At 35.5% G+C, this 101,102-nt stretch overlaps 7 protein-coding genes and 4 long non-coding RNA genes across 19 annotated transcripts; 6 read left to right on the top strand and 5 right to left on the bottom strand.

Moving 5' to 3' along the window:
• The first annotated feature begins 6,107 nt into the window (after positions 1-6,107).
• On the top strand, positions 6,108-8,874 carry LOC112291738 (ubiquitin-conjugating enzyme E2 28). The gene is made up of 4 exons (XM_024539571.3): positions 6,108-6,468; positions 7,453-7,580; positions 7,886-7,990; positions 8,374-8,874. The coding sequence occupies exons 1-4, from the start codon at positions 6,399-6,401 to the stop codon at positions 8,515-8,517; spliced, it is 447 nt and encodes a 148-aa protein (XP_024395339.1). The 5' UTR covers positions 6,108-6,398; the 3' UTR covers positions 8,518-8,874.
• A 1,609-nt stretch (positions 8,875-10,483) lies between these two features.
• LOC112291847 (B3 domain-containing protein Os11g0197600) lies at positions 10,484-13,337 on the top strand. Its single transcript, XM_090255974.1, has 4 exons — positions 10,484-10,584; positions 10,794-11,040; positions 11,181-11,408; positions 11,551-13,337. The coding sequence occupies exons 2-4, from the start codon at positions 10,900-10,902 to the stop codon at positions 12,460-12,462; spliced, it is 1,281 nt and encodes a 426-aa protein (XP_090112100.1). The 5' UTR covers positions 10,484-10,584; positions 10,794-10,899; the 3' UTR covers positions 12,463-13,337.
• Positions 13,338-29,334: 15,997 nt separating this feature from the next.
• Positions 29,335-30,706, top strand: LOC112291133 (large ribosomal subunit protein P1). 2 transcript variants are annotated; one of them, XM_024538183.3, is made up of 4 exons: positions 29,335-29,450; positions 29,998-30,109; positions 30,275-30,357; positions 30,522-30,706. In XM_024538183.3, exons 1-4 carry the CDS (start codon positions 29,382-29,384, stop codon positions 30,573-30,575), a joined length of 318 nt encoding a protein of 105 aa, XP_024393951.1. In that variant the 5' UTR covers positions 29,335-29,381; the 3' UTR covers positions 30,576-30,706. The 2 variants fall into 2 exon arrangements, with proteins under 2 accessions (XP_024393951.1, XP_024393952.1); XM_024538184.3 differs by having other exon boundaries at positions 29,998-30,106.
• Positions 30,707-37,991: 7,285 nt separating this feature from the next.
• On the bottom strand, positions 37,992-40,741 carry LOC112291391 (glutamate decarboxylase 4). Its single transcript, XM_024538736.3, has 5 exons — positions 40,532-40,741; positions 40,056-40,260; positions 39,604-39,804; positions 39,256-39,470; positions 37,992-39,110 (listed from the first exon to the last, which is right to left on the bottom strand). Exons 1-5 carry the CDS (start codon positions 40,627-40,629, stop codon positions 38,183-38,185), a joined length of 1,647 nt encoding a protein of 548 aa, XP_024394504.1. The 5' UTR covers positions 40,630-40,741; the 3' UTR covers positions 37,992-38,182.
• A 127-nt stretch (positions 40,742-40,868) lies between these two features.
• On the bottom strand, positions 40,869-41,549 carry LOC149987869 (uncharacterized). 2 transcript variants are annotated; one of them, XR_016506411.1, is made up of 2 exons: positions 41,285-41,549; positions 40,869-41,095 (listed from the first exon to the last, which is right to left on the bottom strand). It is a non-coding gene; the product is annotated as an uncharacterized LOC149987869 (long non-coding RNA). The 2 variants fall into 2 exon arrangements; XR_016506412.1 differs by having other exon boundaries at positions 41,041-41,095; positions 41,232-41,369.
• On the top strand, positions 41,509-41,986 carry LOC112291393 (uncharacterized). Its single transcript, XR_002972418.2, has 2 exons — positions 41,509-41,649; positions 41,862-41,986. It is a non-coding gene; the product is annotated as an uncharacterized LOC112291393 (long non-coding RNA).
• Positions 41,987-44,385: 2,399 nt separating this feature from the next.
• On the top strand, positions 44,386-46,000 carry LOC149987870 (uncharacterized). Its single transcript, XR_016506414.1, has 2 exons — positions 44,386-44,951; positions 45,199-46,000. It is a non-coding gene; the product is annotated as an uncharacterized LOC149987870 (long non-coding RNA).
• Positions 45,807-49,253, bottom strand: LOC149987871 (uncharacterized). The gene is made up of 2 exons (XR_016506413.1): positions 47,103-49,253; positions 45,807-46,966 (listed from the first exon to the last, which is right to left on the bottom strand). It is a non-coding gene; the product is annotated as an uncharacterized LOC149987871 (long non-coding RNA).
• A 2,952-nt stretch (positions 49,254-52,205) lies between these two features.
• On the top strand, positions 52,206-55,704 carry LOC112291782 (uncharacterized). Of its 4 annotated transcripts, XR_012218968.1 has the most exons (3): positions 52,206-54,348; positions 54,471-54,533; positions 54,630-55,704. XR_012218968.1 is itself a non-coding variant. In XM_073538869.1 (2 exons), exon 1 carries the CDS (start codon positions 52,206-52,208, stop codon positions 54,330-54,332), a length of 2,127 nt encoding a protein of 708 aa, XP_073394970.1. In that variant the 3' UTR covers positions 54,333-54,348; positions 54,471-55,704. The 4 variants fall into 4 exon arrangements, 2 of the variants coding, with proteins under 2 accessions (XP_073394970.1, XP_024395433.1); XR_002972511.2 differs by having other exon boundaries at positions 52,206-54,533; XM_073538869.1 differs by having other exon boundaries at positions 54,471-55,704.
• A 2,237-nt stretch (positions 55,705-57,941) lies between these two features.
• On the bottom strand, positions 57,942-68,822 carry LOC112291562 (uncharacterized). Of its 4 annotated transcripts, none has more exons than XM_090255976.1 (25): positions 68,479-68,620; positions 68,160-68,208; positions 67,406-67,746; positions 67,010-67,111; positions 66,660-66,808; positions 66,387-66,468; positions 65,748-66,202; positions 64,963-65,274; positions 64,338-64,461; positions 63,788-64,011; positions 63,237-63,432; positions 62,878-63,062; positions 62,458-62,632; positions 62,299-62,352; positions 61,956-62,135; positions 61,591-61,703; positions 61,195-61,380; positions 60,763-60,820; positions 60,517-60,576; positions 60,343-60,384; positions 60,027-60,130; positions 59,695-59,830; positions 59,348-59,425; positions 58,820-58,936; positions 57,942-58,470 (listed from the first exon to the last, which is right to left on the bottom strand). In XM_090255976.1, exons 3-25 carry the CDS (start codon positions 67,541-67,543, stop codon positions 58,099-58,101), a joined length of 3,642 nt encoding a protein of 1,213 aa, XP_090112102.1. In that variant the 5' UTR covers positions 67,544-67,746; positions 68,160-68,208; positions 68,479-68,620; the 3' UTR covers positions 57,942-58,098. The 4 variants fall into 4 exon arrangements, with proteins under 4 accessions (XP_090112102.1, XP_024394916.1, XP_024394918.1 ...); XM_024539151.3 differs by lacking the exon at positions 68,160-68,208 and having other exon boundaries at positions 58,145-58,249; positions 58,408-58,470; positions 68,479-68,822; XM_024539148.3 differs by lacking the exon at positions 68,160-68,208 and having other exon boundaries at positions 68,479-68,822.
• Positions 68,823-94,605: 25,783 nt separating this feature from the next.
• LOC112291090 (uncharacterized) lies at positions 94,606-97,416 on the bottom strand. The gene is made up of 3 exons (XM_024538072.3): positions 96,736-97,416; positions 96,011-96,420; positions 94,606-95,791 (listed from the first exon to the last, which is right to left on the bottom strand). The coding sequence occupies exons 1-3, from the start codon at positions 96,941-96,943 to the stop codon at positions 95,300-95,302; spliced, it is 1,110 nt and encodes a 369-aa protein (XP_024393840.1). The 5' UTR covers positions 96,944-97,416; the 3' UTR covers positions 94,606-95,299.
• Between the last annotated feature and the right edge of the window lie 3,686 nt (positions 97,417-101,102).

The raw sequence follows: 101,102 nt of genomic DNA on the forward strand, positions 1-101,102 counted from the left end.
AAACACCTGATGGATTCAATGATGTACCTTGGATTACAAGAGTTTTAATTAATGAGGCTCACAATGAACCTAGGAGAAATAAAACCAAGTTGAATATAGAATTATCTATTTTATATTGTGCTACAAATGACCTTTAGGATAGACCATCTATTATAATAAATGAATTATTTGTATTTATAATTATACAAGTTCTTTCTTATAAAAAAGAAAATCTTGAATCTCAAACCATCCAAAAAGCAATGTGTCACTATGATTGGTTATAATAGGAAACTACCATTGAGGAAGAGTATGCTTCTTTGTATAAGAGGAAAGTCTTTGGTCTAATTGTGGTCACTCTTATTTCTTGCCCTGAGAGGATATAAGATGGTATTAGTATTCAAGTAAGATGTTAAGGGTTAAATAATCCACTATAAAGTTCATCTTATTGTCTAAGGATTTATCCAATGGTTTGGCATTGATTATGAATCTACATATTCTCCACTCATGGATTCAATTATATTTTGATATATTATTGGAATGGTAATTTATGCCACTCTTGAGATGTATCTCATGGATGTGATAACTGCATATTTGTATGGTTTCTTTGATGTAAATATTTATATGAAAGTTCTATTTGGTTTAGAAATAGAAACTCCAAATATACTTGCTTTAAGATGATATTGTGGAATTAAATTACACAAGGCCATGTATGATCTAAAACAATCTAGACGCATGTGGTATCAACGTTTTTAAGATTATTTAATTATAAATAGGTTTGTAAGTGATCTATTAATCTCTTATTTATTTATCAAATGAAATAAAACTACTTTCATAATCATTGCTATATATGTTGATGATCTTAACCTAGTAGATACTAGATCTACATGCCTTGTAGTTACTAACCTATTTATTCATAAATTTGAAATAAAAATTCTAAAAAAAATAACTTTCTGTATTGATCTTTAGATTATGTATCTTACAAATAATAGCATTTTTCTCTATCAACTAATATATATTAGATAAATCTTATGGAGATTCAATATAATTGATGTTTATCTATTGTTAACATCAATGATTGGGCATGGTCATGATGGTCATGATCTATACTATCTATATAAGGAAGAAGAAGAAATATTGACAGAATAATATCCATACCTTGTAGTGATTGGATCACTTTTATATTTAGCCACATCTATAAGATTAAATATTGTATTTGTAGTTAGTATTCTTGCAAGACACAATGCATGTCCAATACAATGATATTGGAATGGCATCAAACATATACTACATTATTTAAAAAGACAATAAAGATTTGGGATTATACTACACACAATCTACAAATCCAAAATTGGTTGGATATTCTAATGCAAGATATAAATCTGATATTTTAATAGCTAAATTTCAAACAGGTTATATATTCTTAAGACATGAAGTCACAATATTATGGAAATTAGTGAAACAAAATATAATTGTAATTTTATTCAACCATGCATAAATTATTGCCTTACACAAAGCATCTCGAGAATGTATTTGGTTGTGATCAATTGATAAACTCATTTAGACAACCTATGGACTTTGATATGATGATTATCTAACTATCTTGTATAAAAATAATAGTACTTATATTGCATAGATATAAGTTGGTTTTATTAAAGGCAATAGAACAAAGCATATTGATCCAAAGTATTTTAGTTATAACCATAACTTGATTATTGATTAAGTACTTAAGATAAAAAAAAATGAATCAGCAAATAACCTTGTTGATCTCTTCACCAAAGCTCTCTCTTTGTGCAACCATCGCCGATCTACTTATAATATTGGCATGCAGCTACTTGCTTTTCTTGAGCAAGAAAGTTAATGAACTCTTGATATAATGTTGTATTTTTTTCTTTCATCTATGGTTTTGTTTTTAAATACAATAAGATTTTTCTAAATAAAGTTTTAATGAATCAACAACTATTGATCTTGTAAAATTATAAAAAAGTATAGATCATAATTCTATGCATATAAATATCATGACAAGCGAGGACGAATATTGAGAGTATTAAATATAGCCGGCACTCTCTATGTTATTTATTATAGTCTATAATAAATACTATAGCTATAGTGTTTGAAATATAATAGAGAGAAACTATTTATCTTCTCCTCTTTTTTATTTATAAGAGAGATAACCATATTAATAAACTCTCTCTTATATGTGTGTGTGTGTGTTTTACATGTGTATGCACATTACTTCTGACTACTCTTGTCCTTCTCTCTAAAATATTTTCAACAAAAACCAAACAATGTCACATTTGTTATGTCAGTGTAAGGATTATCAAAGCACTTTACAAATTTAGTAAACAATATGGATAGTAAATAATATAAAAAAATAGTTAATGGTATTTTTTCATAGTCAAAATTCGTAATAAAATAAGACAATCAAGACCTAGGATGAAGATACTACTTAAGACCAACATGCAAATAATTTTATATGCTTACAAAAGAATCTTAGCCAAACTTAGAAGGTCCACTCCTGATCTAGAGAAAACTAAGAATATACAACCCATCTAAAACCATTTGTGAAAAATCATAACACAACTAAATATCAATACCAAACATTCATTTATTCATGTAAACCAATTATCAGCAACAATTTTGAGATGTGACAAGACAAGACAAGGAAAACACCAACAATCACTCTCACATCATGCGACTATTTGCATACACAAACTATAGATTTAAATTAAGTTCTACCTATAAAATAGACACCCATGTCAATATTACAGAATACTTGAAACTCCAAGTTTAGAATTGCACTTCTACAAGTGAGTCCACATTTAACAAAGCATGAGTCAGTGTCAACCTGGAAATCCTAACTCAAAGTTTTATGACACAACCCACTCAGCAAACATTGTGCCACATGGGATTGTGGTGTTATTGGACCTAGCTCCCCACAATGGTCATCAGAGAAGGCAATGGACTGACTGACTGAGCACCTGGCAGTGTGAGAAAGCATCTGGAAAGGAATTTCTGAAGCACACAATTCAAAGAGAAGAATGTGTAGATCAATGTGGTATAGCAATGCCATTCAAGGAAGAAAGCAATTTAGGCAGCACAGTCACAAAAAATGGCTTCAATCCATCCTTGTGAGCCAAATCAATTGTGTTTTTGTTGTTTTGTTTTGTTGAGATTCAAAGCCAGATCGTGAGGTGAAGGAAAATGGGCATGTCATCTTTCTCAGCAATCTAGATAATAAAAGCATAATGTATGTGAAAGAATTAACATCAGCATGGTTTTGAGCCACTTTCTTTGTTGTGGGGTTGAATGGCTATGTCTTGTGCATTGATTACATGAATTGAAGCATGTGGGTGTAGTGGGGCTTGAAAGAAACATGGAGGGGAGGATCCCCTTGTGTTATGAATCTTACAATTTTGTTCCAATTCTTTTTAGGATATTGAACTTGATGAAGAAGTTCTTAAATCTAAAGATTGAAGTTAGAGATTGTGATCATTTGTAATTGATGGGGAATGCATCATCATCAATGTGGATTCCTCTAAGTTAGTAGGTAGTGCAATTGATCTATTTATGGTACTTTGTATGCATTCCATGTTATAAATAAATAAATAAATAAAGATATATATATATATAGTTATATATATCATGTACTTGTAATAAAGAGAAGAAATATATATCTATATATATATATATATATATATATATATACATATGTATAAAAGATTCAAATAATAGATTATTGAATCAAAATTATATTTATTGTGTAATATTACAATTTAGAATAAAAAATAAAACTACTTATTTTTCTTATTTTATTCACCTAATAGTATAATAATAATTCACCTATTATAAATATTATTATTTATTAAAAATAATATAAATAAAAAATAAAAATATATATAATTATAGTATTTTAAAAATTTTATAAAATATTTTAAACCATTTTAAATGAATATTCAAAATAAAAAAGGTAAACTTTTTAAATTTTGAAGCTAATACTGTAAGTTACTATTTAGTTATTTTAAAAATCTATCTTTTGTTTTTATATAATTAAAAAACCGCATATTAATTTTTTTAAATTTAATATAATAAATGTGAAATAGAACACCAAAAAACGTCAAAATTTTGTTACAACATCTGATATATAAAAAAATAATAGTTAATAGAATTCAAAATTAAGGGTAAACAATTTTAAATTTTAAAAGTAATGTAATGTTCTTAAAGAGGTGAAAGAATTTAAGAGTATTATAACTTCTTTACTTATACCTATTTTAAATATATTATTTATTTTATGACCACCTAAATTAAATAAAATCACTAAGAAATTTTAACATAAATAAATAATTAAATCATAAAATTAGAAATCGTATTATCATTTAAGTTATTAAAATTTTAATAAATTTTAATTGGAATTGGAATTAAGTGTGGTATATATATTTGATTGAATAAATCAATATATACATAAATATACAAGAAAAAGACTTGTAAAAATACAAAATATTAAACTAAATTACAAAAATGTTGAAACTAATTTTTAAAACTACATATCCTAATTTTGTAGTGTATTTTTAATAAATAATATAATTTCCTATTTTTAATTAAATTATCATGTTTATTTCTTGGAAGTTTAAACGATTATTTTTATATTTCTATAAAATACTAAAACTCCACATACATATCAAACAAAGATCACCTATTCAACTATACAGATAAATCACTTTGAATTGTTTTTGTTAGTCATAAAACAACATTCTTTATATAACATAACAACAAAATTACAATCATTATTTATATTTCTTATTTTCTTCAATCTCTCTCTCTCTCTCTCTCTCTCTCTCTCTCTCTCTATATATATATATATATATATATATACACCTATAAAGTTGAAATTCTAATGCAACAAAATAAATCAAAAATAGCTTTATGATAATATATATACATATATTAATAAACCTTAAATGTATACATTTTAAAAGTAGCCTTATTTATCTATTTATTATCATAAAAAATCAAAATATATGTAATAAATACAAATCTAACAATGTCTGCAAAATTTTTAAAATTACTATTAAAAAAATTATCTAATAAATTATTTTGTAAAAATAAAAGAAATTTATATACATTTAAATCCAAAATATATACTGTAATATATTCGACATTTTGATTTTTTCAAAACATCAGTACTATGTATTAAATTTCTCGCCATTGACTCTTTAAATGTATCCAATTTGTTCTTAAAGATAAATCATTGATTTTGCCTGACAAAAAAAACTTCTAAAAACTGAAAAGCTTAGACAAAGACATATGTAAAGTTTTTACAATATGTATTTAGTCTTTGAAGTAAAAAATGAATTGAATATAAAAATAAAGTCAGCATCAATCACAAACTAATGAATTGAATCCCAGTAATTATGTAGATTGCAAAATTTCTTACATCGTCACATATCTAAGTTGTTATTAAGTTGAAACACAATCACAAACCCCCCCCCCCAAATTGAAACTAACAACAAAAGCAAACACACATGTTAAAAAGTCACAATTAAACCATTTTAAGTCTTGAATTCAAAATTAATTCTATAAAACACTTACAAAGATTTATTTATTTTCAAACAATGGCAAAATTTCCACACTAATTATTTCAATTTTCTACGTTTACTAAACTCCAAGCAGAAGAAGATGAACCCACATTCAAACCCCACGAAAAGTCCATAGAAAGCCCTCCACCATATTTCAAAATCCCCCAACTCTCAAAGAGCCGAGAAAGTAAACAGACAAAAGGCAAAGAGACAAAAGTAAAAGTGTAGAGGAGGCCAGCAAGGCAAGGGATGAAGACCAGAGCGGGTCGCCATCCAAGAGGGGGGGGGGATCGCGGGTGGAGGAGGAGGAGGATCTCATTCATCGTCGGGTTTCGCTCCCCAACCCGGCCCGTTGGAACGAAGAGCAAGGATGGGGGGCAAGGCAGGGACGAAGTCCCCTCTTCCTCCTCCTCCTCCTCCTCCTCCTCTTCGAAGACTTGAGCCTTGAATGTAAATGAGTGCTGTTGTTGCGGGGCCTATCTCCACCGGTGCTCGTGCCCGTGCTTGCTTACTTACGTGCTTGCCCTTGCTCTTCGTCCTCTGCCCTCTGTCCTCTGCCTCTGCTCGACGACGCCCGCTCTTGTGGAGGAGGAGGAGGAGATGGTGGTGGTTACTTAGTGTGTTGTTTTCCTTGAGTGTGGGCTTCGAGTTGAGTTGGAGACGTGTCGGGGGTTTGAGTAGGGGAGCGGTGAGGTTACACGGCGTGGCAGTTAAAGATCGAGAGTGGATCGGGGGGAGCGGAGTAGTGGAGCTGCTGTGAGCCGTAGTGGTGGTGGTGGTGGTGCTGCTGCTGCTGCTGGGGACCGTGCTAGGGTTTCAGGTGGTGTCGGTGAGTGGTAGCCCGTGATGGCTTCCAAGCGTATTCTGAAGGAGTTGAAAGATCTGCAGAAGGATCCACCGACATCATGCAGCGCGGGTGAGGCTGGCGTTGCGGTTTTGATGGCGTTCCTTTGTGTGTGTGTGTGTGCGTGTGCGTGTGAACATTTGTGTACAAGTTAGTTTGTTTACTTGAGTATAGATTGGAGTTTGTGGCGGTGGCCGTAGCGATGACAGTGGTTGCCCTTGGGCATTTCTGTCAACGTTGTTTGAGCTGTCTGAAAGTTGTTGAAAGCTATGTCTTCTTGTTTCCGAGTTGCGTTGTTGTGGAGTTAGAGGTTGGAAATTCGAGGTCTATTTGGCGTTTCAAACAAGTTCTTGATGTGGATTGTGATCTGTCGGACCTTCATGTTCAAGTGTGGGCGTACTTTGTTTTGGGTTTTTTTAAGTTACCCATGCGTTTGGTCTCTTTTGCAGCAGAAGCTCCACGGGGCACATGCTTTTATGTTGTCACGTGCAACATGTTAATCGATTATCTTCAGCAGTTTTGTTGAACATGTAGATTTGCTGGATCTTTTTTCTATAGAAATCGAGAGTGTTGTGGTTCTTCGAAATTTGTTTTAGACACATTCGAAGTTGTTGGTTCATGCTGTATAGTAATCGGGAGAATTCTTAGGGCTGGAAGTAGTGGAGGCACAGAAACTTAATGTGCACTGCTCGTAGGTTGGAACTTCTACCCTTTTCCTGTAAAGGGCAGGTGTTTGTGAAGTCAGCCCGAATTACAGTAGGAACGTTGAGCAGCACGGATTTTTTCTGCCTTGGCGATGTCCATCCATTTTGATAGTGTAGAAGAGCTACACAGTCGGAGTTGTTCATGTGAATGACTCGAGATCCATCATTTACATGAAATATCTCATGTTCTTTAGGTCTTCAGATTTTTATCAATTGAGCTCGGAAATGTCACGAGAGTAAGAGTCGAAGGTCGGTTTGTCAGAGATGGACTGCAGTTTTACTTCTGAATGATACTTATTATGATATATCGTGACCGTTGTCTTACTAGCTGGTTGCTGTTGATGTACACCAGGACCTGTGGCAGAAGATATGTTCCATTGGCAGGCTACTATTATGGGTCCTCCAGATAGTCCGTATGCCGGAGGCGTATTTCTGGTCACCATCCACTTCCCTCCCGATTATCCATTCAAGCCCCCTAAGGTATGCTTTCTTGGTTGTGGTGCAGGGTCTCGTTGGGTCCGGGTGTCCTTTTTCACGCAAAAGGGTTCACATCACAACATTGCAGCTTGTTTATGTCATTGTTTGTGCATAAATTATCGAATACCATCCTTGTCTTCAATTCAAGTATATGCGCGAGTGTTGCGATAGGATCGCGATCGTAATTGTTTATACCTCGACCATAGAGGTGAAGCTGTTATTTCGGGTGGACATCGAGGTCAGGGTAAACGGTAAATTTGAAATTAACTCGAAGTCACCTTTGCTAAGACTCTTTTTACCCGTTTCAGGTTGCCTTCAGGACCAAGGTTTTCCACCCTAACATTAATAGCAATGGGAGCATTTGCTTGGACATCTTGAAGGAGCAATGGAGCCCTGCATTAACCATATCCAAGGTCTGTTTGATCCTCATTTCTTTCAAGCTTTTGGCCTGCGATTCCACGTCTCAGTATTTGCAGAGCTGTGTTTCAATAAGTCGAACAATACAGTGCAGTTTCACCTTTGGCTAATTTATGGCACACGTTGATAACCTTTCCTTAACTGTTCAACTAGTAGTACTGGTGATTTTGAATATTGTTGGATTTGTTGTTGCTTCTGTGTGGACAGCTATGATCGGTTTCTTAATATTGCGTCTTTTTATTTAAGCCTTTTACATCATTTACTAAAAGTGCGATAGTCTTAATATTTTTTGTGGCGAAGCATGAGCCTATATTGTGCGAATATATTTGTAAACTTTGCAAGGCAAATGACCCGAACATGTTTGTGTGACATGGCGCAGGTGCTGCTCTCAATCTGCTCGCTGCTTACGGACCCTAATCCAGATGACCCGCTGGTCCCAGAAATTGCTCACATGTATAAGACAGACAGGCAAAAGTATGAGGCAACTGCCAGAAGTTGGACTCAGAAGTATGCAATGGGTTGAGGCCAAGAAGTTGCAGCAGCAAGGTTGCTAGCATTGTGGGATTCGCCATGACGTAGATGTGAATATCCTGTCTTTGCTTTACTGTTTTGCTGGATGGGAAACGAGGATGAAATTACTAGTTGGCCTTGAGGGTCCTGATGATGAGTCTTGTAGTTTTTTCTGTCATTGAGCCAGTCTAAGTTGCAATATACTCGTAGGGTGCTAAATGTGTACTGAGAGCTTAAGTAGTCAGATAAGTTTTAAACTATTTGGTGCATCTTTTGCTTGGGGCCCTGAAGATCATAGACGCTCCACTTCCTCGCTGTTTCAGCTTTCATGCCTGTGCCAGGTTTCATATATTCATGAAAAGATTTGGCATTTCTTTTGTTTTGGTGCTTCTTCTCTGCAGTTTTGGGTGGAAATCACAACCCCATGATGTGTCATTCAAAATGTTGGTTTGACTGGGTATGTAATCGCTTATTCGTGTATCTTTCAACTATTGCCAGACATCTCTCAATTGTCCTATGATGGTCTTCCATAATCGGTACACGACGCCGAAGTCACCTGGAACTTCGTCAAACTAGTGGCCACATGTTGGAACTCACTAGTGCCAATCCTGTTCACGCCACACCCTTACCGATGTACATAAAAAAACATACAGCTAGATGGTCATCGAAACTAATTTGGTTGATGTTACCATCGTCACAAGCCATGAGATGGTTTTTTAATTCATAACTTAGCAATTAACGTATGCTATTGATAAAATCGATATTAAATATGATCGCTCGAGTGATAAAAAAATAATAATAATAAAAAAAAAAAATGAGAGAAAAAGACAAGATTAAAAATTGAAAATTCATAATGTTTTACGTTTTTCTTTAATCAAGTCCGAAGTGACGTATTGATCATCATTGTTAAATTTGATTTGTATGATTACCTCTAGAAGTGCCTTCAAACATGAACTGACAGGTTGAAACAACAATAAGAATTTGATTTAAAATTATTCAATTATAAAATATATATATTTTTGGAATAAGCGCACCAAAACATCTAATATTCAAACTTCTCTTGTCTCAATCTTAGATTAGATGCCATTTTTTTCTAGAATTTTGCAAGATTATTAATTCTTGAAACTAAAATCATATAAGTATTTTTATTAATATAATTTCATATAAAAATACTTGAAAGCAAACATAGCTATTGGTACATATGCAATTCTAGATAATAGTGTATGATTGAGTTGGTTTAAAAAAGTGAATCAACTCGAGTTTCAAAAGTGAATCAAGGTTGCTAAAACTAAAACTCAAACTCAAGTTTTTTCAAATAAAACTCAAACTCAAGTTTTTGATAGTTTTATTTGAAAAAAAGATTTTAAGAGTTTTTAAATAAATAAATAAAAATATATAATAAAATATCTGACTAAAAAAATAATTATTGTTGTTGTTGTTTATTTAATTACTTATTAATTTTCATAAGTGTAGTATTTGACATCTTGTATTGCATTGAAGGTTTCTTTTTTTAAAATAAATTTCAAGTTTTTCAAATCTATGTAAATCCTAACACAAATGATGAAAAATGTATTTATAATATATTTGATTAAAAAATTAAAATGATTTATTAAAATAAACCAAAATAAAGTTAGAATATATATATATATATATATATATATATATGTGTGTGTAAATCCACATTCTATGCCATACACCATTTATGAACTCTTGCAAATATATCACAAATGATAGACAATGAAATGACTCTTGTGATGATACCCATGTAAGGCATTCTACAAGGCCACCTCCATTCAACATTATCCATGCAGTGAAACGGCTTGCTAGTCTAGTCTATCAAATCAGAAGCATCACAACTTCCTCTTCAACCAACCCATTTCATATCTAGATTTGATTGCTCCAAACTCAGCAAGCAAGCAAGTAAAAAATATCCATTACATTACAAAAACAACCTCACTCTATCAACCGCAATCAAGCAGCCTCTCAACTAGCAGAAGCCTATTTGATCATCCACTGCAGTTCGATGAGACACTACGGGCACCTTCAGTAGCACAGCCACTCACTCTTCAACTGTGTTCAAGTGCTCCCATACTTCGTCATCTTGCTCCAGTTTCTGATTGCTTCTGTATCTCTTCCAGTTTCACAAGTGCTTTTCGATCATGTTGGTTGCTAGTATTGTGGAGAACTCATGTTTCTAGCTTGACAACAGAGAGATTGAGAAATATTTGAGACTGTTTCAGAGTGATTGCTGTTTCTCATGCAGATGTTTGATCGTTTTTCTTCCACCAGGACGGATTGAAGTGTTTTGAAGAGAGTCGGTGTTGGTTGAAGCCCAACTGTTCTTCACGACTTGCAGTGCTTTGGTAATAACCTCTATTGGGGGAGTAAGCACAGGATGAAGACAACAGCATGTGCTTTGTGCTTGATGAATTGTGTTCGGCTACACGGAGACGAGTGTGAGGATGCCGATGGAGCATCTGCACCCCTCCCCTCGTTTATAAAGACGATGACAGAGCTCACCATTACATCTGTGCTGGTATTTGCGTGATTTTGTGCTTATTTTGCATGAGGTTGTTACCCCATTGTGAATTCTCCATGTTATCTCTTCCTTTGATTATCGTAGATGCTGTGAAACATATATCCAATGCCTTTGAGTATTTGATGTGCGATGAGCAGCAAATTCCAGCTTCGTTTGTGAGATGTTCTGACTCAAGAATCGGCAAAGTAGTCACGCTGGAGGGACCAAGCAAAGAGAACTGGAGCGTTGAGGTCGGACCTGGCACGCTTCAGAGAAGCGGCCTGGAATTCAGAGATGGTTGGCAAAAGTTTGTGGCGGATCACAATGTGCAGATTGGAGACCACTTATTTTTCACTCTGAAATCATACTCTCGTTTCCAAGTTATGGTATACACCGATCACTCTTGACTGGAAAGTTGCTTTCAAGCAATCTTTAAATCAGCTATGTTTTGCAAATATGATTGGTGAGAAAACAAGTCACTTGTGTCACTAGGAAGTCACAGTGTCACTAAGACGGCGCAACTTTCAGGTTTACGATGAGAGTGGGTCTCCGAAAGCAAATGCCACAGCTGCGAGAAACTCTATTGCCGCATATAAAGATGAGCCAAAGTCTCTGTCGGAAGCTCAAGTCGGAACTTCTGTTATATATCGAAGCAAAGGACCAGTGGCGAGGCCAAAGCATAAAGTAAGGAGGAAAATCCGAACTAAGAGTGCTACGAAGCCAGTAGTTGTTGTGGGACGCTCGAGCGATTTGGAGCTTGAGAACAGTGACCCTCTTGTAAAGGACATTACCAATGTGACGGAGATAGTGAGCGATTCGAAACCACAACACCAGTCTGACACCATCGAAATCCCTGACAGCCCTGGAGCTGCACAGCCACTACTTGTTCCACATGTTGTACGAGGAGGGCATGTCATCTCTGAGCGGCGAGCAGTAACTCAACCAGAGAAAGAGAAAGTTATTCATGCCGCTCGATTGTTAGCCGACACTCTCACAAATCCCAAGATCGTGGTGGCGATGTCAAAAGCTTACGTTTACAGAGGTTTCTGGATGGTGCTCAACAGACCCTTCTCAAAAGCATACATGCCTCAGGAGTCGAGGGAAGTCACTTTGTGCAACAAAGCTGGACATGAATGGCCTGTGAAGTGGTTGTTCAAAGAGACAAACTCTTCGTCGGGCTTCAGTGGTGGCTGGAGACGATTCTCCCTCGATCACCGCCTCGAAGAATCTGATGTGTGCGTGTTCGAAATAGTGGACGAGACGAACTTTGTCATACTCGTGCACATATTTCGAGCCTTAGGACAGCCAGGTGAAGATAATAGCGATTACCGCCCTTCTTCAAGCAGGGATTGGGGTGTTGATCAGAGAAAACGGAAGACAGCATCAAATCCCTGTGTCGACACAAACCTGAATTACAAGAAGCCCATCGGATTTTTCTAGATCTGAAGTGACTTGCGGGGTGCTGAACAAAGTGGAGTGTCGGAACCATAACCAGTGGAGACAACACAAATAAACTCAATTTAAACATATCCAACCGTTCAAACAAAATTCAGAAAAGAAGTATTAAAGTGTGAAAGAAGGAGCTCATCATGGCGGCGAAGTAAAGCAGAAGTGAAGCCTTCACCAGCTTCTTCTTCATATGATGCAGACTACCCTTCTGATGTTATACCGCCTTCAAGAGTTTTGAAGAATGATGGTCGAAAGGGCAACCTCGATGTTCTCTCAATATAATCGCGATAAAATCTGTAGAAGACGAGATATGATATCCTTGAGATGATCTCATGAAGCTAGGACAACAACTGGTGCAACAACTAACTCGAAAACTGCGCATCTATTATCCTCCCCTCCAGCTTCACAACCAACACCATCAACTCCGTTTTCTCAATGCCGAAACAGTCAAGGCCATCGAACCCTCACCGTTTCAAGTCTGTAATGGGTCTGAAAATTTGTGTTCATGTAAATAACTTGGAAAAAAGCTTTTTTTTCTTAATGCCACCTTGACTGAACCATATCGAGATTTACTCCACGGTAGTGCTAGAAATTAATGAAGGAAATCAAATGTGTTTATGTGTGTGTGTGTGTGTGGTAAGGTATATACAGATTAATACATTGTTGCTTAACAATGAATCGTGTAGTGTTAAGATGCACTATTTTAAGATCTGTCTCTTGAGGTGTGTAATATTGATCGAGTTACTCATAATGGTGGATGATGTAGAAAGTACCACCAGCTGATTCCGTAACTGGCAGATAGATTTCTTAAATTAGCCCTGTTCGTCAGGCTTATAATCTGTTCGTATCTTCCTTCTTTTTTTCTTAAAAAGAACTGAGTTTGTTCCCCACAGCTGGAAAGAAGTTCATAGAATCAAGGTATCCTTGAGTGAATTATTATAAGTTGTGCTGCTTGTGCACGAAAGGGAATCAAGCCATCATGGCTGACAACACACAAAGCACAAACAGTGGACCAAATTTCATACAAAGTCAAGGTAGTAACGGACAAATAGGCATTTGCAAAAGAGATATATGTAGTGAACATCATCTTAATGTAGGAACCAACTACAATATGTGGCCATACCAAATTAGACATTCCTTGCAAAAAGATGAATCTTATGTTAAATTTTGAAAGTCAATAAGGGTATAAAGCATGAAAATTTTAATAAAAATTTAAAGAATTAAGTCATGAAGCTTTTGAAACAATATTCTAATCCATACGGATATTAGAATGTGCTCAAATCTTGCTATGAAAGTGATAATAATCCTAGGATTATTGTTGATATGGGCATAGACATTCATTTTACATAAGTAAGAAGCAAAACTAATCAATTTGAAGTAATAAATATTATGTTTCTAGAGAAGATCATTGATTACCATACCCTTAAGCAACTTTCAAGAAAATATGAAGTCTTTCAAAGACTACAAATTGCAAGGAAACTTCCAACCTATGAAGTATTAGAAGTTGCCATTAAAATTCAAACTAGCAAAGATAGAGAGATACTATTTGTATTTGGTTGTGGGTAATTTAAGAAGTATACAATATTATCTATCCATTCTAAAAGATCTACAACAAATCACCAAGACGCATTTTTAAAATAACCTTTTTAGAATTGTTCCAATAAACAATACAATAGTTTTAAATCTACTAATAGTCATATTGGAATTGATTTGAATTACAATTAAACAAGATTTAAACTAAGAAAATTAATCAAGCCACATTTAAAGGTATGCAATTGCTGTAGGTTATAAAATCTTAAACAAGAATGTATTGTCAAAGATCTTATTGAAAGGACAAAAGCTCTAGAGGCGTAACTTCAAAATCACAAAATTATGAGACTTAAAATAAGCGTATTAAAATAAAATAATTAAGATTATTCTTATGAAGATGAAGACTATGTGAATCTCAACAATCTTCTAAGCGTTGAGGCATGTGCTCTTGAAGGAAGTCCTTCAAGAACTTAGAATAAGATAAAATTTATTATAACAATTTTTTCTCTAACTTCATGGTACCTGGACTTTGTAGCCACACATTATATAAGTTGAAGCCAAAAAATATTTTCAAGCCTCCAATAAGTCTAAAGTCCAAATGTAAAATTTATTGGAATATATAGTCACAACATATTAAAAATTAAAAAAATTGACATATATTTTCCAAAGAAAGACATAAACAACATCTTAAAGGTATTATATTCATTTTCTATTCACAAGAATTTGTTGTCTATTAGTATGATTTTTGATTAAAAGCATAGTTTAGAATTTTTATCTAAAAAATGTATGATTTGTAATCACCTTACTAGACAAGTGATTACTTACTCACCTCAAAAGTAAAAAAGTGGTTTATATTGTCTTAATGGATTCACTATATTATCTTCTCTTAAAGCTAATATTATATTAGAAAACCATCAAATCAAGGTTGATTTGTAGCTTAAGAAATCATAATACTTTTATAAGAATTGAATCATGAAAATAATTAATTATAATATTGTCATTGAATTATTAATATTGTAATATTAAAACAAGGTATTATTTATTTTTAATAAAAAAATCTTTCTTACTAATGTTAAAATCAATCACATCCAAATCTTTTTCATTGCTTCTGTGTTGTACCACAATCATAAGATATAATAAGAAAAAAATATGAATTTAGTTTAAAAAGACAAGGATAAAAGATAGAAAATTAATAAATATATTTATCATTAATGTTGTATTTTTGCAACAAAAGTTTTTATTTATTTTATATAATTGTAAACATAGCAAAGTAAAGTAGATTAAATAAAAATAATAATATAGTATACATACCTATTACAATTTTGGATTTTTTTTTATTCATTGGAGTATGGCATTTAAGAAAAAAAAATACATTTTTTTAAGACATTATTTTTGAATGATTTGAGTTTGAAATGACTTTGTAAGAACTTTGAAAAGTTAAGATTGTTTAGAGGTGACTTTAATTTTTATGAAATAAAAAATAGAATATATCATAAGATTTATAATAAATCTACATATAAAAATTTATAAGTTGTGATTATAGTTTTTAAAAATGCATGTTATAAATTTAAGCTTGATTGAATACTTAAATTGAAGGTTATCGAAATTCAAGTGGATTTGATTCTTGGATATTGGAGGACTAATGAAGATTTTTAAGATTTGTAATAATTTAGATTAAATTTTTTTTAGCTTATTAATAATAGATTTAATTTTCAACAATTTTAATATTTTTTTAGAGTAATTTAATAATAGAAACAAGAAATATTGGTGCTTGAAGATAGACAACAATGATGGAGAAGGAGGTTGGTTGACTTCTAAGGAGATTATGAGTTTTTTTTTCCTATTTTGTAAGTTTGATCATTTTTAAAATTATTTTTCTTATTGATAAATAAAAAATTAAAAAACCTAAAATTTTTGAGTCAAATAAATAATTAAATTATTAATTATTGAGGTTTTGAATTTACTATGGACTTTGATTAATGTTGTTTAAGGTTTTTATAGGATTTGTTAAAAAAAAATTAGAATTTAATTAGGATTTTAAATATCTTCTCAAAATTTCTTTAGAATATAGTTAGAAATTAATTAGATTTTATTTATATTTTACTTAAGATTTATTATTAACATTTTTATTATCTCTTTAAAATTATTTATTATTTCTTTAGGATTATTTTTTAGTAATTTTTTAAAATTATTTATATTTTCTTTAGAAATTATGTAGAATTTTTTATGATTCTTTTGAAGTTTTTTTTTAAGATTTTTATAGAATTTTATTAAGGTTTTATTAAGATTTATTTAGAATTTTATTAGAGTTTTTAGATTCTTTGTTGTTGCAAAATTCTACTTAACCTTCTACATCCAAGAGCTTGGTGCATTTTCAAGTAAGACAATATTTAACACATTAATACAAGAGCTTATTTATATCAATATTTGTGGACTATTTTTGAAGCCTTCATTAGGTGGTTCTAAATACTTTGTAATTTTATTAATGATTTGTCTTAAAAAACTTAAGTTTTTTGTTTTTTTATTTTAAAGAAATAAATATGAAACAGTCAAAAAAATTGATATTTTTTAAGAATTAGTCTAATCAAGATGACATGAAATTATTTTGACCATAAAATTGGACAATAGAAGCAAATATATATTTTAAAGGATTCAAGTCTTTTGTAATTAATACAAAATTCAACATCAATTTAATAAACCTCATATACCACAATATAATGGTGTAACTGAACAATAAAATTGTGCATTGATGGACATAACTAATTGCTTCTTAATACAAGAATAACTTCTTCATGTTCTTTTAGAAGAAGAAATTTAAGCAAAATTCATTATTCTCAATCATTGATTTTTAATACTTCATTCAAACAAAACATATGAGTATTTATTTTTTAAAATGAAACTAATGGTCAAGCATTTATAAGTTTTTGGATCAATTGTATTCATTTATAACTACCTACCAAATTTCTTAAAAGAAACTAATTTATAAAGATCATGTTTATTTTACCAATTTTGGATTTTTTTTAAAGATTTTTTTATAGAAATTACTAAAAATATATCACATCTTAATTCTACTTCAATTTTGACTTCATCTTTATTACTATTAGTAGCAACCTATTAGCATTGACTAAATTGGAATTCTATCACTTTGCCATAGTTCATACATCATCAACCTTAAGAAGATGTTGAACTTCATGCAAAACCTACTACAAAAAATTAACCATTGCAATGCTCTACATACTAATATATTTTCAATAAATTACTTGATAATTATGCTATAATATACAAAACTTGACTAATAAATCTTGGTGACATAATTTTCCATACTAAAGATCTTAAATTTAGACAAATATTCTTAGATTTCAATTAAAAGATAGTAATGCAAGCTGTATATAACTCTTTAATGTGAAACAACAGTTGGAAGCTTATTGATTTACCTTTAACTAAACTAATTTGTAAATTTATGGAATTATTTTATAAAACCTAATATCAATGGTAATGGCATATAATACAAATTTTGATTAGTAGTATGAGGCTTTAAAAAATATAAAGGTATTGATTAAAATAAAAAAATTTGTTCCAATTATCAAATAAGAAATAATTTGAGTAATTATTCCTATTGTTATATATTGAAAATGAGTCCTTTGGTACTTTAATGTGTAAATTAATTCTTTCAAGGATATAATTGAAGAAAAGGTCTATATTTAATAATTTAAAGACTTCATTATTTTAAGCATAGAATCCAAGGTTTGTCATCTCTAATATACTTTTTATAGACTTTATCAAAGCATACATATTTGTATTAACATCTTTTTTTGGCTCTCACTCATGGTTTAATAAACTTGAATCTTTATTATTAATAAAAGAAAGATAACATATTTATAACATTGTTCTATATCAATAATTTGTTAATTACTAGAAATAATTCCAATACCATTCAATGCCTTTAAGAGGAGCTAGTTTGCAAATTTTTCATATTTAGTTTGAAATTAATGAAGAAGTACTTTGATATGGATTTCACTTTTACATCTCAAAAAAACTTATTACATCAAATGTTATATTCAATAAGCATTTTGGACTACTTCAACATAACAAACTAGTAATTTACATTCATTTTTATGAATAATATTGTGTAAGTTCAAAGAAAAATCAACTCTCTAAGAATAGATATTATAGAATATTCTTGCTTCATAGATAAACTTATCCATTTTACTTACATTCGGCCTAATATTCAATTTATTGTGACATCTCTAAGTCACTTCATGCAACTATTATAACAAGTCCACATACAAACCTTTAAAGTCATATTTTGTCATTTATATTGTCATTTGTCAATGACAATTTGTCACGGACATACTCATGTAAGCCAGTAATCACTTATACAAATAGGTAGAAGTAAAGTAAAAGTAGGTAAAAATAAGTTAATTCTATAGTATTTGATATAGAAGCTTCCTAGAAGCTTCATAGACACTGCTTTGACTTCATAAGTATCTATAATTGACTTTTTGGATTAGAAACGTGGTCAACAAGTTGGCCATGTACCACACATGTTATTAGCTTGAAGACCAAGCTAACTATGTGGCCCACACGTAGAAAAACTTGCCTTGTCAGTCAAGGCATGTATCCTACAAAGTCAACACATATTAGAGGTCCTATAGAATGTCGCCATGTAGCCCCTAGTTAGATAGTATATATAGAGACAAGAGTGAAGCCTTCTTTATTCTTGTCAACTCCTTTCTTGCTTCCAGTCTAGTTTCAAGGATCTCTAGTATTCTTATCTTTTGGTAATAGCCATTCCAATTTCTCTTTCAATATACATACTTGTTTTTTTTATATTTTTTTACCTTTCTTTGAGTGAAGGCTCACTTGTTTGAATTGTTTTTTCATCGAGTTCTTGTCCTTGACAGATTAATAAGAGCACACCTACAATATCAAAGCTTTGTCTAATCTTGATTAAGAGTGGATTACTCCTTTTACTTGATAAGATATAAGCATATTAGAAGTTGCGGATTACCTTCTTCTAAATTGATATTGTCCTTAGTATTTTCTTTATTCTCAAGTCCTCTCTTCTATTTGTCTTGAGCGATATTAGACATCTTCTCTTTTCTAAGTGTTATCATGGCAGAACTTCTTGAAATGAAGAGTGCAATGGCATAAATGCAAGAGCGATTGAGGGAGTTAATGCTTGCGATGCATCAACTCGATTTACCACCACAAGGAGTAACAAGATTGGTAGGAAGTGAAGATATAGAAATGGTTGGAGCTGCTTCAACATCTGCACCAAATCATGTCTTTTCTCTTATGGTGGAATGTCCTTCCAACGTTATAGAACCAAGAATTGTCCTACCCGAGAAGTTTGATGGCACTAGATCCAAGTTTCGAGGATTTATCAATCAAGTGTAACTTGTGATTGAAATTCAAGCCTAAAGCTATCCAACTCCAGGATTGCAAGTTAGATTCATTGATACACTTCTTTCAAGTTCAATACTATCGTGGTTTTTATCTTTTTTTGAACGATAAGATCCAATATTGGATAATCTAGAGGCTTTTCTGATGGAGTTTCGATCCATGTATGGAGAATATGATGCAATTCGTGTTGCAACTAATAAGATCTATATTTTACGATAAGGCAATCGATTAGTAACGTTGTACACTTCACAATTTTGACAACTTGCAACTGATATCAAGTGGGATGATGCTGCACTTATTAGCCAATTTCTCTACGGATTACAATATGAAGTAAAAAAGTTAGTGCTCAACTTCCTTGATCCTCAAATATTGAGTCAAGCAATTGACTTTGCTGTGAAGTGAGACAATTACCTTTTTGAATTTCAATCTGAGAACCGTATAAGTGGACCTCAACATTACTATAATTCAATGGCAACACTAACACCTCTTCACTACATACATTCGAAAGTAGAGGATATGTAAATTGATGCAGTACGTTTCAAACCTCTTACTGAGCAAGAAAAGACTTGTCGTCGTCAAGAAGGATTATGTTTATATTATGGAGAATCAAAACACATTGCTCAACATTGTCCAAAGAAACGACGCAACCACAAAATGAGGAGTATGAATGTGAAAGAAGACAATATGTCAAAAAACGAGTTTGTCCAACTATAATAAGGACCGTGCGGCTAGAACCTTGCACAATATCTAGTAAAGGTCCTATTCTCTCCTTAGAGCCCTCTCCTTGTTTAAAATAAATATTATTTTAGGACCTAAACATTACAAAGCCTTTACCTTGTTAGATTCAGGAGCCTCGATGTATTTCTTAGATGGAGAATTTATTAAAAGACATAGCATATCTTTAGTAAAGAAAACCAAATCTGTTCATGTAGAAGTCATAGATGGTCGTCTATTCTCTTCTAGAGATATTACTTATGAAATCCTTCCTATAGAAGTAATAATTAATAGTCATAATAGCTTTGTAGTATTTAATATCATTAGATCTCCCTCTAATCTAGTCATTTTAGATTTATCGTGGTTAAAAAAATATAACCCTCAAATAGATTAGATTTCCCGAACTCTTACTTTTTCTAAAAGTATAACTAACAGTTTAGTTAATCAAGTAGAGAGTCATAAGTCCAGTTCAATTAAACCCATATTTATAGGTACAAAAGATTTCTTGCATGTTGCTATGAAAGAATCACCATATATTATTTATGCCACACCTGTTTTTACTGGTGGAAAGACTTCAAGTGGCATTCCAAGCCAATATCAAGAATTTCAAGATGTATTCGAAAAAAAGAATGTGGATACACTCCCAAAATATCATCCCTATAATTACTCAATTGACCTTGAAGAAGGAGCACAACCGCCATTCGGACCAATCTACAGTTTATCACAAAATGAGTTGACTGAATTCAAAGAGTATATTGAAGAAAATCTAGCCAAGAATTTCATATGCCATTCTAAATCTTCGGCAAGAGCTCCAATTCTATTTGTGAAGGAAAAAGATGGATCATTACAAATGTGTGTTGATTATCGAGGATTCAGTAAGATTACCATCAAGAACAGGTATCCACTACTTTTAATATCTGGACTTCTTGATCAGCTGAATCAAGTTAAGATCTATACAAAAATAGATCTTTGGGGAGCATACAATCTAGTATGCATCAAAGATGGAGATGAATAGAAGACTGTGTTTCGAACTAGGTATGGACATTTTTAATACAACATCATGCCTTTTGGACTTACAAATGCACCAGCAGCTTTTTAACATCTAATGAATGATGTTTTTTGAGAGTTTTTGGATGGTTTTGTGGTTTTTTATCTAGACAACATCTTGATCTATTCTAAGAATCCGGAAGAACATGAACTTCATGTTCATCATGTGTTACAAAAATTAAGAGATGTACGACTCTATGCCAAGATAGAAAAGTGTGTATTCCACACTACTCAAGTCGATTTCTTAGGTTATATCATTTCAAATGATGGACTTATGATGGATCCTAAGAAAGTTTAAACTATTATAGATTGGAAGATTCCAAAAATGGTAAGAGATGTCCAATGCTTTTTAAGATTTGCTAATTACTATCGGATCTTCATCAAAGACTTCTCTCAAGTTGCTGCTCTACTTACACGTTTGACTTGTAAAGACAAACTCCAATCGAATCAAGAAGCAGAAGTTGCTTTTGAATCTTTGAAGGCAGCATTTGTTTCTGCACCAATCTTGTATCGTGTTGATTTTTCCTAAGCATTTTTTATGGAAACAGATGCATCAGACTTTGCTTTGGGTGTAGTTTTGTCATAAATGGGAACAGATGACAAACTTCATCAAGTAGCCTTCCATTCAAAAAAATTCTCAGCAACAGAAATCAAATATGAGATCTATGACAAAGAACTTCTTGCAATCATGGATTCTTTTCAAGAATGGCGTCATTATTTAGAAGGCACTTTCAGTCTAGTCATCATATATACGAATCAGAAGAACCTCAAGTATTTCATGTCAACACGTATATTAAATTGTCGTCAAGCTCATTGGAACATGTCTTTATCAAGATTCGAGTTCATCATCACTTATCAACTAGGAACAACAAGGTTTATTCGATGCCTTGTCTAAACGTTCTTATCTTGCACTAAAAGAAGGAGATGCAGCTTTTGAGCAATAAAGAATGATTCTCTTCAAACCGGAGCAATTTCATCTTAGAGCAATAAAATCAATATTGATTGTTGATTTAACTTTTTTCAAGCAAGTCCAGTTAAGTATGTCTTCAGACCCTCTTATTCATGATATCAAGAATAATTCTTCTAAATTTCATGATCTCTCTAAATTCGAGTTCAAGAACAACCTACTCTATTTCAAAGGATGCCTATATGTTCCACAAGAAGAAGCAGTATTCTTCAAGCTCGTCACGACTTCCCAGCAGCTAAACATTTTGGATACAATAAGACTTTGGCGATGATATCTATAGATTTTTGGTAGCCTCAAATGTGGAAGGCAGTCAAAGACTTTGTACAATCATGTGATGTTTGCTCAAGATCAAAAACTCCTCGTCATCAATCTTTTGGACTTCTTCAACCATTATCCATTCCAGAACAACCATGGTCTTTTGTTTCTATGGACTTCATCACAGATCTTCTAATCTCAGGTTTTTATGACTCTATATTCATGATAGTAGATCGTTTTACCAAGATGGCACATTTTGTACCATATATAAAATCTATCATAGGTGAAGAAACAGTTAAGCTGTTTCTTGACAATATCTATCGCTATCATGCATTACTCAAGGATATTATATCAGATATGGTAACTCAATTTGTATCAAGATTTTGGCGGACTCTTTTCAAGATTCTAAAAGTGGATATAAAACTACCTTTGGCATTCCATCCTCAAACTGATGGACAAACAGAGCATGTTAATCAAGTTTTGGAGTAATATTTAAGATGTACTATTAACTACCAACAAGATGATTAGACAACTCTTTTGCCATTGGCAGAGTTTGCTTACAATAACACGATATATTTTTCTACAAAACAAACACCTTTCTTTGCTAATTATGATTATCATCCACAACTTGATACTTTTGACTTTTCAAAAGTTGATAATCTTGCTGCAAAAGATTTGGCGATTCATTTATCAGAGCTACATGCAACGATGAAGGTGTAGTTAAAAGAGGCTCAAGAACAACAAAAGGTCAATGCGGATGTCTATCGAAAGGAACAACCACCATTCGACTTGGATGATAAGGTATGGCTACTTTGTTATAATATCAAGACCACTCGTCCTTGTGACAAGTTGGACTATTGAAGGCTTGGACCATTTTCTATTTCTGTACAAATCAATCCAGTTGCATATCGTTTACATCTACTGGAGTCAATAAAAATCCATCCAGTATTCCACGTGTCTCTTCTTGAACCATACAAGATAGTGGACATACCAAGAAGGCAACAAGCTCCACCTCCTCCTATAGAAGTGGACAATAATGAAGAGGTTGAAGTAGAAGAAGTCTTAGATTCAAGGTGGCGCCAAAATAAATTGGAATATCTTATCCATTGGCACGGATATGATATTAGTGAATGCACATGGGAGCCAATAAAGATTCTTGTAAATGCAGCAAAGGCGGTGGAGGCTTTTCATTGACGACATCCATCAAAATCAAGATGAAAATCTTCTTTATAAAAAAAACAACATCTAGGCAAGATAACATTCTACTTTCAATCTTTGTTTGTAGCTTCTTTGTAGTTGTGGTATTTAGGAGATGGAGAACCAACAACCAGCAGATTCAACTCAAGAGCCTTCATTTGCTGACCTACCGGATAAGACATTACGATTGTCACAATCTTTAAGACGACACAATCGAGATGAAGATCTTCAAGAACGACATGTTCTTCTTCAAATAGATGGCAAGATACAACGCGTTTGGTATCACGATTTGGGAAGGGACTCCCAATGTTTGGTGATTTTGCTAGAGGTAGGAACAACTCCTGATGGTGTTCCAAATATTCTATTCAAAAGAAGTTATGAAGGCCTCAATAATGATCAAATAACTGGGTGGTCTTTCCGCCTTGGTATGAAACACTACCGATGGTTGAGAGGCCTTATCAATCATCTTCAAAGAAAACAAAGATCAGAGTATGTGGCGAATATAATTCATCGCATCATAGATTTTTTCAACATATGATGACTGCTCCTCATAGAACTCGTCCCTAGATGGGGAGGTAATATCATGGACATACTCATGTAAGCCAGTAATTACATATACAAATAAGTAGAAGTAAAGTAAAAGTAGGTAAAAATAAATTAATTCTATAGTATTTGATATAGAAGCTTCCTAGAAGCTTTATAGATGCTACTTTGACTTCATAGGTGTCTTTAATTAACTTTTTGGATTAGAAACGTGATCAACAAGTTGGCCATGTGCTACACATGTTGTTAGCTTGAAGACCAAGCTAACTATGTGGCCCACACGTAAAAAAAACTTGCCTTGTAAGTCAAGGCATGTGTCCTACAAAGTCAACACATATTGGAGGTCCTATAGAACGTTGCCACGTAGCCCCTAGTTAGATAGTATATATAGAGACAAGAGTGAAGCCTTCTTCATTCTTGTCAACTCCTTTCTTGCTTCCAGTCTAATTTCAAGGGTCTATAGTTTTCTTGTCTTTTGGCAATAGCCATTCCAGTTTCTCTTTCAATATACATATTTATTTTTTTATATTTTATTATCTTTCTTTTAGTGAAGGCTCACTTGTCTGAATTTCTTTTTCATCGAGTTCTTGTCCTTGACACAATTCACTATATAAAAGAAGAAGATACTACCCTTATTAGATATTTCAATAGAAGTTATGTAAGTAATGTAGATGGTTACATTTTAATAGAAGCATATATCTTTTTTTAAGGTTCAATACTAATATCATAGCAATGCCAAAAATAATCATCAATTAGTAGATCAAGCTTCAAATTTGAGTATTGAGCACTTTTCACTTATACATGTGAGGCAATTTGACTTTGAAGACTTCTTATAGAATTTGAATTTGGTTAAATTTGATTAATAGTGCTCAAATGTGATAAATAAAAATCCAATAAGATTACTTCTAATTCAATATACCATGATTGCACCAAGCACTTAGAAAAAAATTAATACTTTAGAAGATAGAAAGTAGAAGAAGGCACCATACAAGTAGAGTACATCCCTATTGATATGCAGCTTGTAGACATGCTAATTAAAGTATTTGGATGATCAAAGTTTGAAATTGCAAGAAAAAGACTTATTTTCCTCTCACTAAAAGAGACCAAAAACTCCTTTCATTAGGAGATACCATCATGCTAAAATCACATTATAAGCTCAATCAACAATCTATTTGCCTTACTAATTTATTGATTCATCACTAAAATAAAGAAGAGCCTTTTTCACTTTGAAGTTTATAAGAAAGAATAGTAATAGAAGAAGAGTGTAGATAAGTAGTAAGAGCTCCATTTGTAAGATAATTTTAATCAAACTAGTCTTTCATCTTGAAGATTAATAATAAGGCTAATCAAGACCACAAAACATTGAAAAAATAATATATTAGAATCTTACATTATTCATTGAAATTATTGATGTTACAAATATGAAGGAATACTAATTGAATTACTCATGATGGTAGATGATGTATAAAGTTCCACAAGTTGATTTCATAACTAGAAAATAGATTTCTTTAATTTATATGTAGCATCTTTTTTTACAAAGAATTAAGTGTGTTTTTTATAGTGTTTTGTATGCCTCCATATGATTGTATTTCTTCAACATGTACCATTGTAAGGTGTAGCCTTCTTGTATTATAATTATTTTATAAATTATATCTAACACTTTTAATTTAATAATTGTAAAGAAATTTGTGAGTTTCATGATATATATTTGATGTTTAATTTTGAATAAGGTTTTAGTCATGGTATTAGTCTTTGTTTCATCGATTGAAAGCATATTAAATTTGTAAACAGTTTCTTGTATAAAATAATACTTAATATCAATAATTTTTGAATAATTATTAAAGTAAGGATTCTAAGTTATAGTAATATAAGAATTTTTATTGCAATATATGACAAAAATATTAAATGCATATATAAATATACGTTAAAAAATATTAAAAACTTTAAAATAATGATTTTTATAATTATTTAAATCTAAATATGAATTAACATGCTTAGATCTATAGTTGAAAAATGACTTACTCAATTTTATGTTTCTTCTCACATTATATTTATTTTCAAAAGTCAAAGCTTCCAAAAGAAGTTTTTTTTTATTTTTTTATCAATTATAATTCGTATACTTTGGTATTTAAATTTATGCTTCTAAATATAAAAACCTTGTATTGACATACTTTTAAAAACTAATTCTTTAATAATAGTTTATAAAACTTATATTAACTTTATTAAAAGATCAATAATCAAATTTTTATTAATATCTCAAAAAATAAAGTATCTATATTTTTATAAGTAATAATTTTTAAAATTCTTGAGTGCTTTTATAATTATTCAAAAGTATAATCTTAAAAAAATCATAAATTATGATTCATAGTTAAAGAATTTAAAATTTTCTTACAATCTTTTATTTTTAATACTTGTTGTATAAAATTAACTCTTATCAATCTACCTATAATTCTAAAATAGCTCTAGGTTTATGATAACCTTATTATAAGAATTATTGCACTATTTCCACTTTAATTTACATCTAATCATCTTCATTAGACTTCTTTCTTAATTTTTATTTTTCTAAGGATTAAATTTATCTTTTAAGAAATATTAAATGATATATTTTTTCTTTTTCAAAGCTATTTTTAATAAATAAAGTAACATACTTAACAAGTTATTTCCTGTTTAATTTTATTTATTTTTGTTAAAAAAATACTTACTTTATAAGATCCCTCATGCTACTTCAAGTTGTAATTTTTTCATAATATCAATATAAATTATTATTTATAATAAATTTATATACATATTACTTATTTTTTAAATATAACTTTAGGATTTAGTTTTTTTTATTAATTACACCTAAAACTACTTTTTTCATGATTAGATTTATTAATTATTTTAATCTTATTTTTTAAATGATATCACAAATTTTCAATAAATAAGTATACTTTAATATTTTTAAAATACATATTTTTTCATAAAAAAATATCTATTAGTTTAATTCTCAACTTATTCTTTAAAATAATACACATAATTAATTAAAGACCATTATTGTGTTATAACACGGCTATGAGGAGAAAGAAAAAACCTATGAATTTTAATTTAGAAAAACATGGATAAAAGATAGGGATGTGATAAGTACATTTAAATTTAATACTGCCTTTTTGTAGAAAAGCTCTACTTACTTTATAGGACCATAAATAAGAAAAAATAAAGTAGATTAGAAAAATAATTAATATAGGTATCTTTAGAAAATATTAATCTTTAAAAAATAAACTTGTTATTTTTATTATTGAATATTAGTTTTGAGTGATTTGACTTTAGAATAAATTTTTGAGAGATTTTCAAAGTAAGAAGTGTTTTAAGTGTTTAGGGTTTTGAGAAATAGAAGAAAATAATTTATGATTAAGAATTTTGTGAGCATTAAAAATTAAAACTTATAGATATTTAAAATTAAAATTTTATATCTTTTTTTATCTACTTGTCTTAAATTTGTTTTTATAAATTTGAACTCAATCATATAATTAGATTAAAAGTTATTAAAATTTAATTTGATTTAAAGTCTTAAAATTTGAATTTTATGGATTAGTGAGGTTTTCCTTGATCTTGAGTAGTTTTTCAGTTGGATTGAAGCAATTTTTTATAATTGGATTATAAACTTATTTTTTAAAAAAATTACTAAATTTAAGAGCAATTGAACATTTCAATAAAAAATTATTGCTACTAGAAGATCAATTTCAAGGTTGTAGAAGAAAGATGGCCTACACAAAAGCAAATTAAGAGCCTTTTCTCCTAATTGGTAAGTTGGATTGTTCTTGGAATTATTATGCATATTATTAACCATTAAATTGCAACTTGTGCATAATTTTAAGTAAGATCAATAATTTAATGTACATTTATTGAGGTTTTAAGATTGTCGATGGGATTGATTAAAGTTAGTTAGAGTTAGTTAGAGTTGGTTAGATTTTGATTATAACTTATTCAAGAATTTGTTAAAGTTATTATAATTTAATTAGGATTTGGTAGAATTTATTTAAGATTTTTTTACAATTTCATTAGGATCTGATCAAGTTTTATATAGAATTTGGTCAAGATATTTTTAGAATTCACTTTATTTTTTAAAATATATTTTTATATTTTTTATAATTTTTTTATGATTTATTATTTAAGATTTATTTAAGGTGTCTTTAGATTTTTATTTTTATTTTTTAATATTTTTAATGACTTCTTTGAGATTTTTTCAATGAATTATTTAATGATGCTTTTAGGATTTCTTTAAGATTCTTTAGGATATGATTAAGGTTTGATTAAAATTGCTAAGATTCAATTAATATTTTTTCAAATTGTTTTAAAAATTATTAGGTTCTTTATTGTTGCAAATACAAGTTTTCTTCTACAGTCAAGTGCCTTGTGCATAATACAACACCATGGATAAAAGAACAAATCCAACAAGAATGTTTTGCAAGAAGAGAGAAGAGAAGAAAGGGAGGCTTGTCACTATGAGTATTTGAAATCTCCCAATTCAACTGGCACAACATATCTTAGTTGTCACATCTTAAAACTTAATCTTGGACATTAAAAAAAACAAGTTGTGAAAGAGTGTGAAAGGGAACATGGCAAAATAGGCAATAATTAGCCTTGTAGTTAGAGGACAAGGAGCTTGATTGACTCCAATAGCTCGCAATGCAAGGAGCTGTAAGTCCAAGCCATCTTCCTATGGACACCTTTCTTGTGGAGAATTAATTTTAAATCAAGTTATAACAATTTTGAATCTTTGTTTATCAAATATTAGTGCTAAAAAAAACTTTAATGAGAAATTTTTTTTGAGTTGCAAAAATTCTTTTTAGAAACAATAGTAACAAGTACATCTAGTGCTATTGCTATTGTGTATGACAATTAATTTTTTTTAAAAAAAGAACTACTTTTGCAAAAGTAATTGTTGAAAATCAAAGTAAGTGGTTGTCTCAAAATGTCACAATATAGTCAAAAAAGTATTTTTACAAAACTTTGCAACTCTACAACAAGAGAATTTATCTATGAGCTCTCAAAGACAAGATTAGGATAAGGAAGGCAATAAAAAAAAAGAAGAAAAAGATAAGAATGAGCTGTAAGCTATACAAAACATCATTAAGCAAATTTTACTTGGCGGTGGTGATAATAATGGTTGTCGAAGATCCTTTGTTTAAGGGGTTTGGAAGAGGGTTTAGGGTTGTGCCGTGTCTGTGCTCCAGCTCTCCGGCGCACTTGTGCCTGCGATCGTCTCGCCAAAATGTCGGTCAGCGAGGCTGCATGTACCTACGCTTGCCTCATCTTGCACGATGATGGAATCCCTATCACTGTACGCTCTCTTGCCCCTTGGTATCTGTTCTCGAGTTAGGATTTTAGGTTTTAGGGTTTAGTTTCGTTTCGTTTAGTTTAGTTTAGTTGTTATTTATTTATTTATTTATTATTTTGGTCTTTCCTCTAGCGCATGCGCTTGTGCGGTTACAATGTGGTTGATATGATGGAAGAACTTTATGCCGTTGATCAGGTTGTGCTTAATAAATCTTGGCTCGAATTAATTGGACGATTTGTCATAATTGTGTTTCGCTTCTGCTGATATGAGCCATCTCATCGTGAAGATACGGTCTTTTCGTTGCTATGAGTGGTTCCTTTTAGCAGCATCTGTTGCATGTTGTTGTTTCTGTGTTTTGACTTGTAGAATCTCGCTTCAAACTGTACTCGTATGCTTAAATATATCTAGGTCTTCGAGTAGAGTAAGTACGTGTCATTGTAAGATTTTTTCATGTTGAGACTCCGAAATTGATCAACAAGTATTAAGTCTGATGCCTTGAATGTGCTCTTTTGGTTACTGACGTTTTACTGTACTTCGTCACGCGGACAAGATCGCGACCTTGATTAAGGCTGCTAATGTGCAAGTAGAGGGTTACTGGCCAGGACTTTTTGCCAAGCTTTGTGAGAAGAGTGTTGACGACCTTATCACAAATGTTGGAGGTGGTAAAAGACTTAGTTTGCTTATTGACCTCATTGTCTTTTTTAGTGCGACTTCATCTATTCGGTAGGATTTGGTGATATCAGTCAACTGCTGCACATATCCGTAGTCTAGCTATCACTAGACATTTTGTGTTTTCTCACTATATGCCATCGTGGATATTGGAAAAGGTGGTGGTGGTGGTGCCGTCGCTGTGAGCGCTGCACCCGCTGCAGCTGCCGCCGAGTCCGCTCCCAAAGAAGAAGAGAAGAAGGTACGGATAGTTTTGTTCATTCAGTAATTATGTGTCTAAACTAGTAAATGCACAGCGGTTATAATGTTTTACCCTATTTAAATTTTATGCATGTTTGGGTTTCCGAAGGTGAGATTACTACTTACCAAATTCTCACTCATTTGTTTCTGCTGGTGTAACTGAAGGAGGAGCTAAAGGAGGAAAGCGACGATGACATGGGATTTAGCCTGTTCGATTAGATACACTGTCTTCCCTACCATAGATCTCTGGTCATGCAATTTTGTTCCTTTCTTAGTTGAAGGGTATAATGTTCAGAGAAAGATTTTTATTTAAAATTTTTTCTTACTGGCAACGGTCAATATCCATTAAATGATCTGTGTGACATGAATGATCACTCACTTTTAATGAAGTGAGTACTTAAGGAATACTTCTTTGATAATTCTATGCATGCAGTACTCTAGCCAGTAATTTCTATCTATCCGTATGGAATAGTTTTTTGTGGATTTTCCTGGAAGTTATATGTGATACTTATTTGTGGTGCGCGAGGTTTTTTCGGCTCAACATGGGGACTTGTTCACAACTGTTAATGAATCATTTCCCTAACAGATACATCAACTTCAAATGATTCTACGTGTGAAAATTGCACATGTTGGACTACTCGAACTACATGTTCTGCCGTAGAACCTAGTGCCTTAGACCTTTGTAGATTTTGTGGCTGACATCAGCAGGAAAAGGAGGACGAGTTTAAATACTGCACCCATTTTACCATTTACAAGCCTAGTTTCTCTTTCTTTTCTTTTGAATTTTTACTTCAAATGTTAAGGGCAATTTTTTCATCATGATCTTGATTTTTGAAATTCCTCATATTTTAACAAATAACCTTTATAGTTGTTTTTCTCTCCAAGAAGCAGGAGCGAGGAGGCGCATTCTCGTGGTTGCCCGCCTGGTTGCCTCCCTGGTCCTGGGGATCAGCCACCTTCAGCGTGGTCTTCTATGGGAGCTGGAGGTGCTGCGCCTTCTTCTGCCTGCACTGACTCCTCATTCTCTAAGAGCAACGAGCTTATGAACTCCTCGAACTCTTCTTCTTGCAGGCCGTTCAAATCAGGGTCATAGGCTTCGTCTATGTGCATGGGGATGCCGGAGTCGTCCGTTTGCTGCACGGGGTTGCCGTCTTCTTCTATTTTTGAGGGGATGTCCAATTTCCCGGCCTGCGCGGCGTTACTTGTTTCCTCTGCTAGTGGCGGATTCCTGACTTCGTCCGCTAGTGTTTGGTTATCAGATCCGACGCGGTTCAAGGCGTTGTTGTGTTCTCCTGTTACCTTCAGCTTCATGTCAGCGTGTTTCGGTGTGTCATCGCGCTGGTCGCTCCTGAGTAGTGCTTGCATATTAAGTCGAAATTGGAACTGCTGCTGACACTCCAAGCACTGGAAACGCGGTTGCGAACGGCTTTTGTTGTTGTAGTACAAGAACCTGGCGTTGTTCAGCTCGTTGCACTTTGTGCACGTTTTATCGATGCCTAGCAATTCCGGAGGGTCCATGCCTCTGGGCTTGAGGTACTTCTTGCATTTGGAGCGGCCGTGGAGGATATGGGAAAAGAAGGCTTTACAGGCCAAGCATTGGTAGCGAGGCTGATCTTTCTTTCCATTGTTCAGGTACCTATACTTGCAGTTGTTAATTGAGCCACATTTAGTGCAGGTCTTGGAGAGGTGCACGAACTCCTGGGGTTCCATGTCAACTGCCTACTTCATCTCGGCAAGCTGTGCGTGCACTGCAGACAATGAGCATATGGGTTTGCAAAATCAGATGAGGCTCCGATTAGACAACACGCAGACCACAAACAGGAAAGAAAGCTTGCACTAGAAATGAGGAATAAGGTAGAGCTTGCGACAATGGACGTCAAACATTGGCCACAAACCCTGGCTCTACAGTGATACGACAAGAGCTATAGTGGTGCAGAGAGGAAGGAATAATGCGAGCAAAATGACTCGTAGATGTGGTTGATATATTTCAGACCCATGGAGGCCTGACTTTAGTCCCAGTTTCTTCCAGTTGAGACAAGAAGTTGGGGTCGGACTGGGAATTCCAGCGAAGGAATAATTGATTGAATGAATGAATGAGTGTCTTCGGAGGATGTAGGGATAGTTCCACATGTGCAAAAGTCCACGTTGACAAGAAGTTCGAATATGTGGAGGGCAAATATGTCTTCTGAAAGGCGTTCACTTTTACAAGCCATGATGGGTATGGGATGTTTTATTCATGTTTTCCCAACTGCGACGTAGTTTTGTATGGTTTTTCTCCCTCATCATGGAGCTTGGTTTGGTATAATTTTAAATTTCATCATATTATAATAGCTAAAGTCTTATACGCCTAGAAAAGTATTAGCATACCATTCCACAAGATAACACATAGATGTTTGACATCATTGCATTTAGAATAATATTCTTGATATTAAAAGCTTCTTAAAGGAGATAGAATTGCTTTTGGAATCCAACATATATGTTGACAATTTTTTTTTAAAGTGAGATTTTGAAGTTGCAATTAAATTTGTTTAGTGTAAATTGTACTTGATGGAGAGACATCCATTTGTTTGGGTATAATTTTTTGGTTCTTTCTCAACAACCTTGTAGCAATGTGCCTGTTTTCCTAGCAATGTTTGTTTTTGATTCTAAAATCAATGAAAATTTTATTAGTATTATTATAATTGTTATTATTTTGAACAGTATATGAAAAAACTTAAAAACTCTACATGAATAACATTTTTTTTTCTTTAAATATTTTTGAATCAAAAACAAACATTGAATTCCCAAATCCAGATACATGATTAAAGTAATTATTTTATTTTAAAAATTTCCCAATTTTCCAAATAAATTGTCCATTGAAATATGATATAACATACTGCTTGAAAATTTCAAGATAAAATATTTCTCAAATTTATGTTTCTAAATTTGTATATTAAGTTTTGGATATAAGAGTCTATCATGGATTTGTAAACTTTGTAAAATAGTAAAAAATCACTATTTGTACCAAATGATTTTAGTACACATTTGTTTTTTTAGTATAATTCAAATATGAACATTTTATTGTATTGTGAATATTTTTTATTATGTTCTTTTCAAACTTTTTTAAATCTTTATGAAAATAAACTTTTTATTCAACTATTATTTTTAGGATTTGTAATTTATTTATATCATTTTATTTTGATTGTAGACAAGTATTTACAATATTTTCTTTAGACTCTAATAGAAGTATTAGTAAAATTGGTTAATCCATTTTTGCTACAATTTCAAAATTAATTCTTCAAAATATCATATTTTATCCATTATACTCAACTCTTTCTTATAAAAATTTCATTGGATATATACTTAATATTGTATTATTGCATTAGACACTAAAATATAATCACAAATGTAAACTATACAATACATAACTAAAATAAGATCAATCCACTACATTTAATATAAAAAAAATTGAACAAATAATTTTTTTTTATAAATTATCTACATTTTCATGTACACAAATTTGTATTTATTAACACCACTCAAAAAGTTCCGTTGAATTGCTAAATATACAACTACTTGTCCAAATTCATTTTGCAACAAATCAAACAAATTCAATATTTAACAATACTATTGACATAGATGATTTCAATCAACTACCAAATAAAGAAACAATTACTTGATTTTCTTCTTCTACTCCTTTTTATTTGTTGTACAACATGATCCAATATGTGTGCTTTATCAATGTCACTCTACAAGAGGGGTGCATTCCAAAAGAGCTCTACAACATCAAAGTCAATGGAGTAGGAGTGAGGAGGTGCATTTTCTTAGTTGCTTGTCAAGTTACCTCCTTGGTCTTAGAGATCATCAGCCATGACATCCCCACCTTCAGCATGGTCTTTTATGGGAGCTAGAGGTACTGCGTAATATGTTGTGTTTTCTTCCATCTTTACTAATTTGTCACTGTTAAAAAGCAGCAACCTTATGAAGTTATGAAATTTTTCTTCTTGCAAGCTCTTCAAGTCAAGGTCATAGGCTTCTTCTATATGTAATGAGATGTCAAAATCATGCATTTGTTGCACAAAGTTGCGAACTTCTTCTTCTTCTTTTTTATTTGTGAAGAGATGTCTAATTTTTGAGAGTGATTGGCATTACTAGTTTCCTTCGCCAATGACGGATTCTTGATTTGGACCCAGATTTTTATGGTTTTTTTCTCCCTTAGCATAGATAATATTGTTAACATGATTTCAAGCATTTAATGTAAGTAGGAGGATTTGTTTTGGTACTACTATAGTCATTGTTGTAAGTACTATTAAGTGAGGTTAATTTTGAACATTCTTTGTAGACAATTGAATACTTTTGTGGTGGTTGAAAATTCTATTGTTGCAAAAAAAAGACCTACAAATGGTTGAAAACTTGCAAGCAACTATTGTAGTATTGTTTCAATCATGCTATTATATTTACATTGATAATGTAGCTATTGTATATATCCAAGGAGACATCAGCAAGTTTCTTAAATTTAATGAAAATGCAACCATTTGACTCTTAAGCTACAATGGTGGTATTAGCAAATTACAAGGTTTAGATGAGATGCACCTCATAGTTATGAATCCTAAACAAAAATATATTTTTGTCATTGTAAAGAATGTACATAGGATTCTTCAAGTACATGATACATTCTTGTCAACTGCAATCTTGTATAAGATAGGTTATAAGTCTAGCTTGGATAATAATAAAGTTGATTGGATCCCTCCCATTAAATGATTTATTTACATAAATAAATTCATTAGTAAAGCTTTTCTAATATTTTTTGAAATTGATGAAATTATTATTGATAATTTATATATCTTAATTCATATGCTCATCAAATGGCATCAAGTATTAGTTTATGCTTTGATACATATGATATAAGATGTGGAGAAGATGAATAATATCAATGGATTGGAGATCAAATGTGACAATGATAAGGTACATATATGTGAATTGTCCATTATTGATAAATCCCATAGGCAATCTTTTCAATACATGCATAAGTATGCCAATGATGTTTTAGATGTAATACTTTTTAATCTTTATTATTCTAATATAGCTACTTTTAGTGGCACCAAATGATTAATTGTGTAGATTGACAAATATTTTGGTTTTTGTAGTCTTGCATTTTTTCAAAATAAAGACCAAATAAATGCTATTTAGAAGATTAAAGAAGTTGAGGCACAAAAGAGAATCAAAAGAAAAGTAAAAACATTTTTTTATTGATCAAGGCATAGAATTCTTAAATTATAAACTTAATTTGCACTTGAAGGCTAAAGATATTTAGCATATGCTTATATATATATATATATATATATATATATCATTATTGACATTGCAAAGCATATGATACATGCCATCTTTTAAAGAAGACAAATATTTATAGATAATATTAAGTTAGATTGTTATTATTAGGCATTTGCTACTAAGTTTGTGACTTGGACTTGCAATTTCCTTCCACTTGGAAGAATTGGTGGTAAGATACCACATTTTCTATGGTAAAAAACCTCTTGTTAAATATGCTTGTTGTTTTGGTTGTCTTACTTAGTATGACATAACAAATGAGAATTATTGAAAGCTTGAGGCAAATACAAAGATTAGTATTTTAATATAATAATTAAATTTGGCCAAAAAATAAAAGACTTTCTTATATAGAGGCATAAAGATGATTCTTGGTCAAGTTGTGGTTTTATTTTATGACAATGATGAGTTGTTTTCTAAACCATCAATTCTTCAAGAAAATAGTAGAATAAATAGAGATTATAGAAACAAGATTCATTTGCTTAATCTTCAATACAAGGGTGGATTAAAAATAATTAAACTTTAGTACACTTTAATATAGAAAATTTCTATAATAAGTCATTAATGATATTATTTTTAATTACAATTATATATAGAAGCGGGAAATATTTGAATATCAAGACAGTGAAATAGAAGTTCCAATCTTCACTCACAAAATAAATGGTTGTGGTGTTGTAGCCAAAAATTACTCTCAATGACAAATAATCTATAATAAGTCCAAAACAAGAAATAATACTATCCTAGAAATGATGAAATTTTGAATTGCTAGCAACATATTCATTCTTTAGTGCTTTCCTTAGTATGCAATATCATAATATTTGAAAGTGCCAATGGAGTGTCTTTACAAGATTCTTAAACAATAGCTTTTTAACTATAGCAAATAATTATTTATTTTTTGGAATTTAAAGTATTAATATTTGAAGTACTTTAGAGTGTCAATAAGTGCCCATAATATCATACTAGTCCAAAGCTCATATATTGGATAACATTATTTGTATCCAATCTTAAGCAACACTACCACTCTTATTAATTTTGTGAGTGACTTTGAGGTGGCAAATAAGAATACGGCTTAAAGTTGATTGGGCATATGAATATTGTTAGCATTTTTTGATTGGTATTTTGTGGACATTGGACAACCATCAACAACTTTATAATAATTCCATATCTAGAACAAAGATTTCTTCTTCTATGTTGACTTTTGCTAAGAAGATGAGATACTTCATGATGTTGCTTGAATATTAGCTAGATTGTCTATATAAACATCTTAGTCATCTTTGAAATTAAAAATATTATTATAAACCTTGCAAATAAAAATAATTAGTGGCTAAGATATGTAAGTAAAATTATATAATCTAATAATAAATATATTGTTATTTTAGTATTTAATTATGTGTGTAAAAATCAAGTACATATCTATATAATAATAGAATTGTGTTTGTCCATCTATATGACAATATTGCTTAAATATATATATGTGTATGTATGTATGTATGTATGTATGTATGTATGTATGTGTATATATATATATATATATATCACAATTACAAGTTGCATATTTAAAACTAAACTTATACTTGATAAAACTTATATTTGTATGAATAAAAATGATTGCTTCAATTTTTAAAGTTATGGTAATAATATATTGTGTATTACATTTACTATTTATCAAGTTTGATAGAGTTGTATTGAATTCATATATTATATTTTTATATGTTAAAAATCCAAACTAAAGTTTAACTTCCTATTGAGTTTAAAATATCATAAAATAATGTAATTGTAGCAAAAGAATATTAATTTGACAACTATCTCAACTAAAAATGAATATTGCTATAAAAAAATATTTGTTATTAATTATGGAAATAGCTTTTTTAAACTCTATTTAATCAGTTTCTTTTGAATTATCTTTTATTACATTAAATTACTTGCTATTTTATCTCATGCTAATAAATTATATCATAATTTAGAAATTTTGGAAAAACATTTTACAAACTTCACATAAATTTTAATATTTACTTTTTTAATTAAAAATTATCTCTTCAGAATTCAGTAATGTTACACCTCCAATTTAAATGAAGAAAAAAAAAAAAATGGTATTTGATCATAAAGAGGACTTCTTTATGTATATGTTATTTATTTATCTTTTATTTTGTAAATTTCTTTGTTGTTTATCTTCTGCATGAAACCTGTCCCTTACTACATAGATAGGTATGATGATATACTTTAAGATTTCATCAAAAGATATAATGGCTTGTGAAGATGAAGTGACTTCAATGAAGGCTCTAACAAAAATGTGCCAAAACAAATTAAGGAGGGAAAAAAAGAAAAAAAGAAAACGGAAAAAGAAGAAAAAATTACATTAATTTTAGTTTCAGTTATGAAAAGAATAATCTGCAACGAACTACCAAATGGAAGATGGTGTTTATGTATTTTGTTATTTAATTGTGGAAGTCAATGTGGGAAAAGAACTAATGAACGAAGTTGTGTATGTACTTTTAGGTCTAGAAAACTTTTAAAGTAGTTTAGCAAACTCCGTTCATCTTGTGAAGGGCGGGTTTCTTGCCGTGGTTGTCTTTGCTGTGGCTGTGGTGGTGGCTATGGCTACGGCCGTGGTGGCTATGGCTATGGCTACGGCCGTGGTGGCCATGGCCATGGCCGTGCTGTTGCTTCTTCTTCCCTCCGTGGTGCCCTTCGACGACGATATCGTTGAACGCTGCAGTGGCCTTCACTGCGTCGGGAGTCGTTGGCAGATCGAGGTTGGCTTCTCTGTTCTCTTGTGCGACGGCCGCAGTCACGACCTCTATTAGCTTCGGAGGACGGGCGTCGAAGTGGTCTAAAACACGCTTGATGTCGGTCACGAGACGATTTGCTAAAGACCGGCTAAAATCCTCCCGCACCACGACACGGAGGAGAGTGACGTGCTGCGCATCGGGCGCCATGGTGTACGCGGGCACGGTCCAGCCATAGCGACGAAGGCCGTCGGAGATGTCGAACTCGGTGTAGTTGCTGCTGTCCAAGAGGGAGAACGCTACTAAGGGGACACCGACTTCCTTCGATAAGATCTTAAATCGGCCAAGGTTCTCAATAGCTTGTGTGAGTATTTTGGCATTCATGGCGCAATTTGTCATAATACTCTTGTATCCATTGAATCCGAGACGAATGAGCTGATAGTATTGTGCGATAACTTGGCTCGCACCTTTGGAGAAATTCAATGTGAACGTAGGCTGGTCTGCGCCGAGGTAGTTGACATGAAATATAAGCTCCTCGGGTAAATCCTCCTTGTTCCTCCACACGACCCAGCCAATGCCGGCGTAGACGAGGCCATACTTGTGTCCACTCACATTGATGCTCTTCACCAGTGGAAGCCGGAAGTCCCATACAATGTCCGGGTATATGAACGGGACAACGAAACCTCCACTTGCGGCATCAACGTGAATTGGAACATTCAACCTGATTGATTGGAAATGACGCTCGTTATTTACAAGCATTGTTGTTAAATCAATGCAATGATTGAACACGATGACAATACTGGCACATATACAAGCATTGTAATTAAAAATGAACTCTACTGCAAATAGTTTTCGGAGCTTTTTACCCTAGTTCCTGGTTCTTTTTCTCTAGCAGATCATTAAGCAGCTGCACATCTTCAAATTCGCCATTGTACGTCGATCCGAGGATAGCACACACACATATCGTGTTCTCGTCGACGAGTTCGACTGCTCTGTGTGGATCCATAACGTAGTAGTCTTCTTTGAGAGTTACCTCTCGGAGCTCCACTTCGAAGTATCTTGCGAACTTCTCCCAACACACCTACACAAACCGAACGCTGATATTGTAAGTGAATTTCTAATAACAACAAAGGGTTTCCTTGGTCTTAATCGCTGTCCGTTGATTTTTTTAATTTTTTTAATTTTTCCCTTAGAGATAGGTTTGGAAAATGTACCTGAACATTAGCACCGGTGACCATGTTGGGCTTGTCCCAAGGCTTTCCAGCTGCTTTACGCTCAAGCTGCCATTTCCGCTTGAATGCGAGACCAGCGAGCATGATAGCCTCAGATGATCCCACTGTACCAGCTCCGACAGCTTGTTCACCTTCCCCAATTGGTGCATTGAACAAACGGGCGACCATGTTCACGCACCGGTCCTGCACAAATGGATGTCAGTACTGATCAATTCCAGGGTAATCATCCACTCTGCCTGTGTACATTGCAGATCATCCAGCTTCAGATTTGTTGAGGTTTCCTTCAAGGCCGAACTTTCTAATATCAAGCCAGACTTTGCGAAATGAATGTTTAGTCGTAGAGTGCAATGCACTCAAAATGGCAATGACCAGTGACAGAAATCTACAGCCGTAACCTCCGCAATTGAGTTTCTGAAGAGGTAAAGGGCTAAAACCTGAAGCTCAGTGGTAATCGGGTACTCGTCCATGTCAATGTAGTTCTTGTTGAGGGCCGCCATGATGAGCTTGTCACACTCTGGCTCCATCCATGTCGTCACGAAGGATGCTAGATTTAAGCGAGGATTGCCGTCCAACATGAGCTCATCGCTGATGATTTGGTATGCAACATCCTTGGGTGTTTCCTGGGTGGGAATTTCGAACCTGCAAAAGATTGCATGCTCAGCATAATGCTGCTCAAGGCACTGGAAACAGACAGGAACTCACAGTTCAGGTGTCTACACAACATGGTTTGCCAGATTGGAAAACTGCGGACTGATCGCTCTAAGGTCTCTACCGCATACTAAGTGGAACTTGAAAGCTGTTCTGGAAAACCATCTGCACCACAGCTCGCCAACCCAAATTCTAACGATCGTAGGTTTCTCGAAACATTCTGGCAATCGATGGAGGAAGAAGAAAACATTTACCGACTCACCTAGGAAGCTCAGCCTGAGCATATCTAGAGGCAAACATGGAGTCAATCGTATCGTGGCCCTTCGTCTCCTTCATGCTCTTGCATATTGATAGCACCATCTTGCTCTGTCAGATACTCCTAACCCTTCTCACCAAAATGGACTTGCTACAATCTCCGTTGAGACTTGAGATTCTGCAGCCGGGGTATTCAGTTGCAATAACTTGTGCATGAGACTTGGAGATGGTGCAGATCCGGGGGAGACGGTCAGTTATTAAAGTTATTGAAGTGGCGGGTTACTCAAATAAACTGAAGCTGAAAAGTTGGAGAATCGCAGGCCCTCCTGTGCCGGATCGGGAGGGCGAGGTAATGCTTCAGCGACTTGCAAGCTACCTCTGGATGCAAGCAACTTTTCGCAATCCAGAATCTAGGATAAGAATATAGTAGGTAGCGAGGTGTGCATTTCCTCTAAATCGGACAGAATTATGATTATTCGTCGAGAGGAAAGGTGAACTACAAGTACTGTGATAGTGAGTAGCAGACTGATGACGAAAGCGAGTAGCTGTCCACTTTCAAAACTCCTTGACACTGCAAAAAATAAATAAATCAGACCAAGGACTAGGAATATCAAATTACACTAGTGAAGGAGCAAATCAGGTGGCCCAATCCGCGAAGCAAGCATTTCATGTTCTTGGACTGCAATATAGATCGGGTCTAGAGATACCTCTCCCCTACAACACAAGAAATGCCTCAAAAAGTTATATTCTACGAACGCACGTGCGAAGACTCGGCAAGAAGATAGCGAGTGATCGAAATCATCAAAAGCCAAGTAGGGTAACTTGTATTTGCAAATGCGGATGTGCGTGGTTGCTCCAAGTGGACGCCGTCAGAAAGGTCCCCACACATAGACCCAACTTCCAAGTCCGTAACCGGAGCATACGGATAGCGCAAACGAGGAAAGCGTTGCGTCTGTGTGCTGCTGTGCAGTAATGGAGGCGTGACTCTCACTGGTGATCAGGACTGTGGATCCCCACACGGCGAAGTTATTATTAGAACTTCCGAGAAAGGCAGACAAAGGATTGCGACGATCACCGTCCTGAGGGCAGTGCTCCCACGAGCACCCCAATCCCCCTTTCCAAAAGGTGCACCCACAAAACCAAAACCCTCGTCATCTTGGATGGATTGCGTTCGTCGCTCGCTCCCTTTCGTTAGAAAGATATGCAGATTCTGTTCGTCGTTGGCTTCCTTTCCTTGGACGAATATGAAAATTTCGTTCTATGTTTCGTTGTTTAGATAATTTTGGGGTTCCGTTGCCTCCCAAGAAATATCAATAATGCCGCGTGGTTCGTTGCAGGAAGTCGCGGTAATGGTACTCAAAAGGAATTTATGGGCTGCTTTTCTCTGTTGTTGTCTAAAATTGGATTACTTTATTGATTTTTCGTTTTCACATTTATTAATAAGGAGGGAGATTATGCTTCATTCTGCGTGTGAAAGGAGGGGGTGGGATGCGGTTTTTATTTTTATTTTTAATTTTTTGTTGGAGTGTTCATGTAACTCATTGTAGTTGTTTGGGTTTCCCCTTATGTCATCCTTTAGCTTTGGAATTTTTATTACTAGAATATCCGATCTAAAAGTGGCCACTGAGTGGGCTTCAAAATACCTATGCTTCATGATATGAATTTTCTGCTCGTTGCTCTGCAAAAATAATAATAAATGAACAAAAAGTGTTTTGTATTGAATAACTCACTTTTCTTCCCTCTTAAGGATAATGCTTATTGAAGAATGTTTTTAAAAGATTTTTTATTTATATTTTTATGAGTCCTTAAAAGTTTGTTATTCACAAGTTCTGTTTATTCTTCAATGTGTACCAATGTATCCTTTACTCTCTCTTTTCTGAAGCAGAAATCATTATTGAAAGTTGTGTCGCAAAGCTCACATATGACAAAATTTCTGAAGGGAGATATAAAATGTGAAGGTGCAAAATTAGGAGAAAACTGTATCAATACACTAAAATATTCGTGTGGCTAATAAAATATGAAAATGGCAAGTGGATTTGATACTGGTGTAAAACGTGGTACGTAGATACTGGTGTGGTAGGTGGATACTGGTATGATGATATTTGATACTGATGTTGTAGGTTGTAGGTGGATGTTTCGTAATTTAAGAAGAAAAGAATCGCTACTGTAAGGTGTAGGTAAGAGCTAGTGGAAAATATAATTTAAATAGATAAAAAAAACTTTCCTAATTTTTTAAAATTAATATTATAAAAATATTTACAATATTCTTGGATGTTGAGCTTTTAGACGTAAAAATTTACCCAATAAATATTAACATGTTTATGTGGATCAATCTATTGATTCTTGTGAAAGATGGCCAAAACCATTGTATATATAAGTATGATTTTTTATTGTTTATTTTCACTCATAAAATCTACTATTTAGGTTATTATTAAATTATTAATTTTGTAAAATATATATATATATATGAATGTAAATAGGCTTATAAAAAATTACATATCTAATAGCAATTAAAAAAAATCAAGAAAAATATACTTATAATTAAGAAGCTATTAATATGGCTATTGCTAAGTTTGAAAAAGTCAAAGAAATTTAAACTAGAATCATAATAATAATAAAAATTAATATTGTTTAAGATTAAGAAAGATCTTAGTCTTATATAAGCTAGCAAAGAAGATGTATAGAAGTTAAAAGAATTACAAGGCTTATTGGCTGAGGGCCTTCTTCCATGCTTGATAGGTGGGCAAAATTGAAGCTAGAATACAAAACTCTCATGTAATTTTTTGACACATCATCAATTTTAGCAATAGAGCTGGTAGCTCATTTTTAACCAGCTTTGGAGAGCAAAAAAGATAGGTGGAATAGTCTACAATATACCATATATATATATATATATATATATATACTTTGTATCTTAGAATCTTTTTTGATGATTTAAAAAATATATATTTTCTACTTGACAATATGGTGTTTCTACTACAATGTCTTACACCATGATATCCATCCAATTTAAAAATAATTTGTGTTGGTGTTTTTAAAATTTATTTTTTAATACTATATTATGCAGTTTTAACTTTTTATATATATGAATTCAACATAGATTTGATTGAATTAAAATTTTCAACATAAAATTAATCTTTTACTTTGTACAAATGTTGAATGTACTGAAGTTTAAAAACAAGCATATATAATGACTAATTTCAATTAGAAGTTTATTATACTACTCATCCTCTTTTTAAAAAATATTATTTAAAAACAAACTATTTTTTTTGTTTGTATTTAACTTATCTTTCATTTTTTAATTTTATTCAATATTATAAAGAACATCAGAATATATTATATAGACATCATAGTTCTTGAAAATTTATCAACTTTACATCAATGTCTTCGAAGAACACAAAAATACCAAACTTTATATTCATTTTCTTGCCTACATTTGTTGTCTATCTTTCTATCTATAATGTTAAAAGAAAAGAAAAGAAAAGAAACGAAAAAACATCAAAAAATAAAATGATTGTCACAATTTTCACAAGTTAAATATCTCATAAAAATTGTCTATAACATTACCTTTGAAAACATCTACATGTATTGATACAATACCAAATAAAATCCAAAATTATACATTCTATTGTTAGTTTTGAAGTAACTAATATTGCAAATGTCTAACTGTTGTAACGTAATTTTGTACAAGTATACAAATAAGTAAATAAATATTAATCTTCACTTTCAGTTGATGCAATAACAAATGGACACAAGGGAAACTTTTAACCACGCTAACAAACGGATGAAACAAGCGAATGGATGAAGCCAACGAATTGAAGCCTGTAATTTGGGTTTAGGGTAATCTTGTGGATTAAGTGATGTTTAACGAGTGATGGTGATATGAGTTGTCAGTTGAGGTGAGAGTTCATTAGGCGTATGGATTAGATTTAGAGTTTAGGGTTGCAATCAAGGAAACATGTTCACCACGCTGACTACTGGAGTAATGGTAGCAAACTGGATTGATTTTGTCTGCTTGTTTCAGTGGCGGCGAAAATGGATTAGTCTTGCACATGCACTCTCTGACACCGCTCAGTGTAGCATTTAGAACTAGCTCCGTTAATTGTAAGAAATATGTTACTTTGAGTAGCGTTGAGAAAGATACTCGGATCAGAAGGATCTAAACATGTGGTCACTAATGCCATTAAAAAGAACTTTCGTTTCTGCAAAAATTTTCAAAATTATTTACATACAAATATATATATATATATATATATATACATGTGTGTGTGTGTGTGTGTGTTTAAACATAGAGCCAGTGAGCGAGGGAGACTCTCAGAGAGAGAAAGAGAGCATTTGTTGCCTATATCAATCCAGATTCCTTCGGCCCATGAGGGAGCGATGTGAAGGAATATTCTACAGGGCACGTCCAACATCGTCTCCACTATGTAATCGCTCCTGAAGACCTCTATTCAGTGTTAAAAGCACAATGCAATGTAATATGAAGAAGAGAGTTGTTTTTATTGTATAATTGTGTAATATATCAATCTGTTTGAACTATGCTTCGAGCATAACAATTTGATTTTTCCAAAGTGATTTAATACCATTATTGATATACTTATGTTCCGTGTATATACTATGATCTATATCCTTACTATGCCTGCTGCCATGACTAGATATTGATACCATGAACAGGTGTTGATACCTTGACCCTATGGGTCTGTCCATGGTTATAATCTTCGTCCTTGCATTGGAGGGCATTGGTGGTTCTCAGGCGAGTAGGAGGGAAACCCTAGGCGCTAATTTTCGCCTTAGAAGGACTATCTCGTCTCTCAAGGATTTTATCTCACTTAATCCAACGCTGACAAGAAGTTCACCAATCCAAGTTCTACTCACCCATGTCAAAGTTCGCCATTCGAAATCAATCAGGAGTGTCTAAGGGGAAATGAGAGCGAGATTGAAGGAAGGAAAGGGGCAGGCTCAAGAGGCTCACGTGAGGAGAATTTATGAATCTCATTGGAATAATGAAGACCCATAATGCACCGTGAATCGTGATAAACAATTTCATATTGCACTGCGAATCTTAGTATCTGTGATTCTCTAATATGTATGGATAATACAGAGAAGTTTCTGCCTCCTGGTGATGATGATAAAGGAACCACCATATTTGTATAACAAAGGAAGAAAGAGGCAGCAATTTAAGAATCAGCTTGAATTGCGATCCTAAACATATGCTGAGTTGACCTTCAAAACTCGCTGATCTGATCAGTTGTTGCACGTCACAGTAGATAGTTCTTTCAAACTTTAGAAAGAAGGAGCTAAATTGTTAAGGAGTTTCATTGGCAAGAGCTGCAGAACTTCCTAGAGTGGCACTAGAAGACCAGATGTTCTCCATTTTCGTGGTTGCCAAGCTCTAAGCCAACCTCTCAAACTCTTGTAGTAACAATTCAATCTCAACTACAGCACACTAAATCGCATATCTGCGATCTGTTGTCTCTGTTAGACTCAACCCACATTTGAAACTAATGTTCAATTCAATTCTCAGATATCACTGGAGAAAAGCAATCGCGTCCAGCGTGGTGGTGATGGATGTAAGGAAGGATTTGGGATTTGACGGGAGTGATTGCAGCTTTCCAATGTTACGATATGGACGTGATCTTGCTCTAACAGAGTGTTGAGCAGTTTTGTTACCATGTCGTGGACAGCGGTGAGGCAAGTACCCTGACGCGGCGGCTACGAAACATCTTTCGTAGACCATCAGCATCTACCAGCGCCATTACAGTCTCTGCCACTAAAATCTAAGGTACATGCACGATAGTGTCATATTCTGGTATAACTGCACAAATCAGTCACGGAACAGAGACCAGTTTTATCTTTCAATGGGTACGGAAAGCTTGTAACCACTGTTAGATGAGCTAGAATTGCTGCTTACTGCTGTACAACAAACAATCCTTATCGTCGGAACCTGTTTGTTAAGATGTCAAGCAAATCAGTTTCAAAAATGGTTATCCGACGAGGAGCAAAAAGGACCTGCCAGACCAGTAACCAGGGAATTTATCATGAATTGTATTCTTCGGCCTGATTAATGTAAATTGAGTTGCTGAATGGGTTTCCATTTTGTAGACAGACCATTTTGCTGCGTCCATAGTTGGAGCCATCTTGCACAAAACTACCGGTTTCCTACTGGATTTTAGTGTCTCCTGTAAGCTAGGCCTTATCTAGAATAGGATGCGTCTGTTTTTTCACTTGCTGTGGGTTTCCACAGCTGATCATCTCAACGAAACAACCCTATTAATTGTGCATTGTCAAGACGATTGGGTTGTGTTGGACCTCCAGCTGTGAGCGTCAGAGTTTTCCTAACTACAATTTTATCATCGAGAGTCAACCGACCGTTGTTTCGGTATTTATTGGAGTTAGACAAGTTTCGTTTTAAATGCTGTTCTTTCCTGCACCCAATTAGAATCTGCACAGAAGGTTTGTCGATTAGATTACAAAGAAGACGCAATTCCCGTCGTATTTCATGCAGCACGGACTGTTACACAGAAAAGCTACGTTAATTCTCTACCCTTTTAAAAATGAGGTCAAATCGTATTTCTTACATATGCAGGCGTTATTGGTAGCAGAGAAGTATGTGTTGTTCCACTCTTCGTTGAATATCGGATACTCTGTCGCTCAATAATAATCAACATTAGCTTCCAGAGTAGTTCAAGGGAGTGGAACGCTGTACTTAAACAAGTTGAAAACAGTCAGTCTTATCTCAGTGGCTAGGGACTAGCTTTAACAATAAAAAAAAAGTCAAATTTCATAAATCTGATTTTGATGAGACTTCGACAATGCAGCATAAATCTGTGGCCGAATGGAAGCGTCAAGGAACACATTAATTTCTCAGAAATAACACCCACGTGTTCGGATACAAGAATTCGTTGAGCGATTCTTATAACTGAAGGGGCATCGAAATATGCACAGAACAAAACTATGACAGAATTAGACACGCAATTCACAGAATGGAGTGTTTGGCAGTAACAAAACTTAGTTCTACTCATTCTGCACATCCCTGAAGAAGATGCAATCCAAATGTGTGGATGGAACAGAAGTCCAGTTCCCTCCAAATTCATAATCACAGATTTCCATGACCCACTTCGATCCGGAATTATTCACCATGCACAGTGACTTATTCTTGGAGTGCGCACAGAGCAGATATAGCCTAGTTCAACATGTAGACCATCTACATGCAGAAATAAAAACTAAATTGGAGTCAAGGATCTATGCCACTTTTTCAACGACTTTCCTCACAAGGTAACTCAACATGCTACAGATCCATGACTTCGGCATCTCCTCAAAATCGATGCAACTTGATCAGTCCTACACACCACGCAAGCACATCAAGCATTCGCGCTTTTCATGCGAACGGTCATATAAATGAATCTGTATTTGTGAACCTTTGAGTCTCTGTTTGATACTGAAATGTGGTTGAATGATCGTAACACGTCACATTCAGAGAGTACATCATTTTATATTCCACCTTATTTGGACTGCACTTCAATTCTTTCCTTCAGGGAATTGTGAAGACCATCAAAGGCTATGAAATCGTATCAGATCCTGCTTTCCTAGATATTGAGTGAGCGAAGCATTGAGGGGTTGTACTCTCTACGCTACGTCGGTCCCTCATGGCCTTCAAGCCCCACATGGAACAGGCAGACGATGATGATTGAACAGTGCACACAAGAGAATTAAAACACGGTTTAGAGAATCACCAAAAAACTTTCTCCTCGCGAAGTCTCTTCTTCGGGAATGAATTTTTATTAGCTCCACATTAGCCATTGCAACGGCAACAAAAATTACGAACTAAAAATTCTACATGAATCCTACTTCAGTAAATCCACAGGTCGCTTAGTAGTTTGCATGCCGATCGTGTTCGAGAGCCATGGAATACTGACAGTGAAAATTATGAATTTGAGCTCTCACAATTTTGCTTCAAAATTATTTCACGTGTAACGTAGCATGTCAGAGCTGCATGACGGCTTTTTGCTCTCCACTGTAAGACGACCGCACTCATGGTCTTTCATTCGACAGCTCCGATGCCACCTGTTTGAGTCCACTACTCTGCCCTTCCCAGTGAGTCATATCTGAACTGGAGCGACGCAATCCACGACCACACACCCTGACCCACTGTAATTAACCAACGTATCCCCATCACTCATGGCCCCACCTGTATCCTCTCACACCATTAATGAGGTATGAGAGGTACTATTCCAATCCACCACACATTCGTAGGTTGTGGGGCATGTGGGGACATCATCTCGGTCGATCCACACAAACTGGGGTCGTCTGTCAACTTCCGTCTCCGCTAACTGAATCTGCGACTAGAATTCGAGCTGAACAGTGGGCCATGCTATGAAAAATGGGAGCCAATGCGCAGGGACTCCTGAAGAAAAGCCCAAGAGCTCCTCACAGGGACCTCTGCGTGGGAGAAATCTGGCGTATCACTTGGAATATTACTCCGAAACGACGTATGTTGAAGTGTAGTTTGGGGTGACATCTCACCTATAGTGCAGTGGACACAGAGCTGTTGAGCAAGCGACGCGGAGGTCACATGCTGTTCATCATTGCTCTGTATCATCCTTCATGGTTGGAAAAAACAAACAAACAAATGTTGGGTTGCTGGAGAGTGACGGTGTCTTTGAACTGTTCCTTGGCACGTTCTAGACTGTGTCCTTGACCACTGGAAGCATGTCTTCCCATACTATTTGTGTTCATCTACACAAACAAAAAAACAAAAAAAAACAAAAAAAAAAACAAAAAACAAAAAACTTGATAGTAGAGTATCGAAACTTCCATTCAGTGATCGGCGCTGCGAAGCCCAGATTCCCGGAGAAGATGCCATTTTCAAATCCGATTAATGGATGGTGTTTCGTTGATGAATTACAAGTTTTATATCTGAAGAAGCTAGCACAGGAACATAAACAGGAAACTATTATATTACAGACAGGCATTGGTTTCCTTTGACCGCGTCTCACAAGGCATTCACAGCCTAACCGAGGACTTCAATATGACTGGACCGGGTTTATCATGCCGACTCTCACGTAACTTCCCAGACTTCGATGCGATCATACACATGTACACTGGCTAGTGCATTCCTGCCACATCACTACTACAAAATTAATCACAAGAAACAACTCATTTATTCCGGAGAAATCTGTGCCAAAAACCAACTCAAATGAACAGAAATATGCAAAGGGAATTTTTCCACTAATTGTCCATCTACAGTGGTCAATCTTCACAATGGTATGGAATGACAGGAGAATCAAGCATATTTCATTTCCAGGAGTCAGCACGGTAACTCTCATTATTTTCATCTGCTTATGCTACCCATACAATTTATTAAGAAATGGTTCTTCTGCCAAATACTGCAATGTCACAGGACTATCCACCATTGTCGAGTCGAGAATAGCAACACGAATTTACTGCTGTAAACATTCGGGAAGTTTGCTGTGCACACATTTTTGCGACACATTACTCAAATGGAACCTTGTTATGTCACGTCTGACAAATCTAGCGTTTGCCGGTTGCTACCACAAATCCAACGTGGCGAAACCTATTGCAAGGTTGCAAAAAATAAAAAAAGAAGAAAAAACAGAAGGAAAAAAACATGACGAATATTAGGTGAAATCAAGCTTCTCTCGACCTTTCTTCAGCAACCACAGATATGAGGAACTTGCACATCCTACATGAGTGTAGGGAATTGACGTACTGAATTGGATAAATTAGATCTTCTTAGTTAACCCAATCAAGAAGTTTCTGTTTTCAGGGCGGTGGTGACAGAAGCTATCTTGTCAGCTTCCGACAATCAACTCTCACGCATGCATCTTCATGGTTCTCAAGGTGTGTACAACTGCGGTAGCTCTGCCAAAGCAATTATGTGTGTTCCCCCAGCAAGGCCAGCCTGTTGAAAAGAAGACTTGCACATCGACAGGTTCGAATGTGTGTACAAATAATTTGTCAGGGACCAGACAGCTGCTATCCACTTATGGGTTGGTATTTACGCTACCCTCCCCCTTTTTTACTGTCAACGCACTCATGGCTCCGCCTCTAAAAAGTGTTTCATTGCCTACCTCGACCTAGGAATCACTCAAACCCTCTCATGGAAAGCTGAATTCCGGTGAGGCGACAATTTAGTAATTCTGGAAATGTCAGGAGTGAACGAAGTCCATCGCGGGGCCCTCATCACATGGGCATCATCACACGGGCCACGGAGTTGCTCTGGACCTGTACCCCCCCCCCCCACCCCAATTGTATCTTTGCCACTGCCCCTTAGTCTGCCTGGTATCCTCATTGCATTATCAAGTTTGTTGCAGTTGAGATAGAACGAGAAGAGAGCAAAGACGATTTTTCAGTTGGGTTGTACCACGCAGTCTGGATATGACCTGCTGCGCAGTTTCGTCAAATCTTTTGTTGCATAAAATCCAGAGCCTTGGAAATGGGATATGGCGAGCAAGGACATTATTAATCCGGGCAGTTCATGCTGTAAACTGTGCAATACTCCAAACGGATCCTGTCAATTTCCCAGCATGCTGGTACTCATTTATTAATCGCCAATGAATGTCTTTGCCCCCTTTTGTCTTCCAGCAGATTTGATGGCTAAGTTCTGGATGTCTTCACACCACTGCCAAGGCCTTCGTTCTCCATCCTTAGTGTTTGTCTGTATTTGATAGTATTTCAACCATTTCTCACTGAAGTGATCTTCATGGTGAAGATTCTTCTATGAGAATCCTTCTCAACTAAGCTTAAGGAGGGAAATGTGGTGATCAGTTCCTGAGAGATGTCTTTCCTGTAGAGACTGGTAACGTTACTGCCTTGGTAATAGTTAACGTAAAAATGTCTAAAAACAAGTGATGATTGCCTGCAAGCTTTACATCAGAATTCTGAGTCGAGCGTTCTCACATGCTTTCTCGCATTTGTTGGCTCTTTCCACTGCTGTCGTCCCATTGCAAAGCTCAACATTCTTCTTCTTCCTTTCTCTCTTTCAGTAAGACTCGTCATCTGTCCTCCACCTCGAATGCGAGAGAACCTGATTATGGTCGACTGCTCCCCGATTGCTTTTGGATTTTATCTCATTGTGAGCTATCCAGGATTTTGAAACCTACCGTGACTCACAATTAGATGATGCCTGTCTCAGTGCAGTGACTCCAGGTTGCAATTAGCGTTACGTACGTTGGGATATTTCGTGTAACCCCAGGCATGGTCAGTGTGAAGGCCTCCTCACGCCACTTTCCCCCAGATGGATGACGATGGGCTCTGAACAATGAAGTCATAATCCTGCGACTTTGCTCAAAGTTCTGGGATCGAAAGAGTATATGGCAATGTGGAGAAAGATGGCTAAATTGTTCACCACGCCCATCGAATTTTGCAAGTAGAAGTATATGTAGATTTAAACAAGGGAAAGGAGTTTTTTGCAGCAGTTGTTTCCTTTCTAAGAAGCAGCAAACTTGTGAGAATTCGTGTAGAGAAATAGGATTCTAGGGAAATCATGATCTGGAGCCAACAGGGTCAAATTATGCAAGAAAGGGGCTGAACCTAGAAGCTGTAGAAATGCGTGGAAGTATGCGATGCTGCTGATGCGCGAGTTGAACCAGACAATTGGTAGTGTCTTCCTCGGAAACATAGAAATGATAGTCTTATAACTTCGGTAGAGAAGCCATACAATGAAGAAGAAGACGACCTGGGCGGCCACAGTGGTGAAGAAACAGCTGCAGACATGCTGCAAACACCAGGCGTTCTCAGTGGAGACCACGGAGAGGGATGACACTTCTCAAGGGTTTGAGTCCCCCTCGCGAGTAATTCACATATCTTCTCCCATAAAAGAGGCGGTCAATCCTATCCTTCTCAGACGCAAATCATTCAATGTTTCGCACGCAAAAAGTCTGTTGACGACCCCTGAGCCACTAACTCCCTTTAGAAAGTCAGTTGAATCTGCCATTCCTCTGTGTCGATCCTCGACTTTTAAGTCGACAAGGCTGCAGAATGACAAATCGTCACCGCATCTCGTCACAGCTGCATCGCAGGAGGCACCACTGGGAGCATCGAAGGGCAAAGTCCGCCACAAATCCGGACCACTTCCAGTATTGCAACAATTACTCAGAGGGGGTCTTCAGGGTGGTATCATCTCTTCGCCTTTGAACGTGAAAAAGCAGCTCTCAGGCCCGCTTCCGAGCGCTCATCGCAAACCCTTGAGCGGGGCGCCATCACCCAAGCAATCCACCGGCAGACCATCTCCGCAACGTCTTTCAAAAGTGAAATTCTCTCCCATACCAGGTGAAGCCATCGGCGGTGGCAGGATTTCTGACATGATAGCGGAGGAAGAAGCTTCCAAGGTGACGCAGATTGTGGTTTTGAAGGTGAGACAGCCAATCACTCCTGTGCTTGATAAGAAAGGTCCTAGAAAATCCCGAAGTTCGAAAAGTGAATGCAATCCTCCTGCAACATTTCCTGAAGTGAAATTGGCGACGAGGGTCGTAGAGAACACTCCAACCGCAGCTGTAGTCAGTGAGTTTGAACATCCAAGAAAAGACGATTCAATTCATGTTGCACAATTCGAAAATCTGGATGTCAGGAAAGCCGACGCTAAGATTAAGGGCGACACAGCAGAGTGCTTGCAGAAAAGGTTGGTTTCTGCCGCTGTGGCGATTCAGGCAGCATATCGAGGCCATCGAGCTCGGAAAAACCTCGATGGCGAGCTGCAAAGGAGCACCAACCCTAGTGACGACACCACAGAAGATGTTTTAGAGGATGAGGTAGAACCGGCGCCGTCAATCAGCACGCAGATGTCAAGAACAGACCCTCAGAAGCAAAGAAGAAACCCACCTCCACGAGTGAACAAAAGATGGAACGGGAGCATTCGCTCGGCGCAAGATCATCAGGCCTTGCTCAGGAGCAGACAAGAAGCAGCTCTGAAGCGTGAGCGAGCGATGGAATATGCCCTTTCAAGGCAACGTTGGCGAACAGGCTCAAAACCATTAAAAGGACCAGCAGCTAATTGGCACACAGACGATCGACTGCCAGATAAACCGGGATGGGTGCGGAACTGGCTTGATCGCGCCACGAGAATGAGTGGCCACGAGAACAAAGTTTTCGACAACAACTTCGAGCAGAATTGTGACCCACAGAGTGATAGCCTTTCCATGAAGAGCACGGTGGGAATGTGCACCACCGACATCGGTAGCGTGGAGCACATAAACTTGGGCTGGCCTCTGTCCCTTCGACAACAACATGCTGCGGGAATGCTACAGCCAAAGGCTCCAATTCTTGAGCCAGAAGCATTGCGAAACGGAGCTTCACCCTCTCCAGCACCGCAGCACCCAAAAGGTGCAAAGTTTTCACTGCTGGAGGAGAAGCGTAACCACGTCGGTGAGGCTCATGGGCACTTGAATCATAGGGAAGACTCGTCCACCGGCACGACTGAGAGCGAAGTCTTCACCCCCGCGAGCCATAAATCTCCACACAAGCTGATCAAATTCAGGAACGAAGCACGCAAACTTGAATTCTTGGGTGATGTTCACGGTGACGACACCGATCTGGAGAGCGTGGGGAGCTGCGAAGGTGCAGTTCCGACTCTAAACAAAGTGCCATCTCCAGGCGTTGGTACAAATCCACGGATGCAGCAGGGAGTGCAACCAAACAAGACCTCCAACTCAAATTCGTTGAAAGAAGCTGCCAGACGAGAAAAGCTGCTTTCTCTTCAACTGCAGACGCAAATTTCTGTCGTTCTCTCAGACGGTGATTCTGCGGATACGACCGCTGCATCAATGCAGCAGCCATTTTGGCGGCCTTGATGTACTTCTGCACATTGTAAGTAGGCTAACCCTTTTCGCTCAGCCTTACTTCTAATCTACGTCCCTCCCTCGAAGTGCCAAGACATCCTTCGCTGATACTGCTTTTCTGCGAGGCTATAACCTTGGGGCTTCCGACAGATTCCCTGCCATCACTGGACTTTTTCTATCTCCGGCATGAAATATTATCAGCAATGAATTCTGGTCTGCCTCTCTTTCCAGAAACCTCCGCAACCTCGGGATTCAGCTGAGAGCATCCAGAAATGTTTGATGTAACTGATACCTTTTTTGTCGACGTAGGTGTGATTGGGCTCCATCCAATCAATTCTTATTTGGACTAGGAGCAGACAACTCGAAACCAATAAATCGATGTAAGTTGGAACGCTCGGTTCAGCCGGTACATGACAGACAAGAGTTCGCGGAGTAAGTCAGGCTATCCGAAACAGTCCCTTCAAGCTGGCTTGCAATTTTATTGAGGCGGAGTGGGGAATCTGTAAGCAGAGAGGCTCAGGGTGGAGGACATGAATTGATTCGCACACACGCGAAGAGAACCAACAAATCAGAAAGGTGGAAGAGAAAAAGAGGGATTACCAAAACAAAATCAAAAATCAAAAAAACTATCGACTCTGTATTCTCCCTCCTTTTCTCTGCTACGAATATTTTTTCACTTCGAAACTTGCATGGAGTCGGCTGATTTCGAACGTGATGAGGAGCAAACTCTCTACAAAGCGGAGGACGGGGAGCGATCCATGTGCACGCGCATTCGCCATCGCAACGCATCTCATGGCGATGTGTCGGTATAACAACCCTCATTATCCATTCCAGCTATCAGACTCGAAGCCCGGCACGGGAATTGTCTCATCAATTCTCTTCGCACAACACGCTCTTGCGACGCATCCCCTGTCTTCATCATCGCAGCGAGTGCGTGATTCTACAGGTGGGTCACTCGGATTCCCCTCGGATTTCATCCCAACCTCTTCTGCAAGCCACGGCCACAAGTGCTGAAATTTTCACAGCAGTTGCACCATCGACATAGCTTGCAGCAGAAGCGGCGTCAATGCCATGGAATTGTGCATGGCTGAATGAAATCTATGTGCATGACCCACACCTTCAATCGCGTGGTCGCGTGTATACTAGAAACTCGACTCTTCGGCGTTTTCGTGAACACACTGTTGGGCTGTGTCGGTGCACGTCTGTTTCATACGGTTGACTGTCGGTATTTGCTTTTTTCTTTTTCTTCCTTCTTCGTCTTTTATTTTATTTTTTTCCTTTTCGGTTTTCCATTTGTTCTGTGCTGGAGATAATGATGATTCTCTATCTCACACTGAGGCTTTGGAATTCTTGTGCTATTCAGAGTAAAAAGGCTTTCCAACTATTTGGTGGTGGTTTTTTTTTTTTTTTTAAGTGGAATGGAATATTGGTTGTGATGTTAGAAAAGAATTGTTGCGGAATTTCATGAAACTTCGAAGGATTGAGATCCAGAGATTTGAATCATTTTTGTTGAAACGATTGAAACGATGAAATGCAGTAGATTGGTATGTGGTCCAGATCATTTATTTTTGTAGAATTGTGGATGAGTTTTGGTGAAACTCAGATTTGTGTTACTGTAGTGGACTTCATTGTGTATCATTCCATGTATTTGATAGCAATTTATGACAAACATATTTATTTATGGATTCAATAAAAAAAAAAAAAAAAGAAAAAAAAAAAAGGTCTCAAGTATAAGAGTTGTATTGGTTTTTGGCACATGTGTCAAATAAAAAAAAATGACAAGAAAAGGCACAGTTTATATATTAACAATCAACACCTATTTCAAAACAATTATGGTTTTTTCTATGTACAAATCAGTATGTAGATGAAATAAATTAATTGAGTATGAAAACATATTTTAGATTTTATATCAAACATTCTAATTAATAATATTTTTCTTGTTGTAAAATAAATAAAAATTATGATAGAAATATCCATGTTTTATTTTTTAATATATTAATTATTAATATTACTAAAATCCCAGCCTACCAATAATTGAACTAGTAACTCTAAGCGAGTTTATAATACAGCCCATAAATATGGGATTAAGTAAATTGGGATTGATGTTTAGTATTGCAACTATGTCATTGTATGCCATTTCCGGTCCTAGTGTAGAGCACATTATTCCATTGCACTTTAATCATTGCTCTTATGAGGTGACTCAGTGGAAGAGGATCCAAATGAGTTAAACTTTACTAAACCACTTAGGCAAATTTTTGGTGAATAGACAATGTTGCCAATCAAACTAGAGCATTAGGATATTGGGTTTCTACTGTAGATCCTGAACCAAAATCAGGTAGCCTTGGGACATAATCAAACATGGTGCTTAATAGTCTTGAAAATTCCTAGACAAAATGGACATGCAATGTTGATGGTTGGATTGATCTGACCTTGGCAAGCATTCACGGCAATGGCCTTGTGATATACACTCCAAATAGATGAGGCCTCCTTCTATGATCACTTCTTGTGCTATGTATTTTTTATGGAAAAGCTATTTCCACTACTTGGAAATGTGGAGATTCATTGAGTTGTCAAGGTTGGTTAAGCAATTTCTTGCATCCATGGTGGAGGCTAGGTATGGGATGTTGCTGGGCTAGTGAAACAACTCTAGGTCAAATTTGAACTTCACATATAGGCCATATCAAAGATTACATCAATTTACTTCAATTACTAAAAAATGCATATGTAAATTAAAATTGGACTTGGTAATTGCATCTCAAAAGATATGTAAGTTTGATTAGATAGTGAAATATTAAAATGACCTACCCATTTATTAAATCAACCCACCATATTATAACCATTATGAAAAAAAATAGATCATCTCCAAAAACTATCATTACAATCATGACCCTCATCCCACCCTCCTTGTTCCCAATCTCCACTCCCTCCATTCCCAACCTTTTTCATTCCCCTCCAGTACCCCCCCCCCCCCTTTCTCAGCTCTCATCCCAATCCCCCCTTATTGTCAACAATAGGGTCGGTTGATTTAGTAAATGGGAGTCATTTTAACATTTCCATAATGATAATAACTTTCTTAACTTGCACAATAACATTCTCTAATTGTTCACTGCAGTATTAGAAGGTTGATGATTTACACACAATACACCCAGACTTTTCAATGTTCAAACTGTTCAAAAATTCACTTCATTTTACAAACCACAGATTTTTAGGATTTAAGAAATAACCCTCAGTTATTGGATGTCATAGCAGCTCTATAAAACCTCCTAAAGTACAAATTAGCATAAGAAATCAAATGCAACCCTTCCAAGTGTGGTACATGCAAGAGCAAGTGCATGTACCTGTCACATTCACATAACAATTATAAATACCCATTATCAACACAAGACTTTTAGTTGAGAATCTAAAATCCCATTACTTGTACGTGATTTTACACACAATTCTATCATCTAGAAACAAGTGCATAAGTGCAGGATTTGAGAGGTATGAGTATAGGCTGTAGGATTCCCGAAAACTGCATTTCAAAGGATTGCCACTGATCACCTCAAGTTGATCTCTACTAAAATCTTTCAAATGAAGCGAATGAATGCTACTATCTTTGTGTAACGTGACATGATTAGTGCATACTCGAAAGTGTGGATAAATGTTCATAAGCTTATGAAAGTACAGCAATTTGCTGACGCATGTCAGAACCTTGAAGATGACAACACAATCACCACCATTTCCATAGCCTGGTTCCTAAAGTACCCAGCCACATATATACAACTGGAAAATTGATAGTTTACATCAAGACCAAAGCCTGGAACAGGTGGTGGAAAAGCACGATATGTGTACAGAAAAGTGATTGATTAATGTGATAAATTTGTCGCTGACATTTCATGTTCAAGAGCAACAAGGAAATCCGCATACTGCTCCGCAAACACGGGTGAACCCTGGAAGTCGGACATTTAATAGACATTTTAATGGCGTACAAGGTGACTACTGAGAACACTAAATCTCCTCCATAACAATTCCTCACAATTAGGCAGTACAGAAAAGACATCACATGAAGATATGGGCAGTCCATGCAAGTATACTGGACGGAAGTTACCTGTAGAGTGTGCTTGTAGGCCAACCACACCCGTTTATCTCCCTGAAATGTCTCGACCAGAACCTGCAGAAGTTGTTCAAAATAAAAGGTCCATGAAATTTTGGAAGCTCTACGACCGATGACTTGCATTCAGAAAGTACACGAGTACAGAAAAACCTAGTTCAATATCATCCACGGTCAATCGTGTCTAACACCTCAATTAAAACTCACGAGAATCCTAGTACTTAGAATCGTATGTATCACTTCATCGCCTTCAACGTTGTCAAAATGCAAAAAATTGAGATTCAAATAATAAATTCTAAATCTAAACAACATCCCTTCATTACGACACAAATTGGTTAGGAGTGTTTGTATAACAGATATGTAGTCGCTCAAAGTCTTGAATGTACAAAAATAAGGCCGTCCACTTCACCTCAACTTGTCGAAGAAGTGTAGCAAGCAGCGCTATCCATTCCTGGAAACCAACAGTGCGCATATGTGACAGCAAAAATTCCAGTTCTTGGAAACTCTCCAGTTCACGTATAAAGAGCTGCAAGCAATGAGATCATTGTCAGCGAAGTCAAGGCAAGGAGATAGGCTCACACTCGGGAGAGACTTCCTATGTACAAGTGTGTCAACAGACGAATACATCTTAAAATCGCTCGGTCCTTCAATTCTTCCTAATCTTGAAACATAGACTCCACAAAGAGCATTATGTGCCTGAGCGACGATTGAAATCCAGGGAGCTAATGTGACAGAATACTTCATTTGAGGAAACTCCGCAAGATACAGGACTGCCCGCACTGCTTTACGCGGCGGGAGCCTCTCGCCCAATGACCGCAACATATGTAACTGACCAATCCTAAACTCATGGTTTCACAGCTGACGTAGGTACTGCCCACGTAATAACTTACAAAATGCAAAGCAAACGTCAAACTTTCAGAGAGGTCCAATCACTGACTTTTTGGCCGGCAGTTAGTAATGCAGAAGCGAAGTCCTCCAAACGAGCTGCTGTACCTCGTTCTGTTCTAAGAAAAGCCTGAACATAGCACATAACAAAATCAGATATTGCACATGAAGATGCAAGTCGTTCATCATTTTTACCAGATGTAGAAGTACAAAGCACGTAAATAATTCTAAGCCTGAACATGTTTCTCTGCAAGATTCGGTCCCCACTCTGCTCTTGCATAAATCACAGAAAATGATCGAAACGGTAGACATTTGTGGTATCTCTTAGTGATTGCTCAATTTTAGCCAAAGGCTTCAAATCAAACCAAAAATATAATATTTAGGAGTTTTTTTGTATACATTGAAATCAAAGTGGGTGGCATTGATAAATGCAACCAGTTTTCGCAGCTCCAAAGTCCTCATCAAGAGACTGACATGTTCTTCAAGAGCGGTCTTTACAACGGCAAGATTTTGTTCATCACCAAACCCTGGTTTACTGTCAAGGCGTCCAGACAAAAAAAATGAGAGGACATATCAAGTAAGACATTTGACTAGCACATTACTTATGACTAGCACAGCCTACATACATCAAGGGAAATACACCATACCTCAAATTAAAACCACGCAGGTTTATCTGAGACAACAAAACAACAAATACAGGAAATGTAATGCTAGTACACACGCCAACTCACCTAATGCTCAACTCCAGTAAGGACGACACAAGTCCGTTCTCATACCGGACAACCTCCTCCTCTTGTGCTTCGCTCTCTCTACCACCCCGGAGCAAAAACCGCACCTGAAGAATAACCAAGAAAAAAAGAATGTCACTTAAGATGCAGCAGCAAGACGAGACGCAAAATGTAGAACAGAGCAGATTAACAGTGGCATGATAATAAGGTTCACGATTGCTTCAATTTCAGGCTTCTGGTTTTATAAATGTGAAAATAAGACCGCCCCCACTTGCGAGCTCTCCCCGGGGCGGGGTAATAAAACAAAATATATTCTCACCAGTTCACCAGCCAACTCATACTGAGAAACTTCAAGTGTGGCCTGTTATAACATCATGTTCACCACATGAGCGCAACATCAGAAATATACCAACTAAACAAAAGTAGAAAAAGGACTCCAGCGGAAATGTTTGAATAAACTTTAAACAGCGAAGGGTTAAAGAGATAGACGCACTTTAAGAAGTCGAACAGCGCAGTGCTGGCTAATGATCGAGCCCTCTAGCTTCTCAATCACCTGATAAATCCAAGTCCATACGAACCTATTAATCATGGTCAATTCCTTGAGCGCTCAACAACACGCACCTACTACCAGCTTTGTGCTATTAAACTCTGAAAATTGTAAGAAACGATGACACGATCCTCTGCCTTCATGCATGTCTCCAAGGTTGCATCGATTTTATTCAGATCTAAGGTTACTGACCAGTATGTAGCACGAGGCTGTTCGATATAAACCCTTCTCTAAGCACTCCTCAAATAACCTGCAAGTTCGTAATCATCTAAGTAATTTAAGTTTTTGGCCAAATGATACTTTTAATACGTCAGAAAAAGGACACGCAAAAGTAGGCAGCCTTAACTGCGAAAATGATTGTCAAAGAACTCATTTAATGTTTCTATGTTGATTTATAAAAATAAAAGATAAAAACACAAAATAAAAACTCGATCTACAAAATCTGAATCATGCACAAATATACCACAGGAAATCACTACTGATTGGTAACTGTATTGAAGACATCTCAAGGCTATACGTAGCACTTGTATTATTCAGTGATTTACGCACGAAAAAGTGCTCGCTGCAGTTACTCTTCAAAATAACTGAAACAATCTATGAACAAGTTCGGGATCTTGAACTTACGTGGTTGAATTCCCAGCAACAGCAAAAAGCTCGGGCCAGTGCCTACTATCGGACTTTCGTGCCACGCTCACCAAGACATCCAGGTACTCAGGAAAGTTATGTATCAAATTGCAGACTTGTTGCAGTAATAAAAAGACTGTTCGCTTCACTGCAATGTTCCTTCCTCTTCTTCTATTGATCGACTGACTGCAGAAATGATTCAAGAGCAGATATGTTAAGCTAAAATGACATCCTATAAAGGTTAGAGAGCGACAACTTTAGATGATTATAAAATTTTGAGAGTGGGATGCATGGTAAAGAGGTTCAGCATTACAACATCCAACCTAGCCAATCACAATATGATCATAAGGAGACCAAGGCTTGGTTTTCCCAACAAATACATTAAAAATAACTCACCTTGACATAGCTGCGTCAAAGACGATGAATAAAAGCTTCTCCAAGGAATGTGAAAAGTGGGGTAAGCCTTCTGACAATTTTGACAGCTCAAGTGCCTCCTCTGACTTATTTCTCTGTGAACATGAAGATATGTATCAATACAGTCACACAACAGCTCCCTCTAAACTGCATCCATAAGAAAGATGAATTTCCATCAACAAATAGAGTAGATGATGGATAATGAATAAAAAGAAACCTACAAGGAGGTTTCAGCGACAGTATTAGCTTTCATGTGTAACCGTCCACACAAAATCAATGCTGAAAGAACGTTCATGATGAAGAAGTGCGCATATTTCCAAAATACCAGGTTAAAGTCCAAGACAAACCTGAAGCAGGTGCCACAGAATAAACGGGAGAATGGGTTGCGCTTGTGGAGTAGGTTCAAAGCAGGGCAAGGGTATTCCCCCCGAAAGAGTAAGTCGCTGTGTAATTCCCACAATAATTCCTGCTGCTGAAGATATACCAAGAGGGTAGACTTCCCTATCGAAATCTAATTCGGGCTCCAGCTGTCGATAAGGCAACATTAGGCATACTATTGAAGTATTGATTATAAGTAGTCCGTAGTATTAGAAGCAACGTTACAGGAAGTAGAATTAAGTTGATATCTTCACTAACTAGATCACTAAACATTTTGACACAATATAAAGAGTTGGTTCGATGGTTGCAAACCTGTTTAACACTTGGACTTTGGATAATGTTAGCATTCGATGGAAAATACCAGACCTGGCTCCATAAGGATCGATTGCCATCAGTTTTGGTACTATAAATGAAGAACAGCAACATTTAGGCCCATAAGAACACCCACCTAAAACTGAAACAAGGGTATACCTGCATGCCTTGAGGACCATAAGCCCAGCATGGATCCTCTTTGAGTAGGTCAGTTTCTTCTTTTGCTTGATAGTCACCTAACCAAAAACGTTCCACTCCTGTAAGAATGCGACGTTCATTACCATGATCCAAATCCAGCAATGAAAGCTCCCCATCTGTGCGGAGGATCACACATCTGCAATACAACAATCAATATATAAGCACAAACGCTAAACATCATAGAGACCAAAGCTCATTTATCCAGCTAAAAGATCTGAGTTCATGATTTCAAGAACAACTTGATGTAAAGTATTTCTGCTTATACTATTTTAAGAGTGATCAGAGCAGGCGGTGCATTTGAAATCAGAATCAGGTCATTTATAAAGTATTCAATGTACACGAAGTCTTATGGAGGTTACAGTAAGAGGATGTAGAAGCAACCTAGTAGGTTGCATAGCAGCTTCGCCAGGTGACTCGCTGAAATGATAAATGCTAGGTCCGACACGGGGGCTATCCCAAGGATTAATTTTAAAACCTTCACGCCAAGGTCCACTGTTTGGAACGAAGTGCACTGCCACTGGAAATTTCCTCGTACTCATGATTGAAAGTTCACGAACTGTGAAGAGCTGCAAGATCAACACTAATCCCCATTACACAACAACACAAAAAGTGATATGCAGCTCTTCAGCATGACTTTACGCAGCGTGTTCAATTGATAAAACAATGACGAGGCATAGTTTCATTATCACGAGGCTCTTCAACTTGATTGTAATTAACTTAGCAAGTGAAGAACAACCCACCTGTACTGTTGCAGTATTCCGGGAAGACAGCTCGCCCTGAATATGTACCTTGAAAACATAAATATCAAATGGGGAACAAGTAACAAGAATATAATCTTGCCACACGTCCATTGCTATGGGCTTTCCTGGAAGCTGCTTGCGACAAAGCAAAGAGGCCTCATCCAGATGGTATCGTGGGTAAAGACACAATTCGAACCTACAGAATTGACAGTGGTAAAAGTTCATTAGAGTGATGAAAATCCATCAATTCACTGCAACTCAACTTCATTCAATACAAGCCGTTCCCTCTGCCACATAACACTTCCATAACCACTACATTCTGAGAAAGATGTTTCAACCACTGACGTTTGGACCCACGATACAGCAATATGTCTGTAGCACAAATACCGATAAAAATATGACAAGGTATACATCCTTTCATTCTTAAACCAGAATCACCCCAGAATAATATAAGAGAAAACAAAAACCACACATCAGAATCTCGTAAATTCAATGAGAAAAACGCAGGCATCGAACCTGGGATGGAAAGAACAAGTTCATGTTTTACCTACCAATTTGATTTCTCCCGATAGTTGCAAATAACCACTATTTTCCCCACCCAAATTACACCAACACAATGCACCTGCCGTTCTTGCAACACATCACCGAAAACTCGGAACTTCTTCATCTGCAAATCGTGAAGAAGCAAACCTTTGCCGCCAGCTATGGCAAGGTAACTCCCATCTTCATTACCTGAAACGTGGACCACTGGCCAGTTGTCCCAAATATAGGGTTGCTGTCGTAACAACAATTCACCTATTCAGATGGAATCTTACAAACATATGATAGGGATTTCACTCTCAGCAGGATGATCAAATAGCTAAATATCCTGAATATGCATTTTGAATAGAGTACTTACTGTGCACGACCACAAAACATAAGATGTGAGAACACTTGAACAAGGAATGAACAGATGGAATTAGCAGAGGAATATGCAAAAATCTAAATTTGATTCGAGGTAGTCTGATGCAGATTATCATGGTAACCCAGGTCTTCACTAATAAGAATCGGTGAAATATTGCTCGTTTGACAAGTTAAAATGTAGAACTCTGCAAATCTTACAGGAATGATAAGGTGGTGGTTCTTGCTGTCACCGCTCTCGTCAGATTGAACCAGTACAACGCGATCTGCCCCGTGCATTAACTGCCACGCATCGGTAGTTGCAGCAATACTCTGGCTTGCCGGACTGCCAACTCAATTTAGAAGATTAGATTCATAACACAGAATTCATACATCTATGTGCATAACAAGAGGAAAAACCCACAACTAAATGTAATCAACAGTAAGGTCTCACGAAGATAGCAATTAACTCCACGTAACTGTAACAAAATGAGGATGTAATATAAGCAGGAGAAGCTCAACCGACAAGGGAAATAGACTCAAAGGTCCACATGCCCAAAAGGAACCAAGACCCAAACACAAGTGGACACAGTGCTAAAATTGAGGTACACGTAAATGCGACATTTCATAGGGTAGATACCATTCTTGTCGCTGTAAGTGAAGCATCAGAATATTTAGTTTTTTCTCTTATTCATCCAACTGTGATTATCTTATTTTGCAAGCTCCATTATCTCTTGATATTCCATGGCATCACCCATTTGGAAACTCAGTCCCACCACTGAGTTAGATTGAACCTATTGCACACAAACCCTGATTAAATAAACGCAGATAATGTCATGAAAACTACCTTTTCGCGAAACGGAACTCAAAAAACCGCAGTGTGCTGCCTCTCTCGACAGCAAAAAGTTCATATGCATAACGTCCCCAAGCCAGTAGGGCCACACCTTTCACCATAGGCTCACTCATGGATCTCTCATTGTCAACTCCAGGAGCCGGTGACTGAGAATTGCTCAAGCTACCTTGCCGAATCGTGCACATCAATCGGCATCCAGAGACAGACCACACTGACAAGCCTCTGTTCCTCCATCCAACTGCAAACGCACGATTGTCTGGAGTCCAAGCGATTTGAGACACTGGTCCCGTGTCTTCCAAGGAATATCTATGTACAAATTTCACAAACATAGCACTGATCAGGAAGACTTGTTCCATTCTAAAATATCCTGGAAGAAGGAAGACTAGTGCCGAACCACCAGAGATAAAATTAGAAGGGATTGAAAAAATCAAAACCAAAAAATTGAAGGTAAAGCTTGGCTGGAAAAGCTCTAGATCTAAAGATGCACTAATGCGAGCACATGTGGCATCCTTCAATCAAACTCCGTCGTACCAAGCATCCTATCAGTAACTACAATTTATCGATCTGCTGACCAATTTTTTATATGAAGTACACCAGACGCTGACTATACACTCAGTGATTATTGTGCGCTCACAAAATCCTACAATGATAAACAATAGCCTAACGTAGACTTTTAAAAGTACAATATTCAAATCAAATCGGCAGTTGAAGAATAATACACAATGTCAATGTACATATGTGAAGTTCCGAAAATGGACGGTTTAAATGTTAGAACTCACCCCCAATCGATCAAAGAAATTGTACGAAGAAAAGATGCACCATCTGCCAAATTGAAAAGCTCCAATGTTCCCCGTCTGGTCCCAACTGCAAGGATCTGCTGATCGTGGGCAATTGATGCACACGACGCATCGACAACACCTACCCATCTCTCTGGAGATATTTCAGAGCATCGTTTTGGGCCCTTCTCATTGATAGTACAAAGAGCTACGACTCCTTCGGTGAAAATTGCAACTAATAACTGCAACTCGACTGAAACTTGAAGTTGTGACAAACTAGATGGTTTATGTACCCTTGTCTCTCTAGATGGTGATGGAATGATTGGGAGACGAGGAGATAATGGGAAAGAGGATTGATGGACAAGACCACTCGGCGAAACCGGGACCGTACTGGCCTCTAGTACACTTGTATCAGAAGCTGAAACAAATTCGTCCAGAACATCTGAGACTCCAAGAACCTGTTGGTATGGTGCAAACGGCCAGAAAAAATAGACGGTGAGAACTAATAGGAGCTGAGCATCTAACGGGGGTCACACAAATCACCAGAAGCCACATTATGTTCCAATGTAAAACATCAGAACACTGAAACAAAAAAGCATTTGAGCTGCACAAATCCAGATGACTGAAAATATGAGACTTCACCTCCCCATCCCAAGACACAATCCTGAGATAATTGTTTGAAAGCCCCAATATGATGCTAAACTCATCACCTGCAATGCAGCTCCTGCAAGGAAGTTATTGGAACAATATTATCAGCCCTTAAAATGCTCTTGGGTAAATTCCTCATCCGCTGTCTATAAATATTACTGTCCACATCCATCAATTTTCCACTCTCCGGTAGGAGTAGACTCAAAAAGAGCGAATTTCATATGTAACATAGAAATCTTGCTGTAGTGTATAAGAGTTGTACAATACACTGTAACTGTGCGGCTGTACAATGCAGCATCGACACTGATTGACAATATCACACTGACTAATGGAAGCTCCAAGTTGTTGTGAATACTCGATAGCAGCTGCTTTTCGGACACTTGGATACGATAAAAGTGAAGATAACTCTCGGATGTCTGCAGTTTGTTCACACCACAGCAAAAGAGAAACAAACAATCAAAATGTCTCGAACCATGGAATAATCCAAAAAAGATAGAAATCAGATACATTGCAACCCTAAAGTACTATATGTTTATAAACAAAGCTAGAAATATATTCCAAATGATAGGAAGTAATCAGCTATTAGAACATGCGTTTAACCTTGGCCAGCGTCTTACCAGGACAGCTACAGTATTGTCTTTAGCACTCCAGATGGCACATACGTTCGAACCCTCGCGGGAAATCAAACTTCTCTTGAATTGACCCAACTTCGTTGTGTGCTGCACATGTTTATCAGGATAGAATCCGAATAATAATTCTCAGTCCAAAACTCAAAACCATATTGAAGCTCACTGGAAGATGATAAGCCCACACAGGTGAAACCTTAAAATTCAAATGCGGGAAACTTCCCCCACCGTCAACTCCAACACTGTCCAGAATACAAATCTAGTCTAATCCATTCTGATGAGCACTTGACTGGGACTAAACCGAAGACATGGACCTTTGCAGCTTCTCATACTCCTGCGAAGGTTTCCATTAAGAAGAAACCAGCGCCTACAAGCAATGAACCGCACCTGCTCCGCACTCCACACTTGAACCTGTGCAGCCGTCACTAGTAGCAACCAGCCTGAATGCACCGACACGTGCACAACAGGCTGGGGAGAGCTACTATCAATGGACAGCAATTTGGGCCATCCGTAAGCGACATACATGATTGTAAATACCTCCTTCCGATTTATAAACACATGAACAGCAGCCTAGCAATACTTTCTCGGCTGCTATGTGACGCACCACACCGCGATGGACCTAGTTTGTGACAAAATCCTATCATTTGGTCTGAGGAATGTGCCAGCGTAGATTGGTAAGCCTTCAAACAAGAGCAGTGATCTTCGTCCAACGGGTCCTCTCCTTTTTCCTGCCATTCAATTAAAAATCCACGCAGCTATTCAATTTCATCAGCTCAAGATTCTCTAATACCTCGTAGACACAGCTGTTTATCAAAAAACATTGTGCAGCATGAAGCCGCAAAGGACTGCACAAATTCATAAACATTTCACTCGTGCAAATAAGACCGAATTCCTGAACGAGCCGAACGGATCCAGCCACATCTATCCATGAATTCCAATCCATGAAATAATCATTTAGGGTCTCATTAGATCGATATCAATCTCAATATACATGAAACAGTTTTTCTTTTCCTCCATTTTTTTCCTCCTCTTCTGTTTTTACTTTATTCATGTCCTGATCACATGAACCAGATTCCTAGCCCGATCTCAATTTAAACATGATACATTCGTCCAGCTAGCTAGTATCTCCCAGCTCACTAACCACAACGTAATCCAGCAATCAAAGCACCCAGAGCTCCACTCCACCTTAGCTGCACCTCAAAAAATTGCCAGCTCAAATCCTCGCACCTTGTTTTCTCCCAAGCCCAGCCCCGCATCCTTCCCAAGTCCGTGATCCTCCAAGCAACAGATCGCAATGCACAAACAACAAACCTAACTACAATAAAACAGCAACGAAACGACAAAACCAACCCTGCGAAACCAAACACCCGATCACCAATTCCCCACAATCGGTCCCGGTCGATCATAGACTAATCCAGCACGAGGACTGAACACAGAAGGTAAGAAGTAAAGACAAACACCTTGACTCCGTCATTTCGGTAAATCCAGGACGAGGGAGTTCCAGCAGAATCCGAGCTCCAAGAGGGGGAAACGAACGCAAACCAAACCCTAAAGCAAAGAAGCGAACAAGCTCATGGGGGACAGACAGAGGCGAGGGAGACAGACAGAGCGGATTGAGTGCAGACAGGAGCAGCAGCGCGGATGGTTCGGACAGGCGGAGGAAAGACGAGGGAGGAATGATTCAGCTGCGCAGACAGGGCGGCATCCCACCCGCACTTCGGCACCGGATCCTCTCTCGCTTCTCCTGCTTCTGCTACTGCCTCCGCTAAGGAGGAGGAGGAAAAACCCGCACAAAGTTGGTGTTTATAGTTTTGTGCGCTAGTGAGAAAGTATGACTACAGTTGCACTCATTTGGTGGGAGGTCTAGTGTGTTGATGCGTGTTTTGTGTTGTTATGTGTTACTTTCTGTTTTTATTATTATTGTTATTATAATAGTATGCACCATTGTTTTGATTGGATTCTTCTTCATGTAATGTGGTATGTTTTGTTTTCATAACTTATATTAATAATTGTCTTATTTATAGTTATTTATGGATGTATGTAGAATTTTTATAATATGATATTCATCAAATACAAAAAAAGAAGTTTGTATATTTGCTAATACAATAAAATATGGAAATTTTTAAATTGATCCAAGTATTTATTAACTTAATCCATCTATCCAAACCATCAGTAAAAAACTCTCCATTGTCAGATTTGCATTGGTCAAAAATCAATGAAAAAAAAATTGGATCCTCAATTAGTAATAATGGGTGGATTAATTTAAGAGTACTCTAAAATATGACATCATATTTGAAATATGTAAAGTTGATTTAAGACTATAATAATGTACAAACTTTTGTATAGATATGTCTTTTTTCATTATGAAGAAAATTAGTTCATCCACAATGGCTTTAGAATGTCCAATTAATTTATTTCTAAAATTCTAAATCAATATAATTTTTAAGGTCGTTAATTTTTTTGTAAGATGCTATAAATTAGATTGATCCAAGCACATTAAATATTTTTAGAATGGAAGTTGAATAGTTTTTGAAGGCCAATTGTGTAATTATAAGGATAATGTTCAAGTAGAATATATGCAAATATCTTTTGAAGTACAACTTGAAAAATCCTTATACTACTTTAGAATATTATTAGAAATTTTAATTTAATAAGAATTAGATACTATAATATATACTATAATATATATATACTTATAACTTGCATAAATATCCTAATTCCAACAACTAAAAAATTTATTTTTTACATATAAAATATAATTTCTATTTGTATCTATCAATGACATACATATTTATTTTAATAGTTATCTAGATAGTATGAATGAACAAAGGTATGTTAATTTGATAATATATTGTAAGAAAGCTTAATGGAAGCTTTGTAGATGCATCTTCACCTTTATGCATGTCTATAGGTGATTGATAGGTTAGAAACTTGGCTAATAACTTAGCCATATGTTGTATGTGTTGGTAGCTTGTGGTATAAGCTAAAAGATACTTGCCTTGTAAGTTAAAACATGTGTCTTGCAAATTTGACATGACCTCGAGATACTTCAGAATATTATTGCGTAACTCTTTGTTAGATAGTATATATAAAGATAAAATTGAAGCATTTTTATTCTTGTCAATGTCTTTGTAGTCCTTAGTCTTGTTTCAAGACTTTCAAGTCTTCTTGTCTTTGACAATAGCCATTCTAGTTCATTATATTATCATCTTTGAATGATTTTCTAGTCTTTTTAAGTGACATAAGAGTGTATTGAGATTTTCTTTCTTTGAAATTCATATCCTTGATAGTTTGACAAGAGTGATAACTTATTTTTCTTATCTTGTTTTTAGAAGTGAGTGGACTACCTCACTTCTATTATTTTATTTTGAAGGTTGTAGACTACTTACCTTCAATTTAACATTTATTTCTCTAACAATGATTTTTTTCTTAATGAGAGTGGACTACCTTTCTTTGTAGAAATTTTCATTTGATATTAAAGGTTGTAAATTATCCTCATCTAATTTAACTTATAATTTTTTTTTGAATTATCTATAGAACGAAAACTTATGGATGCTATTCTTAGCAAAAGTAAGAATAGATTTGCAACCACTGTAGATCTTCACGAGCTTATCAATACTCTTAGGGTGGAAATCTCAAGTATCTCTAATGTTCATTATGGAGGTAGTATTTCAAAACCCATGGAAGAAATCAACAATGAAGTTCAAAATTTGCACCAAAAAGTTATGCAATTATTATAGACATATATATTTACCTACAAAAGAAGTACTAAATAGAAGGTAAATGTAAGTGTATTTGATATTATCTTATGGCGAAGCCTCTTAAAAACTTTATAGATGCATATTTGGCTTTATACATGTTTATAGTTTATTAGTAGGTTAGAAACTTAATCAAGAAGTTAGCCATATATTGCACATGTTGACAACTTGAGATACAAGCTAATAAATTGACATTATAAATTTCAAACATCTTACTAAAAAGACTTGATGCTATCAAAAAAAAATTGTATCTATATTGTAGAGAACCTAAGTACAATGTTCAACATTGTTTGAAGAAGCAACAAAACTATAAAATAAAGAACATGGTTGCTAAAGAAGATAATGTGTCAAAAAATCAATTTTTTCAGCTACATTAGAGATTGTGTGGCTAAAATCTTGTGTGATACTTAATAAAGGTCTTATTTTCTCTTGATATCCTTTACCTTGTTTTACAATAGAAATTTGTTTAAGACCAAAAAGTTACAAAGTCTTAGCCTTGTTAGATTCAATATTCTTTGTCTATTTTATAAATAAAACCTTTGTTAAAAAATAAAAAATATTCTTAGTTGAAAAAATCAAACATGTACATATTGAAGTTATAGATGGTCCTTTGTTATCTTTTAGAGATGACATCCATGAAATTCTTCTTTTAAATGTACCAACTAATAGTCATAATAACTTAGTAATATTTAATGTCATTAGATCTACTTCTAGCTTAGTTATTTAAGGAATATCTTGGATAAAAAAATATAACTTCCAAATAGACTATATTTCTTATAACTTTGATTTTTCTTGTAGTTTAATCTAAGATTTTGCTAGTCAAGTAGAAACCTATAAATTCAATATGTTCAAACCATTATTGATAGGTGCAAAAACTTTTATGTGTAATACAAAAGAAGGACAAATTTTTCTTATATACACTACATCTATTTTTTATGGAAAAAAAAACAAAAAAAACAAACAAACAAACAAACAAACAAATAAAATAAAACAAAATATTTTAAGTCAATATTTAAATTATCAAGATTTTTTTTAAAAAAAATACAAAAATTCTTCTAGAACATCAATTTTATGATTGTTCCATTGATCTTTAAGAAGGAGTTCAACTAACATTTAAACCAATCTATAACCTATTACAAAATAAGTTGACTGTATTCAAAAAATATATTAATAAGAACTTGGCTAGGAACTTCATTTGTCATTTTAAATCTTGAGTAAGAGCTCCTATCATATTTGTAAAGAAAAAAGATGGATCTTTGCAAATATGTGTGGACTATTGAAGACTCAACAAGATCACCATCAAAAATAGGTATCTTCTATCTTTGATTTTAAGATTTTTTAATCAATTCAATCAAGCAAAGATCTATCTAAAAATAGATCTATGATAAGCATAAAACTTAGTATGCATCAAAGAATGATATGAATGAAAGATTGCATTTTGAATCAAATATGGAGATTTTTAATATAATGTCATGTCTTTTGGATTTATGAATGCATCTATTGCTTTTCAATATCAAATAAATGATGTCTTTTGTGAGTTTTTTAATGACTTTTTCATTTATTATCTGGTGTCATGGATATATATCTATCATAATTGTTACCTAGGTAATATGAATAGGTAGAAGTAAATAAAAGTAGATTAATTTCATAATACCTTCTAGAAAAGCGTCCTAGAAGATTTTTAGATGCTTTTTTGACTTTACATGTGTTTGTAGTTGATTGGTAGGTTAGAAACTTGATCAACAAGCTAATTATGTATTACATATATTAGTAGCTTACAAAACAAGCTAAGTACGTGGTATCCATATAGAAAAATTTGCCTTACAAGTTAAGATACATATCATGCAAAGTCAACACATTTTTGGAGGTCCTATAGAACATTGTCATATAGATCCTAGTTAAATAGTATATATAGAGGTAAGAACGAAGCTTTCTTCATTTTTGTCAATTCTTTTTTTGCTTCTAATTTAGTTTTAAGAGTCTCTAATTTTTTTGTCTTTTAGAAATAGTATTCCAATTTCTTTTTTAATATACACACTTCTCTATTTTTATTTTGTTATGTTTCTTTGAGAGAGTCTCACTTGTTTATTTACTTTTATTGAGTTCTTGACTTTGAAAAATTAACAAGAGTATACTTATGATATCAAATCTTTATCTTTTGTTGATTAAAAGTAGATTACTCCTCTTCTTTTTTATAAGACTTAAGCATATTAGAAATTATAGATTATCCTCTTCTAAACTAATATTATCTTTAATTTTTTTTTCAAGTCTTTTCTTCTATTTGTCTTGAGTAATATCAGACAACTTTCTTTCTTTAAGTGTTATCATAAAAAAGCTTCTTAAAATGAATAGTGCAATAGCACAAATACAAGAGCAATTGAGGGAGTTAATCCTTGAGATGTATCAACTCAATTCATCGCTACATGGAGCAATAAGAATAGTAAGGAGCAAAGATAAAGAGATAATTGAAACAACTTCAACATCTATAGCAAATCATGTCCCTTAGCCTATGATAGAACATTCTTCGTATCTTAGAAAACTAAGAATTATATTGCTCGAGAAGTTTGATGGTACAAGATCCAAGTTTCAAAGATTTATCAATCAAATACAATTTGTGATTGAACTTCAACTCCAAAGCTATTCAATTCTAATATTGCAAGTTAGATTCATTGATACATTCTTTTTAGATTTAGCATTATCATGGTTTTCATCTTTTTTTGAATGATGAGATCTAATATTGGATAATCTGGAGGATTTTTTTGACAAAGTTTCAATCTATGTATAGAAGATATGATGCAATTCATATTGCAACCTATAAGATCCATATTTTATGATGAGGCAATTGATCACTAACATTATATATTTTATAATTTTAATAACTTGCAGTTGATATCAAGTGGAATGATGCTTCACTTATTAGCAAATTTTTCTACGGATTATAATGTGAAGTAAAACAATTGATGCTTAACTTACTTGAATCTCAAACATAGAGTGAAGCAATTGATTTTGCTATGAGGTGTGACAATTGACTTTTTAAAATTTTGATCTAAAAATTGCATAAATATACCTCAACATTACTATAATTCAATGACAACACCATCTTTTCAACACACACGTTTGAAAGTAGAGGATATACAAATTAATGCGATATATTTTAAAACTCATATTGAGCAAAAAAAGACTCGTCATCATCAGAAAGGATTGTGCTTGTATTATAGAAAATTTAAGCACACTACTCAACATTATCCAAAGAAGTAGTATAACTATAAAATAAGAAGTACAACCATCAAAGAAGATAGTATGTTAAAAAAAAATTGTCGAGCTACAATAGAGACCATGCAATTGGAATTTTGTACAACACCTAGTGAAGGTCCTATTTTCTCCTTAGAATTCTCTCTTTGTTTTACAATAAATGTTATTTTATGACCTAAATATCATAAAGTCTTTTTCTTATTAGATTTAGGAGCCTCAATGTGTTTCTTAGATGAAGAATTTGCTAAAAGACATAGTATACCTTTAGTAAAGAAAACTAAACATATTCATATAGAAATCATAAATGGTCATCCATTATCTTCAAGAAATGTTACTCCTAAAACCTTTCCTATAGAAGTAACAATTAATGGTCATAGTAGCTTTGTAATATTTAATATCATTAGATCTTTTTTTAATTCAATTATTTTAAGTTTATATTGGTTAAAAAAATATAATCCAAAAATAAATTGGATTTTTTGTAGTCTTGACTTTTTTGAAAGTAAACTAAGAGTATAATTGATTAAATAGAAAGTCATAAATCTAGTACAACTAAACCTGTATTTGTAGATATAAGAGCTTTATCGTATGCTCCAAAAGAAGGATTTCCTCATGTCATTTATGCTGCACATAGTTTTAATAATAAAAAGACTTTAAGTGGCATTCCAAGAAAATATTAAGATTTTAAAGATGTATTTGAGAAGAAGAATGTGGATACTCTACCAAAATATTGTCCCTATGACTACGCAATTGATCTTCAAGAAAGAGCTCAACCTTTGTTTAGATCAATTTATAGTTTATCAAAAATAAGTTGACTATTCAAAAAATATCTTTATTTATTAAATATAGTTATCATCCACAACTTAATACTTTTGACTTTTCAAAAATTGATAATCTTATGGAAAAAGATTTTACATATTATTTATTACAACTGCATGTAATAATAAAGGCACAGCTAAAAGAAGCTTAAGAATGACAAAAAATCAATGTGGATGCTTATTGCAAGGAACAACCTCAATTCTATATTGGCGAGAATGTATGATTACTTCATTGTAATATCAAAACTATTTGTTCTTGTGATAACTTGGATTATTGTAAAGTTAGACTATTTTCAATATATGAAGAAATTAATCTAATTACTTATTGATTGCACCTACCAAAGTCTATAAGGATCCATCTTATATTCCATGTGTCTTTCCTTGAGCCATACAAAAGAATAGGTATATCAAAAAGATCACAAATATCAATTCTTTTAATAGAAGTGGATAATAATTAAGAGTATGAGATTAAAGAAATATAATAGATTCAAGGCAATACTGAAATAGGTTAGAATATCATATTCATTGATATAGATATGATATTAGTGAATAAAAATGAGAACTAGCTAAAAATCTTACAAATGTAAAAAATAATATTGATATTTTTCATTGATAACATCCATCAAAATCAAGATGAAAGATAATAAATCTTTATTATAAAAGAATTGTAGTTCATAAAAGATTATATTTGACATTTTATTCTTGTTTGTAGTTTTTGTATATTTATTACACTAAAAAGATAAAAAACCAACAGCCAATAGATGTAACTTAAGAGCCATAATTTGCTAACTTATTAAATGAGATATTGTGATTATCACAATCTTTAAGTTAATGTAATCAAGAAGAAGACCTTCAAAAATTTCATATTTTTCTTTGAATAGATGGTGAAATATAAGGCGTTTGATATCACGACCTTGAAAGAGACTATTGATGTTTGGTTATTTTATTAGAGATAGAAATTACTCTTGATGGTATTATAGATGTTTTGTTTGAAAAAAAGTTATAAAGGTGTGAGCTCTCAATTATACTCTAAAATTTAAATTTTTATTATTTTTCTATTTTATGATAATTGAACATGTTAAATTAGAATTTATATAAGTAGAATTTAATTTTATAGAATTTTTTGGATTACAACCCTTGATGGTATAAATTATAGCCTAATTCCTTTAATTAGATCAATTACAACTAAAGTGATAAGAGTTAGAAAATTAGAATATCAACTTAGTTAGTTTAATAATTTAGAGGTTGTTAGTCATTACTATGAGGGTTGACTAAAAGCCTATGAGTGCACCTATAATTATTCACATGATTTAGGAGTTGGAATTATAATTCTTTAAAAGATTTAGTGAAGTTAGCAATGATAATTTTGAATTTTCTTCCAAATTCGACAAATTCAAGTGGTATGATGGTTCTTCTAATTAATGGGAGTCTTTTTAATGCAATAGTGGCATCAGATTTATCCCGTGGAGTGAAGAAAACAAGATCAGCATCCTCTCCTTCAAAATACAAGTCAAGCAAGGAAATTCTCATTTTGAAGAATTTTACAAAAAAATTGCCAAGATCCTTGTAAGAAAAAACTTCCATGAAAATTATAATTGAACATAGATTGAGGGATGTGAGTAGTCAATCCTAGCTTAAAAAGGAGTTTTGAACAGAATGGTGAAGTTAGATTTACCAAAAAAATGCTTCCTTGACCACTTACAAGAGTCATTAGCCTTAGTAATGAGATTGGTTCTCTGATGAATGAAGGCTGTAGATCTAGATTAGGAATCTTAAAAATCAAGGATGGAGATGTAGCCACCCTTCTACGAGCTTCTACTCAATTTTATAAGAGAGGCTTGGTTTTCCAAGCCTTCTCTCTATCTTCTTTTGGATGAAGGGCAAAGCCATGCCAAAATTTGACCAAAATCCCAATCTTAATTTTATTTAGATTTTAAATCTCATTGTGAACCTTGTGATTGAATGTGTATAGATTTTGAATTGTGAAGGATGTTCATTAAGTTTTAAAATATGCTTCATTGAGGTAGATAGCTCCCTCGGCCTCCCCAAATATCCCAAGGGTTTCAAAGGCCTCGGATTTTCTTCAATTAGTCACTTAATTTCTTTTGTTTAAATTAGAAATTCCAAAATATTTTAGTTTTTGTTTTTAGCTTATTTACAAGATAAGATTCACTTGATTTGGAGTAAAAAAGAATTTTTGGTGAATTTTTGAGTATGAAGGAGTCGATTGCCTTTGGAGTTTGGATCAATCAAGTTCGGAAAGGCATTTCTTAGTGCTTGATAATTGGCTTCATTTGAAATTTTGGTAGCATCAAGCCTTATAAGTTAAGCTATAAAAGGTACAATTTTTGTTAGTTTTCAAGACAATCTGAATTTTTAGTGAATTTCTAAGTGAAGAGGATTGGTCACCATGATAGTTTGGATCACTCAACTTCAAAGGAGGAATTCTCATGATTGGATCATTAAATTGCAACAAATTTTTTTGAATCAGGAGCGCCTATAAGTTAGCCTTGTAATAAGTAAAGAGTCATTTAAATCAAAGCTGATTATAGATTTTGGCAAATTTTGGAATAGAGAGGGATTGCTGCCTTCAATCCTTGCATGTTGTCAAAGGTGCCTTCGCTTTCACCTCTCTTATTTTGTTTTTACTATTACCTATAGAGTGAGTTGTAATCTCCACATTTCACCTTTTGGCTAATAAATTTTAAGTTTTAGCTTTTAACCTTTAATATTCTCACTTTCAGTTTTAATTTTAACTTTTAATTTTAATTCTTAAACTTAATCTTTAATTTTAACTTTTTAACTTAATCTTTTAATTTTAACTTTAAATTAAATTTTTAATTTAACTTTTAATTTTAAGTTTTTAACTTAACTTTTAACTTTTAACTTTTAATTCGAACTTAAGTTTTTATTCTTATGATCAATTAATAGTAACAATTTACTTAATTATTTTTACTTTATTTGCATAGTAAATTTTATTTAACATTTTAATTTAATATTGGTAATCATTGCTTGGAAGGAATTAATTTGAATTAAACTACAAACATCCACATTTAAATTAACTCAACAATTTCATAATTGGAAGTCTCTCCATTCCATCCCTTGAACCTGTGTTAGGGACATAGTCCTTAGAACCTTCTAGAGACAAGTTTCTAGAACCTTGTAGAGACAAGTTTCTAAAACCTTCTAGAAGCTTCTTAGTTGGTAGAAGATGTTAGGGACATAGTCCTTAGAACCTTCTAAAGACAAGTTTCTAGAACCTTCCAGAAGCAAGTCTCTAGAACCTTCTAGAAGCTTCCTAGTTGGTAGAAGTTACTTGAGAAGCTTCCTAAATAGGAGTATATATTGGAATCGAGGCTGAAGAGTTCTTCAGTCTCAACAACACATCTCTTGGAGCTCTAGCTCACCTCTCTGGTGTTGTTCTTGTATTCATCTGATTAATCTAGTTCTTGCCAGTTCTTCTTGAACTTCGTGTCAGATCTCGAGCCTGTATTTCTGTGTCCGTGACACTTTGTCGAGACTTCACTCACCTCAGATATCAGAGCTAGTTTCTTCCTCGTTAGAGTGCGGATTATCCCTCTGCTTGGAAGTGTACTAGCATTTTAGAGGTTGCGGATTATCCTCCTCTAAACTGATACTTCTTTTGTTACAATATTGGAGTCTTATTCTTCTTGGAGAGAGTGGATTACCCCTTTTCTTGAAGCTCTTAAGGCATTTTAGAGGTTGCAGAGTATCCTCTTCTAAACCAATATTGTCTTTTTGTAGAGTCATTTTTGTCCTTCTCTTAGAATGGCCGGAGGCCAAGACATTAGTATGTCGGAAAGTTCAGAGTCCAAGTTGGATACTATCATGAATGCCCTCGCTACGTTATTGCAAAGAACTACAGAGATTGAAGAAGTCATGGCAAGGCTTCATAATGATGGAGCATCTGGGATGGCACAATCTAGGTTGCACCTGCCTCAAATTTTTGCACTTGGAGAAGCAACTTTATCTCAAGTTCGACAAGCACCGCTGGTTCTACAACATAAGGAGCCTCGAGTTAGCCTTCCGGACAAGTTCGATGGTACGCGTTCCAAGTTTTGAGGATTCGTCAATCAAATCAGGTTGATAACAGTTTTATAGCCCAAACGCTATCCAACGGAGGAGACACGTGTTGAGCTTGTTGGAACCTTACTTACAAAGCAAGCTCTATCATAGTTTGTTCCTTTGTTTGAGAAACGATCATCCATACTAAACAACTTTGAAACCTTATTGAAAGCGTTTACGAAAGCATTTGGTTAACACGACAAGGTTCGATGGGCTACAACAAAGATCTGGTCACTACGACAAGGGATGCGCTCTACATCAGTTTATGCATCGGACTTCAGGCCATTAGCATGCGACATCAATTGGGATGAAGAAGCGTTGATGAGTCAATTCTATTGGGATTTAAGGGATGATGTGAAGGATTTGTTGTTAACTCGTCCTGATCTGCAAACGCTCAACGAAATTATTAGCCAAGCTATGAAGTGTGATAATCACCTATTCCAACGCCGCCAAGACCAATGTTCAAGACAACATACGCTTCGCCATGCCCTAACTATGTCGATAAGCAGCGTGAATTCACATTCAAAGGTAGAAGACATGCAAATTGATGTGGTACGTATCAAATCCCTTACTCTAGAAGAAAAAAAGCGGCGCATAGAAGAAGGTCTATGCTTGTATTGCGGTGAAGAAGGCCACAAAGTTGGAAACTGCCCCAAGAAGCAAAATCGATGTATTGTCAAGACTAGGGGCGTGTTTGTTCAGAAAAACGAAGATGCTCAGCCACAATAGGAACCGTGCGACTGGACAGGGAAATATCGCAACAACAACCAACTTCTTTTCTTTCCGCTCAACTTGTCCTTTGCTTTACAATCCCTTTGCTTATTGGCCCTCAGAAACTGAGAACCTTAGCATTATTAGATTCAGGAGCATCTGCTTATTTCTTAGACGAAGAATATATGAGGCATCATAAGATCTCTTTTGTACAAAAATCCAAACCTGTTCACGTTGAGGTCATAGATGGGCGACCTTTATTGTCTGGTAGTGTCACCCATGAATTAGAACCTAAAGAAGTGACGTTTAAGGGCCATAGTAGTCATATTATTTTCAATATTATTAGAACTCCATCAAATCCTATTATTCTTGGTCTTTCCTGGTTGGAAAAGCATAATCCATCCATAGATTGGAGGTTGCAAAAGATGACCTTTCTCACAAAACCACCCAAGAGCACGCCTAGTAGAAAATCTCGAATAGAGAAATCTTTATTCATTGGAGCAAGAGCGTTTATAAGATCGTCCAAGGAAGGCACACCGTTTGTCATTTATGCGGCTCCAACTACCAGAGAGAAGATCTCGACAGCAAGTATCTGTCAAGGACAAGAACTCGATGAAAAAACAATTCAAACAAGTGAGCATTCACTCAAAGAGAGGTAACAAAATATATATAAACAAGTATATATATTGAAAGAGAAACTGGAATGGCTATTGCCAAAAGACAAGAAAACTAGAGACCCTTGAAACAGACTAGAAGCAAGAAAGGAGTTGACAAGAGTGAAGAAGCCTTCACTCTTGTCTCTATATATACTCTCTAACTAGGGGCTACGTGGCGACGTTCTATAAGACCTCCAATATATGTTGACTTTGTAAGACACATGCCTTGACTTACAAGGCAAGTTTTTCTACGTGTGGACGACATAGTTAGCTTGGTCTTCAAGCTAACATGTGTGGCACATGGCCAACTTGTTGACCACGTTTCTAATCCAAAAAGTCAATTAAAGACACCTATGAAGTCAAAGCAGCGTCTAGGAAATTTCTAGGAAGCTTTTATATTAAATGTTATAGAATTAACTTACTTTTACCTACTTTTACTTACTTCTATCTATTTCTATATGTAATTATTAGCTTACATGATTATGGCCGTGACATTACCCCCTCCCCCTTTCTAGGGACGAGTTCCACGAGGAGCGGTCATCATATGTTGAAGAAATCTATGATGCGACGAATTGTATTCGCCACATACTCTGATCTCTGTTCTCTTCGAAGATGATTGATAGGGCCTCTCAACCATCGGTAGTGTCCCATACCAGGGCGGGAAGACTTCCCAATTATTTGATCATTGTTGAGGCCTTCGTAACTTCGTTCAAATAGAATATTTAGAACACCATCAGGAGTTGTTCCTACCTCTAGCAAAATCACCAAACATCGGGAGTCCCTTCCCAAATCGTGATACCAAACGCGTTGTATCTCACCATCTATTCGAGGAAGAACATGTCGTTCTTGAAGATCTTCATCTCGATTGCGTCGTCTTGAAAGTTGTGACAATCGTAATGTCTCATCCGACAGGTCAGCAAATGAAGGCTCTTGAGTTAAATCTGCTAGTTGTTGGTTCTCCATCTCCTGAGCGCCACTACTACAACGAAGCTATGAACAAGAATTGAAAGTAGAATGTTATCTTGCCTAGATGTTGTTTCTTTTATAAAGAAGGTTTTCATCTTGATTTTGATGGATGTCGTCGATGAAAAGCCTCCACCGCCTTTGCTGCATTTGCAAGATTCTTCATTGGCTCCCATGTGCATTCACTAATATCATATCCGTGCCAATGGACAAGATATTCTATTTTATTTCGACACCGCCTTGAATCTAAGACTTCTTCTACTTCAAATTCTTCATTATTGTCCACTTCTATAGGAGGACGTGGAGCTTGTCGTCTTCTTGGTATGTCCACTGTCTTGTATGGTTCAAGAAGAGACACGTGGAATACTGGATGGATTTTCATTGTCTTCGGTAGATGTAAACGATATGCAACTGGATTGATTTGTACAGAAATGGAAAATGGTCCCAGCCTTTGATAGTCCAACTTGTCGCAAGGACGAGTGGTCTTGATATTACGACAAAGTAGCCATACCTTATCACCCACGTTGAGTTGTGGTTGCTCCTTACGATATACATCTGCATTTATCTTTTGTCGTTCTTGAGCTTCCTTCAATTGCGCCTTCATTATTGCATGTAACTCTGACAACCGATTTGCCATATCTTCTGCTGCAGGATTATCAACTTTTGAAAAATCAAAAGCATCAAGTCGTGGATAATAGCCATAATTGGCAAAGAAAGGTGTTTGTTGCGTGGAGGAATGTATCGTATTATTATAAGCAAACTCTGCCAATGGCAGAAAGGTTGTCCAATCATCTTGTTGGTAGTTGATGGTACACCTTAAATACTGCTCCAAGACTTGGTTTACGCGCTCTGTTTGTCCATCAGTTTGAGGATGGAAAGCCGAAGATAGCTTTATGTCCACTTTTAAAATCTTGAAAAGGATCCTCCAAAATCTCGACACAAATTGAGTTTCCCTATCCGATATGATATCTTTAGGTAATCCATGATAGCGATAGATATTATCAATGAAAAGCTTAGATGTTTCTTCACCTGTGATAGATTTTGTACATGGCACAAAATGTGCCATCTTAGTGAAATGATCTACTATCACAAATATAGAATCATAAGATCTTGAGCTTGGAAGATCTGTGATGAAATCCATAGAAACAGAAGACCATGGTTGTTCTGATATAGGTAATGGCTGAAGAAGTCCGTAAAATCGATGACGAGGAGTTTTTGATCTTGAACAAATATTACATGATTGTACAAATTTTTTGACTGACTTCCACATTTGTGGCCACCAAAAATCTCTTGATATGAGTTCCAAAGTCTTATTATATCCAAAGTGTCCTGCTGCTGGAAAATCATGACGTGCTTGAAGAACACGTAAACGTGCTTCTCCTTCTGGAACATATAGGCGTCTTTCAAAATATAATAGATTATTCTTGAACTCGAACTTAGAAGAATCATGAGACTTGGAAGAATTATTCTCAATATCATGAACAAGAGGGTCTGAGGATATACTAGACTGGATTTGCTTGAAAAAAGTTAAATCAACAGTCAATGTTGATTTCATTGCTCGGAGATGAAATTGCTCCGGTTTCAAGAGGACCGTTCTTTGTTGCTCAAAAGCTGCATCTCCTTCTTTTGGTGCAAAATAAGAACGTCTAGACAATGCATCGGACAAACCTTGTTGTTTTCTTGGCCGATAAGTGATAATGAACTCGAATCTTGACAAAGACATACTCCAACGAGCTTGACGATGATTCTACACGCGTGCTGACATGAAATACTCGAGGTTCTTGTGATCTGTATACACAGTGACTGGACTAGAAGCTCCTTCTAGATAATGATGCCATTCTTGAAAGGAATCCACGATTGCAAGCAATTCTTTATCGTGGATCTCATAATTGATCTCGGCTGTTGAGAATTTTCTTGAATGAAAAGCTATCAGATGAAGTTTGTCATCTGTTCCCATTTGTGACAAAACTGCACCCAAGGCAAAATCTGATGCATCTGTTTCCATAAAAAATGCCTTAGAAAAGTCAACACGATATAAGACTGGTGCAGAGACAAACAATGTCTTCAAGGCTTCAAATGCTGCTTCCGCTTCTTGATTCCATTGGAATTTGTCTTTACTAGTCAAGTGTGTAAGTGGAACTGCAACTCGTGAAAAGTCTTTGATGAAGATCTGATAGTAATTGGCAAATCCCAATAAACATTGGACATCTCTTACTATCCTTGGAATCTTCCAATCCATGATTGTCTGAACTTTCTTAGAATCCATCATGAGGCCATCATTTGAAATAATGTATCCTAAAAAGTCAACTTGAGTAGTGTGAAATACACACTTTTCCATCTTAGCGTATAATCTTGCATCTCTAAGTTTTTGTAATACTTGACGAACATGTATTTCATGTTCTTCGACGTTGTTAGAATAGATCAAGATATCGTCTAGGTAGCAGATGACAAAATTATCTAAGAATTCACGAAATACATCATTCATGAGATGTTGAAAAGCAGTTGGTGCATTCGTGAGTCCAAAAGGCATGACATTATATTCAAAATGTCCGTACCTGGTTCGAAACGCACTCTTCCATTCATCTCCTTCCTTGATTCGTACTAGATTATATGCTCCTCTTAGATCTATTTTTGTATAAATCTTAGTTGATTCAACTGATCAAGGAGTCTTGATATCAAAGGTAATGGATACCTGTTCTTGATTGTGATCTTGTTGAGTCCTCGATAGTCAACACACATTCGCAAAGATCCATCTTTTTTCTTTACGAATAGAATTGGAGCTCCTGCTGGAGATTTTGAAAGGCGTATGAAATTCTTCGCTAAATTCTCGTCAATATATGTCTTGAGTTCAGCCAACTCATCTTGCGATAAACTGTAAATTGGTCCAAATGGTGGCTGAGTTCCTTCCTTGAGGTCGATTGAACAATCATATGGGCGATGCTCAGGAAGAATATCTACATTTTTTTTCTCAAAAACGTCTTGATAATCCTGATATTGACTTGGAATGCCACTTGAAGTCTTTACGCTTTCAGAAATAGGTGCAGCATAAATAGCAAAAGTTGATCCTTCTTTTGCTGCGTATATAAATGCTTTTGCACCTATCAATACGGGTTTTACTATACCAGATTTATAACTTTTTACTTGGTTGGTAGAACTATTAATAATGCTTTGGAAAAAGTCAAGTTTACGAGAATTCCAATCTATTCGAGGATTATATTTTTCTAGCCATGATAAACCTAAAATAACTGGATTGGACGGGGATTTAATTATGTTAAAAGCTATGTAACTAACATGACCGTTTATTGTTACTTTTATAGGGCGAATTTCATGAGTGACATCTCCAGAAGACAAAGGACGGCCATCAATGACTTCTACATGTACAAGTTTAGTTTTCTGTATAAAAGGTATTTTATGACTTTTAACAAATTGTTCATCTAAAAAACATGCTAAGGCTCCCGAATCTAATAAAGCAAAGGCTTTGTAATTCTTACGTCCTAAATATAATTCTATTATAAAACAAGAAGAGGGTTCTGAGGAGAGGATAGGACCTTCATTAGGAATTGTACAAGGTTCCAGCTGCACGGTCCCTATTTTAGCTGGATGAATCCGTTTTTCGACATGTTATCTTCTTTGACCACCGTACCCCTCATTTTATAGTTACGTTGTTTCTTTGGACAATATTGAGCAGTGTATTTAGGTTCTTCGCAGTATAAACATAATCCTTCTTGACGACGACGAATCTTTTCTTGCCCAGTTAGGGGTTTAAAACGTACCGCGTCAATTTGCATGTCTTCTACTTTCGAATGTACATTTGGCAAAGATGTTCATGTTGCCATTGAGTAATAACGTTGAGGTTTCCATGTACGACTCTCAAATCGAAATTCAAAAAGTCGATTGTCACATTTTACCGCAAATTCGATTGCTTGACTCAAAGTTTGAGGATCAGGTAAGTTGAGCATCAATTTCTTTACTTCGTATTGCAATCCATAAAGAAATTGACTGATGAGTGCAGCATCATCCCACTTGATGTCAATTACAAGTTGTCAAAATTGTCAAGCATACATTGTTACTAAGCGGTTTCCTTGTCGCAGAATTTGGATCTTGTTTGTTGCGACACGAGTTGCATCATGTTCACCATGCATAGATCGAAACTCTGCCAAAAAAGCTTCCAAATTGTCCAATATTAGATTTCATTGTTCAAGAAAAGACGAAAACCACGATAATGCAGAACCAGAAAGTAGAGTGCTAATAAACCTGACTTGTGATCCTAGAGTTGGATAGCTTTGCGGTTGAAGTTCAATTGCCAATTGTACTTGATTGATGAACCCTCGAAACTTTGATCTTGTACCATCAAATTTCTCGGATAAAGTAATTCTTGGTTCTCTAGTGCTTATAGGGTATTGTACAATTGGAGAAGGAATGTGATTTGGTGCAGATGTTGAAGCAGCTCCGATCATCTCTATATCTCCACTTTCTGCTATTCTTGTTCTTTCCTGTGTTGGGGAATTGAGTTGATGCATCGCAAGCATTAACTCCCTCAATTGTTCTTGCATTTGTGCCATTGCACTCTTCATTTCAAGAAGCTCTGCCATAATGATACTAAGAAGAAAAATTTGTCTGATATTGCTCAAGACAAAAGAAAAAGAAAAGACTTGATAATAAAGAAGATACTAAGAACAATATCAGTTTAGAAGTGGATAATCTGCAAACTTCTAATACGCTTATGTCTTATCAAGAGAAAGGGGTAATCCACTCTTACTCAAGAAAAATAAAACTCTGATATTGTAAGTGCACTCTTGTCAATCTGTCAAGGACAAGAACTCGATGAAAAAACAATTCAAACAAGTGAGCATTCACTTAAAGAGAGGTAACAAAATATATATAAACAAGTATATATATTGAAAGAGAAACTGGAATGGCTATTGCCAAAAGACAAGAAAACTAGAGACCCTTGAAACAGACTAGAAGCAAGAAAGGAGTTAACAAGAGTGAAGAAGCCTTCACTCTTGTCTCTATATATACTCTCTAACTAGGGGCTACGTGGCGACGTTCTATAAGACCTCCAATATGTGTTGACTTTGTAGGACACATGCCTTGACTTACAAGGCAAGTTTTTCTACGTGTGGGCCACATAGTTAGCTTGATCTTCAAGCTATCAACATGTGTGGCACATGGCCAACTTGTTGACCACGTTTCTAATCCAAAAAGTCAATTAAAGACACCTATGAAGTCAAAGCAGCGTCTAGAAAATTTCTAGGAAGCTTTTATATTAAATATTATAGAATTAACTTATTTTTATCTACTTTTACTTACTTATACCTATTTCTATATGTAATTATTAGCTTACATGATTATGGCCGTGATAGTATACCTGAGCAATATAAGGATTTTAAAGACGTGTTTCAAAAGAAGAATATCGACATGCTACCGGAACACCGACCATATGATTGCACCATAGACTTATAGGAAGGAGCACAACCGCCTTTTGGCCCAATCTACAATCTATCGCAGACAGAGTTGGCGGAGTTGCAGAAGTACATCGACGAGAATCTAGCCAAGAACTTCATTCGTCATTCAAAATCGTCAGCTAGAGCACCCATCTTATTTGTGAAGAAGAAAGATGGCTTGTTGCGGATGTGCGTGGACTATCCAGGCCTCAACAAGGTAACGAAGAAGAATCGTTATCCGTTACCCTTGATTTCTGGTCTCTTAGAATAACTTCGATGTGCAAGGATCTTTACTAAAATTGATCTAAGGGGAGCTTACAACCTCGTACGAATCAAGGAAGGAGATGAGTGGAAGACAGCGTTCTGTACAAGGTATGGCCATTTTGAATATAATGTCATGCCCTTTGCTCTTACCAATACTCCAGTGGTCTTTCAACATATGATGAATGATATTTTCCGAGAGCACCTTGACGATTTTGTTGTCATCTATTTGGATGATATTTTGATATTCTCCAAAAATGAGGAAGAGCATGAAAAGCACGTTCATTTGGTCTTGGAGAAACTACGTGAGCGAGGACTATATGCCAAGTTGGATAAGTGTTTATTTCACCAAATAGAGATGGAGTTTCTAGGGTTCGTTGCGACTACGGAAGGCTTGAAGATGGACCCCAAGAAGGTGGAAGCAATCGTGTCCTTGGAGGTTCCGAAGACGGTTAGAGACGTACAATGCTTTCTTGATTTTGCCAACTTCTATCGGATCTTCATCAAGAATTACTCTCAAGTTGCTACTCCTCTCACTCGGTTGACATACAAGGATAAGCTGGAATGGGGACCTCTAGTGGAGAAGGCATTTCAAGACCTGAAGATCGCATTTACTATGGCTCCAATCTTGGTACATCCAGACTTTACAAAGGCCTTTTATTTGAAAATTGATGTTTTGGATTTTGCTTTGGGAGCTGTATTTTCACAAATGGGAGAAGACAAGAAGCTCCATCCGGTTGCATTCTATTCTCGAAAGTTCTCTACTGCTGAAATCAATTATGAGATCCACGATAAGGAACTTCTTGCTATAGTAGATTCTTTCCAAGAATGGCATCACTTTCTTGAAGGAGCTGCATACCTAGTGACCGTATACACAAATCACAAGAATTTGGAGTATTTCATGTCGGCTCGAGTTCTAAATCGACGTCAAGCTCGATGGAGTATGTTGCTATCTAGGTTCAATTTTGTTATCACTTATCGACGTGGAAAGCAGCAAGGACTATCTGATGCCTTATTAAGGAGATCGTATCTTGTACCAAAGGCTGGAGAAGCAGCGTTTGATCAATAATGTACGACATTATTGAAGCTAGAGCAATTTCAACTTTGTGCTACTATTGTGCCAATTGATACTGACTTCCTAAATCAGGTACGTGCCGTGACTATTGATGATTCAGTAGCCATTGATATTAAGTAACGTGCCAATGACGACAAGTTCAAGGTGGAGGGAGATCTTTTATACTTTGAGCAACGGTTGTATATCCCAAAAGGACCAACACGACTCCGAGTTCTTTAATCTCGCCATGATTTTCCAATTGAGGGACATTTTGGATTAAACAAGACCTTGGAGCTTATTTCTCGAGATTTTTGGTGGTCCTAAATGTCAAAGGATGTGAAAGATTTTGTCCTCTTCTGCGACATCTGTTCAAGATTCAAGAATTCTCAGCATCGCTCTTATGGACTCCTACAGCCATTGCCGATTCCACGTCGATTATGGTCTTCAGTTTCCATGGACTTCATCACGGACGTGCCATCATCGAACTCATTTGACAGCATCTTTGTCGTGGTAGATCGGCTTACAAAGATAGCATACTTTGTCCCTTGTAAGAAGACATCGTCCAGTGAAGTCACAGTAAGGCTCTTTCTCGATAATGTGTATCGATATCATGGACTACCAGATGATATTGTATCAGATCGAGGAACCCAATTCGTATCAAAGTTTTGGAGATCTCTCTTTGAGATACTGAAGGTGGATATTAAGCTTTCTTCGGCTTTTCATCCTCAAACTCAAGGCCAAACGGAACGAGTGAACCAAATCTTGGAACAATACTTACGATGCAGTATCAACTATCAGCAAGACGATTGGACCACATATCTGTCGCTAACCAAGTTTGCATATAACAACACCCTCCATGCATTAAATCAATACACACCATTCTTTTCCAACTATGGGTATCATCCAAAGCTTGATTTATTGAGTCTGTCAACAAATAACAATCCAACAGCTGAAGGATTTGCAAAACAACTATCAGAGCTTCAAAATATGTTAAAGCTTCAATTACAATCTTCTCAAGAATCCTACAAGGCGTCCGCAGATAGATTTCGGAATCAAGCACCTACTTTCAAAATTGGAGATAAAGCATGGCTTCTTCGACGGAATATCAAGACCAAGTGACCATGTGATAAGTTGGACTATCGAAGATTGGGACCATTTATCATCCAGAAGCAAATCAATCCAGTGGCGTACCGTTTGGAATTACCAGCTTCTATGAAGATACATCCAATCTTTCATGTTTCTTTGTTGGAGCCTTATCGAGAGTCGTCTTTTCCTAAAAGAGTGCAATGTCCGCCACCTAGTATTGAGATCGAGAACCACGAGGAATACGAGGTTGAAAAGGTGCTGGATTCACAACGAAGGTAGGACAAGTTGGAGTATCTTGTTCATTAGTGCGACTATGACATTAATGAGTGAACGTGGGAGCCAAGTAAAAATCTTGCCAATACACCACAAAAGGTACATGAATTTCATCAACAACATCCTCATAAACCTAAGCCGGTTCGACGACAGCTTCCTTGTAAAGCTTGCTCATCCAAGAATATAAGAAAAGGGGAGAGCACCACCAAAATTCGCAGTTGATGTAGTTATTTTCTCCAAGATAAAGTAGAATTTTTTTCAATAGCCATAGTTTGGTCTTCTGATATGGATAGCCAAGAGATAGATACTATACTAATGAGATTATCTCAACTGACTAGCTCACGAAGGTGACCTCGAGATGAAGAATTACTTACACCACGACGACGACGGAGGATACCGAGTAACCAATCACTGGTGATTGTATTTGAGTTCGAGTCTGCTTACGATGGTCAGCCAGAAGGCATATTTGTAGGACAATTTTACAATGAGGACACGGAAGTTCATGCTTGGTCAGAAGTTGAAGGAGTGGGCCACTACCGTTGGCTTCAAGGGCTGATGAACCACTTGCCTCATGAACAATAGTTGGAGTTCATAGCAAATGTTATGCGACAGATCTTCATTTTCTTGCGTTGGTACTGATTAACAACAACATTGCTTCTCAGAAACCTCGAAGCTAAAAGAGGGAGTGATGTTAGGGACATAGTCCTTAGAACCTTCTAGAGACAAGTTTCTAGAACCTTCTAGAAGCAAGTCTTTGGAACCTTCTAGAAGCTTCCTAGTTGGTAGAAGTTGCTTGAGAAGCTTCCTAAATAGGAGTATATATTGGAATCGAGGCTGAAGAGTTCTTCAGTCTCTACAACACATCTCTTGGAGCTCTAGCTCACCTCTCTAGTGTTGTTCTTGTATTCATCTGATTAATCTAGTTCTTGCCAGTTCTTCTTAAATTTCTTGTTAGATCTCGAGCCTATATTTCTATGTCCGTGACAACTTGTTGTGTGGTGTCAATTTAATGAGTGGTAAATTTAGGGCTCACAAAAGGCCTCAACAATGATCAAATAATAAGGTAGTCTTTTTGCCTTAGAATAGGACATCATCAATTGCTAAGATGATCTATCAACTATTTTAAAAAAAAAAAAAAACAAAGATTAGAATATGTGGCCAATACAATTTGCTACATCTTGGACTTCTTCAACATGTGATTGTTCTTTATGAAATTTATCCCTGAAAAAAGAGAATAATGTCACAAATATATATATATATATATATATATATATATATATATATATATATATATATATATTCTGCAATAGTTATCTAAACATTATGAATAGATAAAATTAAGTTAATTTGATAATATCTTAAAAGGGAGCTTTTTAGAAGCTTTATAAATGCAGCTTCACCTTTTATACATATCTATAGGTGATTTATAGGTTAGAAACTTGGCCAAAAAATTGGCCACATATTGTACATGTCGATAGCTTGTAGTACAAGCTAACAATGTGATATAAATATAAGAAACTTGCCTTACAAGTTAAAAGATGTATCTTGCAAATTTGACACATGTCAGAGGTCTTATAGAATGTTGCCACATAGCTTTTTATTAGATAGTATATATAGAGGTAAGAGTGAAGTTTTTTTACTCTTATCAATGCCTTTTTAATCATTAGTCTTGTTTTAAGACTTTTTAGTCTTCTTTGCTTTAGCAATATCCATTCCAATTCAATATATTACCATTTTTGAATGATTTTCTAGTCTATTTGAATGACATAAGAATGTATTGAGTTTTTCTTTCTTTGAGATTTATGTCTTTGATAATATGTTATTATGTATCAATCAAGATAAAATTTGACATTATGAAGTATTCAATCTTTTTGAAGTTTATATATTTTAAATTATAATAAATCTAAAATGATATGATTTATGGAAAATTTAATGACTTTATTTTTTTATATTTTTTGACAAAATAATATACATAATATCTCTTAATAACAAGAAATGGCCTTTTGCATTCTTTTCATATATAATTTTATATTTTGTATTAAAAATATTTTAAAATATTTCATAAAATAATATTAATATTATTGGGTATTATAAAATTTAATAATAAAAAATATAAGTTAAATGACATTTAAATCATTTAATAACTTGTAATGATATGGAATTTAGTAAAATTTAAATTAGTTTTTGCTTTAAAATTTTATCAATTGTCACATAAACTATATCATATTGTGTATACATGAATGATAATTTAGCCAAAATTACATCTAAATTATTCAATATTAAATCTTGCTACTCAAAAATAATAAAATTTAAGATGAATTTATTTTTTTGAGTGACATTTAAGTAAACTTGACTTAACATATTGGATAATTTTATGGTTGGAACCTAATAACAAGTTATATTTGGTCAATGAATTCAAAAGAAAACTTAAATTGATTACCATTAAACTTTCAAATATATGTATATTTTATTATATTTTATTATATTATTTATAATAATTAGTAATAAAAAGAATCACTTAAAGTAAAATAGTTATTGAATAAAAGTTTATATTTTTACAATTATATATTTAATCACTTAAAATGCTTGATGTGGTGGTAAATAAAGTTAGTGACTTACAATCATGAACCCTTTTGTTTATGTATTTATGCAATAAAAATTTCTATTTTTATTTATTTTTTTAAAGTTAGAAAAAAAAAATTAAATCTATAAAATAATAATTTAAAAAATAAAAAAAATAATAAAAAAATTGAAAAGAAGAAAAATCTATAATCTTTCATGTAGTTATAAAAAAATTTGTGATTTAGCAATATCTTTTAATGGCTATTGCTAAATTTAAAATATGAAAGTACAAAAAAGGCATTGACAAAATTAAAAATACTTGAAGTTATAAAAGTTTTAAGACTTTTATAACTTTTATGACCATGAAGGATAAAAAAAAGTTTTTTATTTTTATTTTTAGTTGTAGATAATTTTATTATAAGTGAGGGATTAAATTGATTATAGATAGAATTCACTTGATTTTGTTTGAGAGATTGGATTAAATCAAAACTTTAAAATTTAGCTAGCTAACATACTTTTTCTAGTAAATGTCATGTAGTGTATTATTAAGAAAATCTGAAATAATTTGTTCTAATATATTTGAACTAAATGCAATGAACAAAACCCATCTGTCCATTTCATCCGCTCAACGAACTTACCATTCATCCATCAACATCAACATCTGCATCCATACATCCACATCTAGATTCATCCACTACTCACCTCATTCATTCGTTCGTTCGCTCGGTTGTTCGTTCACCTTTGCAGAGGAAGCCAGGGTGACCGGCAGGCCCAGTCCGTTCCACATTTTAGAGAGGTCGTGGGCCCTACTTCCGTGGGGGCCGCCAGCGGAGCTGCTTTTGCCATCCGACGGCATCGTGAGAATGAGAAAGTTCTATCGACGCAGCCCTTCCCACCCTGTTGCCGCTTTTCGCAGGGCTCTGCCCGGATTGCTGCCCTTGCCCCGGGGGTACAACCTTCATAAGCTCTGTCGGATTGCAGCCCCTCCCGCTGTGTGAACGCGTTAATGTGCGAGTTGTACACGTACAGTATCCTCACGGAATCAGAAGACAAATTCACTCTGGTTTCATCTTGTACACTGCTCCCGTATAGACTCCTTCCTATTCAAGTTTTCATGTGGTCATTGCTCCTATTTACTTCTAACAAGGGGATTCAGACTTAAGGTTTTTGGGTGATACTTCACCCATGATGACATCTCAAAGTATCAAGTGATATTTCGAAATATTACTTAATACTCCAAAAATCACCAAAATATCAAGTGATAATTCGAAACTTGGTGGCAATACTGTTTGAATGGTGATATTTGAGTGATCTATGATATTTGGATTCCCAAAAACCAAAAATACATGATATTTGGTTACCCAAAAACATTAAGACTGAATCCCCTCAATATTAATGTAATAGTAACTTCCTACAAGGCCCCATCAACCATGTTGCAAACCTTAACGAAGGGAGAGTGAGAATTGACAATTGGGTCTAAAGATTGAAGGGAGGGGTGAACGAATAATAATAAGTCCCTTTTTACACCCTGCTGCGCCAGGCCTGGTACCATGCTTTTAGTGGGAGCTATTTGTATGGGTACCTGAAGGGAATTTGGGGTGGTTGATGTACCAACGAGAAGTAATACCCTCAAGTCTGTAAACCCCATTTCTGTGTACATACATCTTCATCTACTCATCGATTCGTATTTCATTCATTACATTGTTGGGTAGGAGCTTGACAATATCACATTCACATCTGTTGGAGTTATGGATCGACGCCCACTTGTAGAGATAAAGAATTGGCTTGTCACAAATCCTGTACCACCCAATGAGAATACAGCAGAGCCTGTATTGTAGGACCTTCGAGGACAATCCTCTCTCGATTTTATTAATATAAAACACCGCTAGCCACAAGGGTGGGGCAGGTATTGGGGTGCAATCTCTCCACTCCGTCCTACGTACTCTTGGTTGTATGGATGATTTACGTATGTGTACCACCTTCGTATCTCTACAACTTCATCGTATGTGTTGAGCGTAGAGTCCGCCACTATCGGGAATCCGTCCTTTCGCGTGTCGCCAGGTCATGACCATTCCTCCGCGTCGTATTGGACGGCACAGGAATCACGATGGCTCAGGCTTTCCCCTTTGTATACCACCACTGGTGCCTAACAAGACAACATTCTCAAAAATAGTGGAACCCTTGTATTCAAAGCAATGACTTGTTAACATTAAAGATATTTTTTATCTTTTGAAGAGGCAACATCTATCCAGAGTTGACTCAGTGAAGACGCTACCAACTGAAGTTGTAAAGCGATGAAGACTGTTGAAGCTGTTGTATCGACCATCACATCACATTGAGTGGTGTATCTAGATGATTTGCCAGTAAGCTCTCTAAACTAACAATGCACGCAACTCAAATGAGTTTACTTAACTCGGCGCGGTGAATCTCAGAAAGGAGTAGAAACTGTACACTCTTGAAAAACTGTTCGCAAGTCTTCGGATGGAGGTCATGCTGCGAACACAACTGCCTCTTTCAGCTAGCAAAGTGAAAAATTTCAGCCGACTCTTCGTGTCACACAGATTTGCATGCGCTTGTGCAATAACTTACCCAGGCCCCAAGTCACATGGAAGTATTCAGAATCACCGGCCGCTTGAAGAAGACAGCGATGGGAGAGGACAGACTTGTTGCACAAGTGAAAGCCGCTTTATTCCAAGTGATTTGAAAGGGCATGGCACAGAAGTAGCGTGAAAGTGACGATAATAGAACGAGATCTAGTCTTGTTCGTCTACAACCCGGAGGGACCACCGATTCTTATTTGATTTGTTTACAAATTATGGCCGACAACGGTGCTCGAGGAAGCACCGACGTAAATGGGAGAGGTCAACTGTAAACCTCTGTCGAAAGTGGGCTGATTACTCTCCAACTTTCATGTTATGTTTGTTTCTGATGACACTGCTTATGATCTCTCCTCCGACCTTGATGATCTAGAGGATTATGTGACCTAATTCTATCTACTCACAGAGGGAAGTGGTCTATGATCCATATTACTTCATACAGTTTCTGAGTTAGCTTGTAAAATTACAAAGTATCCAACAAAATGATGGAGACGCGGCAGTTGCAACACAATGATCAATAGCGGGGATCAACAAGCGTCTAGTCGGTTGGGTTTGTCTTTCGCCATCTTGTGCATCCAGTCATTCGTTGGTGAAGCGCTGGGGAACATACGATTACACTTGTCAAGTGAAGTCGATTCATCCATATGGTACAGCTTGCGACCGGGAGTTCGGAAAAAATTTGCCACGAAACCCTTAGAACTCCAAGAAAACGCACCGATGGCGATTGTTATGTACAGATCCATGCTGCTGGTGTAACTATTCAAGCCCAATCCCACCAATTGGGAAGAATAGTCTGATTCTCCAGCTGCGACAGCAAGAAGGCCTGGTCCGTCGGGAACCCGGCCATCTCCTCCAGCTTCACTTGGGGCGAGACCATGTCCCCGTCGGCGAGATGCAGGTTGGAAATCGGCCCCACATAGTTTTCGGGAGGGAACTGGGGATTATGATACTGGGCCCATGAAGCGTCGACTAGCGTGCTTGGATTGCTGCTGTCGGCAGTGCGGGGGCTTTCGGCGTCCATGACATCGCTGGAGTTGCTGTCGTAGCTCATTGTCCGCTTGAATCTGTGCTCGGTAGACTCCTGGTCTGCTATGGGAAGCACGTCGATTGTGGGAGTCGGGTGGGTTTTCGATGACACAATGTCGGATTTCTCAGAATGCGCGGGAGAAACTGGCTGACCCTTGAAATGCTTGAGTTTGGGAGCGTCAACGTTTTTTGGGACCTCTGGAGCGATTCCCTTGAGGCGATTTACCTGATCAGAAAGGAACAGAGAGGTTTAAATTCGATTGAGCGGCAAACAACAGTGCGATTCTGGGGGCCTGACGCGGAAATTGAGTACCGACACTGTTGTCTGGTGCGACTTTTTCGTCTTTGACACCGCGTGGAACTAAGCTCCATTACGGTGAACACAGGTGTTGGAATCATTTGTGGGGATCACTGATTTTAGGGATGTTAGGGGTAGAGATCATACCTCGTTTTTCAATTTTTTCTTATCGCGAAGGGCTGCATCGAAATCGTTCTTCAAGCGATTGTAGTCTTGTGTGAGAGCGTCATAGTCGCACTCCAGCTGTTTGATTTTCCAGCGCGCGCGCCTGTTCTGAAACCACACCGCCACTTGACGGGGTTGCAGTCCTAGCTCCTTGGCAAGCTGCATTTTCCTCTCGGGCTCAAGCTTGTTTTCCACTTCGAAATTCCGCTCGAGTGATCGCACCTGATCGAATGAGAGACGCCGCTTCTTTTCCACGCGATGAGAAAACTCGTCGCATCCGTCGTCAGCATAATCGGTCTCCAATGACGAGGGATTCTCATACGCGGTGTAATAAGGGCGTTTTAGTACGCACCCCGCGTTCATATCCTCCAGGTCTTCAAGAGACCTCGGCACTGTAAAATTGCAAAACAATCCAATTACTCAAACCCTCCGGACAGCACTCTCCAAGCATACAAAACAATCAAACAACAAGAGATACTTCTACCTCCCTTGATCCATCTGCAGCCCTCTCTACAGATTTACCGATTTCATGAACCCTCACCTCTTTGGAGTTTCCGTTAGGGCAATCCAAGAAGGGAGGGCAACCTGCATTGCAAGATACCAGATAATTTATTCACTGACCAGCCTGCCCTATGCTGCAGAGACAATTGACGACACCAAGTGGAAGCCTAATTGAGAGAGAGAGCATGCCACGATCGATTGCACACCTTGTTGCAAGGACATCTGAGGAGAGCGAGATCCAAGCATGGCTATGAGAGTGTCGGCGTGTTGATCTTTGTGCTGCAGAAGCATATTCAAGTTCTGTCCAACGTATGGGCCCAGGCTGGCGACGGCCATGTTTTCGGATCTGTCCGCAGCGTCACTGAGGATTTTCACTAGTGCTGATCTTGCAAGTGCATTGGGCCCTGCGATCATACCCAACCCATTCAACCTCGCACTCTGGCTTCCCGTTGTCTCTTGTAGACGTCTGGCCTGGACTCTGCACCAAGGGCGTGCATGTGTGTACCTCTCGAGCCCTGCTAGGACTGAAGCTCGATTCTACACCAAAGAACTACAAATTAGAGCGAGGCGCATCTCGCCCTTTATGACTATCGCAAGAGCTTGGGTCTCCGACTACTGCAAGCACCGATCCAAATGCATTTACCTTTTTTATTACAAGGTCAAAAGGATACAGGCACAGGCAAATAAAATAACCGCGGCCTCCTCGGGTGCTCTTGGCCTCATGAGTCATGACCGAGCACAACCTGTACCAGACTAGAAGTGCTGCAGGTCTCTTGCGACGATACGACGCGCACTGCAGATACACTGAGGCAGATCATTTTTTTATTGTTTTTTTCCTTGTTCTTCCTGTTTTTTACGTCGATTAATACCATTGAGATCACGATTATTCTCATTTCTTTCACCGCGTCCTCTCAATCCTCTCCCTCTCTCCGTCTCTCTGTGTCCTGTGCACTTGCCCACGATTTCAGCCCCCGGGGCCCTCCATCGCTACCAACAGCTCTGACACCCAAACCTTCAACAACACGGACTCTCTGAAGCCAAATTTAGACAGTACAACGCTGGCTGAAACGATCCCTCTCTCGCCACTCCAGTGCCGCAGAAACATCCCCGCATATACCGCACGATGTTGTCTCATAACCACAGGAGTTTCTGAGACCGCATCGACGAGATGCTCCCCTGCTTCGACTGGAGCTCTGTCGCCGCGCGCTCGCTCCGATCACTCACAATCCCCCAATCCTCCCTGTAACCAACACCTTTGGCTTTATCTGATCACACCCACATGCAGTTTCGAAACTTGCCTTGCCGATCGTCTCCGAGATGTGCAGGAGCAGGAAATATCTCAAGCCTCACACATTTCCAGTTCGGAGGATTTGTTTCTAGTGCCTTGTGAGTCTCTGTTGCAAGATTTTGTTCCATATTGTAGCGATTATTGGGCAGAGAGACAAGATCTAGAGTTGTTGGTTGTATTGCTGGATTGACATGGAAATCTGCATGGTCTCGTGTTTTTTGTTAACCCACATCACCGTTTTATTCTATCATTGTGAGTGCTTTGATGTTGTGGTTGAACCTCACAATTACTAATGAGCAAAACCTGAAAAAAGATATCATAATAATAACAATAATAACAATAATAACAACAGCAATAATCAAATATCAATTGCATAATGGAGTATTAGCATTTACATAAAACATGACTTGAGACTCCATTTTCGTGTATTCTACTGTTTTTAAACTTGTGAAACGTTTCCATCCCTGATATTCCAACGCAGCCCATTAAAACTGGTGTAGAGTGAGCCTTCCTGAAACGTCTGATGTGATAAAAGACTCACCTTTTACTTTTCTTTTGTTAGTTTATTTACTTATTTATTTATTTATTTATTTATTTATTTATTCAGTTTATTGAGAGCCTTAATGTCATGTACCAACTGATTTCACGTCCTTTTTCTTTTGCTGTACCTATAGATCTCGTTCCCCCACAAAAGAATCCATTCAGTCTCTGAAGTGACTGAAATTCTTTCAATCACTTCATAAGAAATTTTACCAACCACAAAAAAAACAGACACAATGTAAGCTCCAATATCAGCTCTATCATTACAATGACTTGCTAATAATAATAAATTAGTCATGGTTCTCTTCATGCTGGTTTTGGAGGAGTGAGAATGTGGGTGAATTTTCCATGTTTGCCTTCATGAATTACAGGCATTGTTTCAGAAAAATCATCTTCATAAACATGTATATAATATTGTGGTGATATATATATATATATATATATACTGTTCACATTATATATATATATATATATATATATATATACTGTTCACATTATATATATATATATATATATATATATATAATGTGAACAGTGTGTGTTGACCTTTCCAAATTAGAAGGTTCCAGTCAATTATGGGTCAATGGCTAGAAAAAAAAATTCCTAATTATTGAGTGCTAAATAGAAACGCTAATCAACGCCTTGATTCAATGATTTGACCAGTCAAACTTTGCACACCACCAGGGATTCTGTGGCCACCTGTAGGGAATGATTTTGCTGCTCTATTTTCTATATATTTGTATTTTAATATTTTATGTTTTTATTCTTCGTATTCTTCTGTGCACATGGGAACAGGTGGGAACACACAAGTCGTGATGCTTGGGAACATCAAAGTCAACAATTGTTAATTTTGTTGATGTGAAGAATAAACCATTTTAATGCTAATAATTGTGGTCTTAAGTCATATTTAATACCCCACAAATTGACAAGAACTGGCTTTTTCTTCAAAACCCAAAAAAAATAAAAAAATAAAAAATAAAAAATCACATTAATAGAGATAGAAATATTTAATTGTAAATCTGACCTAGTTTGAAATGGCTGTGTAGAGTGCTTTCATGCAATGTTTGAATCTTTTAATTTTTTTGGCAAGATAGTTCAATTTTTCATTTGTATTTACATGTTCTGAAGAAAAAAGAAAAAAGAAAATACCTTGAATATATATATATATATATATATACACACACACACACACACATGTACATCTGTGTTTCTAAACATTTTCATATCACAAAAGAATACTTTCATTTTTACTGGCTTTTTTTTCTGATGCAATGAATAATAATTTCGTGGTATATATATATATATATATTTTTTTAAAGTGTTTAAAACCTTTCAATCAACTTCTACAAAGCTAGAATAAGATTGGATTTTCAATACAATAATATTATAATTGTTGAATTTTATCATTTTCTTTTTTGTTTTAAGGAAATTTCAATTATAAAGAAGATGCATGATGATAACAACTTGATGTGAGCACCTATGTCATTTCTATTATTATCTACTAATTATTATAAAAAACACCCAGAAAGTGTGTTCTATTTTATTTTTCTGTTTGGACTGTAACATGTAAGATAAATCTTTCAAAATCTTTGATACATAAAAAAATTAATACAACTTTGAAACCAGATCATGCTTTACATAACTTGGATTTCTACTCATTTTGCATGTTGATGTCACGTTTTAGAGTTTAATACCTTAGTGTATTGTCCCAGCAGATTATGGCTCTATTGGAGTAGGATTTGAGTGTTAAAACAAATATTATGCTGTTTTGGAGTACATCATTGAAACTTTATCCCATAACTGAGCATTATTATGACTCTTCACATTGCATTGAAACTGATCAGATATTTTTCTTTGCTTAAGGAGAGCAGATGTAAAATAAGAAAATCTTGGTTTTATGTGCATGATTTTATTGATCCTTAAATAGAATTTAGATATTTAAAAAAAATTAATGGTGTGAGATTAGAATTGATTAGTGCAATGTTATCCCAGAAAATCATACCACTGTAATAACTTTGCAAAAAAAAACAGTCATATTATATTGATAAAACAGTTGAACCCATGCCATTGTCAAGAAAAACTTTTGTTTTATTGTTTTCATCAAAAAAATTAATGAAAATAATAATGCTTAAGCTGAAAGCCAATGTGATATCTTTTTTTGAGGTAGAAGTGAATCATATGTGTTGTTGAGGCCTTGTGAATATGTAAATCTAGTTTTGTTAAGGCCATGTGTACTTGTCCATAACTCAATTTTACTTCACTTTTAATGAAAACAATGAGAGATGTAGCAAATCAGAGATCTCATTTAATAATATATTATAAATTTTATAATTCAAAATTATTCACAAATCCAATATTAAGAGCTTCTATCTTTGTTTTTTCAGAATAGGAATTAATATCACCAAATACTTTTGAGATTTATTTTTACTAATTCAAAAGCTGGATATAGATATTTTTTTTGAAAATTAGAAATTTTTTACTAATTTAATTTTAAAGAATAAATTAGTAAAGATAGCTAATTTTCAAAAAAAATCTGATATCAAATTAAAAAAGTAATATTAATTTAATTACTTATATAATTTCTAACTAATAATAAAAATTAGATTTTAATACCTCATGTACTGATTCTTTTTGCATTTTATTACTTTGTATCATGAACTATGTTTGAGTTGTTTTCTTTTAACAATAAAAACTAAAATTAAAATTATATTAAATTATTTTTCAATATAAAAAACATATTTATAA

Source organism: Physcomitrium patens, chromosome 14 (genome assembly GCF_059467195.1).
Source record: "Physcomitrium patens ecotype Gransden chromosome 14, ASM5946719v1, whole genome shotgun sequence".
Taxonomy (NCBI): domain Eukaryota; kingdom Viridiplantae; phylum Streptophyta; class Bryopsida; order Funariales; family Funariaceae; genus Physcomitrium; species Physcomitrium patens.

Coding starts and splice junctions, on each gene's coding strand:
- LOC112291738 (XM_024539571.3), top strand. CDS start 6,399: ATGGCTTCCAAGCGTATTCTGAAGGAGTTGAAAGATCTGCAGAAGGAT. Junction 6,469..7,452: donor ACCGACATCATGCAGCGCGG/GTGAGGCTGGCG, acceptor GATGTACACCAG/GACCTGTGGCAGAAGATATG. Junction 7,991..8,373: donor CTGCATTAACCATATCCAAG/GTCTGTTTGATC, acceptor GACATGGCGCAG/GTGCTGCTCTCAATCTGCTC.
- LOC112291847 (XM_090255974.1), top strand. CDS start 10,900: ATGAAGACAACAGCATGTGCTTTGTGCTTGATGAATTGTGTTCGGCTA. Junction 11,041..11,180: donor TCACCATTACATCTGTGCTG/GTATTTGCGTGA, acceptor TGCGATGAGCAG/CAAATTCCAGCTTCGTTTGT. Junction 11,409..11,550: donor ACTCTCGTTTCCAAGTTATG/GTATACACCGAT, acceptor CGCAACTTTCAG/GTTTACGATGAGAGTGGGTC.
- LOC112291133 (XM_024538183.3), top strand. CDS start 29,382: ATGTCGGTCAGCGAGGCTGCATGTACCTACGCTTGCCTCATCTTGCAC. Junction 30,110..30,274: donor TATCACAAATGTTGGAGGTG/GTAAAAGACTTA, acceptor ATATTGGAAAAG/GTGGTGGTGGTGGTGCCGTC. Junction 30,358..30,521: donor CCAAAGAAGAAGAGAAGAAG/GTACGGATAGTT, acceptor GTGTAACTGAAG/GAGGAGCTAAAGGAGGAAAG.
- LOC112291391 (XM_024538736.3), bottom strand. CDS start 40,629: ATGGTGCTATCAATATGCAAGAGCATGAAGGAGACGAAGGGCCACGAT. Junction 40,261..40,531: donor GCTCAGGCTGAGCTTCCTAG/GTGAGTCGGTAA, acceptor AATCTTTTGCAG/GTTCGAAATTCCCACCCAGG. Junction 39,471..39,603: donor TCACCGGTGCTAATGTTCAG/GTACATTTTCCA, acceptor CGGTTTGTGTAG/GTGTGTTGGGAGAAGTTCGC.
- LOC112291782 (XM_073538869.1), top strand. CDS start 52,206: ATGAAGAAGAAGACGACCTGGGCGGCCACAGTGGTGAAGAAACAGCTG.
- LOC112291562 (XM_024539148.3), bottom strand. CDS start 67,543: ATGTATGTCGCTTACGGATGGCCCAAATTGCTGTCCATTGATAGTAGC. Junction 59,831..60,026: donor TTACTGGAGTTGAGCATTAG/GTGAGTTGGCGT, acceptor ACGCCTTGACAG/TAAACCAGGGTTTGGTGATG. Junction 58,471..58,819: donor CACTTCTTCGACAAGTTGAG/GTGAAGTGGACG, acceptor CAACTTCTGCAG/GTTCTGGTCGAGACATTTCA.
- LOC112291090 (XM_024538072.3), bottom strand. CDS start 96,943: ATGATCGCAGGGCCCAATGCACTTGCAAGATCAGCACTAGTGAAAATC. Junction 96,421..96,735: donor TCAGATGTCCTTGCAACAAG/GTGTGCAATCGA, acceptor GCAATTTTACAG/TGCCGAGGTCTCTTGAAGAC. Junction 95,792..96,010: donor AGAAAAAATTGAAAAACGAG/GTATGATCTCTA, acceptor CTTTCTGATCAG/GTAAATCGCCTCAAGGGAAT.